Here is a 144179-nt window from a genome sequence, read left to right on the forward strand (position 1 = left end):
CGAACGAGGCGTTCACGTGTCTGGGTCTTGCCTAGCAGCAGAGACGTCGCGCTTTCTTCCTTGCTGGCAAGGCACTGTTTTGCTCAGCGTTGCCTGACAACGGTGATGAGCTTTTGCTGGCTCGGTATTTTAAAGCAAAGCTTTAGGTGCGTAGGAGTTCCGTGCATTTTTTCTGTGCGTGTGCGAAAACTCCTCACCGCAAAGTCAACTTTATTTGGAAGTCTCGGCAGAAAACGACTGGAACTCTCGTTTTATCCAAACTTTCTCGGAAAGAGTTATATTGCAGTTGGCCACTAAGAGAAATAACTCTGTTTGTGCTTCAGGTTTCATTCACTTTCACAATTAGTTCACAGTGAACTTGTAAACGCAACGAAATTTCTGTCCGCTGTCAATACACGGGCATAAGGAAACGGACAGCCCCATGTTTGTTTGTTAGGGTAAATCTCAGTTCATTGCAAGTCATTCGGAGGCTTTCTGGGCATTTTAATGGATGTTATTATTCGAACAGAATGTAGAAAAACCAAAAAATAAGAAAAAACAGAAAAAATAAAACATCTGCAAAAATTAACTGAAATCAAAGCTATGCACCTTATTCATGATTTCCGGAAAACGAAGACGTAACTAAAAAAACGCGGAAAAGTGCGTAGGAAGTACGATAAAAAAAACGAAAACGTAATAATCCTTGTATCGGCACAAGCCTTGTATCTGCACAAAATACGTAATTTGGTAGGCAATGACACCTAATCGCTATAATTGTATAAATTTACATCTTTGGCGAAAGGATACGAAGTTAAACTTATAACAACCAAATAACCCAACGTCTTTGGGTACTCATGGATAAATCTGGGGCGGTATTCTGAAATGTGTCCGTTTCGAAAATGTCTATTACCCGACCGCTTTTCAGCTGTGACACAGATGTACTTGCGAGGCCTCTGACCACTTGATGTGCTGCGTCATACTGGGTCGTCTGCTTTAAGTCGTTCAGGGCTCGCTTGAAATAGTTTAAACGGACATGAAATGACCAAAACTGGAATTCCGCCTCTGGCTGCTAATATCTCAAACTCTACGCAAGTGGCATAAGCATACTAGGCATTTGTAGACAATTCTGTGGATTTCTGTAGATTTTTTTCGAAGTGGGACAGAGACAGCTTTCTTGCTAATTTATGGAATCATTGAGAGAACCGGGAGTGAAGCAGACGTACATAGGGCTCCCGCGGGTCATATACAAGAAATAAACGGGTATGATAGCGCTTCATAACACTACTGGGAGGATTCCTATCAAGAAGATCGTCAGACCAGGGGATACCATCTCACCGAAGTTATCTACATCATGGCTATAAGAGGCATATAGGAAGCCTGATTGGGAAAACTTGAGGATATGAGCAATCGAGAATATTTCAGCCAGTCAAGATTTTGGGACTACGCCACTCGTGTTGAGCGATACGGGAAAATACCTTGAAAAATGCTTTAGAACTGTTCTGAGAAAGCCTTCTTGAGGTATAAAGGTAAATTTGAGTAGGACGAGCATTCACAAAGCACCACTTTCATTACAGGCAACGAAATGCCAAGAGGGGTAGGTGAATGTGTCTTTGGCAAGTTGTGAGCGCCGATCAAATCCACGAGAAGGAAGTGCGGTGTAAGATTACTATGGAGGGGGGGGAGTTAGTATTCGGCAAACACTCTGAAGTAATTAATAGTGAGCTACCCCTGTCACTAAGAAGTAGCATACAACAATGGGGGGGGGGGGGGGTGACTTCCAGTTGGAAATTTGGGGACACGCTAAAAACCATGAGAGAAAAGTTATGTCGGCACAACGAGCCATTGAAACAAGAATGACGGGCGTAACCCTTGCAGACGGGAAACGAGGTCCTTAGATAAGGGAGCAAGCTCACGTGGAAGATACCCTTGTTCAAATAAAAGAATTCTGCAGTTGCGCAACACATGTAATGATGATGATGATATCTGGATTTTAATGGCGCAAGGCCAGCTAAGGGCAAAGAGCGCCAAACAAAAGTGATTTCATGACAGCGATGTGAAAGTAAAAGTAGAGGGTTTCAATAAACATACACAAAACAAAACAAGCTAATGAAGATGACTGGTATAAAGGCCCAGAGATGAGATGTAAAAAATTGACATCGGTGAGAAACTTAAAAACAAGCTTGGTGGAAAACGTGGGCTCGTCTCCTAGAAAGTACAATGGGTGAAACGGAACGTGTTGTCTGTATAGTTGTGGGAAGTGTTTGCATCGTGTTGTGTCAAGTGCCTTGCATTGGATGAGTACGTGGATTACGGATAGGCCCTCTCCACACCTGCTGCACATGGGTCTTGGAGACCCAGTGAGCAAGTGCGAGTGTGTTGCGTGTGTGTGGCCTATCCGTAACCTTGCTAGGGTCACTTCGGTGTGTCTGTTGTGTGAGTCAGTTGTGTATCGTCCCAAGTGTGGCTTTATTACATGTAGCTTGTTGTCTGACTGTTCACTCCAGTGTGTTTGCCATGTTTTACGTAGGTGTTGTCTGATGACTGGCTTCATGTCAGTGTACGGTACTGTTGCTATGTCTAGAGTGTTTCTCAGTGCAGCAGCAGCGGCCATTTCATCAGCAAACTCATTGCCCGCGATGCCAGCGTGGCCTGGAACCCAGCAGATGGTAACATTCAGACCTGACGCATACGCTGACATCAAAGATTTAAAAACCAGATTGACAATGTAATTTTTGCAAGACCTTTGGGATGATAATGTGCGCACGACGCTTAGTGAATCCGTAAAAATAATGGAGTTTGCGATATTATGTTCATTGATGTGATTTAAAACAAGGAGTATACCATATGCCTCCGCTGTAAAAATGCTAGAATTCACATTCATGGTTTTACAAGCACTGAAATTGGGTCCGTGTGCAGCACAAGACACCGCAATGGATGTTTTTGAAGCATCAGTAAAACATTCTGTTGCCCCATATTTCGCCTGGAGATGCATGAAATGCTGCAAAACGGCAGTTGTGGGCACCGTGTTTTTTTTAAATTGCGTAAAGGACAAATCACACAATACAGGACGAAGATGCCATGGGGCTATAGAATCAATGAGAGATGTTGTAAAAGTGTCTAAAAACTAGACAGAAAAAGTTCAGAGGCTTTCTCCCTCGCCCTGAGCGAGAAAGGCGCAGAAATAGATGGACGATTTAAAAACAGTTGGGATGTAGATGTATCGTTCATTATAGACTTAATGGGATGGTGAGACATTGATGAAACTTTAAAAGCATATAGCAAATCGACATACTCGCGCTGGTACCCCAGGCACCATCTGTCACACTCGACGTACAGACTTTGCACGGGACTAGTCCGGAAAGCACCAGACGCAAGTCGAAGGCCCAAGTGCTGCACTGGGTCGAGCATTTTCAAAGCAGTTTCCCTTCCTGAACCATACAAAACACTCCCATAGTCTAACCTCGAGCCTACCAGGCTGGTAAACACTCGCAGCAGCAGTTCTTTGTCAGCACCGTACGAGTGATGCGACAAGACCTTTAGAATATTCAGTGTTTTAATACATTTTTGTTTTAGTTGTTTGATATGGGTGATAAAGGAAAGTTTTTCATCAAGGACTATACCTAGGAACTTGTGTTCTTTTTTGACCGGTATCGAGACACCATTCAGTTTGATGTCTGGATCTGGCCTGATCCCACGCCTTTTGGAGAACACAACACAAGTGCTCTTAACTGGGTTCAGCTTAAAACCGTTCTGATCAGCCCAGCCAGCTAGCTTATTAACACCAAGCTGGACTTGGCGTTCACAAATTGACATATTACACGATTTAAAAGATATTTGGACATCATCTACATACATGGTACAGGAAATGGTTCGTGGCAACGCCTTTCGAAGTGAGTTGATCTTGACTATGAACAACGTACAACTCAAAACGCCACCTTGAGGCACACCATTTTCCTGCACAAAAACATTTTAAAGGGCAGTACCAACTCTTACACGAAAGGTTCGTTCTGCCAGGTAGCTATAAAGAGTGTTAAACATATTGCCCGAAACACCGAATGATTTCAGGTCTTTAAGTATCCCGTTCGCCAAGCAGTGTCGTAGGCTTTCTCAAGATCAAAAAAGACCGTAGCACAAAACTGTTTGTGGACAAAGGCATCCTTTATATACGACTCAAGGGCGACGAGTTGGTCGTTTGTGGATCGCCCCACCCTGAAGCCGGCCTGGCAGCTCTCGAGAAGACCATTATATTCTAAGAAGTACACGAGTCTCCTGTTAATCATCTTCTCGAGAAGCTTGCACAGGCAGCTTGTGAGGGCGATGGGTCGGTAACTGGCGGGAGAAGACGGGTCCTTACCCTCCTTCAAGAACGCCACTACAATAGCCTCCCTCCAAGATTTCGGAATGTGCCCCGAAAGCCATATGTTGTTGTATAAGTGTAGGAGTGTTTCAAGAGTATCTGTGTGTAGGTGTTGTATCATTGTGTATGTAATCTGATCTGCGCCTGGAGCTGAAGGTTTACATGTGCTCAGGGTAGCCTTCAGCTCATAGAGAGTAAATTCAGAGTTGTAACCAGATTTTGACCTGTTATTATCATGTAAGGACTTCTTTTCACAAGTGGTTTTATGTCTCAGGAAAGTGTTTGTGTAGTGTGCAGAGCTGGAAACATGTTGAAAGTGTTGTGCAAGTGTGTTAGCCTGGTCTTCCAGTGTGTCCCCTGTTGTACTAACCAGGGGCAGGCTGTGTGTCTGTTGTCCTTTAAGTTTTCGTATTCGTGTCCAGACTTTGTGTGTGTCTGTGTACGAGTTAATAGATGTAAGTAAGATGCGCCAACTCTCTCGTTTTGCCTCACGGCGCACACGTTTTCCTAACGCCTTGGCCCGTTTGAACAAAATAAGGTTGCCCGACGTGGGGTACCGTCGAAGGATACCCCACGCCTTGTTCTGGGCCTCTCGCGCCCGCCTACAGTCCTCATTCCACCACGGCCTCCTCTGCTTGCGCGGAGCACCAGAGGCGTGGGGAATGGACTTCTCAGCGGCGTCGAGGATGTGCGCCGTGAGGAGTTGGGTAGCTTCTTCAACGTGTAGGTGTTCAATGGATGTGTGGTGTAGTTTAGATGTTTCTGTAAATGTACTCCAGTTCGCTCTATCTTCATTGAACCTGTTATGGGAAGATGGACTGCTCGGGCCTTTACCTAAGTATGTTAATGTGGTTGGGAAGTGGTCACTGCCATATGGGTTAGTGCCAACGTCCCATTCTAGAGATGGAAAGAGTACTGCAGAGCCAATCGCCAAATCGAGGTGTGAATAACTGTTGTGTCCTATATTATGGTATGTAGGCTTGTTTGTATTGAATAGACATGCTCCCGAAGATGTTAGATATTTTTCGATAAGGCGACCTCGGGCATCTGTGCGAGCAGAGCCCCAAAGAGAGTTATGTGCATTGAGGTCGCCTAAAAGAATGAAAGGTGTGGGTAGCTGATCCATAAGGCCCTCGAAATCCGAGCTCAAGAGCTGGAAATCAGGAGGGATGTAAACTGAGCATAGAGTTATTAGCCTATTGAAAATTATGGTACGAATGGCAACAGCCTCAATGACGGTCTGTAACAGGATAGAATGACACGCCAAGGACTTTCGGGCAATGATAGCCACACCCCCGGAAGATGTACCACCACCAACCCTGTCCTTCCTAAATACCTGGTAACTATTCAAAAAGTTTGTATGTCTGGAATTTAAGTGTGTTTCTTGTACACACATGACACTTGGCTGAATGGAATGCAGTAACTCATAAACCTCATCAAGATTTTTAAGAAGGCCTCTGCAGTTCCATTGCATGATATTTTCTCTTCCCATTATTGAGGAGGAGGAGGAGGAATAAACGTGTATCTGAAGCTGTCAGCCCTGGGGAAGAGTCCTCATTCCAGGACCCCTTGAGTCCGTCCGGCTTCTTGGGCTCGCTGCACCAGCCAAAGCTGGTCGTCAGGGTCCGAGCTGGACAGTGCTCTCTCCCAGTGCTCAGGGGAGGGGAAAGGCAGGGGGGGTAGGTGGGGGTTCTTATCACAGCCCCAAATGATATGGTAGAGGGTGCCCGGAGCCTCGCAGAAGCGGCATTGCGAGGAGTACAGGGTGGGGGCCAGAATGTGGGCTCTAGTTGGGTGGGGAAATGTGTTTGTCTGAATGCCTCGGAGGTGGCGCTCTTGTTCTTTGGTGAGGCTTTTGTGCACAGGAGGATATAGCATTCGTTCCAGACGGTAATGCTGAGTGACTTCGTGGAACGACAAGAGAGGGGAGACCTGCCACTGCTCGCCGAACTCCTGGCTTGCCCGGTGGGTCAACTCTCGGGCATGCTGATGGGCAGCTTCGTTGCCAGACACGGCGGAGTGGGCTGGAGCCCAAATAATCCGTACGGGATGTCGAGGAGGATGCTCCGACCTTCCCATTATTGAAGTTTAGATCTACTGGAGTATGTGTGTGTTTACGTGTCGGCTTTCGGGGTTGTAGTCTTGGAAGGGGCTTTTTCATTTTGTCTACTGACCTGGACGCCGGAGCCCGTTCCTTCCGCTGTGGTGCATGCCGGAACGGCTCGACGTCTAGGTCGTCATCTGAGGGCAAGGGGGTGCCCAGCGGACTGGGCCCCCTAGACTTGGACTGGGCACCCTTTGCGGTGCCCTTCGTTTTGGCCGCGACTGCCGAGGGCGTCAGGAGCGCCCCGGGTGGCACAGGCGGTGCGGCGGAGGTGGGAACTGCTGCGGTTTCCTCCAGCTCCATCTCCTCCGGGCCCTCGCAGGCGCTTCGGGCCGGTGGAGAGGAGGAAACAGAGGGTGCAGCAGCATCCCCACGAGACGTGGTTGCCACCACAGCCGCTGATGGCTCAGCGAGCGGTGCGGAAGCGGGTTGGGATGCCTGAGGCAACCCAGAGGGGAGCGGGGGCGGGACCAGGTCCGACTCGCGGTACTGGGTCCCCGTCGAAACAAGACGCCGCTCCGCCCCCCAGCGAGCTGCGTCGGCGTACCTCCCCAGGGGGAAAGAGGCGAACCTCTTTCGCGCCTCGGGGAAGGAGATGTTCTCGGTTACTTTTACGTGAATTATCTTCTTCTCCTGGTGAAACTTCTCACAGCTGCGGGACCATGCCGCGTGCGGCCCCTGACAGTTTCGCAGGTGAAGGTGGTGGAGTCACACTTTTCAGTGGGGTGGTCGTGTGCGGCGCATTTTGCGCAGGTCTGTTTGCCGCGGCAAGAAGTCGTAGCGTGCCCGAACCGCTGGCACTTGTAGCAGCGGCGCGGGTTAGGTATGTACGGACGTACACCACACCTAATGAAACCAGCATTGATGTGTTCAGGAAGTTTTGAACTGCTGAATGTTAAGACTACGTGCTTTGTTGGTATTTCTACATTGTCGCGACGGATGGTGATTCTCCTGACAGCTGTTACGCCCTGATCCTTCAGGCCTTCCAGAAGGTCGGCCTTTGTTTCACTTAGCAGATCTGGCTGAGATATCACCCCCTGCGAGCTGTTGAGGCTGCGGTGGGGTGTGACAGTGATGTCCAGATCTGCCACGCGGGTTTGGGTCAGGAGATTTGTGGCTTGCTGCTGCGTCTTGACTTCAACCAACACTTCGCCTGTTCGTAGTTTTTTCGCCTCGAAAGATTTGCCAATTATTCCTTCAAGGAACTTGGAGACGAGGAATACAGATTGGGAGGAGACGGGTTTGGATTTGTCTATTGATTCGAGGACCAAAAAACGGGGATAGTTGTCATGTTTTGGAACGTTGATAGTTGGTAGGGGTGGAAAGGAAACTTCGGTGCGGCCCCTTTTCGGGGGCCGATCACGTCTGGGGGGGGGGGGGGGTTTCGAAAATGCGATATGATACATTGAAAAGCAGGGAGACGGGGGTACTTTCTTTGACCTTACCCTGGTAGCCAAAGAGGTCCCGGAGCTCCCTGCCTGGTAAACAGACAGGGAGCCCATCCGCCGGAGCTTGACCTGGGCTCCGACGGTCACCGTTCGTGGTTTCTAACCCTCCACCTATAAACACATCGCCACGGTTGGATCGAGCTTATGTTTGGGGGCTCGGGGTCCGCGGTATCGCCAGTACCCTACTGAAAATTTCCGTACATACGGAATTATGGGAATACGGAGTTCATACGGAGTGTTTCGCCCCCAAGCGTAATGAATGTAGATAATAATCCTACAAACACGGGAATTATATGAGTTCGCACAATATAAACATTTGGCACTGTTTTCGTGTTTTTATCTTCAATAATAGGCAAAATCACTCTCCGTATAATTTCCGTATACTCCGTATATACGGAATTCATACGGACAATGATTTTGCGGTTCTATTGATCATAGAGAGCTTAAACCGGTGTCACATGTTTCAATAGGCATGTACTGTTTCATTTTCATGTGCTTGTGAGAAATCTTTCTCGATTTGTGGCGGCTTTGTGCCATGCTAGGAATGTACTCCGCATTCCCATAATTCCGTATATACGGAACTTTTCAGGAGGGTACCGTCACCAAGATTGCTCAAGGTGCCCCGTGCGGGGAACACATGTAATGCGAAGAACTGAAAACCGGTGGATAAGCAGAATAATGGAGCGGCTATCAAGAAACGGAACTAGACATAGGAGAATACCGATAACTCGATGGAGAGATAAGAAAATCTGTTTTCAAAACAAGGCATTCGGACACCACAGTATAGGAGCATTTGGAAGTCAATGAGAGAGGCCTCCAAATTACAACGGGCATAAAATAGACTAATGGTGATAATATTTTCTCTGCTTGAAGGGAAGAAGGCAAAACAGTTATGTCCCGGTGTGGCTATCCAAGATGGAAATCTTAACACAGTCGAAAATATTTTAGCCATCAGCGCTAGAGTGCATCAGTAACATGATATTTGGCTACTACCGTTCATTGCGTTCGTAACATCGGTACATGTCAAAAAAAAGAAAAAAATAGTCGACAAAGTATAGACGCTTCATTTTGTAATATGCAATAAGTGGGAGGGTCGGACAAAAGCCCGCAGCCAGGCTGCGCACTGGTAAGAGTAAACAGCATTACGAAGAAGTCGAGTTCACTTTTGGTTATAACGAGAGCGTAGTTAATTACTCATTCACAATTATTTTTCTTTACCAATTGGACTGTATTTATATACCGTGAACCATGCATGGCATTCGTGTATTTATGTTTTTGCTTACATCGCGTGGCTGCGCCGAGGCTGTTATCTGTGCCCCGAGTGAAGCGCATGTTCCGCTTCTTCTTTCTTATGCCGCACGGATTATCTCATTTGATAGGGAGAATGTTTCGTCCAAACGCCACTATCCGAGAATAGTCTTCTTCTATCTACAGTGTTCTCGATGTAATTCGACGGTTCGAGAAACACCCGCGCCGGAAGATGAATGCCCGCAGCGCAAACGCCGCGGCATTCGATTCGCCGACACCCGCCTATGCACGTCACTTTGTTGACTGATGCTTCGCCGCCTGTGTATTTATTTAGTTGTTAGGGGAGCCCACGTTTGCTCAATAGACTTGTTTTTCCTTCAAGACAACTGTGTCATCCGCGGCTTCGTGACAATATGAATGCAAGTGTGCCATATACGAAAGGTGTTAAAGCGCTATGATCAAAACCTGGTGGTTAAAAAGTAGCCATAGCAATTGCAATAAGAAGAATACATTATTTTTATCAACGCGGTGGAACCCCGATGGCCATGGGCTCTCAGAGCAACTCTACACCTACTCAGAACGCTGCAATGCTCCTTTTGGTACAAGTACGTCACCTGTGGTTCTCTTGTTGTCTCGAATGGTGGTGCCCGTCCGTTCCATTATTCATTCAACAGCTCTCCACCCCGAGTTATGACCAACCACACACGTAGCGGAAACCTCTGTTTGGGGACGACTTCATTCCAAGCGTGAGAAGGCTTCCTGCAAGGAGCAGACGCTAAAGCAGAGGCTTAACAGAAAAGCTCTCTATTCGCCTCTCACGCTAGTTGAGACCAGACCATTGTACTCGGACACCAGGAACGATTATCTAAAACTGGGTGGTCCTTCCACAAGTATCAGTGGCTGTGGGCTCACTGCTGGCGCTAGCTGCCTTCCGGAGCGTTCGTCGGTGCTCTCGTCCACAGGCGCCCCTGCACACAAGTCGCGTTCACGAAGGCTTAGGCCGGCGGTCATAGCCCAATGCCACAGTAGTATTGTCCGACCCGGAGGTTCCTGCAGAAGGGCCAAGAGTGGCACGAGCTTCACTTGGGACACAGATAACACAGCCTGGCGCAGCCGGTAAAAGCAAAAACATAAATAAACAAAGCCAGTTCGTGGTTTGCGGCACTACCCCCCTCTAAGAGTGCATCGACCCGATGCTAACATAAAGTGACCGTCCAAACAAATAAAAAATAAAGTCCGTCATCTTGCGTAGAAAGGTTTTAAGCGAACTACGTGGACGACTTCGGGCCGCGTGCGTCGTCGTGATGTTCCGGAATCACCATCGGGGATCTCCTCGTAGGTAAGCTGGCCAACACGTCGAAGAATCTGGTAGGGTCCGAAATACCGTCGCAGAAGCTTCTCACTGAGTCCACGTTGTCCATGGACGGTACTCGGCGTCTCGGCGTCGGAGGTTGTATACCGTCTGGTTTCTACCAGCTGTTGTTCCGTTGTGTGAACTCGAGCAAGCTGGCGGGCCTTCTCAGCACGCTGAAGGTATCCTTGGGCGTCGGCGTTGAGGTCGTCGTCTTCCACGTGGGGAAGCATGGCGTCAAGCATCGCAGTCAGCCGTCTTCCGTAGGCAAGCTCGAGCAGTGTCATCTCAGTAGTTTCCTGGATAGCCGTATTGTACGCAGACGTGACATACGGAAGGACTTCGTCCCAAGTCTTATGCTCAACGTCGACATACATGGACAGCATATCCGCGATCGTCTTGTTCAGTCGTTCCGTTAGTCCGTTCATTTGGGGGTGATACGCTGTCGTTCTTCGGTCAACCGTCTTGCTGTAGCGTAAGATTCCTTGCATTAGCTCCCCACTGAAGGCCGTTCCGCGGTCCGTGATAAGGACCTCAGGGGCTCCATGTCTAAACACAACTTGGCTTATGAAGAACTTCGCCCCCTCGGAAGAGTGGCGGCCTCTGCGTAGCGCGTCATGTAGACTGTCGCTACAACAATCCACTTGTTCTCGGATCGTGACGTAAGAAATAGGCCTAGAAGGTTCATTCCAATCTCTTAGAAGGGCCTCCATGGTAGGGCGATTGGCTGCAGCAGTCCGGCGGGTCCCGTCGGGGGCGTTTTTCGTCGCTGGCAGTCACGGCAGCTCCGGACGTAGTGGTTGACGTCAGAGGTAAGGCGGGGCCAGTAGTACCTCGCCTTGATTTTTCCCATAGTGCGAGCTGTGCCGAGATGTCCGGAAGACGGGTCGTCGTGCCACGCTTCCAAAATTTCGTCACGAAGGTCTGCGGGGATGACAAGTAGATAATTCGTTCTCGTTCCGGGGCTGAAATTCGTCTTCGCGAGGACGAAGTTTTTGAGGCTGAATGCTGGTAAGTTCCATTTGAACGCCCTAGGCACGGCGACGTTGCGTCCTTCAAGGTTGTCGATCATGACGCGTAAGTCGGGGTCGACACGCTGCTTGGTCACTCGCCGTCACTACTCCGAAAAACGCGCTGTCTTCATCGGAGTCTTGTGGTGGTGGGTCGACGGGGTCGCGCGACAGGGAGTCGGCGTCGGAGTGTTTCCTGCCGGATTTCTAGACGATTGTAACCTCAAACTCTTGCAGTCGCAACTTCGCCACCCAAGACGGCCAGAGGGGTCCTTCAAATTGGCGAGCGAACACAGCGAATGGTAGTCTGTCATAACCTTGAATGGTCTACCATACACGTATGGGCGAGATTTGGAAATGGCCCATATAATTTCGAGGCACTCTTTCTCAGAGGCTGAGTAGATTTGCTCCTCCTTCGACAGGCCACGGCCGGCAAAAGCGATTAGATTTTCTAAACGGCTTTGGTTTTGGACGAGGACGGCACCCACGCCTATATCGCTGATGGCTTCCCGCTCGTGTGAAGAGACGCGGTACGGTGACTGTCGGGTAGGTCGGGCTCCATCTTCGGTTATTATTCGGTGCTTCGCTAGAGTTGTCTGACGTAATTTTGAGTTCGACGAAAAACACTCGCTGTAGCGACGCAGCAAAGCCTACAATTTGTTCTGTTTTTCTTGCGGTAGCGAGGGATTCATGTCGAAGGGATGCGGAAGCTTGTAGGTATCTTCGGATGCGCGTTGAAAGTCGGCGGCCGCGATCACGTCACTTGCTTCTTGCGTTTCTTCGAGGAACGCAATTCCAGCGCACTTGTTCAAATGGCGGTACTCCTCTGTGAATTTAGTGACCAAAACGTGGGATTGGCGTTGTTTAAAGCGCGCAATGCGTATTGCGACGGAGACACCGCGGTCGAGAACCAACCTTTGCTAACTCTCTACGATAGCGTCGACGTCAGGAGCAGCATCCTTTCAGTAGACGGTGATCATCAAGCTTGCGCGGGGTGGCAGAGTGACATGATCATCGGCAATCCTTACAGCCGCCAGGTGTTCGGGGCTCGGTTCCGGCGTCAAGGAGTGTTCGGGGGAAAAGTTATCGACTGCGTCGGTAGATCGATTATGGCACTGTTGCCCGTCAAAAAGTCCATTCCAAGAACTACGTCGCGGGAGCAGTTAGGCAAAATAACGAACATGGAAGGGTACCTGGTGCCATCTATGGTGACGCCGCGATGTGCACGTTCCACTTGGCGTTACGAGATGACCTCCCGCTGTGCGTATATGTGTACCGTCCGATGTGGTCCTAACTTTTTTCATCTTAGACGCAAATGATCCGCTCATTACTGAGTAGTCGGCTCCGGTGTCTATGAGGGTGACTACATCAAAGCCGTCGATGGACAACTTGATGTCGGACGCCGCCTTCCTCGAGTTCCGGTTGCTGGGGGGTCGTATCTCGGCCTTTGCGTCTTGACGGTCGGGCACTATGCGTCGTCGTTATCGTTGTCTTCTCAGCGGCGCGCTTAGTAATGTCGAATTCGCGTCACGCAGTGTGGTTGTCGTCGTGTTCGGGAGTCTCGTCAGGGTTAGATCGGGTCGTCGGGCTGAGGGCATGTCGTAAATCATGGTCTTCGGGGAGTCGTTGCGTCGTTGGAGGGTTTTCATTTTTCCGCCGTTGTGCAACTTTACCACCAGAAGTTGCTGCTTTTAGTTTCCCCTACGTGGGCTGGGAGACCTCCCCCGCGCGAAGTCTGCGTTGGATTTACGGCTTGGCAACGGGTATGGGTAGGGTGATGGCGACCGGTTGAAGCGCGCTGGACCTCGGTTGGTGTTGGACAGGTAGTCTTCGAATTCAGTATGGCGCTGGCCGGGTCGGGGGCGTGGTGCGTCGACGGAGAACCCCCGCAAGCCGAGCCTCTTGTAGGGACAGTGACGGTAGATGTGGTCGGCCTCTCCGCAGTGGTATCACAGCGGACGATTGTCGGCCTTTGCCACACCTCGGTCTTCCTTGGGGCGGGCGGGGGGTTGCACCGCAGGCATGCGGGCCGGCGACAGGGGATGAAGGTACGGAACCTCGTGACGATAGGGTGCAGGTGAGTGAGGCCGATGGACAGCAGTCGCGTAGGACATAGCTTGCGGCTCGCGGGGTGCTTGTGGCGTCGTTGAAGTTCCAAGCGCTTGCTGCACTTTTCCCCTACTCACGTCGGTAAGAGAAGCGACTTGGGGCTGCGGCGGCGTGGGGAGAAGTTTCCGCAGCTCGTCCCTCACTATTGCGCGGATTGTGTCGCGTAGGCTATCTGCCGGAATCCTCATGCTGTCGACGTAGTTCGCATTGGCGACGCCAATAAAAATACGGTCATACTGCTTAGCACGCATTTGGAGAGCCTTATCAATTGTGCTGGCTTCATTCACGAATTAGGCGACGTTTTTGGGCGGATTGCGGACAAGTCCAGCAAACAGTTCCTCCTTCACACCACGCATGAAGAAGCGTAACTTCTTTTCTTCCGCCATGCAAGGGTCAGAACGCTTGAAAAGCCTGTTGATCTCTTCGACAAACACAACAACGGTTTCGTTAGGTTGTTGTGTCCGCGTTTGCAGGGAGACTTCGGCCTGCTCTCTTCGCACAACCGTCATAAACGTCGTCAAATATTGCGTTCTGAATTCGTTCCAAGTCTCTAGGGAGCTCTCATGGTTTTCGAACCAGATCCGTGCTGAATCTTCAAGGTAGAAGAACACTTGCCTGAGTGTTTCCGTGTCGTCCCATCGGTTAAAAAGCCTGGCCCGTTCGGCTTGCTCCAACCAGTCTTTCGTATCTTCCGAAGGTGACCCATGGAATGATGGGGGCTCCCTGGGTTGTTGAAGAACGAGGGCAGGATTGGAAGCGGTGGTCATGGCGCCTGCGTTGATCATGGTGGTTTTCACGACGTCTTCTTTCTTCACGTTATCCGGAAGCAGTCGAAACTCTGGCTGAAGACCCTGCTATCGGCGACTGACACGAATTGCGCTTGCTTGTCGGCTTGACGAGGGCTTAGGGTGCATGTACCCCGCACCTCCTCCAGATGTCACGTAGACAAAGACGACACAGCTGTATTAAATCAGAAACAAGTATATTAGAGTGAACTTGCGCTCCCCAACAACTCAAACAATACACAGGCGGTGAAGCAGCGGTCAACAAAGTGACATGCGTAGGCGAGTGTCGGGGAATCGAATGCGGCGGCGTCTGCTCAGCAGGCTTTTATCTTTCGGCGAGAGTGTTTCTCGAACCGTTGATTTACATCCAGAGCATGGCAGATCAAAGAAGTTTATTCTAGGCTAGTGACTATAGGGCGAAATGCTCTCCGGGACACAGATAACACAGCCCGGCGCAGCCGGTAAAAGCAAAAACATAAATAAATATAGCCAGTGCATGGTTCCCGGCAACATGTATACGTATGTATGTGTACATACATAACATACATACATACATACATACATACATACATACATACATACATACATACATACATACATACATACATACATACATACATACATATAAACAGAAGTGTTACCATAGAAAAGTAATAGCAGTTCTAATTGTTCTCAGACACACCCCAATTAACAGCCCACAACAATAGGAAGTGTTGTAAAGAGGGGAAAGGCATGCTATACTTTTCGCGTAACTTTTTCACATGTCAGGAGGCCGCGCTCAAAGAACACCATCCTCTTAAGATGTTCTAAAAATACCCCTGGTTTATTAGGCTGTGTGCCTTCGTTTTTTTTTCAGTTCTGAGCGAATCTTTAACGCGTGTTTAACATTGCGAGGGCCCCCCAAAAATGGGTTATTTAAAATTGCATAACTTAAATTTCTTTTTATTATCTTTATAGCTTCCAATTCTACGTTTAAGTAACAGCCATCAATGAACTTCTATATACCGGTCAGCTACTTACCTAAATGCTCCGGCTCGCGAGAATGCGCGCCTCGAACTAGGAAGACGCACGATCTCATCATGTCGGAAAAAAAAAAATATTTGTGATGAGTATATAATACTTTATTTGTGTTTGTCTGGAATATGATACCTTTTATATGTAGAAATGTTGCTTTTCGGTTGGTTTTTATTTTAATCTAAGCATATTGATTTCCTATTAGCTAACGGTGGCAGCGTGGGCTCAAATTTAAGGCATTTTTCGCGTGTAAAATTACACATGTGAAATTAGAAACGGTATTGGATTGTGAGAGGCGGGGCATTGACGAAATGAAAAACAATGGCGTGGCAGGAATCACCGAAATTCGCATGCACTTCTCTGTAGGAGCCGTTTCGATTGACCTGATCACTGTATGTTTCCAGATCATCTGCGATTGCCCGTAAAACTCAGATAGCGAAATAAAAGTGCGGCTCAAGCTGGAAGCAGAGCTTTTTTCCTCCTATCCCTCCATCGTTGAGGAAGCGTACAAAAAAAGCATCGTCCGTCTGCGACGCCCGCAGATGAGCCGACGAGCGGAAGAATCAGGGACGTTGCGTAACATAATGAGCAGTCCAAGACACGACCTATCGATTCGGCCCTTCGTGGAGATGTTTTACAATCGGCGGGGCCGCCCATTACCGAACACGTTACACAGGTGAGTTTTCATAAGCGAGATTGTTATGCAATGTCATGTGACTTTAAGAAACGTTTGTGCTGACTGCATCGTCCGGACGTCAGTTGAAGATTAAATTGCTAAATGTAACTGTGAATAGTATTTCTCAGTTTGTAAAAAATGCCAACGACGGCAAAGAAATGGGCATTATATCATAATCTTATGAGCCTGGAAATCGCCTGAATGTCTTAGACTGATTGCTCCTTTCTGAAGTAAGCCTCACAGAATAAATATTTGCTTCCTTCACAGCGATATTTAAAACTGAGTCCAAGAACTTGCTTGTTAGGAGGTTTTTAGAACATGGCACTTCTTTGGTACATGCATAGTAACAAAGGCACCGGTAGAACGTTTCTGATTTGATATTCAATCTGCAGCTTCTTATCCGTTTTTTAAATGCAGAGCATTTGTATAACTCACGATGTCACCCGTGCGTCGGCGTCCGCAGCAGCCAGCCTCCCCCTACACTATAAAAAGAAAAAGAAATAACAGTTACCGGCGCCTGGTTTCGATCCCACTACCCTGCGGGCGGAACGCAAGGTACATGGTGCTCTACCCACTGCGCCACAAAACGACACAGAATCAAAGGCTACGAACGCGCCTTATATCCCTGACTCATTCAAACTACGTCGTCAGCGGCGTGCGTTGGCGACTCAGCGGCGTGCTAGCGGCGTGATAGCTGCGAGGTGTACAGGTGATAGCACCAACCCCCCAAACACTAAACGTTACCGCAATACAACCACCCCGTATAAAGCGGGTTGGCGCGGGCTCCACTCCAGTCAACTCCTGCGCTCTCTTCTCTTGCGTTCGTCGGCGGTCGCGGGGGCATGCGACCACAAAGCGGTCGTGCTCGTCGTGCGCTAAATCGACACTCGCCATCTCAACGACCACTCCTCCCCAGAGGCCCCGCAGAGAGGGACCAGAGTAAATCCAGAGGCATTCCACACGTCGACAACCGACTGAACACCCCTCCATCCCCAGGCCCCCCCCCCTCGAGAGATAAAAAAAGAAGAGAAACAATAAAGATCCCACCGATTGGGGGGGGGGTGCAAGAGATGGCAATAAATAACAACAAGTTGACGTTACCTACTTACGTCTCTCTCCACTCTCTCTCTCTCTCTCTCTCTCTCTCTCTCTCTCTCTCAAACCCAACTACCACCACCAACAACTACCACCACCACCACCACCAACCCTACGCCACGTAAACGACCCCAATGCTCTGCATTTACTCGTTTCCCTCGCGCGGGAGCATGCGACGGAGGGTTTTTTTTTCATAAGTAGCAATGTTTCAGCTTTTTTACTGGCAAATATGTACAAATATTCAGCCTAATATCAGAAGCTGTGTTAACTACTTAATTAATTCTTGCGATATTTCGCTGCGTATGATATAACCGCCTGTAAATAAAATAGCGAAATTCATAACGTAAGTAGCTCGCGCGGCATTAATTGAACTAAAAATGCTCAGGGTCATCCCATCTAGCCATCACGCTTCAGGTGGAGAGATAACTGGCTGCCCTGTCGACAAAGGAGTTATTCTACTTTCATTACTCTCATTTTTAAGGCTGCATTATTTTTGCACAGTTTTCAAGTCTACGGCTTCGTCTATCTGAGCGAGCATAGTGGACTATTGGGCTTTATATAGTCAGTGCACCCATGACCTCATGATTTAGGATTCACGGCATTATGAGCTTGGGGTGGACAATCTGCTAAGAACAGAGCGTTCACACGCACAAATCAGTAACAGACGACAAAGTGGATGACCCGGCTTACTCACGACTCAAGCGGCAAACAAAATGCTCTCAGTACAGTTGTAGGAGGATAGCCGCGAAAATAGGTACCGGGCGAAAGCAGTGTTTGCAATGACGGCGTCTATATCGGAATGCGATGAATGCGTCTACGTCACGAGCGGCTACAAATAAATGATGGCCGCAAAGACGAGTTGGCAGGGAGTAGCCCTCCTACCGCTGTTGTCGGATCTAGTTCATGTATTCTCCTAAATCCACAGCGATTCCCCAAAGAATCGCAGTCGGGAAGAGAACGCCGAGCGTAATCCGTCCGCAAAGGCTGCGGACGAACCCACGAGTGGACGAATCAACGACGTTGCGTAATGTGATCCGCTTACCGCGGCCAGAATCCGTGATTCGGTCCTTCGGGCTAATGCCCCATTACCCCTTTTTGGCGCGTACCGCTTGTGGTCGTTCGGGACATTTCAGTGACAGTTTATTCGGAAGTCCCGAACACCGGTGCCCGAAACAAAATGTACATGCACGTGTCTGTGTGGGTAGGCGAAAATGGCTGCAGGTGGCAGCGTCTAGCAGACGACACAGCTACCGGTTTAAAGTAGTCTGTATGACGATAGAGTGTGAAAGCCGACGATGTGTAAACAGTTTTTGCAAGGCCTGTAAAGTACGATCGAATGAAAAAGGACAAGCAGGCGCCCACAAACATGCGAATTTGATGAATTATCGGGCAATGGCCACACAGACAATTTTAATGGCGTTGATGCGTCGCTGGACTGTTAATAGAGCGCTCCTGCGCACAGCAACGAAGCCTTCATGATTTATTCGTAAAACACGGCGCAGTAAACACTTTAGAGGAGAAATGTGACCGAATCTAGGAACAGGGTCATCTAGAAGGCGTATACAGGCTGAAAACACAAAATGGCACAAAATGCCAAAGAGCAATCATATCAAAATGATGGATCTTTCTCACTATTGGGATTGTTTGTTTAATGGTTCTACGAGGTAATTTTTTTTTACAAAAAGAAAAACACAATCAGCGCGTTGCGTAGTGAGACCACGGGTTCAGCCCCCTAACGACTCAGGTATATGTGCACGAGGGTTTCATTCGTGGAGCATTTTTGGATGCAACCGGCAGCCACTGACCTTCTAATGCGAGCATATATGCCCAGAGAGTCGATTATATTTCTTTGTTTTATTTAATCCCCGTACTCAGGTGGTTTATGACCTCTATTCATGGCTGTAGTGATGCTACCAACATGTCCGTTCGGGTTCAGCCAAGGATTACTGTTCTTAGCTATATGATTGCGTATTTATTCAGCGAGTTCGGCCGAAATGCCATCTTTTCCATTCTGCTTGTTTGGGACGGCGGCGCATAAACAAACACCTGATGAATGTTCCCTTTCCCCCCCGCACGGGGCACCTTGAGTATTCATGGTGACGGTGAGCAGCGACACCGCGGACCCCGAGCTCCCAACATAAGCCGTGTCCAACCGTGGCGAGGTGTTTAAAGGTGAAGGGTAGAAGCCGTAAACGGTGGCCGTCGGAGCCTTGGTCAAGCTCCGGCCGATGGGCTCCCTGCCTGTCTACCAGGCAGGGAGCTCCGGGACCTCTTTGACTACCAGGGTAAGGTCAAAGGAGAAAGTACCCCCGTCTCCCTGCTTTTATACTATGCTTTATGGTATTGTCTAAACCCCCCCCCCCCCAACCGTGATCGGCCCCCTAAAAGGGGCCGCACCGAAGTATCGTTTCCTCCATTGCCGTCGTTAACCTTTCCTGAACCGGATCATTTTTCTCGATTTCTTGTCATGGAATCCCTCAATCCAACCCACCCGCTTGCATCTCAGTCAGTCTTCTTGATCGCCAAGTATCTTGAAGCCATAATAGGTAAATCGTATAAGTGCAAAAAACAAAGGTCTGGTGAACTCCTGATTGAAATAAATGACAAGCAGCAGTCTGCAAAGCTTCTTGCTCAGACTAGACTGGCTGATCTCGACATCCGGGTCACACCCCATCGGAGCCTCAACAGCTCGCAGGGTGTGATATCCGAGACAGACCTCCTGAACGAAACGGATGCGGATCTCCTTGCCGGCTTGAAGGATCAGGGCGTCACTGCCGTGAGACGCATCACCATCCGTAGAGACGACAGGGAGATTCCCACCAAGCACATCATCCTGACATTTGACCGCGCAGTTCTCCCACAACATATATATGCAGGTTTTATCCGGTGCTCAATACGTCCGTACATCCCGAACCCGCGGCGCTGTTTTAAGTGCCAGCGTTTCGGGCATGGTACGAACTCTTGCCGTGGCCGAACGACGTGTGCAAAGTGCGCTGCGCACGATCATCCGAGCGAGAACTGCTCAGCCGAAACTCTCACTTGTGTAAACTGCGGGGGGGCACATGCGGCATACTCCCGCAAGTGCGAAAAATTTCAACTAGAAAAAAAGATCATAAACATTAAGGTAACCGAGAACATCACCTTTCCAGAGGCGCGGAAGAGGTTCGCCTCTTTCCCCCTGGGGAGGTACGCCGACGCAGCTCGCCGGGGGGCGGAGCGGCGTCTGGTTTCCACAGGGACCCAGTTCAGCGAGTCTGACCTGGTCCCTCGCCCGCCCCCCCCCCCCCCCCTGGGTTGCCTCTGGCAGCCCAACCCGCCACCACGCCGCTTGCTGAGGCAGCAGCGGTTGTGGTGGCAACCTCTTCCGTCGGGACCGGTGCCGCTCCCGCCTCTGTCTCCCCGCCCTCCAGTGCGTTGGAGGGTACAGAGGTGATGGACACCACGGGCCCCGCACCGGTTCCCACCGCCACCGCACCGCCCGTGCCACCTCTGGCGCCCCGGACGCCCTCGGCGGTGGCGGCTCAAACGAAGGGCTCCCGAGGGGGGGCCAAGTCCAGGGGGCCCGGTCCGTCGGGCACCCCTCGGACATCCGACGACGAGATGGATGTCGGGCCGTTCCTGCCTGCAACGCAGCGCAAGGAACGCGTGCCGACGCCAAAGCCTCCCGACAAGCCAAAAAAGGCGAGAGTCACAGCCCCGAAAGACGGCACATAAACAAACACACACACTCCAGTAGCTCTCACACTAAATAATGGGAAGAGAAAACATAATTCAATGGAACTGTAGAGGCCTTCTTAAAAATCTTGACGATGTATACGAAATACTGCATGTTAATCAGCCAAGTGTAATGTGTGTTCAGGAAACACATTTGAATTCCAAGCACACAAATTTCTTGAATAGTTACATGGTCTTCAGAAAGGACAGGGATGGCTGCACACACTCTTCTGGCGGTGTGGCCATAATTGCCCGGAAATCCTTAGCCTGCCACCCTGTCACTCTGAACACTGTCCTTGAGGCTGTAGCAATTCGAACAATATTATTGAATCGGTTGATAACGGTATGCTCCATCTACATTCCTCCTGATCATGCACTTTCGAGCTCTGATTTCGAGGCGCTGGCCGACCAGCTTCCCGAACCATACATACTAAGAGGCGACCTTAATGCGCACAACTCCCTTTGGGGCTCTTCCCGTACGGATGCCCGGGGTCGCCTGATAGAGAAGTTTCTTACATCCTCCGGAGCATGCCTTTTCAACAAAAAACAGCCTACATACCATAACTTAGGACACAATACATACTCGCATCTTGACTTGGCTATTAGTTCCGCAGTTCTCTTTCCATGTCTTGAGTGGGGTGTGGGCACGGACCCATATGGTAGTGACCATTTCCCCACTTCATTAACGTATATAGGTACAGGCCCGAGCAGTCCATCTTCCCATAACAGGTTTAATGAATCAAAAGCAAACTGGAGCACATTCACACAAACATCTCAACTACACCACACATCCATAAAACACCTACACGTTGAGGAGGCCGCCCAACTCGTCACGGCGCACATCCTCGACGCTGCCGAAAAGTCCATTCCCCAGGCCTCCAGTGGGTCCCGCACCCCAAGGAGGCCCTGGTGGAACGAGGACTGCAGGCGGGCGCGAGAGGCCCAGAACAAGGCGTGGGGTGTCCTTCGCCGGTACCCCACGTCACATAACCTCATTTCTTTTAAACGAGCAAAGGCTTTTGGGAAGCGAGTGCGTCGTGAGGCGAAAAGGGAGAGTTGGCGCACCTTCCTCACTTCCATCAACTCATACACTGACACACACAAAGTCTGGACACGAATACGAAAACTAAAAGGACAACAGACACACAGCCTGCCCCTGGTTAGTACAACAGGGGACACACTGGAAGACCAGGCTAACACACTTGCGCAACACTTGGAACACGTGTCCAGTTCAGCACACTACACCAACACTTTCATTAAACACAAAGCATCATGTGAGAAGAAGTCCTTGCGAGACACTAATAAGTCGAACTCATCCTATAACACCCCCTTTTCACTTCATGAGTTGAAGGTCGCACTCGGTACTTGTAAACCTTCAGCTCCAGGTGCAGACAGGATTTCATACACAATGATACAACACTTACATGCAGACACGCTTGAAACACTTCTTCACCTCTACAATAAAATATTTCTTTCGGGGCACTTCCCACGCTCTTGGAGGGAGGCCATAGTAGTGGCTTTCCTAAAGGAAGGGAAGGACCCTTCCTCTCCCGCCAGTTATAGCCCCATTGCCCTGACAAGCTGCCTGTGTAAGCTCTTCGAGAAGATGATAAACAGGAGACTCGTGTACTTCTTAGAGTACAATGGTCTTCTCGAGAGCTGCCAGGCAGGCTTTAGGGCGGGGCGATCTACGAACGATCAACTCGTTGCGTTAGAGTCGTATATTAAAGATGCCTACCTCCATAAGCAGTACTGTATGACAGTATTCTTTGATCTTGAAAAGGCGTACGACACTGCTTGGCGGTACGGCATCCTCAGCGATTTGAAGTCCTTTGGTATGTCGGGTAACATGTGGAACATGCTTGCCAGTTACCTCTCTGAAAGAACATTTCGCGTGCGAGTTGGAACTGCACTCTCTAGAGTTCATGTGCAGGAAAACGGTGTTCCGCAAGGCGGAGTTTTGAGTTGCACTTTGTTTATTGTAAAAATGAACTCTCTTCGGAAGGCTCTGCCACCAACCATTTCCTGCGCAATCTATGTAGACGACGTGCAATTATCCTTTAAGTCTTGTAACCTGTCTATCTGCGAGCGCCAAGTCCAGCTTGGTGTTAACAAGCTAGCTGGCTGGGCAGATAGCAATGGTTTTAAATTTAATCCTGGAAAGTGCACTTGTGTTTTGTTTTCCAAGAGGCGTGGCATCCGGACGGATCCAGACATTCAACTCAATGGTGTCTCGATTCCTGTAAGAAAGGAACACAAGTTCTTAGGTATTATCTTTGACGAAAAGCTGACATTCATCCCACACCTAAAACAACTAAAACATAAATGCTTAAAAACAATGAATATCTTGAAGGTTCTGTCGCACATCTCTTTTGGTGCTGACAAACAACTTCTCTTACGTGTTTTTACCAGCTTGATAGGTTCACGATTGGACTATGGTAGCGTTGTTTATGGGTCAGCAAGTAAAACATCCCTCAAAATGCTGGACCCAGTGCTTCATCTAGGGCTCCGCTTGTCATGTGGTGCCTTCCGAACTAGTCCGGTCGAAAGCCTGTATGTTGAGTGCAACAAATGGAACCTACAACGTCAGCGAGCATACACAGACCTCCTTTATGCTTTTAAAATTTCATCCATGCCTCACCATCCTTTTAAATCAGTTTTTCATGATACCTCCATGACTGAACTCCTTTTAAATCGACCATCGTTCTCTGCGCCCTTCTCTTACAGAGTTAGAGAGGAAGCGTCAGAGCTTGCTGTCTCCTTTTTAGATACCATCCAAAGTTCTGTAACAGATTTCATAGCACCATGGCACCTCCGCCCTGTCTCATGCGACACATCATTTACACATGTAGATAAAAACCGAGCTCCCACATGTGCAATTCTGCAGCACTTCTTGTATTTGCAGGAGAAGTATCATTATTCTGAATTTTATACGGACGCCTCTAAAACTTCCACCTCGGTGTCCTGCGCGGCGCATGGGCCCGGGCTTAGTGTCACTAGAACTCTTAACAGTAATACAAGTATCTTTACGGCAGAGGCTTATGGTGTACTTCTGGTTGTTAATCATATCCTTCAAAGCCACATCCCACAATCCATTATATATACAGATTCTCTCAGTGTTGTGCGGGCGTTGTCGTCAACAAAGTCTTCAAAAAATCACGTTATAAATTTAATAGTCAAGGGTGTTATGTCTGTGTATGTACGCAAATTTGAACTTGTTCTTTGCTGGGTCCCTGGCCACTGTGGTATAGCCGGGAACGAAGCAGCTGATCGAATGGCTGCTGCTGCTACACTCTCGAATGCAGTAGACATAACCACATTACCCTACACCGACGTGAAACCACACATCAGACAACGCCTTCGCACAACATGGCAAGCGCACTGGAATCAACAGACTGACAACAAACTACACATTATAAAGCCACTCTTGGGAGCATACACCACTGATACTCACAACAGACACAACGAAGTTACCCTGGCTCGATTACGGATAGGCCACACGCATGCAACACATTCCCACCTGCTCACGGGATCTCCAAGACCCCTGTGTGGCAGGTGCGGGGAGGGCCTATCCGTAGTCCACATACTAATAACATGCAAGGCACTTCACACAACACGACACAAACACTTCAGAGAACTCTGCAGACAACATATCCCACTACATCCATCGCTATTTCTAGGTGACGATGCCAGTGTTTCTATGGAACGTGTGTTTGATTATTTGTCAGATGTTAAGTTTTTAAACCTTATCTCATATCACGCATAATCAAATCTGGCCCTATACACCAGCCATCAGCATTACCTTTAATTGATTTTACTATGTCCGATGTACATGTTTTTATACCTACCTTTTTGTGGTAATCACTTCGCTTCATCATATAACTTCTTCTTTGGCGCTCTTTGTCCTCGTTGGCCTTGCGCCATGAAACACCAACCATCATCATGTTCCCTTTCCCTCCGAGTTAAATTGCGTTTTTCTGTTATTTTCCTTGTTTTCATTAGTGGGCCACTCATATTTTTCTGAAGGGAAGAATCTGGACCGCATTTACTCCGTTCCTCTTCTATCCTGTCGTACTCTTTTGTCTCGTATTCAACTTTGTTCGTTGCACACAAATGTAGATCTTTCTTTGGTCAGGTCAAAGCAGACGTATAAACTTTATCTTCAAAGCCCCTAAGCTGCGCTTGAGCTTTAAGGCACTCTGCAATAGAGGACAGAGGCTTGATTCAAGTCTTGAAGTATTTATTGTGTGTTATCGAATACCTCCTACTCCGAAGCGCACTTTTATTTCTCTCGCTTCAAAAATAGTACCTCTGTGTTCAGGAATAGATTTCGCAACTCCACGTGTCCCTTAATAACTTTATGAGCCCTGCGCACCCGTGGTGGCTTTTCATAAAGTCTGCTATCTCTCCTTCTGGTTCACGCATGGCTCGTGGCTCGACCAGGCGTCCCCAAAGTAAGGTTTAAGGATCTGCCACTGTCCTCGCATGACCATTGGCAGAAAAAAAAACTGGCCGTTGATTTGAGCAGTGCTTTATTTCCAGGCGCCCTGCATGAGACCACCCTCCGTCCTTAACCAACAATAAGGCCGGTTAGTGCACTAAGCTCTGTTACCTTGTACCTGGGGGAAAGTTTAATCAGCTTAGTTTTTTTTAGACCATGATTCGTTTCATTAAAATGTAGCGTTTTCTCCCCGCTCAACTGCGAATGATTCAACGGGCCTGCTTTTGGTTTTCGCAGAAGCTACCTTTGCTGAATAAATTCTTTCCTGTTATGTTACATTTTTTGGGAGATAGTCGACTTTATGGTCGACTATCTCGATTTTTATAATTATAGTCAATGATGCGTTACATAATTCTAAGCCAAAAAGCTAGAAACAAGAGAAGAACACAGGAATCAGAGTCAAGAAGTACCGCAAGTAACAATACAAGGCCGAAAAACAAAGAAAAACACAAAAAACTTTGAATAATTATGCAGCCATGTATCCGAAGAACCAGTGTATCTGGAACTAGAATGTCAAGACGGGTTTGCGCCGGAAATTCCCTGAAGACCAAGTTAAAGGCTTCGCACTAGCAGACAACACGCAAAAAAAAAATACATCTTTGGAGACACTATAGGTACATACAGCGGAATTTACATTCAATCTTCTACACAATGTTTATGCTCATGTGGGCCTGCATAAATGATGAGGTGCCGAAACGGTGCGGAGAAGGCGTCGGAAATTTAAGGAACACGTGCCAGACTGGCTTTGGAGTTGTGTGCTGTAAAGAACAACAGATAAGGTGTTTTAAAATGTCTCAAACCAGTGACAGCACAAGCGTTACCCACGTTAATGGCATTTTTCACAACCCCTGTATATCGGGGTTCAAGGTCACATCGCTTTGATGCCTTCCGTCAGGTGGCAGCTCACACTTTCATGAAAAAGATGGACAAGTGTTGAGCAGTCGAAGTTATATCTGCTGTGCTGGAGTCTGAAATTCACTCTTATAGCTTCCATGCGGTTTTTCTAGCTGTTACTGTTGCTGTTGTAGGTAATTAACTGAAAAAAGATGAAATGAACAGGTCCCCTTGCCGTAATGCTTCCATCCATTGAATCAGTCTAAACAAATGAAGCACGTGACAGAAAGACACGGCAGGAGGGCAGTGTCTTGGGTTTAGGTGACGGAGCCTCTGAGTATGGCATTTGGAGTGGCCGTTTTCTGGAGAGCACTAGTGTCAGTTGGCAATGGAGAGTTGTCATGGCCTAATTCTGTGTGTCTATTTTCGTAGGAGCGGCAATTCCATTGGTAGATTGTGATGGCGGAGGAACTAGCCCCCTTCGGATAAGAAGGCGGTTGTAGCGGCCAGCTCTGTACCGTCGGGGGGGGGGGGGGGGTTTGGGTTTCTTGTGTAGGGGGGGGGGAGGGTTGGCTGGGTGGCATGTTCCATTTTGATCAGGGGCTGGGGGATTGTGTCTGTTAGTCTAAATAGAGTATCGGCTGTGTCGGTGACGGTTTTGTAACGGGTAAGATGTGAAGTGGCGATGTATTGTTTAATCATCGGGATGTCTTGCGTTCGAATTTTCCCTTCGAAGACGGCTGCGACCAGATTGACCGTGAGGAGGAGGGGGGGGGGGGGTGAGGGCAGTGCGGGTTCAGAGTCTGGAAGCTTCTTGATAGTTCGCTTGGTGAGACGGTTTGAAATTTTAAGATCCTCAATTTAAGCGAGCATTGCGTCGTTGCGCTTGGGGCCGGAGATGTGGGTGTTATGGAGAGAGCGGTCGGCGCGACGGTGGTGGAGCAGGCGGTCGTAATAGGGGCTACTGATGGGGTGGTAGACCTCGCCTTAGCGGGGTGTGAGGCCAAATAAGGGTAGGAGTGAGCAGTGCGGGAGCGTGAGATGATGGCTGGGCAGCTAACCTCTTGTGGGTTTACGACTTGAGCGGTTGTAGTCCCCACGAAATGGAGCCGAGGCTTCTTCATGGGGGGCGTCGGAATAGACGATTTAGGGCAGTCCTTGTCTCGCCTGTATTGTGTAGGACATAACACATTTCGCACATTTGGGAACATGGATGCTCGGCGGCAGCTTTTCATAGTCTGCTGGCTGATTAGTTTCGGTTGTCAGGGTTTAGGGCACACACCTTGCCGGTGGCTGATGTCGCGTGAGATTTCGCAGGCTGCAGTTCGTTAAAACGGGCGGACCTGGTATAGTTTGCTGCCTACTTCAACGTAGAAGGGCCCGTGAGGTCCGTGACATGTGGGCAGTGCCGGGGTGACGCGACCGATGAGAGGCGCGTTGATAAGTTGGGGCTTGTTAGCTTGAAGAAGATAAACCGGGATGTCAGGAGTAATGTTAGTGTCGAGGTCAGGGAACACCCCTCGGAAATTGTTTGCGGGAGGTATTAGGTAAGCCATTAATTCGTGTTGCATTGCTCCGAGTTGTAATGTTGTGACATTGCTGAGCGCTATCGCATATTTTGCGTTAGAAGTGGTGGCCACAAGAAGGTTGTGAGAAGCCCGTAAGTGAACTTTACCTTGCCGTAGAAAGCTCGTTGGGGAATAACACCGGCAGTCGGGGCCACACCCACACTTTTTTTTTTGTGTGTGTGTGTGTTTGGGGGGGGGGGGGGGAGTTGCGGGCACAATGTCGGCCATGTTGAACATTAATGTGGGCTTATTTTCGCATATGAATCTGCGCATATTTGACATATGCAGTCGATCCCGGATATATCAAACCCAGATAGATCAAATTATTGAATATATATCTAACATTCCAAACACCCCCTTGAAAATCATATGAAAAGTATAACAGGTTTGTACACGTGTATCAAATTTTTGCCCACCGTCACATTCGATATATCGAAAACCGCGCCGCAAGTGCCCCGCAAGTGCGCTTACCGTGGAGTTGTGGGCGATGATGATTACTTCACGCATGTCGCGTCGCTTGGACGGCCGTCAGCACCTGCTCGACCTGCTCGATGCGCTAGCATGGGGATAGCCTTATGACAACGAGAACGTATGGTGGGATTGGATGCGAAAGGGGAAAGGGGAGGGGAAACAGACGGGAGGCGTTGTGACCCTGAGGCGGCTCTGCTGGCATGGAAACCAGTGCGGCGTTGTGCGTGCTTCTTTGGTTCGCGGCGTCGAGTCTTCGGAGCCATGTTTGCGAAAAAAAAAAAGAAAAACGGAAGAATTTCAAAGGACGAAGGCGGACGTGATTGGTCTGGTGTAGGCCAGTGAAAAGAAGTCGTCGGCTGCAGCTGCTTTCGAAATTCGAAATTACTCGGAGCAGGCTTGAGCCCGACACTGCACAGCAAGCTGTCGTAAGGCGAAGGCAGCCCAGCCCAGCCGTCCTGCAGCACATATGTCGTGTGCTTGTTTTTGAGGCTGGTGCCGCAGAGAGATGTTTGGAGACGTGTTTGGAGAGGAGAGGTGTTCGGTTACAAAAACCGGTGGCGTTGAGTGCCTCGAGAGGGAATAAGAGAGCTGTCAGCATTCCCATGCGAAATTCCGGATGCCGCAAGAGCACGTAAATTCGTCAGTATTGATGACGACGACCAGGCTGTGGTGGATCGCAACGATGGGGCGATCGCAGCGGGGATCACTATTAGCGAAAAACCGGAGCTTATTAGCGACCCTGACGACGTTCCCAACCGCCAAGCTTGCGTCAGCACACAACGTAATTCGTAGCCGCGGCAGCGCAGTAAACCGAGCCGGGCTTCCTCATTTGAATGGCGTTAGTAAGATTTAAGGCAGCTTGGTGAACTTAATGATGCAGAAGATGAAGCAAGCGAAGCTCATAAACCTTTTCGTGCTAAATATAGTCAGGTGGTGATCGCGCTGTGTTTGTATTTTCCGTGCTTTGAGGAACAAACAGGGAAGTTCCCACGGCTGTGCGGAGTTTTCGTACACGCTTCAGATGGGTATATTTTATATTTCGAATTATCGATATCTCGAACTTTTCGCGTTCCCCTTGGAGTTCAGTATATCCGGGATCGAGTGTAATAGAGAGTTCTACCAGAGTGGAGAACCGGTTCTGGTCGGCTACCGGGTACCCGGTAGCCGACCGGCTTCACGGCGCAAGCGCTGAGGGGAGAGACCGGCTGGGCGCATGCGCAGGAGCACCAACCGTGTACCGGGCGCCTTACCGAAACCGGTTGTCAGCTCTGATATAAGTCTCCAATAAAAGGATACTTTCAAATTACTTTTTTTTCTGCAAGAAAATACTTTGTCCGAAATTTAATTTACTTTGTCCGAAAGAGTAAAAGTTGGGGTTAGCACTTTTGCCACAGCATGTAGGGACGAGCCTGCGTTTTAAAAGCGGTAGTTACAGCGCTCTCCCCCGTGCCGCTACTAGCGTGACTAGAGGACCTTCCCACGACTGTCAACGAAATAGTTTTTCACGTTCAAAGCAATCGCTCTCGTGATCTTAAATCGGAGTTGCAATTTCTATCCATTGTACTCATGCTTCGTTGAGGGCAGGAACACAGAAGGTGTGCATGTGTTAAGTGCTTCGCGGGGTTCTGTACATCCCTTAACAGATCCTGACCCCTACTACTGGTGGGTCCTGACTGACAGGACAACATCAGAAGTGTCGCCCGACTCGCCCCAATACAAGTATGGTAGAAATGGTCGGACCTCAAGGGCTGTTGCTGGTAGTCGCTGGCTCCAGGGCGAGAGGGACGGCCGAGAGCTGATGGCTTCGACAGGGGCTTCGGTCGCTGGGCATTGGGCGTACGGGACACGTCTGTGCGAGGAGCGTAAGTAGTGGTTGGTTGCCCCATTGGAGAAAGGAGGGATTCCAACTGGAGGCCGGATGTTGGGTATTCCGAAGGGTGACACGCATGTTGCAGCGTCGTCTAGCTGAGCGTGGAGTTCACGAACATGAAGGGGCAGGCACACGTTACAATCCCTGGAGGGGCAGTCGGTCGGCAGGAGCCATCACAGTACATATTTTTCGGATCACCGAAAATGTACTGTAGACAAAATTCTAAACAAAATTCGTGGTGTCTTGCGAAGCAGCGGTGCTTCAGATTAGGAGATCTGGTCCTACAGGCATCGCGGGAGGATACGGTACGGCAGCGGCTCTGCGCGTAAGGTTTCGCGCGTAAGGTGCTGCGGGTAAGGTTCTGCGCAGTGGTCCAGAGCAGTAGAAATTGCCGATGCCGATTTCTCGTGGTCCGTATGGTCCTTGGGGACGAGGGAAGGGTCAGTGAATGCTGATCGATGTTAGGAACACGCAGGATAGAGGGGTGGGGTTGTCGGTCGAGTTGATCGGCAGATATTTAGACACAGTGGGAGCGCATGCAGAACAAACCACTCGTTTCAGCCTCCTAGCTGTGAATCTTAAAAAATAAAGGAAATAATTTGTCGCAATAAGATAAAATAAAGAGAAACTGGCAAACATAACAGAATCGGCCCGTTTCCCAGTTTCACTAGGCATGCTACAGGCTATGGTAATTGAGTGCAGAAATATATTCCTTGAAGATTTCAAATTCTCTAGCAAAAAAAGAATACACCGAAGCCCACTGTTATATTGCAGGTAAAGAAAAAAAAGTAAACGAATACAGCGATAATGAAGGTAGTGCAACAAATGGTATAGCTGCCTTGATATTAGAGCTCGCTTTTCTTGTGTAGCTTCAAACTGATTACAATGGCATTACTACAGTTTCACATACTTCGCGAACATATTTTTGTCCTCAACTCGGGTCATTGAATTTCTTTTCTAATTGCCCGAAAACAGCAAGAGCACAATACCACAGATGTTGCAGCTTTTGGATGCCGATTGCCTTAGTGTGGTGTTAAAGCGTTATGAAGCTTTGGATGGTTGAATAGCGTTCGCTATGTACGGCAGATGTGGTATTTTGTTAAATATATTATCAAAAATAATCTTGGATGAATAGTTATGGGCATCCAGAAATGATTGTGAGTTCGAAAGTACCCACATATTTGCAATATTTTTCATGTCGAGAATTTCCTAGAACTTAGGGGACTATTTTCCCATATTGTGCGTTTTTTTAAAATTAAGCGGCAAACGCATTGTTTTATTATGACGGACTAATAGGTGTGCATGAAATGACGCGCCACTGTGAAGTCTAACTATCCCGGCACCACACCGGAAAGGAACACTGAATGTAGGTCTTACAAAGCTTAAAATTAGAACTATTTCCGAATGCACTGTGCGCTGGTCGCGCTAAATGAATTCTTATGCTTTACAGACCAGAGAAATTGATCTACATTTTGGACAGTGGGCGACGTTTTACAAGGAGCTTTTGTTCCGAACCAGGGCAATTTGCTTTTTATCGCGAAGATGCGACTCGCAGTGTTTGGGATACGTTTGTTTTCAGGTTTGAATTGACCATAATAAAACCATTAGATCCATTTCAATGGTCTAGGACCCATAACTGCTTGTCGTATTCAATTTGTTGTGTGCGTTTTACGTTTTCGAGCAATAAAGCGTAAATGTTTTCGTTCATCCCGACGAAACGATTAGATTTCGAAGACTTAGGAAGCATAGTCACACGTTTTTGCTTTGTTATAAAGCCCATTGTGATGCAGAAGAAGCAAGCGAGCGTATCAAAGCAGTAATTGAATGTAGAGCTTAAGGTATAAAACCTTATTGCCCTTAAGTTGGTTTTTTAAACCAAATTTTCTTGAATGTCCTTTTCTCACTGGGGCAAGCCGGCAGCGCTACTGTGGGCGTGATCGCAATACCACCATACCGTTTCAAATTGTGCCTTCGTATTCATGACGTACTTATTTCTTTGTTACCTTTCTTGTTCTTCTGTATGGGATGTGTTTTAAAGTACGGCGGTTAATAAAGCAATGGGCGAGATCGCTCTAGCGAGCCACTTTGTACCGTCATCTACTGTGGCATCGTATGAAGGCATATACCCGCATTGGGGGTAGGCCAAGAATGATGAAACCTCCCACCGGAAGTTGTTAAGGAGTGTAATGAAATACTATGCTGGCCGGCTGCGGTGCATTAGTTACCGTCTATAACTACGGGACCCCGTTCAGTAACACGTGAAACATATCTGGTACAAATAAAATTGATTGAAATGTAGTGAATAATGGTTTGTCGGAAGTGTGTTGAGAGGCACCTATCCCTTCGCACGATTGGCCAAGAAGGAATAAGATGCATTGACCACAGTCGGTAGCTTCTTAACCGGATCCAGCTGTGTGTAACGACGGTGCCGATGTTGGCTGTGGCAGCGAAGTGAAAAGGCCGGAGGAAGACTGGTGGGCGGGGCGCAAGATGACGACGGCCATCAGCCACGCCTGAGGTCATCCCTACATGTAACAGGACTCACAACTGCACTCCCATTCTAACCACGTCCCCACAACCGTCTTTTAGCACGTCGTTAAGTGCAAGACAGAAGTGAAGCCAGCAACCAGCCCACATCATAGCGTATGGCCGACCTTGCTTTCCCTTATTGCCGATCGGTCAGTGGACCCGCAGTGATGCGCGACGTTTACAGCAAACGTCACACACCAGCTCGAGATTAACCTCCGGCCCAACAGCGGGAACTCCGAAGTGCCAAGACCGGCCAGCGTGCAGCGCCCCTCGCCATGACGTCATAATTGCATCATGATTGCAATACTGTACTTGCATCAATTTAATATATCATCATCCTCCTCCCAATGTGATATCACCGCTGCAGCCCAATCCCATGATTACCGCAGTTGTTCTCCCCTCCTACAAAAACCACATCATAATGGTATCATTACCACGATGTCTTAATGTCGCGATCACAAGCAGAGCTGCACTATATTTTCGTATTGTTGGTTCGAACAGTTGTCTGCGAATTTTCGTTTGCTTTTTCGTTTTTTAGAGCTTTAGAATTCCCGTCCCCAAGAAGACAGTGGTTTGTCAGCAAGCATTTTGCTCCGTTATTTCAACGATCATTTTTAAAGAATGCAACCAAAATCCCCAAAAGAGGTTTTTTTTTTTCAATGAGAGCTGGCGTAAGCCCCCTTTTCGTTGTTGGACAGCCCAAAGCAATAGGGTTTCTGGGAATAAGTTGGCGTAATTACTTTCCCACATTACATAGTCATTAGTGTCGCGAAGTAGGACATTTTCTTCACGCTCAGTTTCCGCGTGCTGTTGTGTTTTCAGACGAACTCATTCCCGCTTAGCGTCGGGTCTGTTACTACTATGTGAACATGGTTGTAACGACTGTGACTAATTATGGCAATTCATCATTGACTTTTCTCATGGCGTGCAAATGGCGTCTGTAGATATTTTCTCCCGAAGCGAGGTTAATTATGAAAGCAATCGGGATGAAATGCTTCCTTCCCAAAGAAATATCAGCGCTGCCTCCCCTGAGCACAGTCGACATTCCCGTAGCTCCAGATTTTTACAAAATGAGCAAGACTCCACCTACATCGATTGGCTGATTTTCTCATGAGGGCTATTTAGTCAAGCAGGTGTGGCTTTACAGATTTGTTTCGGTGTATTAACAACCATAATGAACGATATAAATTAACTAATCTCGTGTGTATTTGTCTAATTATTAGGCATATTGTGCCTGACGATGCACTCGTTTCTTTTTATATACCACATTGTAATTGCATGAATTGCATCAGCTCATGTTCCAGCTGTAACTGCACGTCTCAGTCGCCGTTTCGCGAGGTGCGTGATTGGCACTTTTGACAAAACCCGATTCTGACAAACAATTGTCTCTGTCAACTAAAGGAGGTCAAAACAGACGTCGCCGGTCGCTTTTCTGTATCTTTTTATTCCCAGGGAAAACGCATCCTTTCAACAGTGAAGCACATTATGGGCCTTCGTTCGATAACCTAGTTTAAAAGAAAGCCAGGAGTGGATTTATACTCACTCGTTGAATTGGGCATGAAAAAGCACTCGTTGCTTCCTTGAGCTGAAATGTGCTGGTGTATTTATGAGTGCACAAGGCTTGTAATATTTTGAAGGTGCTACAAGGTCCTGCGGAGACTGTGAATTGAAATTGGGCTTGTACGTTGCTTTTAATAAATGAAAGTAGTCACACAAAAAATGCCTGACACTGGTTTTTGGGCTTCAGGAAATACAATTACGTATACGGGGTGGCTAGCCAACTTGGGCCAAGATTAGAAAAAAATATATATTCGAGAACTTAGGTCTGCTTTGAAAGCGAAGGCCTACCGATTATTGATTGATTGTAGGGTTTAGCGCGCCGACGCAACGAGGCGATGAGGCGCGCAGTAGTGGTGGGCTGCGGATTAATTTGCACCACCTGGGGATCTCTACCATGCGCCGAAATCTCGTACACACGAGCGTTTTTGCTTTTCGCCTCCATCAGAAAAGCGGCCGCCGCAGCCGGGAATCGAACCCGCATCCTTGGGCTCAGCAGCACAACGCACTAGCCACTGAGCCACCGCGGCCGGGTGGCCCCGCGATTATCACTTTCTTACTGCTACATGGTGTTCGCGTCTCTTTTTTTCGCTTTTGTTTCTTCGTCTTTTCGCGCGAATTACTGGCCGAAGTTGACGCGGCTGCTTCCTCACAGTCATAGCCCTCCTTCGCGCGCACCTGTTCTTCCCGCACTGTTACGTGCGCCTTTCATGGGGCATGCTCCAGGCTCATTTTTGTTTCATGCGGCAGGCTTTCAACACCGCCTTCCTCTTCTGATCAGGTGTTGTTCCCATCGACCCTGAGTATGTGAACACGGTACTTTCCCAGCATTGTCTGTTCAGTTCTTTTAGTTTTACATTGTCTTGCGACGGCATAGTTTCCTCTTTGTTCCTTCTTTTTGCTCCCATAGTCTTGTGTGTTGTATATTTTGCGGCTTAAGTAAAGGCTCACCTGGAGGTGGCTGAAGTTTATGTCGCGGCAGTATGCGCGCGCGCCATTGTTACCGCCTCGCGCGTGCCAGAGTATCATGTATATATGTACGTCTGTGTAAATAAATGTTGTGTTTGGGGAAAACAAAGAGGCGGGGTAGCGCTGTCGTTGGGGCGCGTACCTATTGCTCTTGCGACCCGGTTTCGAATCACGCTCAAACCCAATGGCGTTTTAGATGCGATGCATCTCATGCTCGGGGCTGTGTCCCTCCCTCCCTCGTTGTCTTTGTCCGCCGTCCGCACTCCACTGCGCATGCGCGTCTCTTCAACCCCGTCAGCGTTTGGGCTGACGTGAGTGCAGTCCACTATAGAGAGAAATATTTAGGGGGCGCCCGGTTTCGATCCCATGACTCTGGCCGCAACGGGTGGTATGTGGCGCCCTTCCCACTGCGCTACAAGCCTGTTCATGAGCCATGCCAAGGACAAGTGGAAAGTGCCTACCCGGTGCCACAGAAATTCTTACTGTATACACTAGAGAGGAATGTGGCGCTAGCGTCTATGGCCGTCATGGGCCACCTTCATACCCTGCGCTCGCTTTAGTTTCGTCATTGACTTGGACTGAAACGTTTTAGTGGCCGTAAATTCAAACACAATGCCATAAAAACACAAAGGAGACTGTGTAATTTTATAATAATAAAAAATACGCTGTTCTAAAGCTAAAGAAATAATAAAAAAGAAAGCCTAGCATTTTCACTAAGAGTTTGCCGGAACTATTATGGCTATTGTTCTGCAGACCAACTAGAAGTGAACAATAATATAAAATTTCTGGGGAAACTCATTAAAGACCCATATATTGCCATCATTTCAAATAATAAATTGTTTGAAAAGCTCAGAAAGGTTTCATCCGCGTACCCAAGAAAACGAGCACCTCGCCTTCACGGTGTTCTCGTTCGTGTTTTCGGCCATCTGCTACAATTTTCGCAGCGGCAAAATACCTGCCCAGACAAGATGTCCGCGTTCCATTAAGATGTGTACTGCTAAAGCAAAAAATAATCGCGTAGCGCAGTCTCCTTAACAAAAATAACGTGTCTACATTGGGGATTTGTACTTGTGTAAATATGTGTTGATGGTCGCTCGCCGGCCGTAGTCCTCCAATTAACTTATAATGAAGCACAGCTGTCTTAGCATGAACAAATGGAGCGAATTGGGAGTTTCCAAGCAAAACGAGAGAAGCGAAGCAAGTGAAGCGAAGCGAGTTTCGTGAGGGGCTACCTAATAGACATAGACTGCATAATGAAGAAAGCAAACCCAAGAAGACGCTTAAGAATTCGATAGACATGCCTTGCCATCTCAGTCGAAAAACGCAACAAAAATCTCTGTCTCAGAATAGAAATATCTGTTGTACAACAGGAATATCTGTCGTAGAACAGGGATCTCTGTTGTGACTACAGGATGGTCTGTTGTGCGACAGGAATCTCTGTTGTAGAACTGCAGAATGTCTGTCGCACGACAGAGATTTATTTTGTACAAACTACAGAATGTCCCATTCCCTTACAGGATAATCCTGTCGTATATTCTGTTGTGTTTTTAAAGACGATTCTTTCTTGGGCTACTTAAACCCAGAAATTTTGGTCTGTCGGTATGTCTGTCTGTCTGTCTGTCTGTCTGTCTGTCTGTCCGTCTGTCTGCCTGTAACTCGATTCAGCCACCCGGCCAAAGGAAACTGCTTACTGCGCAATAGTCTTATATACTCACAGCCAAATGTAAACGTCTAAGCCTGGTTTATATGTTCATACTTGTCAACTTTGTTGAACAAGAAGAAGACATTACGCAAATATAAGACAGGAAATTAGTACACAAGCGATATTTGCAGTGTTCCTTTATTAAAAAAATTCATGGATGCTTGGTTTTTCGATAAAAAATGATATTTTACATCTACTGAAGAAAACCGCCGCCTCCTGGCGGCATATGAAAAATCACGCGGCAACAGCAACGAAAGGTTCCACTAGCTAGGTTCTTGGAACGCACGTGCTTGGAACGCGCGTGGAGCACGGCCACGCGGTTCTATAAACCTTGTAGTCGGCCGCCTCCATTCACGCGTGTCTCCGCCGTACTGCAGCGCTGAAATCGAGGAACCAGGCCTGTAGCAGTGGAACGCGGTATATTCAAATCGCCTTGCGCAAACCTTTAGTGTGTTTACCTCGGGATGAGCGCGACGGTACAGAAACAGCATGAAAGGTGAGCGGGAAAGCAAAGGAGGGGCATTTCCTTGGCAAATGTCTACAAAGACTATCGTCTTTTGACGACATTTGCAACGAAAGGAGCAGATACGCGGCCAATTTTTTGACTGGGCTGTGGTCTTCCCATAAGCCCATAACTCCCCACGCCGACATGGATTCCCAGGCGCAGTTTCGTGTCTAGTATACTTACTAAGAAAACTCTATGCCGCGTACATGACGGAACGTTCGCTGAAGCACGGCTCCCCTAAAGAGCGCCGCCAGACTTCCCTCTAGGATGTATTAGTGTGAAACTCTATGGTTGAAACGGGCATTGGCGTCTCGCATAGGCACTAGCGCCCCCTCTAGCATATATTAGTATGAAACGATTTGCCGTCGGCGCCGACGGCCTTAACGAAGCTTTTTTTGGTTGCACGGTGGTTTTCGCCGATCGGACGTACACAACGACGCTGTGCAACAGCGCCAATGCAGTGGGCTGCTTGCTGGTTTTCTCACGGTCTTTTTAAATGCAGAGCATTTCTTTAACTCGCACTGTCACCCGTCGTCCCTCGGCGTTGTCCGCACCCGTCCCCCTACACTATCAAAAAAATAATTGTTATCGGCGCCTGGTTTCGATCCCACGACCCTGCGGGCGGAACGCAAGGTACATGGTGCTCTTCCCACTGCGCCACAAAGCCGACACAGAATCAAAGGCTACGAACGCGCCTTATATCCTTGACTCATTCAAACTACGTCAAGAAGCTGCTGATACAACGCATTCACTACCTGTGGGCGGAACGCGAGGTACATGGTGCTCTTCCCACTGCGCCACAAAACCGACACAGAATCAAAGGCTACGAACTCGCCTTATATCCTTGACTCATTCAAACTACGTCAAGAAGCTGCTGATACAACGCATTCACTACCACCAACTCCCCAAACACTAAACGTTAACGCAATACACCTACCCCCTATGAGACGCATTTACTCGAGTCCCCCTCGCGGGGAGATGGGCCCAATTTTTTTATCACCATGCGCTCGCCACACAAACTCACGGCTTGCCAACCGTGTGTTTGGCGCACATTCTGTGGGCGCCGTTGAATTCTTGGTGTGTGCGACTCGCCTGCCCCCTGTTGAACGTTACCACCGCATCTGCGGACGTTTTCTACTGACGTCCAAGGGTAAAAGACGACAGCGATGATACTAAACTACTCCTTTCTTCACAACCCAGCACGGACCGCAGCATATTGATGCATCAGCTACCAACAACAAAAGGCCCTGTTAGGTAGCATTTCGGCTGGCGTCTTTGAATGGTGGCCAGACCAGTGGTGCGCTCCTTGCTAAAAGAGTGAACGCAAGGCAGTGAGTACCATTACTCAAACATGCGCCCCGTACTGTTTCGTTAGACCTTTTTAAATGCGACGCTCAGAGCATCTCTTGTCGGCGGCCCTGTCCTTCCTGCGTGCGTCCGTTGTTGTCCGCAGCCACTCTCCCGCTCTCCTCTCCGATAGCGAACACTCTCTCGCGATGGGCATTGGATTGGATTCGATTGGATTGGCTTGGCTTGACTTGGATTGGATTTGGATTGGATTGGATTAAAGTGGATTGTGTTGGATTGTGTTGATTCATAGCCGCGGCAGACGCACTGGCACCGGCGCGTGCCCAGGTGAGAGCGTGTGCGGCCCAGCGCGCTCTCACTCCGCCGGTGGGCGGCGCTGCGCGCTGCGCGCGGTGGTGCGCATGTGCAGTACTCTCTCTCTCCGCGGTCTCCTCTCCTTCGGGCGCGCTGCGCATATAACCGGTGTGCCGCTCTCCGGCGGCCTTTCGGTCGACGGTGGCTCTCCGCTTGCGCTTGAACCCCCCCCTCAGCGTCGCATCACACCAGGGTTCCCGCGAGGGGAGGTGGCGTAATTTTTTGTTCTTTGAGCTACTCTACCGCTTCTTACTTAACTTGAAACTAATGAAAAGTTGCAATTGCACGGGTTATTTTTTTACGAAATAACAAAACATAGGCGAGGCTCACGCATTGCTGTGTGTTATCGAAACAAACAACAAGCTCATTGTTCCTACTTGTACGCTCTGCTATGAGTGTTATAAATGCTTTGTAGCCGTTTTAAGTTTAGTTGTGCCTTGTGATCACGCCTACAGTATAGACATGTGCAAGTGTACAATGTGTTTTGCAACGTGCATGTATACGTGTATTATGTTTGCACTGTTGTCTATTGCATGAATTGGGCGTTGGCAAGGCCTTCAATGAAGTGTGCGTTGCTGTGTTGCGCTGTCTCCTATCGAGTACCTGAAGGCCGACAGTGTGATAGTATAATCATTGGGAGGTTTTTAGCAAATGTACTAACCAGGGTTGCTAAATCAGTGTCTGGTGAGGAAATGCTGTTTGTGTCCCAGGTAGCCTCACCTAGCATGGTTGAACCTATCTAGTACAGCCTCCGGTGGATCCGGCGGCGTGTTATATCTGACCCGGCACCATTTAGAACCTGGTACAACGCTCTAGAGGCGTAGCATGGAAGGTGCATAGAGCGCACAAGGAGAGCGGCAACGCTTCCCCCCGGCTTTTCTTCTGCCCCGAAGCGCCTCTCGAGAAGAATAGAAGAAGTCGCGCGTATGGGTGGCGTCATGTCTCGCTAACCGCAGTTCTGGTGCTCGGTAGATGATGTCTTGGTTATTTTAGCGCATTTTAAGCGCACACAACCACAGTAACCTACCTAATTTGTAGTTCCGTGATCCTCAAACCAATCAGCTCGCTAGGCCTTTCTCGCATAACAAGCCTTGCTCGGGTAGCGCCGCCAGGGGAGGAACGTTTCTTCATTAGCTCACGAAAGGGGAAATCTTCCTCCTCTCCAAGGGGGAGAAAAACGCCCCTCGCTCTTAAAGGGAGAATCTTTCTACCTCTTCAGGAGCAATATATCATACATTCCTCTTTCACCCTTAAGGGAGAGACAACCACGAGCTTTTATGTTAGAGTGTAGTATACGCAAAAGATTTATGACTTGATGTAAGCTGCTTGCATAAATGCTGACAGACTATGTCGAACTGTAGCCTAGACTATGCTGATGTATGTTTTATTTCTCTACGCACGGCGGATGTATGGACGGATACCAACTAGCCCAGCTGTCGATTGTGTTGTATACAACGCAATATGCTCTTTCAAGTTCTATCGATTATTTATTGAAGTTCCGTTCGCAATGCTCTATGCCTTGTTCAAGATGGGCCCTGAGTTTCCTCAAGTGAAGTAGTGCATATTTTTTGCTAGGGCCTACCCCATCATCAAACAAACAACTTGAATTGAATTGAACTGAATTGAAAAAAAACATAATGTGCAGTTGAACGCCGCGGTGCCCTCTCCAGCGGACAGAGGCTCGCTCGTGACTGCTGTGCGGTTGAGCGAAAGGCACAGAAAGCAACCGGAGTGCGAAGCTCTCGCAGGAACAGATGATGAACGCTCTGAGTAGGAAGGCGACAAAGATTGCGCTAGGCATTCCGATCAACGCCAGCACCAAGCGACGTCGGGAGGCAGGAACGCACAATACACAACAGGAGATAGTAGTTGTGGACAGGTACAACCAGCCCCTCACACTTCAAGCAACAGTCGCAGGTCAACAGATACTTCGTTGTCGAGGGTAGACACCCCATCAGTCTATTACACGCATGGAACGTCTGAAGCCAACGACGGCCAGTTGACTCAAAGTTGCACCCACACCAAGAAACGTGCATTGCCAATGCAACAAGGTAAGAAGGAGCATTCGAGCCTAATATCTGGATAAACGAGCAGCTGCGGACCAATTCAACAACCACGAATACACAGATGCAACAGCAACAGACACAGCAGCAAGTATAGCGTGTGCCGACGTCAAAGGAAAATTGGAATACCAGCTATGCATCCCTCCTATGGAAGCAATCACGGCTGACCGTACAGACATAGTCACTGTCACTGCACACATGTCCAGCCCGACGAAGCACACATACATATACACGGACTCAAAAAGCGCCTGCGACCAACTGTAAGCATGGAACTACCACGAACCAAAGCAGCGGCCATGAATAACAGCATCAAGAGGAATGTAGCAGTGTACTGGATACCTGGGCACAAAGAGATGGCAGGTAACGAAATAGCTGATCAGCTTGCCCGAGAAGCTGAAGCCCGGGCCCCTGCCAACTTCGAACCAAACGAAACGCTCACGGTCCCAACAAGATCGAAACTGAAGCTACTCCACGGACAGGAGAGAACTCGCACAGGCCTCTGACATACTCACAAGACGTCAAGACGTCAATAAGACAAGCTCAAAAAGACACCTTGGATACTCCAGCTTGACTATACACATGGTATGAGGACATCCGGACCCACTGCCCCCTACTTTCTCCCCGTGTAACGTCTTGCTAGAGCAAGATCACATTCTCTGGCACTGTACAACCATACACAACCCGGCGCGTGCTGAATTTAAACCGGTTTAAACAGAGCTGTGATCGAGGGGATTGGTAGCCGAACATCTGCAGCTGCCGGCACCACACCCTCCATTTCCCCACTTGGCTCGGCGCGTGCCCAAGCCTTGCCTTAACCGAGGCGGGCGCACTCGCACGCATAAAGGTTCTTTAAATACGTCACGATTGAAAGTGCGCTATCGATAGATAGCGTTTCTTTGCTTCCTTGTTTGTAGGTAAAGACTTGCCGCAATTGAACGGAGTTTTGACTTAGCTTTTTTGCCTCTGACGCAGCCTCTATGACGCTGCTAGCGCTGAAGTCTACGTCGCCGCTATTGGAGGGTGCCATCAAATGGTGCTGCCAATCAGCATTTCCGCCTCTGGGGGAAGCTGCAGGCGGTTTCGGCGGCTCGGGCGGCGCCTACGAGAGCGACACTCCTGCACGGCGTATCTTTGTATGGACGAATGTCGATCGTCGCCATCCGTCACACGAGCTTAGCTGAGTTTGTTGATATAGCGCGTCGTTTATGAATAACGCTGACCAGCACGGAGCGTCTTCTGCATGCTTTAACGCGACACAAGCGACCGCGGTAACCATCTGCCTTCACGGTGGACATAGACCGCGCATGAATCGGCACACGCCGCAGCAGCTTAAACTCGTCACGGCCTGCTAGATCGAGACTATTGCTGAAAATCAGTTTACAAAAGCGTGAAAGGGGAATATAGTGCAGTGAAACATAGTGCTGGGTTCAGCGTCGGCGTGGCTTCATAAAGCGGAGATCGAATAACTGCAGCGATGCTGTCTTTTTTTCCCGAACCGGCCTCAGATAGACCTGTTCGCTGCCACAGCGCCGCATGCAAGAAACGCAAGCGCGCCGCTATTCGTAGGTGGAAATATTCAACTTCTGTCGTGAGCGACCATGTTGCTTTTGGAGGTCTCCTATCTGACTTTCAGACGCTAGTTTCCCCTCCGCTAGAATGACGTGCCATCGCTAGCACGGGCGACGCGAAAAGAAGTCCTCGCAGCCAGTAGTAGGCGGAGCGTGCGCGCCGGCTGCGAAAAATAAAAAGCCGAACGAACCGGTGTGCGCAGCCAATGGCTGCGCGTATCTCGGAGCGCAAGCGCCCCGAAAAGTGTCTCTAGATTGTTTTGCTCGAGCTTCTCAGCTCGTAGCATCCACAGCGCTTTGAGGCGCGAGGAAAGGGTGAAAGCTGCAGGCCTTATAAATAGCTTTCGCCACCCTATTTAGGGCCCCTTTCAGGCCGCGGGACTATGGGCGCACGCGTCCCCACCCAGGCGCCTTTCATCGAGCTTTGTGGGATACGCGGCTTTGTTTTTCCCGCACCGAGCACAATTGCAACATTTAGGATGGGTGGATCGGTTGAACGACCTAGCGTCAGCTGACGCATCAAGCAATGTAGCGCTCACGCACCACTCAACATAGGATCAACCTTTGACCGCATCAGAAAAAATTCCAGCAGTCCACAAAAACTGAAAGAACGCAGAATGAACGTCAAAAAAGAAAGAGCAGCTCTTAGACGAGCAGTGAAGAACTCCACAGTAGTGAAATATTCACGTTCCTTCTTTCTTTAAAAATATTGCGATATAACCCCTTCATCTCTTCAGTGGTCAATGAGCACTGATCGACGTCGTTGTTAAGATCGCGAAAACGGTCACATAGTTTAAACGTTGACTGGCCTTGTACTTCTTTCTTCTAGAATGTTATGTTCGACCTCCGGCCGCGAAGCGCATACGGTCTTCAAGCCGGGACTTCTGTTCAAATTTATAACTGCTGCTTACGTTACGGTTATTATAGGGCAGGCTCCTCTATAGCCCTCCAATGTACAATGTTCACCAGAGTGCACCAAAGAAGCTGGATGACACGAGAAACAGTCTGGCAGGGCGCGTTGCTAAATTCCGACAATCTCGCCACAGAACACCAACGGTCAGTGAACTCCCGTACGTAGCGGTACATCTCACAGCAGGGGTGTGCGGTCGGGAGGGCGGCATTCTATTTCCGTGTGGGTAAAAACCAGGCACTTCATGCATAACCGATCACTTTGAACGCTCGGCCTATAGTCTGGAGCAACTGCTAAACCGAGCCAGCCGTTCGGCCTCATGGCCGCGAGGTAGTTCTGAAGCTAACGGTCTGGGTTCGACCCCAGCGGTTGAAATATTTCTTGCTATTTTTTAAAGCGAAGCTTTTTATTTCTACCCCCCAAGGGTTCTGTCGCGACCGTTGGTGTCAACAGAAAACTCCCGCGAACAAATAAAAGAAGTTGCTGGCACCGCCACGAATCCAACCTGGAACGAATACAGAATCGGAGCGAGAGCCCGTTGCCTTACCGATTGAGCTACGAGCCCACACGGAGGTGGGGTAGACAGACGGTGCACACGCCGAGCACATCTGCGGGTTTATACCCCGCATTTCCGCTGTATGCCACGCGATAGCGTCACGCGACCGCTCGCGCCGCTGTGCGCACCTTGCGCAGGCGCTAGGATTTATAAAAATTAAAGAAAGGTCATTCGAACGCACGGCATCGTATTCCTCCTCCGTTTCTGCCGCCGCCGACGGAGGCGACGAGATCGGCGGCAGAGACGGAGAAGTGCGATGCCATGCGTTGGTATGAGCTTCGTTTAATTTTATATAAAAAAAGTTTGCACTCATGTGCTTCACCAATACAATCACCATTCATGAATCGTGCATTGATTTAACCTCAGCAAAGAATATCTCTTAGAAGTAATAAAGGGTGTGGTTAAGTGCATTTGCATGTCCCTGGTTTCACTCTTTGTAGAGCCACGTGCATGAATTCAAGTGACGTCGCATGGGTAATCGTTGTCGTTTTTGTTTGCAGCTTCACTTTCCAACCAGCTTCACAGCGTGGATTTGCGCGCATTTTTTTGCCCCAAGGGTTCAGTCGGCACAGTTGGTGTCAGCAGAAAACTCCCGCGAACAAATAAAAGAAGCTAGTGGCACAGCCTGGAATCTAACCCGGAACGACTATAGAAAAGGAACGAGTGCCTGTGGTCTTACCGATTGAGCTACAAGCCCACGCGGAAAAGGGGGAGGCAGACGGTGACTTCACCGAGCACATCAGCGGGTTTACCCCCTGTGTTCTCGCTTAACGCCGCGTGATAGCTTCACGCGAACTCTCTAGCCGCTGTGCGCTCTTCCCACGGCATGCGTAGCGGCCGTGTGCGTGCCTTGCGCATGCCCTAGGAGTTATAAAAGATAAAGTAAGCTCACACGAGCGCCTGGCATGTCACTTCTCCGTTCCTGCCGCCGATCTCGTCGCCTCCGTCGGCGGCAGCAAACACGCAGGAGAAGTTAGATCGTCTAACACCGGGTTTGACCTTCCTTTAATTTTATAAAAAAGAGTTTCGACTCGTGTGCTTCACCAAAAAAAAAAGTATTTCGTGCCTAATAAGCTTTAGTGCCTGCCCTAAGCAGCGCTAGTATTAAACCAAGAATGTAAAACATGGTTATATTAGTCCTTTTTGGTAAGATGACATGTCATCACCCCGCTTCAAAGGGGAAACCAATAGCAATCATCATTATCAATCATCATCATCACCAATACAACTCACGCAACCACCGTTCATGAATCATGCATTGATTTAACCTTAGCAAAGAATATCTCTTTGAAGTAATAAAGGGAGTGGTTATGTGCATTTCACTTGTCACTCGTTTTACTATTTTTAGAGCCACGTGTGTGAATTCAAGTGACGTCGAATGGGTAATCATTTTGGGTGTCGTTTACCGGTTCGCTTTCCAATGACCCTCACAGAGTGGATTGGCGCGCATTCTTTTTTCTAGAATCCTTTTCTAGATAAAGTTTGCACGTTGTTTACGCAAATAAAATGGGTTTCGTATGCTGTAAGACTGTGTACATGCGGGCGCAGCCCTTTACCACGTTTAACTTGCGTCGTGCGTCACGCCTGAAGTGCCGCTCTTGTACCCACATGAGAACGGAATATCGCGTGCGCAGGACCCAAGTCTCGTGAGCCGTTGTTGCAAACAGGAAGCTTATCGTCACTGGCTGTGTCGTAATGATTATTAACAGTAGTATATGTTGGCAGTCCTGGTGATTATGTATACGATAACGTTTGAGATAAAGCTCCTGTGGTTACGGCGTCGACTCTACTAAAGGGGCCATGCAGACAAAGCACATCTGGGTCATTCGAACGATTGCCGAGTTAGAGTCGCACTGACACCACTTCTAAAATAAACTACGGTCAAATAAGATGGATAACTAGGAAAAAAAGGAATGGCCTTGCGACTCACTAGCTCAATTCCCGTACTAGAACCTATGACATAATATGAACAGCTGTGCGATTGGCAGAGGCCGGCAAAAGCAAACACAAGTTAGACAGGGTTTATAAGTTTGTAGAACGAGTTATGTTCGTTTATATGCAACGCATATTCTTTTCATAACAGTAAGAATGGTGGGGTAAACAATGTAAACATAGAAGTCCCAGTGCGCACTGTTGTTGGTACTGCCCGCACGGTGCCTTTTATAGCTGCAGAGTAGTGCGGTGCTTTGGATTGTCTCACACGACACAGGTCGATTGGCGTAAGCGACATTGTCTTACCTGACCCTGTTTGTCGAACATACTCCATGTTTCACGAAACGATTACTACCTAGCGAAACAAAGACAAGCCAGGTGTAAATACAGTCACGAAACAAAGCAAAGGCAGAAAAATGCCCGGCGCAGTATGGTGGCGCTATCTAGGAGGACTGACGGTAAACAAGGCTCCACAGTCTGTTGCAGAGTAAACAGCGCCCTAACGTTCGCTTGACGACATACCCTTGTTACGTCATCGCAGGTATCACGAAACGCAGATTCTGATTCGATGAGGCGCGCCGTAGTGGAGGGCTCCGGATTAATTTTGACCACCTGGGAATCTTTAACGTGCGGCGAAATCTCGTACACAAGGGCGTTTTTGCTTTTCGCCTCCATCAGACAAGCGGCCGCCGCGGCCGGGAAACGATCCTGCGCGACCTCGTGCGCAGCAGCGCAACGCCTTGGCCATATCACGAAACACATGACTTGGCGGAAGAATCAAACTTAAAACTTAAGCTGATTAATTTCTAAGGAATAAAGCATCGTTTGCGGTTGGACTAGCGCTGGGGGCACTGTAAAATACCAAATCTTTCGAACAAAACTTGTATTTTGTCGGCATAGTGGCCCCTTTAAGAATGGTGGTTGAAGAACCTTAGCTGCAGCAGTTTTGTGGAACGATGGTTTTCGAAGACACTCATGTATGGATAGAGGACCGAATTCCCAGTCGTTTATAAATTCACTGGAAGCTAACTATTTGAGTGTGAGCACAGCTGCATGCAGCCGGCCTGAGCCGTCAAACATGGTGTGTTGCTTTACAAGATAGTCGCGTTAAAACGCGAGTTACAACGCTCTCTCTGTGAACTTTGCTTAGCCGCAACGCACATAATATGGCCGGACGGCACGAATTATTATTAAAGCGCACAATTTCACCTTCGAGCTCGGAACCGCACGGAACCCATCTACTCTCTATGGTGTGACGGATGGGACACAGGAGCAGTGAGACAAAAGGACGACGCGCTATTAGCGACTGTGCCGATAGCGTACACCGTACATTCTTACCGCCTTTTCTGAAAATAGCACTTTGCCTGGAGCTAGGAAACCGAAACGTGCTGCAGGAGGACCAAAAGTGGCTGACGATTATGATACTCCCTAGCACCGAATTTGAGCGTAGCGTTTAGCTATTTCTACGGTGCAAAATATGCAGAGGCAAGGAATTTCAGACAGACATAAATTTAATGGTATAGACCACTTTCATTTTTCACGCATTACTTCCTCTTGAAGAAACACCCCTTTCCCAGTCCTGGATTGTCATGAAGCAGACCTTATGACCGGAGAAATGTACGGATATATGTTCGACTTGCTGCACCAATGCCTGGTTCTCCAAGACGAGGTCTATGCAAGTATTGCGAGGTAGTGACATCCGCGGGAGGCGTTTCGAGGGAGAAGAACGGAATATTATCGCGCATTAGTGGTAGAAAATTCCTGTTTGTCTTCATATCTACCATAAAGTTCCCCACTATTAGTATCGCTGTAGCTCTTTGGGCGGTTAATGCGAGGCGCAGGAAGTGCACTACGTCTTTGGAGTGAGTTTTAGGCGAGAAGTAGACCGCCACTACCAGCAAGCCGTTGTTGAAATTTGCGGCAAACAGCTCGCAAACTTCATCAGCCATACCACAGATTTCGATGTGCCCTGCTTCATACCCATACGAAAGTAGATACCCCCCCTTCACCGCCGCTCTGTGGCGGTCTCTGCGAGGCGCATAACTGCTGCTTCAGCGGCGCGCATCTCCGGGTTCTAGCATCGGCGGCGCGGAGCCCCTGCTCAGGCGGCTCGTTTAGCTGCAGCGGTAGACGCATCATTTCACTCCATCTAAGGGAGTGATCGCGACCTCGTTGAACGCAAAACGGCACGCGCTATACTCTGGCAAAAGCATTGAAGAACTCTGTTCTGGCGTTATCTCGCAGCTCGTTGCCATCGCCGAGAATGTCTCGCGCGACCGCGGCCTACCGTCCTCCCCCTCACACTTTCGCCATACTTTCCTCTGCAGCTTTCCTGCTCGCTCTCTCTGGTCTGTCTTCGGTGTCCTCTTCGTTTGCTCGGTTACTACGAGGCCGACCGCGACGCGAAACACAAACGAGCTAGTGCTCAAGAGCTGCGCTCTAAAATAACGAGTTGGGTGTTCTACGGAAAGGATTTGTCTTTGAAACAAGCACTAGAAGCGTTGCAAAAGAATTAAAACCGCTTGTTTTTACGTCAAAGAAAATATGATGGTTGTCAAGTTCCGCACTGCTCCGGTGACCCTCCTATCTCTATACTCGTTTGTTTGCGCAGTATTTGCATTCTCAAATATCCTTCAGAAACTATCCAGTAAACATGTCTTATTACGTGCCCTCTGTCCCTTTCAAAGAACGTGCGAGTGGGAGGAGCCCCACTGTGCGTTGCGGTGGTTAAGCCCGTTATTTTATTAGGCCCTTTATTTTGGCGTCGCCAGAAGGCCATCACGATGGAGGTAGCTAAGAAGGTTCCGGGTTAATCAACGTAATACTAATCCATGGGAACATTTCTTGAAGGAGTTACAAATACACATTTCAAGTACTTAACCGTAGAAATCTAGAAAGCTTTTAGATGTGTTTTGGTGATAAATTGTGTCGATGTTTTTGGAAAACTAGCATATAAAAGTCAGCCTCCATCACATAAGGTCTGCAGAGCGCTTCCTTGAGAGATTATCACAGAAGGTATTTATGGACCGAAATGGTTGAAAGACAAAGGCTGTGTTTCAATCAATCCGCGGGAAAAAAGGTAAGAGCACTCGCTTCTTAACTTAAGCAATTTATTGTTTTGTGGAGCTTACACTCATTTACACTAAGCATTTGTTATAAGCTTTTTCCCCAAGTTATACGCCTAACTGGCTATCCGAATTAGATGACGGCGGATCGCGTCGAAACGGCTGATGTCACTTTTGCCTTTCACATCGTTTTCCTTCTGCGCATGCCTGGCGAAATATTGAAACATTGAAATATTGAAGATATTCACACGCCCACATCCATTTTCTTACTTTCCTTACGCTCGTACCCGTTTCCCCCAGGGCTCTGTTCCTTTCCCTACCATTTTTTTTCGTCTGGCTTTGCCCCCCCTCCCCCCCCCCCCCCCCATCCCCCGGGACAGCAGTTCCATCACAGTGTATGAGACGTGCCATGACTAGAGGGTGTATTTTTAATACTTTGTCGGACTTCAAACAGGGTCTAGAGGGTGTATTTTTAATCATTTTTCTGACTTGAAACGGGGTCTTTAAACGATATTATCAACACTTCCCGGCTTTTTATTTTTCTGTGCACGTTTACGTCTGTGCTTTCAACGTGACTACCAGGGGCGTTTGTGTGCGTATACTCTGCCGCGAAAGCCGAAGGCAGCCATGAATTTTTACTCTGTGGGCTTCGTTTAAAGTGCATTGCTAACGTCGGCCGCTAATAACCATGCTTGTTGACACGTCAGTTTTGGTATTCGACGGAACACTTAAGCACGTTACTGTGAATATGAACTAATATAATAAAATTCAGGAGTCAGCTCCTCTTTTGAAGGTGATGGTAAGAATACCGATTGTGATGATGGGGGCATTCATAACACACACACATACACGCACACACACACACGCACGCACGCACACAGACACACACACACGCACACACACACGCACACACACACACACACGCACACGCACACGCACACGCACACGCACACGCACACGCACACGCGCGCGCGCTCGCACGCACGCACCCGCTTCATAATACGCTCCACACTCTAATGCCATACCCCTCTCGGAGGGAGATATTCCGCTCCTCATTAGACTGAGCAGCGCATCACTTGAGAGCTCCTTGAGCAGAGGGGGATGTCACCAGCCCTCAGGAGAGACGATGGCGTGTCACTTCCCTTTGCTATCCGATTGTCCGTCTTTTGTCTTTTGGGAGCAGCGGGGTTGCGCTTCCGCCTCCTTTTCCGCCTGTAGAGAGTAGTGGGGAAAAATCATGGCTTTGTAGCAACGGGGTTTGACCTCGTTGTTCAGCGACTAGGCGTGCATGAGAAGCGCCTCTTCCCCGGCTATACTGAGGCAGACGGATTGTTGACCGTGAAGCCGACACGGCGTGCCGTATTCGACGACATGTTACCAGACTTCGCTTTTGGAATGCTTTTTGCTCCTTTGTTGTTCTGCTTTTATACATTCTTCTTTTTTTAATTTTTGTTTACCTCTTTAACATGCATCGCGCAACATTGTATCTTGTACCCCCCTGCTGCTTGAGCCTCACAAAGGGCCTGCAGTATATTATAAATAAAAATAAATAAAAGGCGCTTCCCTTTTCAAAACCTTGTGTACGAGTGGAATAAGCGAGATTGGTTCAGCACCCTAAATATCGAACATCACGCCGTACGTTCTGGACTTTGGCGGGACCCCACCGCAGGGGGTAAGGTTGTGGTGGGCGGACTTTGTGACGTACAGTCTTTGTCATAATTTTCTGTGCCACGCCAAAGGTGTATGGGTCCCAAAGAGTTCAAACCAAAAGCATAAGGTCTAACCATGACCAAATTATTTATTGGCAGTAAGTAAGAAAGGTGGCCTCTCCAATGTTTTGGCATAAAACGTTGCAGCCTCGCTCGAGAGGTAAGTGTGTACTTCGAAATTTTCGCAGCCTATGCACTTTTGGCTTGTCCTAGAAAATTCTGACAAAGACTGTACGTATAGGCACGCTGTCACCGATGATTATTCTGATTATGATCGATGGGGTGCGCTATGCGCAAGCATCCCAGTTGAGGTTGGCGAACAGATTTGTGCTGACGAACTGCAATCACTTCCGCATCTGGCGCACCCTTTGTTCGACTCTTTCCCTTCACCTTCCTCGTCCCTGTGTCCCCTTCAGTTGACTTTCGATGGGGCTTGATCTAGTCAACAAGAAAGCTGACACCGCTAAGATTTTTCTTTTTCTTATTGCAAAATGACAGTACTACAGGTAGCGCAGTAAAAGTGGAACAATGCTCTAGGCAGTTGGAGCTAGCCGTTAGTGAATTGTTATAGACCAAAGAATAGTACAGCGAAAGGAAATTTATATGTTCCGGCATCCACTGAGGACATTGAAAGAAAGCTGAAATCTGCTTGACGTAGCCAGGTTCCCGTATACAGAAAGCTCACGGAGACGAATGTGGGCCTCCGACACATCACTAAGTGTACAAATGGGGGCAGACAGGAGGAAGTCGGGTGAATATGGCTCTAAAAATGTAAAAGTATGCCTCGTCTTTTAAGCCCATTATGGAGGCGAAGGACGGTCGAAATAAAAGAAGGAACGGTCGGCCTTAATCAGAGAGCTCCGAAAGGAAATGTATGCATGAAAATTCCCCATGCACACGCAGCTGTTTCTCTTGTTTTCGAGCTAAGTCAACGCTTAAATGGACTGAAACGTCATAGGAACCGCGCGATTCTCGCATGGTTCCACCAACGGCCTCTGCGAACGTCGCCACCAGTGCGGGAAATTGTTCGGATCAGTAAGGGCAGCAGACGATGTCGATGGCTTGCAAGTGCGGTTTTTCGATGCCTTTAGGAAGGAAGTCCCGTCACCTTCCAGAAGATAATCGTGCACGTGGTGTCAGTGTTCACGGACCAGGCGGAATTTACACCTACGTCGAGCCTACCGACTGAACTTCCATTGACGCGAAACTTAACGGAACAAGAGACACTTCTTGCTATCTTTTGTTTGTGAAATAGGGTGCAGGCACCCGCAGCGCCAAACATACTGGTTCCTCTGAGTGTAATAAAACGGGTGCAAATCTTGACATAATCAAAGTCGCAAATGTTTCTTTTTAATTTGGGGTCTACTTGGAGAAGCAGCGCCTGGGCATTGGGGTGCGCTGTAGTGGGCTGCTCCAGACAGAAATAGACAATCAAAAAATCAACAAACATGCTCGTTGTTTTACAGAGCACATTGATGAAGGCGTACTAATAGTCGAGCTTGTCGAGCAGTGGGCGGCCAGCTGGCCGGCATCGACCTCTCAGTTCAGCGTAGCCTGGTGGATAGGGCCTGGGCAGCCAGTACAGACCAGGGCTTCTCAGACTAGAGGAGGACATCCACCGGCGGGCGTAAAACCATCAACACCACAAGCTCGTCGCAGAAAAGTTTATTCACTCACTCAGTCACTCGCTCGAAAATATTGGCGTCACATAGCGGAATTAAGAGCAATGATGAATATGCTCGTGTGATCAGATAGAGAAAATAAAATTTACCAGACATTTCTGTTGCCTATAATGACCGCACTAACCGTTTTAGGCAGGCATTAAACGTGGGTGGTGAAAAGTACTGTCACTTGAGACTTTTCCAGGAGCACACGCCAAGTTGCGACCATCGTTAGCTGCACTCCAGCGGGGGGTGTACATGTCGCAATTATTTCGGCTTTTCTATGTCGGTGATTGTGGAGCCAGTAGGCGTCTTCTCTTTACGAGTTCTGCGTAGTCGAAGAGAAGTCCAAGAGCAGTAGAGGAGACAGTGCCACCGTAAAGAGCCAACGTGGGGATCCGTGCAGTGCAGTGTGTGGGAGTTCCAAGACAAATAGCCTGAAATGTCCACTTGTAATTCCGCGGAGCCTTCTGAGTATATGCCTGATTTAAACAGCCATTTGGGCGGATTTGGTTACTTGCCAAATAGAGACTTAGAGAGAACATTACAACCCTCATTTTCTGATAAAAAATAATCTGAGAACCCCCTCCACCATCACTGAATCGCGAGAAAAAAAAAAGTTTTTGTAATGTCTGATAAGCAACATAACTTTGCTCCTTTGCGCCAATTCTTTTTGGGTGTTCTTTAGGTGTTCTTTTTCTGTTTTGAGAAGCAAGTTCATATTTGTGGAAGTTTATAACTTTTTCATAAAATTATTTTGGGCGGTTATAGTTTCCTCTCCAGCACCAAAAAGCAGTAATTCCTTGCTAAGACACCGGGATACGTGTTTTGTAATAAGACGACAATTGTTGCTGGCGTCCCCTTTGACCACTGCAAGCTATGATATAGAATCTACTTCATACCTCGAAATAATTCCACAAACATACAGTCTCGGTTTTCCCGTCTGAACTCTTAATTCCAATGTCTAGAACACCCATTCAACAGCATCGATGGGAACTGGTTATATTGCTCAGATGGCCAGTATAGAAAACTTCCCATCTGATTATTTACGCTTTACCGAGTAATAGGAAAATTTTGCCACCGGCGAGGATTAGAAGCAAGAGATGAACCTTGAAACCCCATTTTTCAATTCTAGTCCAAGAACAGCGGGCGTCCGCAACCACATAGGAATATCGTGGTTAGATTAAAATCGGGCGATTTTATTTAAATTTGAATTTTGTTTTTTTTTTGTTCCCATAAATGCGACTTTAGGCCGCAGGCCTCACTTTAACCCTGTAAAACATTCCTGCACGCAAGGCTCGCCGAGTCACCTTTATCATCTACTGTAGGATGTTCTGTTGAAAAATTGAAATAAGTCAGAACGCAGCAGGAACCACCTTCCGGAAGAAATTGTATCGATTACTAAAAACCAGCTTTTTCACTACGACTTACCTAACATTGTATAATCAGGTGAATATAATTTTGTATAACAAACTGACTGCTGTACTATGTAATGAGAATACATGCGACGTTAATGCCGAGTCTTATTTCACACCAGCTGCCTAAAGTCTCGGATTAAGTCTCTGCCTAAAGCGCCCCTTTCCTGTCTGTTTTACTTCGTCCAGTTGTGCCTGGCGCTTAACCTGTTCCCATGATGAAGTACCAACTAGCTCGCATCGACACATTAATTCAGTTCTCGGATTCCCGTTCCGTTCTGCATGAGTGCGTGGAAACGATGAGCAAAAAAGGCTTAGGATATTCCTGGAGTATTTCGGAAGCGTGAAGTGACAATGACTTCAAAAACTGACGGTATTCTTTCTCTAAGTTTATTGCCCCAGAAACACTGCTTCTGCTTGTTGGGCGTCCAGGAGGGTAAACCCAGGTCTACCTGATTTTCTTTCAGCTCAATTACCGGCTTCTAGTGTGCAGCTATCAAGCGTCCCCTGCTGTGGTTTCGTGGCGTCCCTAGCCCTCGCCCGTCAATGTAACCGAGAGAATGAGGAGGACACCTGACAGAGAGCGAGGAGGAAAACGGCGGAGGAGAGTATGGCGAAAGTGTCGGGAGGAAAGTGGTATGTCGCGGATGCTATGCGAGACGTGCTCCGCGGGGGCGACCCGGTACGACATAAGGCTTGCGTAGCGTGCGCCGTCGTGCGTTCGCCGATGACGTCTGTGACGAAGGAAGTGCTTCGTCAGCCGCTGCAGCTAAACGAGCCAGAGGGGCAGAGGTGCGCGCCGCCGAAACAGCAGCTCTGTGCCGTCGCCGAGGAGACTCTATAGTTCGCGCTAATCTAGAATATCGAATTAGGGAGTATCGTAACCGTCAGTCAACTCCTTTTATTCTTTAAGCCATCGGACGCTTTGTGTGACGTCTGTGTGTCACGGACGTCTGATTTTCGACGTAAGGGGTTAACTAAGGCGTTCGTATTATTAACAGCGCACAGACCGGAAAGAGAACGCGACACAACGCCGCAGTTGTGGTTTATTTACCAGGAAATGAACATATTTGAGGCTAACATCCCATAAATGTGTTCTGAGTTCCATAGTAATATGCAATGGCACTGCCATACCATTAGGCGAAGGCAACCCCATAAAATGTTCACTTCAATCGACAATTGTCGGTTACGTGGGAGACATATCTTATTGCGTGATTCAAAGATGGGGCATGTCGGCAATGTATTTGCGCTGCCGATCCGCGGACAAAGTTTGCCAGGACAGAGAATGACAGGGCGCGTTGTTATCAAACCGAGCCTCAGGCCCGCGGCGGTAATAGCTTCGGTGGCGCTCCGTTCGCGCCACTGCCTCTGCCGGATGACGTCATCGTTCGCAATCCAACGCATCCGGTCACCGCTTGTACGCGTTGTAAAACGAAGTGTGCAGGGTGAAGTAGCTCGCTGCAAAACAGGATGGAATGGTATTGACGGCGACGACATTCCGTTACTGGCAAACGAAAAATGGGCTGCAGACAGCTAATGGAGCTGCCTAAGCGAGCAGACGAGACTACGGAAACTGTTAGAACGCAAAGCACGGTTGGCACGATGTGCGAGGTGCGTGCGACAATTTCCCTGTTGCGGGCTTCTAACGCAGAGCAAGGAGTCCGCATCCGGCCGAGAATCATGCTCCAGAGTTGCAGGGATTAGGTGTGTATGCACTCTTAAACCTCCTTCAATGAACCTTCAGTATTTTTTGTACTTTCTTTCGAACCAACGTAACAAAAGAATGGATAACGTCTAGTCCAAAGACGTATTTCGCCCATAACTTCTTCTGTGTTCGTTTTTAAGGGAGTTAGAACAGGCTACCTAGTTACGTCAAGTTGTGAACCAAAGCGCGATTTTTTTTACTGATTGCATGCATGCTGGGCCACTCGGGATGCGTTATGCTGCTTTGAATGTATCTTTGCAAATCTTAGGTATGACTTTTCAAGATGACTGCAGCAATTCAGAAGCACTGCAAAAATTTGACCTCACAACCACCAAGATCACCCGCATGCTCCGCAGAATTACCAGCATAACAACAGGTGTGAAAGCGCAAGACACAGTACGGCTGGTGCAGGCTCTGGCACTTTCGCGCATTGTGTATGTCCCTCCATACGCAGTCCTGAAGCCGGTAGAAAGCAAGAAGCTAGACACGCTAAAGCGGAAATCGTTCAATCGAGCCTTCTGTCTACCGAAGAGCACGTCCACAGAAAAACTACTCGCGCTAGGATTACAAAATACCGTGGATGAGCTCATCGAGGCTCATCCTACAGCCCAACAGCAACGCCTCGCTACCACATCGACCGGTCGGAAATTTCACATTACACTTGGGTATTCGATCCCGCAATAGTCATGCCCCATGACGGAAGACATGCAAAGCAGCATCTGATACAAAATACGAGTGGCACTCTTGCCCCGTAACATGCACCCGCATTATCACGGGGCAGAATAGAAGCCCGAGCCCAAGAGCTACAACGAATGTACTGCATGGCTCGAATGATCAAACGGTGTACACGGACGCTGCAGACTACGCTCGCGCGCACGCCATGACGGCCATTGTTCCCAATCTTGAAAACGGCTTAGCGAACCTCACACTCCGACAAACGACTCCATTGGAAGCGGAAGAAACGACCTGTTGGAAATAGTAGCGAGGAGGAAGTGGTTCCAGCAACATACCTCTCGAATCATCATCATTGTACATAGTGGTCCATGGTGTCCCCTTAAAGCGGCGGCTCCCGTTCTTGTCCCGGCTCGGTCCTTTCCGCGATAATATTGTGCCGAAACCCGGGAAAAGCGGCTTTCCCAGACGTGAGACACCCTAACGAGCGCCGGCCTCATCGACTTTCGAGAAGTTTCCGCCGGTGCATTTGTGTCCATGGAGCCGCGCCAAGGGAACTCAACGGTTGAGGGTCCGAGCGAGCTACCAACCAACGACAAAGTGAGCCGTGGGGCGAGGACCGTTGAACCTGACGCAGAGTGAGCTTGAAGCACAAGGAAACGAACCGAGGGGAACGAGCTTCAAGCACATGAACAAAATGCAATCACGATCAAGACATCACATTCCTGCCATGTAACGACGGGTGCTTGATCGTAGCCACCACAAGGAACGCCTAGCGGCTTTTCCTGGACTTGCTAACAAGCTTTAGGACTTACCAACGCCGCGGAAAACGATGGAGAATCTTCTTTATCAACTACTCCAGGTACGTGAACAAGTATCGGCGATTCTAAATTGAGTTGAGCTGCATCTTTCATATCAGCCGCCCTCGCTAGTGCAGCTCTCTAGCTGGAACCCGTCTTTGATAAAGAGCAGGTTCTCAAGGAAATGGACGGCAAAATTGAAGGCCTCGTTGCCATTGACAACATTGCCCAGGAAATCGAAAGGGCCGAAACACGGGCAAACACCATCGTAACGACAAATTGAAAGTTAGGAGGAGTTATTAAGGATTTGGGAGTGTCTCTAAAAAGCAAGATTCGTGAACGAATGAGACGCAACCTGAACCATGGAGGCCTACCTTCGTTTCGAGATTACGGCTCAAACAGTGAGAGCACGTCCGTCGGCGGGTCGGCGGCATTACTGACGGGCGTAACGGACGAAGCATGCAACGATAATCCCAGCATAAGCTTGATAAGCGAACCGGAACAGGACCCTAAGCGACAATCGGACACCGGTAATTTTACAAATAGCGCTTTATTGCCTTCAGCACTGCCAGAAACTTGGAACTGCCACAACCCCAAAAGTGACTTACCCGAATCCGACACAGGAAACGACCGCGCCACCCAAAATAAGCTACCCCGTGCGATAGCTCCTGTCGTCGCGGACTTCTAGAAAGGCTGCAACGAATGCTAACGTTACTGATTGTAGGGGGTGTGCGAAAACTACTACCCAAGATGAATACAGGACGCAACGAAAGCGCAAACAGGGAGTAAAAGGGAGAAGCACCAAACACCAAGAAGAAAGGCAGAAGAGGGGCATCTTCTGGATTTTCTTGCAAAAAAGAACCGCTCTCACAACGGCAGTGAAGAAGGTGCCCAGACAAAAAGCGGGGAAACATTCCAAGGAACGATATGCTGGCCAGATCCTACATTGCCTCAAAGCGTCTCAACGACTTCAGGCGACTCTTCGCGCGATGAGCTTCCTAGGCACTACTGCGCTGACAGAGCGAGCTATGTGCCCTACCTCACGTGCCTCGCCTCTACACTCCGTCGTTTGGGCAGACGATACAAGCACCGGTGGCGGAGGAAGTACGCTCGGCGCTGCCCCGGACTGACACAGGACTGCCCCGACGCGGTTTTGTGTTAACCCCGAACATTGGAACGATAACGCTGTGCTTGATATTACAGTTTACCTCATTTTTTTGAGGTCGGGAGGATGTTGTAAATAGTAGCGAGGAGGAATAAGTGGCCCGAGAAACATACCTCTCCAATCATCATCATTGTACAGAGTGTTCCATCCTGTCCCGTTAAAGCTGCGGCTCCCGTTCGTGTCCCGGCTCGGTCCTTTCCGCGACATGTAACGCGTTCGTGTCCCGGGTTTCGGCACCATGTAGCGGAAAGGACCGAGCCGGGACACGAACGGGAGCAGCCGCTTTAATGGGACAGGATGGAACACTATGTACAATGATGATGATTGGAGAGGTATGTTTCTGGGGCCACTTATTCCTCCTCGCTACTATTTCCAACACGGCCATAGTACTGGTCATAGCGCACACTGACGCATCTACCAACGGAAGACCTTCCACTACCACATCAACGGAAGACTTTCCGCTACCGCACTGAAGGTCCTCCGACAACGGCCACCAAAAGGAACAGTGGCCGTCGTTTGGACACCCGCTCACTCCAGTCTCCGTGGGGACCTCATCACCTACACGAGTTCTGGAGAGCTGGCAGGCCAGGCCCCACGCGACGATCAGCGGATGGTGGATCAACCGGTACTTACATACCAGGCAATAATCCAACACTATGGACTCTCCCGCAAGAGGTACTCATTAGGACACCCTTCCCTCACGAAAGAGCAAGATACGGTGCTCAGAGAGATACAAACACCTTTCGCATCTCACCCATTTACAGGCCATTTTTCCTACTTTTTACACCTCCACCTGCCCCAAATGTGGCGAGCCTGCCACAGTTTTTCACATCACATTACCCAAAATCGGTACACTTCGGGTAACAAAGTAAGGAAGTAGGCGGGATGCGTCTTGACATTGCTTTTGGCACCACCCGTGAAGGGCTGTGAGCATATTCTCACGCCGCCTTTTGGCATCCGTTCGGTGCCGTGAATGTCGCTGAAAAAAAGGTTACTGCTGATTAAACAATTGCGGCCGAAGCCGTAATAACTTGTGTTATGCAAATACTACGGGAAGAGATTCAAAATATCGCAGTCTGCCATGTGTATGAAACACTGAAAGGAAACGTTTTAGTTTTACAGCCCTTCGCGTCTGCGCTGCGTATAAACGGCAATCGTACTCACAATTTTACTCCTTCCGCTGACAAAAAATGTTCGTGGCTTTCTTACTCGACTCTTCGTACTGCAGAAATTCATTTCTTGCGACGCTCATTATGCCAAGGCTGCCCGGGAAACCTGTACAAAGCGATGCCAGGCTGCTCTTCGCGATTGTGGCAGTCCTTCAGGCAGCATAAGCGGCGCTGCCACGAATTCTTTCCTGTAGCATTCTGATCCTTTCGGAGACTGCAACTTGTCATTATAACTGTTTCTTAAAAACTTCCGCCACACAGCGTCACGTGCGCTGTGTTTTCACGTGCGCTGAACGGCCGGTGGCGACATCCACCGACCCAAAGTTGCTAAGCGGCGGCGAGAGGCGGCGCTGCAGTCGCGGGCAAACTTCAGTGTCCGGTGCTGCAGCGAATTAGCGAGTAATAATGCATCGGCCCGTTTCGCAGCCCTTTTCCCTCCTGGACGCCAACACTGTAGGAAAACAGCAACTGGGGAAGCAGCTGGAGAATGCGGGTCATTCAGAACTTCAATTACGATGACAAGACACAACAACAGAAAGTTAACTCTGCGCATTTTTGCCGTTACTGCAGAGCGTAATTAGAAATTACAATGTCATTTCAGCGTTAATACATACAAAATAATGCAGGTATCACGTGGTATATTTAGTTCTCTAAGTTTAGTTTCGTTCTTCTGACTCGCACCCATTCAACCGCTCCCAGCAAATAGGCTCTTGATTTTGCTTGCGGAAATTAAGGGGGACTCACGTGTTAACATTCCTATCGGACTTACAACTTCATGACCCACGGACTTAAAAACCATCGTGCACCACAATACGAGTAGTTTTGCAAATACATACCGATGTTCACAACGGCCATGTTTGATTGTTTTAGATATATGTCACTTCTCTAAATAAATAAATAAATAAAACTCTCGCATAATAGACCGCTAGCGCCTTCTAGTGAAGACTGGATCGACCAAAATGCCTTTCTTGTTAATTTTTTATCTCTGTAAAGCAGTGATATACAGCAAACTCCCGTTAAGACGAACTCGAAGGGACAGTAAAAATGTATTCGTATTATCCGAAATTCGTCTTAAGCGGATGTGTATTGCATTGTGGACGTTACAAGAGAAACATGTTGTGGTTTTTAACCAAAATGTTGGTTTTAACGAAGTTCGTCTTAACGAGGGTCTACTGTATTTCTAGAAGAAGCGAACTATCATTTCTATGAATTTGTAAAACTTCTTCTATCGGTACATGGTGCTTTTGACTTAGTAAGTCTCATGAATTTCGGCCATGAATTAGTGAGTGCCATATGAATTGGATCAGGTGAGTCCCCTTTAACAGCATGCACGAGACGAAAAATGCAAACGAACTTCCAAGCATATATAACTGCATGCGTAGCATGCTGCGTGCAGTCTAAAATGCCGCACAGCCGGTTAGCACTATGTATATGCCGCATCACGGCATAAATACGTGGACTAAGTACCTATTTTACAGCAGATTGTACCCATTTATATGTTCCTATAAAGCACTTAAAATTGTGCACGTACTACAACACAGCGAGCTGATGGCTGAGCTTTGAGCAAAAAACTGTTTCTGGGACGCTTTGTGAACCAAATGCAGCGCATGCAATAGTCTCAACAACTATATATATTTCTTTATTAGGTGTCCACAAAAGCACCATGAATTCTTCAGCACTAATAGTTACGGCTCTGCCCCAAACGCAGAGGCGGAATCTGAGGACATCTGGTCCTTCTCGAATTCAAGTCATGGGTGATTTCAGACGTACTTGACGTCTGAAATTAGCAAAAGACGGTATTCACAAAAGCCGTCTGAGCGCCGCAGACAACCTGAAAGGGGTTCGTGGAATTTCGTATTTTCGCTAAGATACCATTTTCTCGCGCCTTTTCATGCTTTGTACGGTGTTGTTATAGCAGTGGAGATTTTGTTTTCTGTCAAATAACGTCACTAAAAATACTTCTTAGCAGTATTTTATAAGTAAACTGCTGTAAGACAGCTCCATATATATCACCGAAGTTTATTAAATTTTATATGTGGTGCGTGCATGTGTGCGAATGTGAGTGTGCGTGTGTGTGTGTGTATGTGTGGGTGTGCGGGTGTGCGTTCGTGTCTGTATCTATGTCTGTGTGCGTGCGCGCGCAGGTGCGTGTGCGTGCGCTTGTGCGCCAAAGCGCGTCAAATATATATGAGGTTTATTGTTCCAGTTAATGCACGATTCAGTGTATACTTTACTGCAGCGCACAACTTATGTGGAACAAGACACGAGCAAAAAGTATACAAGCGCACTCTCCAAAATGTTTACTGGAACATAAGTGGGACAGTTACTGGAACCGCCGAGCATCCCCCCATTTCTTCGGTTCCAGATAATAACCAGAAACCTAAAGAAAGCAAACGGAGAGTTCCAGATAAGATCTACTTATATCTCTCGTTCCAGTTATTCTTCGTTTGGATCCAGATAAAAATAAGTGGATCACCCTGTTTAAGTGGAACTTACATGGAACCAGATTAAGAGTGCAATATTAGCCCCAAACCTTTGCAGCCCGTCGAAGGAGACGTAAGGATTTACTGGTTGCCTGGTCGTGCCGGCCTGCATGGCAATGGTCAACCGGCTCACCTGTGAAACCACTTCTTGGTCTCCCTGAAACCGCAGCCAACCCCGGAAACATACGCCCCCGCACCCATTACTCTCCTAGACCTTCGCGATTACTCTAGCCCATACGCACGCCCCCATCCGCAACTTCGAAACAAGAGCAGATACTTTATTATGCAAGCGCAAATGGGTACTCTCTTCTTAACCCCAGCCAGAGTGGCCCTCTACAACGGCATGCCCCCCCCCCCTCCCCTCCCCCCTGCCCAGCGTGCTCCGAGGCCCTCAACCAGGACCAGATATTCACTGTTTGCAACCCATTCCCCGGAGGAACAGCAGCGCTGCAGTCGCCAGCCCTAGACGTCCAACGCCGCCTGGAATATTTAGACAAGAGATTTGTTAGAGGTGCACTGAACTGAGGGTATGTCTAAACCCAGCTGTCAGTTCCTTAATTAGAGCTTTTATAATTCATTCCAAAGATTACGCTGTCAAAACGCTCAGGGAGTCTGTATATGGCTGAAACAAAGTTGACCTCGTGAGGAAGTAAAACCGACTATTAGAAAAGGTTTATTAGTTGTGTATTTTTATGTGTGTGTCTTTTTAAAAACATAGGTGGAATCGAGGGTGCTAGTACTGGCGCACACAGGAAGAGGACAAACAAACCAGGGACCACGCCCCCCCCCCTTCCAAATTTTCAAACCAGGAGGGAAGGAAACGGAGGAGGGCACTGACTGTGCCTCTCATGTATAGTTACCGGTAACACTTTTTATGCCGAAAGCAAACCGCGAACCTCATGCGGCTTCGATGTATGCTGTCACCGGACTACTAGCCCTATTGGGCATTTACTGAAATAAAAAAGAAACAAAACAATAAAATAGTTATATAAGATGACTATGTAATATAATACAAAATGTATATATATATATATATATATATATATATATATATATATATATATATATATATATATATATATATATATATATATATATATATATATATATATATATTGTGAGCATTCGCGGCGTTACATTAATGGGATACGCAATGCAAGCGATACCGCCACTATCATGGCCAGTGTGAGCACTGAGGGATACGCTTCCCAATCTCTTGAACTGACGCCCCATCGCCATTACCATCTGTAAATAATCATGAGCATCATCGTCGGTCTCGCGCTTCCCGGTACGTTCGCTCCGAGGAGGACAATAAACGTCGTCTCCGAGACCTCGTCCCTCACTCTCTCAAGTGGTGGAGTGTGCGCTTGATCCCGACGTCTACCTCTCTTGGTCGCACCGCTGGAGCTACGATCGGGTCGGCGTTTGGCGCTAGCAACCAGCACCATGCAGCACGAGAGCAGCCGTAGTGCTAGCAGCGCAGCAGCTCCTGTCCAGCCCGCCGTTACTATCACCGCTCACCAGCGCGATCCTCCGTTTTTCTATGGCCTCCGTGGTGAAGACGTGGACGAATGGCTCGATCAGTTCAACAGGGTAAGCTCCTTCAACCGCTGGGACGACACGTTCAAGCTACAGAACGTTGGTTTCTCCTTGAACAAGGTGGCTGAGACCTGGTACCACAATAATGCGGGAGGATTCTCTGATTGGAGTGACTTCACTCAGCAACTGCGTCAGATTTTCGGCACGTCCTCTGCTAGCGCGGCTGGAGCCAAAAAGAAACTGGACGCCCGCATACAGCACCCGGAGGAAACCTACGCTTCGTACATAGAAGACGTCGTCGGACTGTGTCGTCGAGTTGACAAAGACATGCCAGAGGCGGATAAGGTGCGACACATCATGAAAGGAATATCCTCTTTCGCTTTCAATGCCCTGGCGATACAAAATCCCACCACCATTGCAGAAGTGCGGGCGATGTGCCAGCGCCTTGACAATCTGCAAGCTATTCGCCTCCAGCAGGATTCCTGGGCTACCATCCTCTCTGGGAATGTGGAGCTCCGTGCTTTAATACGCGCTATCATACGCGAGGAGCTGCAGCAGCGTATGCTCCCTGCCCCCAGAATGCTCCTGTCTGCGCACATGGACGGCGGGACGTGATCAAGGAAGAGCTGGCGTGTATGACCAACATTCCCCAACCATGTCAGACTGCGCCACTACACATTCCCACGTATTCAGAAGCTGTGTCCCGACCACCCATTCCCATGGAGCACATCGTGCACCCGACTGCGTCCGCCCACTTGACCGCCCTCTCTGCGCCATCGATGCCGGCACCTTACTCGTCAACGTGGCGACCGATGCGTGCTCCAGGCGACCGGCCTGTGTGCTTCTACTGCGGCATCAGAGGACACATTTCCCGTTTCTGCCGCAGACGCCAGCTAGATTAGCGACGAGGCTATGCCCCCTTCGAACGAGACAACCGCTTCAGCTACGCCCCCTGTCAGCGTGGGTGCTCGCCCCTTCCAGCCCGCTCGTCTCCCTCTCCTGACGCCATGGACTATCCCCGCGATTCTCGCCCCGTTCGACGTCGTTCCCCTTCGCCATTCCGTCGGGCCTTGTCACCACTTCGACCTGTTACCAATGCCCCCAACCGACAACAGGAAAACTAGGTGCTGCAGTTTTTGGAGGGAAAACTGCATCACTTGGACCGACCACAATTCCTCCTGAACTACCGGCTAATATGCTGTCTGTTGTTGTCGAAGGTATTCAAGTGGAAGCATTAGTTGACACTGGGGCTACAATTTCCGTGATTTGTGCTAATCTGTGTTCGCGCCTCAGAAAAGTCAAGACTCCTTATTCCGGTCCTTGTTTACGTGGTGCCAATGACAATGACATCCAGCCCAGTGCTTATTGTACCGTGCGTGTCTCGATAGGAGGAATTCGCCATTCTATTCAGTGTGCAGTTATTTCCCCGTGTGCCCATGACCTCATTCTCGGATGGGACTTTCTTGCCTCTGCCTCTGCCGTTATCTCCTGTCGTCGCCCGGCCATCCGTATTGCTGACACACAATATCTCAGTTGTCCAGACGTGCCATACCCCACCCTGAAGTTGCGTGCCATACCCCACCCTGAAGTTGAATTCCGATCACGTTTTGGAAGCAGGTTGTGAAGGCATTCTATCCGTTTCTTCGGACGCATTTGCCGACGGTGATGTTTTGGCGGTACCGTCCACTCGATTTCTGCCACAAGGAATTGCCATCGCACCATGCCCCCTTCGGTTTGTGAGTGGGTCTACAGTCCTGGCTGCTTTCAACACCACAAATGAACCCATTCTGTTGTCTGAAGGAACTACCATAGCTTCGGCGGCTGATAGCAGTCCTGCTTCAGTGGTTTCCAGTGGCACGTCCCCTTCAATTAACAGACTGATGGCTGTGCCAGCGGATATGTCAGCTCTTACTGCCACGCTCAGTCCCGACCTTACACCTACTCAGGCCAAGCTACTAATCGATGTTTTGGCCAAGCACCGCGATTCATTTGACGTTCATTCACCTGGTCTCACACAGACTACTGCAACAGAGCACCGAATTGAAACGGACGGGTCAGCCGTGATTCGACGCAGACCATACCGCGCCTCCTCGTCTGAGCGCAAGATAATTCAAGATAATGTTGTCGATATGCTCAAACGGAAGGTTATTCGGCCATCCACGAGCTTATGGTCTTCTCCCGTTGTTCTGGTTGAGAAAAAGGATGGATCTGTACGGTTCTGCGTACATTACCGGGCGCTCAATAAAATCACTCGAAAGGACGTCTATCCTATGCCCCGCATAGACGATGCCTTAGACTGCTTGCAAGGGGCCGAATACTTCTCAAGCCTCGACCTTCGCTCCGGGTACTGGCAGATACCCATGCACGAAGCCGACAAGGAGAAGACGGCATTTGCCACCCCAGACGGCTTGTATGAATTTAACGTCATGCCGTTTGGCCTGTGCAACGCTCCGGCTACCTTCGAACGACTCATGGATACGGTCCTTCGTGGCCTCAAATGGCAGACGTGTCTGTGTTATTTGGACGATGTTGTGATATTTTCGACCACATTTTCGCAGCATCTGCAGCGCCTTGACGAAGTCCTGACCTGCCTGTCTAACGCCGGACTGTCACTCAATACGAAGAAGTGCCGTTTTGCAAGCAAGAGCATTAAAGTTTTGGGGCATGTCGTTTCCAAAGTGGGAATACGTCCGAACCCAGACAAGACAGCCGCGGTTGTAAACTTTCCTCAGCCCCTCCAACTGAAAGATCTGCGGAGCTTCCTTGGCCTGGCGTCATACTTTCGCCGTTTTATTCGCAACTTTGCGACCCTCGCTTCCCCTTTGAACCAGCTGTTACGTGCCAACGTGCCCTTCATCTGGTCAGACGATTGCCAGAAAGCATTTCAAGCCCTTAAGGACGCCCTTACAGATGATCCCGTCCTGTGTCATTTTGACGATACAGCGCCTACCATCCTGCATACTGATGCCAGCGGGTGCGGCATTGGCTCCGTTCTTCTTCAGCGTGACACTCGATCCAGAGAAAGGGTGGTAGCATATGCTAGTCGCTCACTGACACCCGCTGAGCAAAACTACACTATCACTGAACAAGAATGCCTAGCTGTTGTATGGTCCGTTCAGAAGTTTCGCCCATACTTATACGGCCGTCATTTCACCATCGTCACAGATCATGATGCCCTCTGTTGGCTCTCAACTATGAAAAATTTATCTGGGCGCCTAGGCCGTTGGGTCTTACGTTTACAGCAGTTCGACTTTACGGTCGTGTTCAAGTCCGGTAAAAAGCATTTAGATGCTGACGCCCTGTCGCGATGCCCACTATCTACTTCGTCGTCTGCTACCATCACCGAACCACGCCAACCACGTTTACCTCTGGCGCCTATCAACCATACTTCGGTGGATGCGTTAACTGACCTGCCATCGATTCAGCGGGCAGATACGTATTGTCGGACTCTCATCGACCGCCTGAATGGATCTGCCCGACCACCGAATAGCCGGCTGCGACGCCAACTTAACAACTTCCGGCTGATTGGAGTACTTTGCCACATGAATCGCCATGCTACAGGCTACAAATGGGTGCCAGTAATTCCTCGTGAGCTTCGTCTTGGCGTGCTTAAAGCACTTCATGATGATGCGACGGCTGGACATCTTGGCTTTGAAAAGACATACGACCGCGTCCGGAGTCGGTTTTTTTGGCCAGGCTTATCCACAAGTGTTGCAAAGTATGTCGCATCGTGCGCCCCGTGCCAACACCGCAAGCGATCTACGTCCCCTCCCGCTGGATTGTTGCACCCGGTTCCCTGCCCATCTGTTTCTTTTGAAACCGTGGGCATAGACCTGTATGGGCCCTTACCTCCTACATCTAATGGCTGCCGCTGGATCGTAACTGCGGTGGACCACTTGACTCGATACGCGGAGACTGCTCCCCTCCCGTCTGCCTGTGCTCACGAAGTTGCCGACTTCACCTTACGCAATATCATCTTGCGACATGGAGCCCCTCGGGTCCTGCTGAGTGACCGTGCCAAGACATTTCTTTCTCAGGTCCTTGCCGAAGTCCTTCGTGCTGCCAACACCATTCACAAAACTTGCTCGAGTTATCATCCCCAAACAAATGGCCTTACCGAAAGTTTTCACCGCACTTTATCCGATATGCTGTCTATGTACATAAGCCCCGACCACCGAAACTGGGATATCATCCTACCCTTTGTTACGTTTGCTTACAATTCAGCGGTTCAACGCACGACGGGTTACTCCTCCTTCTTCCTTGTTTATGGCCGCCAACCCTCTTTTGCGCTGGACACCGCCTTTTTCTCTGCTCCGGTCTCTGCCACTTCACCATTTCATGAACAGTTCGCCACGTGGATCGCTCACTGCCGACGGATGGCACAACTTCACACGGATTCGAGTCAGCAAGAACGGAAGGCAAGATACGACGCATCAAATCGTTCTGTTGAGTTCTGCAAAGGGGATGAGGTGCTACTTTGGACTCCGATTCGCACATCACGCCTCTGTGAAAAGTTTCTTCACAGGTACCTCGGTCCCTACGTCGTCGTCGAACAAGTTTCTCCAGTCAATTATCGCGTTTCTCCAGTGGATATTCCAACGGACCGTCGCTGCCGTGGAACAGAAATCGTGCATGTCTCCCGCTTGAAGCGTTTTAACCGTCGCCAACCATAACCGCCGGCGGCCAGGCGGCCGCCTTCAGCCGAGGGGGGAAAATGTGTGAGCATTCGCGGCGTTACATTAATGGGATACGCAGTGCAAGCGATACCGCCACTATCATGGCCAGTGTGAGCACTGAGGAATACGGTTCCCAATCTCTTGAACTGACGCCCCATCGCCATTACCATCTGTAAATAATCATCAGCATCATCGTCGGTCTCGCGCTTTCCGGTACGTTCGCTCCGAGGAGGACAATAAACGTCGTCTCCGAGACCTCGTCCCTCACTCTCTCAATATTGTAGAGCCACCATCATCATTTTTGTAAACGCCACCATCCATCATCATCAACAGATTGGTCAGCTGGCTCGGGGGGACACGCGACGCTCGGCACCCGGCACCCCTCGGGAACGGTACTCTCGTTCTGCTCGCTTGATTCCGACCATGGCGCAGCCAGCGCAACCGAAATAAAAGTGGGCTCGGGAACTCCGCCTCATCGACCGCCTACAATTTGGTGACCCGGACAAGCGGCTTCGCCATGGCTTCGAAACGCTGCTTCCCCAGCCACAACGCGGACGACGGCACGCGAAGAACGTTCCCCGCTCTCCCAGACCTTCCCTTGCTGATCCAGTTTGATTCCATCTCAAACCACGCGGCATGGTTCGTCATCCTGGAGAGCCATTTTTACGTACATGACATCTCCTCCCCGGAAATCAGGTACCTCGTGACATTACAGAAGCTACCTGCTGACCTCGTGGAGCAGATCCAGCTGCCGGCCCCAGGCCCCAGTGCGTATGACGAATTAAAAGACACTGTCCTCAACCACTACGGCATTTAAACCCGGAAGACGACAATCCTAACAGAACCTGCAGCCGTTACCACTACCCGTACTCCTCCGAGACCGCCCTCGGCCCATGCACCCGAACCCTCACTAGGTGACGGGTCTGCTATCATGGGCGCGTATCTCGACCTCCCAGACCTCAGTGGCCTTCCGGACTTCTACACCCCTCGCTGCGACATATGGTTTGTTCAGCTAGAGAGCCACTTTGTCATCAACAACGTAAGGAGCCAGCCGCTGCGCTATCACCTCGCAGCGACACGGCTACCTGACGGGCTCCTCGCGCAGCTCCGGCTCCCGCCACCTGGCCCACAGACCTACGACGACTTGAAGAAGGCTGTTCTGAAGCACTATGGCGTCTCAGACAGCATATCTCAGTACTACAGCGATGGCTGTGATGACACGACCACCTGCGTCACGCCGATGCTGACGCCATCCTCTACACCACCACACCTTCCAACGCCAACTGTGCATACAACTTCGCCGCAGTGTTCAGTCTCGCCTTGCCAGAAAACGCCAGCGCCGGCTACTCCTGGCAGCACTACAGAGTCGGCCTTTAGCTTAGTGGAATCTGCGCAACACCACGCCGCAGCGCCACAGGTTGTTGCGTCGGCTTCAGCGACCCCAGCAAGTGTCGACTGCTTTGCCGCCAGTGGCTGTGAAACTGCTCTGCATGGCACGATTGAAAGCGATCTTTATGAGCGCTGTACTCCCGGTGTACGACAGCCGTCTTCCTCGCTTCAGGTGGAAGAAGCTCCAGCAGCCAATGACAGATCGAGGACTCCGGGAGTCGAAGCTACCTTCGAAGCACATCAGCGGGACGCCCCTCCCAACAACCGTCGCCGAAAGAGGTATCCCATGACCCCATGCAATCAAGAGACGCGTCAAAAGCTGGTCCCCAGACGTCGGCCGATTCCATGCTCCAGGACAGTGTTAGGTAGACGCAGTAACCGGAGCGCAGCCGTCTGTCTACAAATGAAACAGACGAAACCAGCTTGCAGGATGGGGATCCGACATCATTGGAGTTCAAGCGCAGCTCATCAATGCAAGGCTCCGCTCTGCCACCTCCCACCGCGGTTGCGAAAGCAGCCCAGACAGCGACGAAGCCACAGAGCCCACACCGGGGCTCAGTCAACCCCTCACTCCGGTCGTCATTCTGCTGCACTATGCTCAGCCACTTCGCACCCCGCCACGCGTCCACGGCCGCACTCCCAGCCTCGACCACCAGAGGTTGCCCCTTACCCGGACGCTACCTCGGCGACGACCAGGACCATGCCATTTACTCAAACCCGGCCCCTAAACCACTGACTGCCCACGGACTCTCTATAGCTACGGACAAACATTACATGTGCCTGTGAACTGCGATAAGTGCTTCTCCTACTACCACCCCCCCGCTTTAACTTACAGTGCTGCACAAAACAACACCAAGATCAGTTTTCTCTATCGCGCTGCGCTGCGCGCTAGGGGGGGAGCCCTGTAGCGCCACCATCATCATCTTCGTAAGCGCCACCATCATCATCAACAGACTGGTCAGCTGGCTCCGGGGGACACGCGACCCTCGGCACCCGGCACCCCTCGGGAACGGCACTCTCGTTCTGCTCGCTTGATTCCGACCATGGCGCAGCCAGCGCAATCGCAATAAACGTGGGCTCGCCGCTCCACCTCATCGGCCGCCTACAATATATATATATATATATATATATATATATATATATATATATATATATATATATATATATATATAAATATATATATATATATATAAATATATATATATATATATATATATATATATATATATATATATATACATTCTATATATAATATAATATAAATATAAAAAGTTATAAAAAGAAAAAAACAATTAAAAAGAAAAGTACGGTATCAATGCAAAGCTGTATTTTAATGCAAAAGATCTTGTTGCTTCGGATTTTATGTTTCTTGTTTTGTTTTTGTTGCATCGTTCTTTTCCTCCTTTCATGCCCTCCCATGTTTCCTTCTCTTTTTCTCATCAATTTCGCGTTGTTTCACCTCGATGAATCTAAACGAACTGAGCCAGTCAACCATTTTGCACTCAGAACAGACCTGATGGTCCCGCCTCACTTTTGTTTGTGCGTATAGCTGGACCGAAAAAGCATGCTAATGTTTACTTACCTTGCAGAATGATGATAGCGCTGCCTTACTTCGTATTATGGGAAGGCTTACCGTAAATTCGGCTGTTATAAGCAGGATTTCAAGCTTGAACAACGATGGCCAAACAAATACGTTAGGTTAAGCCCGATATAGGACTTCGCGAAAGCGGCGTTATGATATTGTCGACGAAGCTCCTTCCACGCTATACTGAACTTTTTATCAATTCTTGGGTAAGTTACGGACGTGAAGTATGAAATAGCTCCTGTACAACATTCCTCTACCCAGCCGCCAACTGACGTGCGCGTTGTGCGGCTCAAGGCATACCGTAGTTACAGATGGCCTTGCTCAACGACACGCAGCACGGGGACGGCACGTCAACTCGGGGGTCACGTTAAGGACTGCTGCGCGAAAGATGACGACGATGAAGAATTCGGATGCTTGCTAGCGCTTGGTTCGAGATGATGCTGTTTTTCGCTCTACCCCTGTGTCAATTGCAAATAATGGAAATATATTTTCGCTAAGTCGTCGGTACTTCATATCAATATTGCCCTTGGACGTCGTCGCACTGGATGGAGATCAAAGAACTTCTGAGTTTGCGAATTGAATTTAGTATTACCATACGTTGATCGTGTTGAGTCTTTTAGTTTTCAAGCCTCCGGGGTAAACCCGCTGAGGTTTCAGGTTTGAATTCACCACGTCAAGCCCTTTGAATTATATGTGGGACGGTTGCGCACGAAAGTAAATGAAATGTGTATTGCTCCGTAAACTTCCTTCAAGCTCCCTCCCCGAGGCGATAAGTGAAAGAAAAACTTGTGTTTACCCTTGCAGGGCATTTGTAAAGCTTGATGAATGTAAAAATAAAGGGACTTCTGAAAATTTAGCCTGTTTTCTTTGCACATTTATAACTGAGCGTCTCCACAAAAACACACGTAGATACAGACAAGTAGCTTTGATTGATTGTAGGGTTTAACGCGCCGACGCAACGCAGAAGATGAGGCGCGCCATAGTGGAGGGCTCCAGATTAATTTTGAGCACCTGGGGATCTTTAACGTGGGCCGAAACCTCGAGACAAGTAGCTAGCTTCAAAGGGAATGGTTTGCTCGGCTCAGAATTTGTTTCGAGCGACCGAAGCGGTGTTCTCCATTGCTATTACACCAGTTTTAAATATTTATTATAATAACTACGCGCCTGAAAGTTTCCTGAAGTCCTAAATAGAACGGCCGCCGCCATGATTAACATAAAAACGGTGTTGGGTTTTCGCCCCCCCCCCCCTTTTTTTTTCAGTGCTGGCGAGTCGCACCTCCATTAGGGGAAAGATTATTCTCGGGAAAGCCTATGTTCCAACATTGCAATCGGCCTAGTAATCTCGAATACAAGAGGAGGCATAGATAGTTGAATAAGCAATGCTCTAGGCGGGGCTCTTCGCCTCCAGCACGAATACAACTGCAAATACCTTCCGCTAATTTTATATTTTCTCAGCGATCATATTCTACATCTTGTGCAAATGGGCGCCACTTTACACGAAGCCCTCTGTACTACGCAATCTCAAGCAACGAAACATTGCGTGATTCAGGTTATGGCAAATATTCAATAAGAACGAGGTCTTTTTCTGCCATATTTTGTGGGAGACGCGGGCTTTTTTTTTACCACCGCAAAACAAGGGCACTACGAACACTCTTTCTCGAAACCGTGCAGGTAACGCTGCGCTAAAAATAGAAATCATCCCCTCTCCAAAAAAACAGAGAGTCAGCTACCTGGGTATCTCATTTCAGATGAGAGGGCTGGAACCCCGCACAGCTTCGGAGCAAGACAAAAGGAGAAAGGCGCGACCTCAGATGTCTGTTTTTCAGGCAATTTATTGCGAGGAGAAGACTGAAGGAACGACAGGTAGCAGCATCAGCGCTGCCTACCCACCGACAAAGGCTGACTCCGCCAGGTGGGCTCCCGAGGGAGCCCCGCCAGGCCGTAAGAGGGTACAAAAAAAAAAAGAAAAGAAAAAGGTAGCTCGAGGGAATAGGGAGAAAGATTGCGGCTCATTTTTTATGCGCAACGCGGCAAACTTTAATCACAGTTTGCCTCGACCGGGTCAAATTTCTGCGATACCCGCCGGATCCCCGAGAAGGCCGGTCTCTTTCCTGCTCGGCTGAGCACGCCTGTCTGAATTGCCGTGTAGCGACAGAAAAAGAGCGCTCCGGCGAACGTTATTAATAATTTACCCTCCGTTCCTCGGGCTCCCGCGTCGCGGCTGGGGGAAGCCTGCTGATGAACGGCCCTGTTTGTTTCCGAGCCATTCCCGCTCACTGCAGGCGGTCGCCTGCCGCCAGCTTGTTCTAGGACACATCACCACTACTGCTGCCACTACTAGTGTTACTACTACTACCATCTAAAGAGTTTCCGAGATTCCGCTCCCCCACAATGCACAGAGGTGGCCAATAACTGCGATCAGAGCGCTAATGTAGGCCAAGGATGCGCCAGCATAAGATTTGACTCGAAAAATTTGGCCTGCAGCGCTGTGACCCCGCGTATTGAAAGCACGACATTTCGCATTGCGCCGTGCAACAGCGCAGACGACATTTTCGCGCTAAATCTTATTTAGGGCCCGTTTACTGGCCAATTTCGTCCTCGCAGACGCCGCGATAGGTCTTTCAGGTGCATGATGGCAAAGCAGATTCACGGACAATGCAAAACTAATTAATGAAATTAAGTTGCTCAAAATGTAAAGCGTTTTTTTTTCCATTAAATTGCGTGCATGTGGAAAAATTTACACCATCTTCCCGCGAGGGGAACCATGTGTAGATGCGACGCATCGTGGGGTTTCCATTGCGTTTCCGTTATGTTGTTTCCATTTAGCGTGTCAATTTGTTGTTGTTTCCATTATATTACGTACGGTTGCGCCGACCATCGCGATAGCAGGCCTGTTAGTCTCCATTGAAATCATCGGTGGTCATCGGATGTCATCGGAGCGGCGCAGTTACCGCGTTTATATGTACCGCGCGTTAACGGTGAGGGGAATGAGTGAGAGCAGCGCATGCACATGTGTTAGATGTTTAACCGAGCCCTAACGCGAGCTGACGCACAGCTGGCACGGCGTCGGGAGCGAGCGCTAACACGCCGATGGCGTTGCGATGAGAGCGACGTTAGCGCGCAGCTGGCGCGGCGACGAGAATGGGGGAGGGATGCAGACTACGGACGACGGAAGACGCCGGAGGGACTAGGCGAGTTAAAGAGATGCGTCGCATCTAATATCTGACAGGGGGAGGGCAGTGGGCGTTACGTTGGCTTCTAAGGTGAAACGGATCGGTTAGGGTGGTGTACCGTATACTTATAGAGGCCAGCGAAAGCTTCTTTTTATTTGCGCGAAATGTGTTCGTGGAATTATCAGTATAACCCACGAGCACACACCCACATAAAAGCACCCAAATACACGCAAACCTAGGTGTATGTGCGCGCCTACGTGTGAGCGTGCGTGTGTCCGTGTGCACATGCAATAGCCTCTAACCGACAAAGCGTCCGACGCCGTACATGTGACGGGTCAATACTCAATAGACCTAAACTGTGAAATGTGAATCTCCACAGAATATTGTCACGTACCCACAAGCATCTGAATGAACTTTTAATTTGTGACATCCCAGCCGAGGCGACGACGACGACGAACGAGCGCTACCGGGAACGCATCATCATCAGTGTCTGGCTCTGGCAGCTCGAGTGCTTCGCGGTCAAGAGCGTTCTTCTCCGCTGCTCCTTCTACTATAGCGTTTTAGTAAAGCTTACCAACACCCCCAACGCGTATTTGCTGTACGCGGCACTAAACTGTCACGTACCCACAAGCATCTGAATGAACTTTTAATTTGTGACATCCCAGCCGAGGCGACGACGACGACGAACGAGCGCTACCGGGAACGCATCATCATCAGTGTCTGGCTCTGGCAGCTCGAGTGCTTCGCGGTCAAGAGCGTTCTTCTCCGCTGCTCCTTCTACTATAGCGTTTTAGCAAAGCTTACCAACACCCCCAACGCGTATTTGCTGTACGCGGCACTGGTGGAGGTGCTGGGATCATACGTGACGTCGCTTAGTTGCTGCAGTACTCTGTAGGGCCCGAAGTAGCGCTTCATGAGCTTCTCGCATAGCCCTCTTCGTCTGATAGGGCTCCATACCCACACGTTGTCACCAGGCTGGAAAGCGGCGTGCCTGTGGCGAGCATTGTAAGTAGTAGCATCATGCAGCTGTTGTTGCCTGATTCGATGTCTTGCGAGCTGACGCGCCTCTTCCGCGCGCTGGGCGAACTCCTGCGCAGTCGTGTCGTCACCCCCACCGTCGTGAGGGAGCATGGCATCTAACATTGTGGTTGCCTCCCGACCGTACACAAGAGCGAATGGCGTCATGCGCGTGGTTTCTTGCCTGGCGGTATTGTAGGCAAAAGTTACGTATGGTAGAACTTGGTCCCAACTCTTGTGTTGCTCGTCGACGTACATGCTCAGCATGTCTGCAAGTGTTTGTTTAACCGTCCTGTCAGTCCGTTTGTCTGCGGATGGTAAGCTGTCGATTTTCGGTGGGATGTACCTGTGAGGTTCATGACGGCGCGCACCAAATCTGCGTTGAATGCGGTACCCCTGTCTGTAATCACAATTGCCGGAGCTCCATGGCGCAAAACAATGTTTTCGATGAAAAAGTGGGCCACGTCGAGAGCTGTGCAACGCTGGAGGGCTTTCGTTTCGGCGTATCGTGTAAGGTAGTCGGTGGCGACAAGTATCCACTTGTTGCCGGCATGAGACGTAGGAAAGGGGCCTAAGAAGTCCATGCCGATTTGTTGAAACGGGGTTTCCGGTATTTGGACAGGTTGAAGTAAGCCGGCTGGGCGTCCCGGCGGTGTTTTACGACGCTGACAGTCACGGCAGGTACGGATGTATTGCTTCACTGTCGAAGGAAGCTTGGGCCAGTACTAGCTCTGTTTAATTCGGGACATCGTACGTGCATAACCTAAGTGACCAGCGGTTGGGTCGTCGTGGCAGGCCTGTAGTATTTCTGGTCTAAGGCTCGCGGGAATAACGAGAAGAAAGTCTTTTCCATTCGGGGCGAAGTTTCGCTTGTAGAGGATGTTGTTTCTTAAAGAAAAAGATTGGAGTCCACGTATGAACAGCCTTGGCTTGTGCGGAGTTCGTCCTTCCAGAAAATCTAGAAGTGGCTGCAACTCAACGTCTTCCCTTTGCTGATCGGACAAAGTTGTGGCGTCGATGGCACCAAGAAACGCCACGTCGTCATCATCTTCCGGTACAGGGCATTCGACTGGAGCTCGAGATAGGCAGTCGGCGTCAGAATGTTGTTTCCCTGACTTAAAGACAACCGTCATATCAAATTCCTGAAGTCGAAGGCTCCAGCGGGCGAGGCGACCCGTAGGGTTTTTCAAACTGGCCAACCAACAAAGGGAGTGGTGGTCGCTAACAACTCGAAATGGGCGACCGTAGAGGTACGGCCGGAATTTCAAGACCGCCCACACAACAGCCAGGCATTCCTTCTCTGTAGCTGAATAGTTAGACTCCGCGCGGGACAGTGTTCGGCTTGCGTAAGCGACAACTCTCTCCGCGCCGTCTTGCCACTGAAGCAGCACTGCCCCAAGGCCAACGTTGCTAGCATCTGTATGGATTGTGGTGGCCGCATCTTCATCGAAATGGGCGAGCACAGGCGGCACTTGTAAGCGACGCCGCAGGTTCTCGAATGCAGCCTGCTGCTCAGTGGTCCAAACGAAGGCGACGTCATTGCGGGTGAGGCTTGTTAGCGGAGCCGCGATGTGGGAAAAGTTTGGGATGAAGCGCCGGTAATAGGAGCATAGGCCTAAGAATCGCCGTACGGCCTTTTTGTCGGCAGGCGTCGGGAAGGTGGACACAGCGGATACTTTGTCAGGATCGGGCTTGATGCCGGCGTGGCTGACAACGTGGCCCAAGAAGCGTAGTTCTTGGTACCCGAAATGACACTTTTCCGCTTTAAGTGTGAGACCAGCTGCTCTCACGGCGCGAAGTACACAGGATAGTCTTTTCAAGTGCTCTGCAAAGGTTGACGAGAAGACGATAACGTCGTCAAGGTATACTAGACACGTCTGCCACTTGAGACCGGAAAGCACAGTGTCTATCATTCGTTGGAATGTTGCTGGTGCCGAACACAAGCCGAAAGGGAGCACTTTAAATTCATAAAGTCCGTCCGGCGTTATGAAGGCTGTTTTCTCGTGGTCGCGCTCATCCACCTCGATCTGCCAGTACCCGCTCTTTAGATCCATCGACGAAAAGTAACGGGCATGACGAAGCCTGTCGAGGGAGTCATCGATCCGGGGCAATGGGTACACGTCCTTCTTTGTCACTTGATTGAGCTTTCTGTAATCAACGCAAAATCGCAATGTGCCGTCCTTCTTTTTGACCAGAACGACGGGTGATGCCCACAGACTTCGAGAAGGCTGGATGACATCGTCGCGCAACATCTGCTCCACTTGGCTGCGAATTGCGTCCCGTTCCTTCACAGAGACACGATAGGGGTTTTGACGAAGTGGTCTCACATTATCATCAACAATGATGCGATGTTTTGTAAGCGGAGTTTGACGCACGCCAGATGTCGAAGAGAAACAGTTTTTGAAGGTCGTCAGCAGCGCGAGGAGGGCTTGTTGTTCACTGAGAGGCAAGCCGGAGTTGACATCGATGATGGCATCGGAGCTGGTTTCACCAGGTGCGGCGCCTTGTAACGCAAAGCAGTCTTCGCCATCAGCTATGACTTCGAAATAGGCAACTGTCGTGCCTTTGGCGACATGTTGGCGTTCATTGCTGAAGTTAGTAAGCAGCAATGCTGCACGGCCATCGGTTACATGCAACACGCCTCGAGCAACTGCGATGCCATGACGGAACAAAAGTTCATCGATTCGCTCTGCTATGCCGTCAACATTGCTAAACATGTCCCAGTGAACTCAAACTAGCATGCAGTACCGCGGTGGTATGTTCACGTCCTCTTCGATAACCCGCAACGGCCCCCGCACGGGGCACCTTGAGCAATCTTGGTGACGGTACTGGCGATACCGCGGACCCCGAGCCCCCAAACATAAGCTGGATCCAACCGTGGTGATGTGTTTTTTAAGGTGAAGGGTAGAAACCTCTAACGGTGGCCGTCGGAGCCCAGGTCAAGCTCCGGCGGATGGGCTCCCTGTCTGTTTACCAGGCAGGGAGCTCCGGGACCTCCTCAGCTATCAGGGTAAGGTTGTGGAAGAAAGTACCCCCGTCTCCCTGCTTCTATACTATGATATATGGCATTTTCTAACCCCCCCCCCAGACGTGATCGGCCCCCGAAAAGGGGCCGCACCGAAGTTTCATTCCCACCTCTGTCAACAACTGTCCTTTCAACAAACATGAATAACTATTCTCGTTTTCTTGTGATCGAGTCAGCTGACCCAACGAGACCCGTCGCTTCACTGTCGGTATTCCTTGTCTCGAAATTTCTGCAAAGCACATTAGGTGAAAAGTATGAAGCCAAAAAGCTCAGGACAGGAGAAATCCTTGTCGAACTCAACAATGAAAAACAATCCCGCACACTTCTTGCCCAAACTCGCATCCATGATCTGGACATCAAGATCACGCCCCACCGGAGCCTGAACAGCTCCCAGGGTGTGATTTCAGAGTCGGATCTCCTTTCAGAAACAGATTCCGACCTTCTTGAAGGTTTAAAGGACCAGGGCGTCACAGCTGTGCGGCGCATCACGATGCGCAGGGACGATAAGATAATCCCAACCAAACACATTATCCTGACCTTCGACCGTTCGACACTTCCGCAATATATAAATGCAGGCTACATCCGATGCTCTATTCGACCGTACATACCGAACCCGCGCCGCTGCTTTAAGTGCCAGCGGTTCGGGCACAGCACAACCTCTTGCCGCGGCAAAACTACCTGTGCGAAATGTGCAGCGCAGGACCACCCCACTGACAATTGCAATTCTGACAACCTCACATGTGCAAACTGCAGGGGCCCTCATGCGGCCTACTCCAGGAAGTGTGAGAAATTCCAAGTGGAAAAGAAAATAATCCATCTAAAAGTGACAGAAAACATCACCTTCCCAGAGGCGCGGAAGAGGTTCGCCTCTTTCCCCCTGGGGAGGTACGCCGACGCGGCTCGCCGGGGGGCGGAGCGGCGTCTGGTTTCGGCGGGGACCCAGTACCGCGAGTCGGACTTGGTCCCGCCCCCGCCCCCCCCTGGGTTGCCTCTGGCCGCCCAACCCGCCACCACGCCGCTTGCTGAGGCAGCAGCGGTTGTGGTGGCAACCTCTTCCGTCGGGACCGGTGCCGCTCCCGTCCGTGCCTCCCCATCGTCCATTCCGTTGGAGTGTGCCATGGACACCACGAGCCCCGCACCGGCTCCCACCGCCACCGCACTGCCCGTGCCACTTCTGGTGCCTCCGACACCACCGGCGGTGGCGGCTCAAACGAAGGGCCCCCGCAGGGGGGCCAAGTCCGGGGGGCCCGGTTCGACGGGCACACCCAGGACATCGGACGACGAGATGGACGTCGTGCCGTTCTTGCCTGCAACGCAGCGCAAGGAGCGGCCTCCGACGTCCAAGCCTTCAGATAGGCCGCCCAAAAAGCCCAATCCAAGAGTCACAGCCCCGAAAGACGACACATAAACATACACACTCCAGTAGCTCTCACACTAAATAATGGGAAGAGAAAATATTGTTCAATGGAACTGCAGAGGCCTTCTGAATAATCTTGACGACGTGTATGAGATTCTGCATACCAATCAGCCAAGTGTAATGTGTGTTCAGGAAACACATTTGAATTCTAAACACACAAATTTCTTGAATAGTTACCGGGTATACAGGAAAGACAGGGATGGCTGCACACACTCTTCTGGCGGTGTGGCCATAATCGTCCGGAAATCCTTAGCATGCCACCCTGTCACCTTGAACACTATCCTTGAGGCTGTAGCAATACGCTTAATAATATTTAATAGATTGATAACGGTATGCTCCATATACATTCCTCCTGATGTTTCACTTACGAGCTCCGACTTCGAGGCGCTGGTTGACCAGCTGCCCGAACCATACATCCTTACAGGCGACCTTAATGCTCACAACTCTCTTTGGGGCTCTTCCAGAACGGATGCCCGAGGTCGCCTGATAGAAAAATCCCTTACATCTTCTGGAGCATGCCTTTTCAACAATAAACAGCCTACATACCATAACATAGGTCACAACACATACTCATGTCTTGACTTGGCTATTGGCTCCGCAGTTCTCTTTCCTCTTGTCGAGTGGGGAGTGGGAACTGACCCATATGGCAGTGACCACTTCCCCACCTCACTCACATACATAGGTAAAGGCCCAAGCAGTCCATCTTCCCATAATAGGTTCAATGAAGCACGAGCTAACTGGAATACATTTACACAGACATCCAAACTACACCACTCATCCATAGGACACCTACACGTTGAAGAAGCTACCCAACTCCTCACGGCGCACATCCTCGACGCCGCCGAAAGGTCCATTCCCCACGCCTCTGGAGCCCCGCGCAACCAGCGGAGGCCGTGGTGGAATGAGGACTGTAGGCGGGCGCGAGAGGCCCAGAACAAGGCGTGGGGTATCCTTCGTCGGTACCCCACGTCGGGTAACCTCATTTTGTTCAAACGGGCCAAGGCGTTCGGAAAACGTGTGCGCCGTGAGGCAAAACGAGAGAGTTGGCGCACCTTCCTTACATCCATTAACTCATACACAGATGTACATAAGGTATGGACAAGAATACGCAAACTTAAAGGACAACATACACATAGCCTGCCCCTGGTCAGTACAACAGGGGACACACTCGAAGACCAGGCTAACACTCTTGCACAACACTTCCAACACGTTTCCAGCTCTGCACACTACACAAACACTTTCCTGAAACATAAAAATACATGTGAAAAGAAGTCCCTACATTGCAATAACAGGTCAAAATCTAGTTACAATTCTGAATTTACACTCTATGAGTTGAGGGCTGCACTGAGCACGTGTAAACCTTCAGCTCCCGGCGCAGATAAGATTACATACACCATGATACAACACCTACACCCGGACACTCTTGAAACACTCCTACACCTATACAACAACATATGGCTTTCGGGGCACATCCCAAAATCTTGGAGGGAGGCTATTGTAGTGGCGTTCCTGAAGGAGGGTAAGGACCCTTCTTCTCCCGCCAGTTATCGACCCATCGCCCTCACAAGCTGCCTGGGCAAGCTTCTCGAGAAGATGATCAACAGGAGACTTGTGTACTTCTTAGAGTTCAATGGTCTTCTCGAGAGCTGCCAGGCCGGCTTCAGGGTGGGGCGATCCACAAACGACCAACTCGTCGCCCTTGAGTCGTATATCAAGGATGCGTTTGTCCATAAGCAGTTTTGTGCTACGGTGTTTTTTGATCTCGAGAAAGCCTACGATACCGCTTGGCGATACGGGATACTTTGCGACCTAAAAGCCTTCGGTATCTCGGGAAATATGTTTAATACACTTCATAGCTACCTGGCGGAGCGAACATTTCGTGTGAGAGTTGGCACTGCCCTTTCAAATGTTTTTCTGCAGGAAAACGGCGTGCCTCAAGGCGGCGTTTTGAGCTGCACATTGTTCATTGTCAAGATGAACTCACTTCGAAAGGCGTTGCCACGAACCATTTCCTGTACAATATATGTAGATGATGTGCAAATATCTTTTAAATCATGCAATATGTCAATCTGCGAACGCCAAGTCCAGCTTGGTGTCAACAAACTAGCAGGCTGGGCAGATCAGAACGGTTTTAAGCTGAACCCAGTCAAGAGCTCTTGTGTTGTGTTTTCCAAAAGGCGTGGGATCAGGCCAGATCCAGACATCAAACTGAATGGTGTCTCGATTCCGGTCAAAAAAGAACACAAGTTCCTTGGTATAATTCTTGATGAAAAACTTTCCTTTATCCCTCATATGAAACAACTAAAACAAAAATGTCTTAAAACAATGAATATCCTGAAGGTTCTCTCCCACCATTCGTATGGTTCTGACAAAGAACTCCTACTGCGGCTCTATACTGCTTTGGTTGGGTCTCGTTTGGACTATGGCAGTGTGGTATATGGGTCGGCGAGTAAAACAGCATTGCGAATGCTTGACCCAGTACTACACTTGGGGCTACGGCTTGCGTCGGGTGCTTTTCGCACTAGCCCTGTCGAGAGTCTATATGTTGAATGTAATAAGTGGAGCCTTGAGAACCAGCGAACGTACATGGACTTACTTTATGCTTTTAAAATTTCATCTCAGAATAACCACCCTTTTTATCCTGTCCTTAACGATACATCCACATCTGTGCTGTTTGTAAATCGCCCGTCCGTTACTCCGCCTTTTTCACTTCGAGCGAGAGAGCGATCCTCGGATCTGAGTGCTTCGTTTTTAGACGTGTACAGGTCATCCTCTTTAAACATTTTACCGCCTTGGCAAGTTCGCCCTGTGTCCTGTGACCTTTCTTTTATAAAGCTTGACAAAAATCGGGTACCGCGAGCTGCAATACTTCAGCACTTTCTTTCTTTGCAGTTCAAATACCCACGTGCTGAATTCTACAGTGACGCTTCTAAAACCTCCACTATGGTGTCGTGCGCTGCTCATGGTCCAAATTTCAATGCAGCCAGAACCATGAGCGTGCACACAACAATTTTTTCAGCAGAAGCGTACGGAATTTTACTGATTGTACGACATATCCTTGAAAATCAAATTCCCAATTCTATCATCTACACAGATTCTTTGAGTGTTGTTCGCGCATTATCATCGCATAAACCCCCCAAAAACCACATAATTAATCTAGTATTCAACACTATAATGTCGGTGTATGCGGAGAAGCACCGGCTGCTCCTCTGCTGGGTCCCAGGACACGCTGGGATCGCTGGGAACGAGTTGGCGGACGAGAGGGCCGGTGCTGCTGCACTCAGGAACACTGTCGACATAACAAGCGTACCATATACAGACCTCAAGCCTCACATAAAACAACACCTGCACAGAACATGGCAAACACACTGGGACGAACAGACAGACAACAAACTACACGTAATAAAGCCACACTTGGGACGGTACACAACTGACTCACACAACAGACACACAGAAGTCGCCTTGGCAAGGCTGCGGATAGGGCACACCCATGCGACGCACTCGCATCTGCTGACGGGATCTTCTAGACCCCAGTGTAGCAGGTGCGGAGAGGCCCTATCCGTAGTGCACATACTAATCACATGCAAGGCACTTCACACAACACGACACAAAGACTTCAGAGAACTCTACAGACAACATATTCCCCTACATCCATTGTTTTTCCTAGGTGATGATGCCATTGTTTCCGTGAAACGTGTGTTTGAGTACTTGTCAGACGTGAAGTTTTTAAACCTCATCTCCTATCACGCATAATCATATCTGGCCCTATACACCAGCCATCACCATTGCCGTTAATTGATTTTATTGTTATTTTGGCTTTAGTAGCCACTATTTTATTTTAGATACTTTTGTTTGGCGCTCTTTGCCCCAGCTGGCCTTGCGCCAAAAAACTCTAACGATCATCATCAACCCGCAACGGCGCTCGGCATGCTGCGAGTTCTGGTGGGCGGTGGCTCGACGAGAATGTAATTAGGCGTTCACCAACGTCGATCACAGCGTTGTATTCTCTTAAAAAGTCCATCCCCAAAATAAGGTCCTTGCAGCACTCCTCGATAACCACGAAACTGCCGACAAAATCAGCGTTACCAATAGCGATTCTGGCGGTGCACTTCCCTATTGGAGTCATTAAATGGCCTCGAGCAGATCGAATCTGAAGTCCACACCACGGCATCTTCACTTTTTTTAACCTATCGGCGAGGGTCTGACTAATTATAGAGTAGTCTGCACCGGTGTCAATAAGAGAAACCACTTCATGTCCATCTATACAAATTACGAGGTCGGCGCCTCCAGCTTCGGCGAAAGACATTCTTGTGGTATCCTTTTCCGTCGGAGACGTCGAGGGGTTTTGAAGGTCTTGCGTAGTTAGGCTACGAGCAACCCTGCCTCCAGAGGTTGCTGCTTTTAGTTTCCCCGCCTAGGGCTTGGGGATCTGCCTCGCAGTATCCCGCCGAAGTTCTGACGGTTGGGGGAGACGTCGTTCGCTGGGGACGGTGAACGTGGTCGACGGTTCGGCGAAAGGTCTCGTCTCGCAGCAAGGTATTCCTCGATAGCAGGGGGTCTTTGTCCAAAGCAAGGGCGTGGAGCCGTGGGAGCGAATCCGGAAAGCCCAATTTCGCGGTACGGACAACGGCGGTAGATATGGCCTGCTTCGCCACAGTGAAAACACAGCGGCCGGTTGTCATTTGTGCGCCAGACGTCGGACTTCCGTACCTGTCGTCCAGCTGAAGTTTCCATTCGAGGCCAGGGATGCGGGTTGGTGTGCACTCCCTGACGCCAGGAATCGGTTTGGGGAGCCCGTTGAGGTGCTGGAGTAGGCGGTACAGGTGGGTGACGACGGACAACCGACACATAGCTTGGTTGGAGCTGCTGCGGCTGGCTCTCCGGAATGGCCAAGGCTTGCCGGATCTCCTGACGCACGATGTCGGCGACAGAAGCATGCGAAGGTTGTGAAGAGCCTATCCCGTGCAGCTGCAGTTCCTCTCTAACCATCGATCGCACGATCTCACGCAGGGACCTGTCACTGGATGCAGTCGCTGCAGCAGTAGCGCTTGGAGAACCGCCGGTAACCCGGTCATATTGCCGGCATCTGTCCCGCAGGGCATGCTCGATGGCTGTGGCCTCCTAATGAAATCCTTCACTGTGCGGAGTGGATTTCGTACGAGTCCGGCGAACAGTTGTTCCTTCACGCCATGCATTAGATGCCGTAGTTTCTTCGGCTCTGACATTTCAGGGTCGGCTCTACGGAAGAGGCGTGCCATGTCCTCTGCAAACATCGCCACCGTCTCGTTCGGTTTTTGGATGCGAGACTCCAAAAGGCGCTGAGCGTGGTCACGGCGGTCGCTGCTGGCGAATGACTCCAGCAGCTCCTGGCGAAATTCCTCCCAAGATGATAACCTCGCTTCGCGGTTCTCGAACCACGTCGTTGCACCATGTTCTAGCGAGTAATACACCTCACGCAGCTTTTGACGAGCGTCCCACTGGTTGAACGATGCGACCCGCTCAAACTGCTCCAGCCAATCCTCGACGTCCTCAAACACCTCACCGTGAAAAATGGCCGGCGTACGTGGCTGTTGGAGAGTTACCTGGCAGGGAAGTGGTTGCGTCATTACTTGGGGTGCTGGGGCTTGACGTCTAGGTGCAGTGAAGTCAAGGTAACCGCACTCTAGAGACAGTCCGCGTTGGCGACGACTAGCCCGATGGACAGGTGTGTGGACAGGGTGAGGCCGTTCCGGGCTGGCCGAAGGGGTCCTCTGCATGGGGTAGTCGTACCCCGCACCTCCACCAGTGCCGCGTACAGCAAATACGCGTTGGGGGTGTTGGTAAGCTTTACTAAAACGCTATAGTAGAAGGAGCAGCGGAGAAGAACGCTCTTGACCGCGAAGCACTCGAGCTGCCAGAGCCAGACACTGATGATGATGCGTTCCCGGTAGCGCTCGTTCGTCGTCGTCGTCGCCTCGGCTGGGATGTCACAAATTAAAAGTTCATTCAGATGCTTGTGGGTACGTGACAGTATTCAGACAAGGCTGCTTCAAAGTAAAGCCATTAAACCGACATTTTATGCCCAACACTCACCGGGATTCATTAACAAGTTTAATGGCTCCTATTATTGCCATTACAGGAATGGTTGCTGGTATTTGCGTCTTCAAGTTCTCCTTTTCCTGTTCGCGATGAATTTGTTTGCCATCGTATGCCCTTCTAGTCCGTTAAACCGGAACTGCCCTTGAACAGCTGTCCTTGTTATCTAACGTCCGCAGAGAAAGTGAGAGCACGACGCTCACCGTAGGAAATAAATATGGATAACGGGCAGTCCCACCGGTTTCCATACTGTGCTGCTGAGGGGGGCAGGTCATGCTAGACGCCGAGCTGTCGAGGCTCAGGTGATACTTTTACTTCCTGACTGGTGGCATTGGTGATTACAGAACTTCAAGTGTGCGAGGGATGTCGTGGATGTCAAACTTTTCTTCATAGGAAAATAAAGCATGAAGGAGGCGGAGGGAGAGGAATATACTTGTATTTTATGGAGGACAGAGGCCTTGTCAGCACGACAGGGGAAGAGATTACATATGTAGCAGGGAAAACGTAGGTTCGAAGGACGATGATGCAAACACGGAGTGGGAAGGGAAGGTGACACTGTAGTCGAGTCTAGCGTGCACAAAAACGTGGAAAACAATGGACTCGCGTCATGCCTTGTTCTGAAGACGAGTTTGACTGGGAATGGTGGAACAAAGAGACGGAGCGTGAGGTGAAGAAATGAAAGCACGCGGCCGACCCGACCGCTTCCGATATGCTGCGCACGCACCCTCGCAAGCCGGTGGATACTGGCGAGCACGTGCTGAGCGCGTGACGAGCCCACGCCACAGGAAGCCCGCCGCGAATGCTCACGTCGAAGTGGAGATGCTGTGCCATTCACAGGACTCCCAGCCGGAGCCCTCAGCGAGTGCCAAAGACCCTGAAAAAGAAGCACGTCCTAAAGAAACGGTTCGGGCGTACACCCCTCTCTTTTTCTTTTTTGGTTTTAACCTAACGGTTCTAGCCTTTGCTGTACAAGATACGAGCTAATACATCATTGTGGAATATATATTTAAAAAAAAGATCTGTATTCAACAGCTCGTACTTTGTGTTAGCGTTGCCGATTGGATGGCATTGTAGTCATTTCGCTTGCATGGCGTGAAGTTGATGTTGCTGGCACCGTGACCTCTTCGCACGCTGCCAGCGAAGCCTGCATTGTTTTTTTTGTAATTCTCGTCTGTTCCCACTTCAGCTTCTAGATGAAGACGGCCCTACTACCGGTTGTCTTCCCGTCATTGTTTGCCATGTGCGCGGCATTATCGCTTGCAATCTTGCTGCAGGCGCCTGCACTGATGGCTCACGTGGGATCGAACTTGGGTCCCTCGCGTTACGAAGCCGGTGTCATCCCATCGTGACACCCAGACACACGTTTCTCAATTGCAAAGTGTTGGGGATGGCCTTTGCGCTGCACCGTTGTCACAGAGGCTGCCGTTGCTATGCCGCAAATAGTAAACGATAATATAAAATACGGAAAAAATCAGGAATTGACGCAGTATTTACTCCAGATTTATTTATTTATTTATTTATTTATTTATTTATTTATTTATTTATTTATTTATTTATTTATTTATTTATTTATTTATTTATTTATACAGGTACCTACATCGCCCTCACGGGCATTATTGTAGGGGAGAGAACAAGCAAAGGAATAGCAAGAAATAGTATATAATGGCAGCTAAATGAAAGGTTAACCAAGTGAAACCTAGACTTAACAAGGCTAAGCCAAGCAACTTTGCATATCCAGGGTTAGTGGAGCTAAGCCGCAGCCATTTTTTTTATTAGGAACTGCTTCTCTGTATTGCCAGCAGCTTATATTCTAGTATGGAAAAGACGTAACAATGATGCTTGTCATGGCGCACCGTCATGGTAATACAAGCCCGGAGTAACATTTTGTGACAAAATGCTTGAGCGCTGGCAGCTTGGTCGTGGAGGGGATGCGTAGCCCATGTTGTAGGCTAACACGAATGCGAATGCGCATTTCGAATTGGCCAACCAATACACAAATTCCTGTCGATTCACATTCAAGGCGCTAAAGGATTCAATTTTTTTATTGGGATGTGCTCATTACTAGAACAAAACCTCGACTGTGCAGGGCAAAAAAAAATTTAGTGCCTTTCCACTCTATGAAGGTGGGTGAGCAGTGGTGCCGTCTAGCATTTTCCACCTCACGGTATGCGCGGTCCCGAATGGCATATCGTGCTCACGGTTGGCTTTGTCGGTGGTCTCCTTCCGCCGCGTTCCCGCCAATTCTTTTCTTCTATTTGAGTAGGCTTCACCGTGCAGCACACAATGTGGGAAAGGTGGTTTGGAAAAATCAAAACGTCGACTTCACTTCTAAACACAAATGCTTAGCCGCGAAGACATTTTTTAGTGGTAATACATGCCACTTTATATCAAAATATTAAACGCCGGAGGTGAACAGACGGCAGAAAGGAGATGGTGTGCGTACAGTACGAGTGGAGAACACGTGCAGTCAGGCCACGGCACGTTCAGAGAACAACGGCCCGGGAGCCGAAAGTACTTCTGGCTTTGCTGATCCTAACGAGCAAAAAAATAACAGCAACAAAAAATTAGTTTTTTATTACCAAGAATTACTGTGACAGAGAAAAACGAGGCTTCTACGTCTACACAAATAAATTGAGAAACAGCAAGATACTCTTAATCTATCAATGACAAAAAAGACACTCAGTGAATTTCTTCAAAATACGCATCCATGGAGATACAGCAACAGTGAAAACACACACCTCGCAGCACAAGACTTGCTGCCAAATTGATAATAATGAGAGAAGAAAATTCTAGCTAACTTCCATGTAAATACAACTGACATGAGACATGCACGAAAGCACAGCAAACCTCGCCGTACATACAACTTGCTGCCAGGTTGATAACAGTGAGACCGAAAAACACTGGCCGACTTCCTTGTGATTACAAGTAAACTGATGTAAAGCAAGACTAGGAAAATATTGCACACCGTCGCACACCTCTAGGAACATATTACACCTCATGGCAGCACTGTTAAATTTCTCCAAAAAGCGCTCGCTTGGCTTAAAATTGTTACAGCAGCCGATATACTCTTTCAAGCCACACCGAACGTGCAGAATCATTTCCAGATTCCGCACAGTGAGTTTGTTTCTGTGGTCCGTCTTTGTTACAGTCACGAGACTGAACACTCTCTCTACAGCGGCGTTCGACGCAGGTAAACAAAGAAGTGTAAGGACCATCGCTGACAAGTTAGTAAAAAAGCAGCCGCGTCGGCGGATTGCCTCGAAAGCGCGTCATCCCTATTTCATATTTGCCGCGCTTTCGAGGCGCGTTTTCAAAGAAAGTGCTACGAGTTGTGCCGCGCCTCCGCCAGATGGCACCACGGGTCCCGCGACCGAGAGAAGACGCAGTGAAACATCCCCCTCGCGAGGGGCACGATCAAATTCAGCGCATTTCCGGGGGCGCACGACGTTAAGTAGTTTGCGTTACGTTAATGTTGTTGCACTTGTGGCAACTGCTGACGAGAGAGCGCAGCAGTAATTTGAATGAGTCAACGATATAAGGCGCGTTAATAGCGTCCCATTCTCTGTCGGCTCTGTGGCGCAGTGGGTAGAGCACCATGTACATTGCGTTCCACCCGCAGGGTCGAGGGATCGAAACCTGGCGCCGGATAGTTTTTTTTTTATATAGTAGGGAGGGGTGCGGTGCGGACTACGGACGTCAACGCGGGTGACATCGTGAGTTACTGAAATGCTCTGCATTTAAAAGAGCTTCATCCACACTGTTAGTAGCTTTCGCGACAGCCCACCAGAATTCGCCAACATTGTCGCTCAATGCAAGGGAAGAGTGCATTGCCTGCAACGCCGCTTACACTCAAGGATTAATGTGCCCCATGGTGCTGTGCGTATAGAAATGACGTTGGGAAATGTGGTATAAGGTGCGTCGCGAACATAGCAGGGCCTTAAAACACGCTTTTTAGAACGGGATATCATCTGTACCGATGTAGCCCAAAAATAGCCACTAAGCCACGTCGTCTAAAACAACGCCAGAAACACAAATAAGTCGCCCAATTTGGCTATAAATAGCCCAATCTGGCAACACTGGACCGTTTCACTCGCACACCCTTAAATAGACTTCCCCCGATCGCCCGACTATCCTGCACATTTGCAGCTCCACCGGTTCTCTTTTTCCCTAGGCCCCCCCGCCAACACGCCGTACCTGCGAGAGCGGGCCTGCTGTCCGGATTGTGACGTCGCCTTCCCAGAATCGCGGAGACGCCCGAGCTGAACCATACCGGTTCACGGACGTCGCCTCCCGAGAAATCCAAAAAGCCGCGAGTGAGCCGAACTGCCACGACCCAACCACGTGCCCCCTTCGGGGCAGAGACAACGACAGGCAGGGAAAAAAACGAACACGGGAAAAGCAGGCGGGGTGATTCAGGTGCCGAAGGGCGACCAAAAATGGCCGTCCATTGCGGAGGAAGCCGTCATGTCGGCCGCCCGAATGAAAAAATTGAGGGCCTGACCGGTCGTTTGTGGCGTGCAGTACGAGAGGAGAACACCAGCAGTCGGCCACGGTACGTTCAGAGAACAGCGGCCCGGGAGCTGTGAGCACTTCGGGCTTTGCTCGTCCTACGCGCGAAAAAAACGACAACCAAAAAAAAAAAAACGGGAGAGTTATTGTGTAGCAGCTCCGCTGTAAAAATATAATAGCTGCGAGAAACGTTAACATCAACACTTAAAATGTACGAAACTGGTGAAGTTAAAAAACGGAAATAATTTATCCCTTTCTTGTTCTGTGAATTCAGGAGACGTAAACAGCAGTGTTCTTGATACAATCCCCCATTATATTATTACTTAGAGCCCGCAAGCCCATTGCACACCGTATACATGCACACCCTCAGCACGGACCACGGAGCAAGAATAAGATAGGTGGCGAAACTAGGCTTCTTAGCGCGGCCAGATAATGTCACAAGCGCTCGTCATACGTTAAGCTAGCGGCATCTGCCGCGGATGAAGAAACTGCGCGGCCGCCGCAATCGGCCGGCATTTCACTGCTCAGCCACGGAATAAGTGCGGCCGCTATCATTTCGTCCATCAGGTGCCGCTACCCTCTCCTTCGCCGTCGCAGCTACGAAGCTTTGCAGTCCGCCTTCGTTTTCATTGTGACATTATATATCTGGTCGCTCGCCCGCGCTTGTCGAAATGGGCCGTTTCCCCTCCTATATATTCTTGCTCCGTGGCACGGGCGAACGCCTCACACGGGAGCTCTCGTCCAAAACACATAAATAGGCACCGCACCCTGAGGACCCACAGCAGGCAGTTTTGAAGACAGAATGGCATAAGCGCAAGGGACCAGACTTTTATGTACCCTGTTAGTCACCGTTCGTGACAGCCGCAATCCACATCGAAGGTGCCCAATGCTAAGCATGAAATACGGCCACCGCCACCGTAGGAACGTTTTTCGCTATGTGAAGGTGCGCTCTCATCGACTCGCTTTTAGGAGCACTGTTGGGACTGGGCATCCAGTCACCAATGTTGTGACTCGCATCCCAGCTTGTGACCAATGTTGGGAATAAGCCATCCAAACGCTGCCACCACTGTTGCGACTGGCCTTCCCAGCGCAGTCACCGGTGTAGCGTCGCTGCCTTGCTCCGTCCGCTATCGAAGCGGCGCGGAGCAGAGCGATGAAGTTCTCGAGCCGACGAAAAGTTGAAGCAGCATTTATATACAGTATGTACAAGGGTAACAACAGCGTTACATGGCTCGCACAAAGCCGACAGCGCCTCTCCACTGGGTGCCGTCGAAGAAAGCCGACGATAAGTGCCTCCGGGCTTGTTTTATGCCCCCGGAAGTCCGTTGTGGCCCCTAGAAAGTTCGAATCGCTCCAATCAGGACCCTTGCTGGCCGAAGTTTGAAATACGATGAATGGAGGCGAAGGGGTTGGGTCAGCCGAGCCGCCTCGATGGGGAAAGGGAGGGCGACGCCCACGCCGTCTCCGCGACGCCGCCTACAGGCGGGTGGAGGCATGTCGGTTGCCGGTCGTTCACCCGATGCACGATTCGGCCGAGCCGTCGTGACGCAAAAGGAGAGGCGACTCTGCGGCGCTCCAAGTCTGGGCCCGTCGGCCACGGACGGTTTGGTCCTGTTTGGACGAGGCGTGAATCGGTCCCGCTGTTGGCGCGTCGCCCGTGCAACGAATTTGGGGCCGGGCGCTCTGGCACAACAGCACCCGCAACTGCCAGCGGACAACGTCGGCGGCGGACGCACAATAAGCCATACGTCCCCCTCCTTGAACACACCGGAACTGGCCAGAAATGGCATGGACTTCATTTTCCAAAACGCAGGTAGCGGCAGCCTTTCTCTAAACTTTACGGCGCACATGGGGCATGCTGACGGCGGCAACGACAAAGAAGACCCATTTGTACTTAGAGCGCGAAGAATTTGTGAGCGCCGTGCAAAGAACAAATAAGAGCAATGCAGTTTAAGTAGTATAATGTGATTGAATTTAAGCTAACTAAATGTAATGATCAGCTTAAAACACCTCGGAAGCTTGCCGCCGATACGTTGCCGTGGACTAACGGGCGCCTGGGTAGAGTTGATACCATCAGTCGTTCGTTCGCGAGTGCCGAATGATGTGTACCGGGTCCCCGTATTTGTTATTATATTATCGCCATCAGAAGAACCAGCGTTGCGCGTTGGTTTTTGATTGTTGTGCAAAAGTGTCGAAGTTCATTATCGAGAACAAAGAGAGAAATTTCGACCTAATGTTACTAAGTTGGAACACTTATCTAGGCAAATACGAAATATGATCAGACATTCCTCGACGGTTGCTTAATGCACGCGAAACGCAAGTTAGCTCCTCCTGACACTAGGGGTTCCCCACTGGGGAGGCGTGATTAACCGGTAGCGCCCGCGTTCGTTTAGTTAGGGACGCTCATTGGGTTGGGTTTAGGGGCCGCTCTTTCGCCTCTACTATTCAATCTCTCCATGCTCCCTCTCGCGAATGCTCTAGAAAATATACCGTCCCTCCACTCGACAATATACGCGGACGACATTACACTTTGGGTCACGCAAGGCAGCGACGCCCACATAGAGGCCACACTCTCAGCAGGTGCTGCCCCAGTCTCCCGTCTTGCTGCACAGGCAGGCTTGACTTGCTCGGCGTCTAAATCAGCACTCCTACTCCTTCCTCCACCTAGAATTAGACCCACTCCCCTGACCACCATTCAGGTAATGCTGGACGGACAACCAATCCCCCGAGTCTCCCAGCTTCGCCTTCTAGGCATGCATCTCCAAGCCAACAGGAGCAGCACAGACACCATACACCTCTTGCGCACTCACACCATCCAGACTATTGGTCTCATTAAACGTATCACGTCTAGGAAACATGGGCTAACGGAAATAGAACGGCTGCGAATTGTGCAGTGCTTCCTGGTGAGCCGTTTTTGCTATCACCTCCCGTACGCACAGCTCACCCCCTCTCAACGTACCTCCCTCGATGCCTTACTTCGGAGAGCCTATCGCTCCGTGCTGCTACTGCCCCCCCCCCCCCCCACGCACCCACCCAACGACTCCTCGCGCTTGGTATACATAATACCATAGACGAACTAATCGAAGCCCATCACCTGGCCCAGCTTACGCGCCTTTCCCAGAATCCGGCTGGTCGGCAGATCCTCGATCGAATTCATGCCAACCCCCCGCTTATACTAGCTCACATCCCCCGGCGTCTCCGCGGGCGTCTCCACATTAAGCCGATCCCGCGAAATATGCATCCAGCTTACCACCGCGGACGCCGTCTAGCCCGAGCCCAAGCACACCTCTCCCGCTACCCTCCCTCTGAGCATACTCTCTACGTTGACGCAGCGGCCTACCCGACCCATCCTGCCTTCGCACTCGCTGTAGTAGGCGCTTCTCCAACAATCCCTCAGGCTTCAGCTACAGTCGCCACCACCTCCTCGGTAACTGCGGAAGAGGCAGCCATTGCCCTTGCCCTAACTCAATTACCTACCCCCCAGATCATTTTATCTGACTCCCAAACTGCCATACGAAATTACACAAAGGGCGTCATTTGCACAGCTGCTCTCAAAATTCTTCAGAATCCCCCTGCCCACCCCGTGATGCTGCTGTGGACTCCGGCCCACACCGGCGTAGGTTGTAATGAGACGGCACACCAACACGCCCGAGCTTTGATATCCCGGGCTCCCGTTTCTTTTACGCCTACACACGGCATCCCCGAAATGTCCCACGCGTACCTGCTTACGTACAGGGACATAACTCAACATTACCGCCTCCTCCGCAGGAACCTACCTCCCCCGCACCCTTCACTTACTCCGCCGGCAGCGCACATGTGGCGGCTCTTACAAACCCACACCGATTCACCTCCCCTCACTGCCCCTCATGTGGCGCGCTGGACACTCTCTTCCACTCGCTCTGTGAGTGTCCGCGCGACCCCTTCCCCCCTTTCCCCTCCTCTTCTCACTGGGAGCAGGCTCTGGGGAGCTCTGACCTCGCAACGCAAGAAGCCGTCACGGACAGAGCCCTGGACGTCGCGGGGGCCCTTTGGGCCTCCGCCACCTCCCTACCCTGAACCCAGTGTAAAATAAAGTGGCTCTACTACTACTACTACGACAGTAAGCGAAAAAAAAGTGGAAGTGCAACGCCGGCACGTGCGGGAGGAAAAGAAAGCACAAAAAGAACACGATTCCCGCTGGCGCAGTTTCAGGCAGGGAGAGCGCGAGCACTGCGAAGGCGGGAAATTCGAATTCTATTGGGTGCTAGCAGTGAGGGGATAACGGCGCTACAGCCCATTATGGCTAATCACTGCTCTGCACTTCCGACAGCTTTCACATTGAGTGGAACGGCTTTAATTTTTTTGCTCTATTACCACGCTTCTCGTTAAGGCGTGTTGTCTAGGCCGACTCGACGATGACACGACGGTGACGTCGACTCGGCCGAGTTGGCAGACCGCCTTGTAACGCGACGCCGAAGGCGACACGAACGCGTCAGCCGATCGAAAGGTCGCGTGATGTGACTGGCTCTCTGATCGAAGACACCGAGAACGCCGATCGGCCGAATGGTCATCGGGAATAAATCGAGAAGCGAAAACTGCGGCCCCGCAACATTCCTACCGTAATTAATGCGGCTCTGTTCTGTTAGTTCCTAGAGTGTAATGAACATAGTAAGGTCCATGAAGTGCATACAGCTCGACACATGAGATCCGTATTTCGGCTTACGACGCTTCGGCCGTTCGCTTAGGCTGCAATTCGTTTCCAGGAGTTGCAAACTGCATGTTCGTGCGCGACCAGCAACGCTTTGTAGAAAATATAAGCTCAGTTAAGAGCCGTAGAGGAGTTACAGAAGGTTTATTAGGTAATAAGGAATAATTATCGACCAAAGTTTTTTGCGTAAAGCTTAAAGAAAAGCACGGCGAGGACTATTCACGCAGGGCGAAATCGCAGCCGCAACCGAAATACTGCTGTTGCTTAAGGTCAACTACGGCGGGGGCCTCATGGAAACTTACTGCGCAAATGTTATTCAAGAAATGTTCAGTTAAACAGCCAGCAATCCTTGAAATCAGGTACAAAACACTGATGTGCCACAAAGGGTGAGTCTCAATGTAGTACACAGGTTATTCCCGCGCAATCTCCAGTGATTTCGTGGGGCAGTAATTTCAATGTCCTCCGTGCACCATTCGGTTCCCGATTTTTCAGATGTTAGTCGGGTATCTTATGACATTTTGTAGGGCTGGGTTTGTACAACTTGTGGCAGTTTAGCATGACTGACCGGCATAAGGAACCCCCCAGGCCAACTAAGTCCATTTTTCGTGAGCTGGCTGCGTTGGTGAGGAGTGCTTATGAGGCGCAGAATGAACTGAGTCCATTTTTAGTGAGCTGGCTGCGTTGGTGAGGAGTGTTTATGAGGCGCAGGATGAACTAAGTACATTTTTCATGAGCTGGCTGCGATGGTGAGGAGTGTTTATGAGGCGTAGAATGATCTACCAGGCTGGTGGAATCTTTTGGATGCGTGTCTGACTGCCTGACTTTTGAAGAACGCAAAACGAAGTTGGACTTTGTGCCTCTTCTTCGATGCCGGTTAGCTTTTTTATTGTCTTTCAGTCGTTGTGTGATCCTGAGTGTGTCTAAATTTTTGATGCATTAAAGAAAAAAGAAATTTCGTGGTGCAGTGGACTCGCGCCGCTTAATTGAAGTCGCGGGTTGAAATCCCGGCAGGGTGTTGCTTTTCGTTTTCCTGCCTTCTAAGTGGCATTGTTTGCGAATGATATTCGCGAATCCAAAACAAAACTTTTTGGTTGAACTGTGGAACTACCATATCAAACGTCAGTGCATCGTTAAGAGGGGCTATGCAGAAAAAACACAAGATTGGTTCATTCGAAAGATTGCGCCGTTATAGTCATACTGACACCACTTTTAACGCAGACTTCGCCCAAATAAGCTACATAATTAGGAAAAAAGGGAATGGCGATACGAATCTTGTCCCGCATTACGAATCATTTCCCGCAACAGAACCTATGATGGCATAAGCCCTGCTGTGCGATTGGCTGAGGCCAGCAAAAAAAGCAAACGCAAATTAGGCAGGGCTTATAGGCTTGCCGAACGAGCTCTTTGGGCTTAAATGCAGGGCACATTTTTTGTAGCAGTAAGAATGGTGGGGTGAACAAATTAAAGTTACGAACGAACACGTAAAACCCGAAGCAGTTAGTGCGGCACTTTGCCGGCTCATACCGCAACACAGCTGTCGGACGCGCTGGACTTGTCTGAAACGACACTGACCAACAGAAACAAGCAGCACAGTCGCTTACGTAACCATTTTTGTCGATGCATAGCGTAAGTTTTAGAAAACGATTAGCATGAACTGTAACGAAAATATGGCACGTGTGGAAGTCCGGCCAGAAGCAAAGTGCGAACACTACCACTTCAGCAGTATGGTAGCGCCATCTACAAAAGCGAGTGATAAATAAGATAACCAAACACTGGCAGTTCAGCAGTATTACCGCGCCATCTGTGAAAGTGGTGGATAAACAAGATAATCAAACGGACGCCTGTGAGATGGTAGCAGCTCTGGTTAGATTGATTGATCGATTGATTGTAGGGTTTAACGCGCCGACGCAACGCAGACGATGAGGCGCGCCGTAGTGGAGGGATCCGGATTCATTTTGACCACCTGGGGATCTTTAACGTGCACCGAAATCTCGTACACACGGGCGTTTTTGCCTTTCGCCTCCATCAGAAAAGCGGCCGCCGCGGCCGGGAATCGAACCCGCGACCTCGTGCTCAGCAGCGCAACGCCCTAGCCACGGAGCCACCGCGGCGGGTCAGCTCTGGTTAGCAGGCTAATTTAGTTTTAAGGCCCTGCGCTCTTAATACGTGATTGTCGACGTCACGAAAACACACAATTTAGCGGGAGAATCGACATTTTTACTGAGAATATGTATTTCTCAGTTATTAATCATTGTTTTCTGCCGAACGAGCGCGCAGGCCCTATAAAACACTAAATCTTTCGTACAAAGAAACATGTGTCCGCATGGCCCTTTAAGTAACAGGCACGATCTGTTCAATTTTAAACTCGCGCTTTGTATATGTAAAAAGGCAATTCTACTTTAAAAGGACGAAATTCTGATGTGTGTATTTTGCAAAATTGGTATGTCTTTACATAGAGTAAACACAGTTTCCTACAAACCACTTAAAAAAGACACAACCCCGCACGGGGCACCTTGAGTATTCATGGTGACGGTACTGGCGATACCGCGGACCCCGAGCCCCCAAACATAAGCTGGATCCAACCGTGGCGATGTGTTTATAGGTGGAGGGTTAGAAACCACGAACGGTGGCCGTCGGAGCCCAGGTCAAGCTCCGGCGGATGGGCTCCCTGTCTGTTTACCAGGCAGGGAGCTCCGGGACCTCTCAGGCTATCAGGGTAAGGTTTGAGAAGAAAGAACCCCCGTCCCCTGCTTCTATACTATGATGTATGGCATTCTCTAAACCCCCCCCCCAAACGTGATCGGTCCCTGAAAAGGGGCCGCACCGAAGTATCTTTTCCATCCCTTCCAACAATCCACAGTCCGAAACCTGACAACTATCCTCGATTCTTGGTTATCGAGGCAGTTGACAAAACAAACTCTGTTTCTTCAATGTCCGTATTCCTGATCACTAAGTTCCTGGAAGGCATCCTCGGAAAATCGTTCGATGCTAAGAAACTCCGTACCGGAGAAGTCCTTGTCAATGTCAAGACGCAGCAACAAGCCACTAACCTCCTGTCGCAAACCTGCATGGCAGATCTGGCCATCCGAGTCACTCCCCATCGTAGCCTCAACAGCTCTCAGGGTGTGATCTCGGAGACCGATTTGTTGAATGAGACCGAAGCTGATCTGTTGGAAGGACTGAAAGATCAGGGTGTAACTGCAGTGAGGCGTATTACCATCAGACGAGACAATAAGGAAATCCCCACAAAGCATATAATCCTGACATTCAACAAATGAAAACTTCCTGAGCACATCAATGCTGGCTTCATTAGGTGTGGTGTACGTCCGTACATACCTAACCCGCGCCGCTGCTACAAGTGCCAGCGATTCGGGCACGCTACAACTTCTTGTCGCGGCAAAACGACCTGCGCGAAATGCGCCGCACATGACCACCCTACTGAAAACTGTGACTCTACTACCTTCACCTGTGCAAACTGTCAGGGGCCGCACGCAGCATGGTCCCGCAGCTGTGAAAAGTTTCAATTAGAAAAGAAAATCATTAACATCAAGGTCACTGAAAACATCACCTTCCCAGAGGCGCGGAAGAGGTTCGCCTCTTTCCCTCTGGGGAGGTACGCCGACGCAGCTCGCCGGGGGGCGGAGCGGCGCCTGGTTTCTGCGGGGACCCAGTACCGCGAGTCGGACTTGGTCCCACCCCCGCCCCCCCCTGGGTTGCCTCAGGCAGCCCAACCCGCCTCCGCACCGCTCGCTGAGTCAGCAGCGGCTGTGGTGGCATCCACGTCCAGTGGGGATGCTGCTGCACCCACCGTTTCCCCCTCTCCACCGGCCCGAAGCACGCGCGTGGGCCCAAACGAGATGGAGGCGGAGGCAATCGCAGCGACCCCCTCCCACGCCTCACTGCCTGTGCCATCTGGGGTGCTCCCCACGCCTTCGGCACTGGCAGCGCAGGCAAAGAACACCCGAAAGGGTACCATGTCAAGGGGGCCCAGTCCGCTGGGCACCCCCTTGCCTTCAGATGACGACATGGACGTCGAGCCCTTCCGGCTTCCATCGCAGCGGAAGGAACGGGCTGCGACGTCCAGGTCAGTAGACAAGGTCAGAAAACCCCTTCCAAGAGTGCAAGCCCCGAAAGACCCTACATAAATAGTCACACTCCAGTAGCTCTGAACACATAATAATGGGAAGAGAAAATATTGTTCAATGGAACTGCAGAGGCCTTCTGAATAATCTTGACGACATTTATGAGATTCTGCATGCCAATCAGCCAAGTATAATGTGTGTCCAGGAAACACATCTGAATTCCAAACACACAAATTTCTTGAATAGTTACCTGGTATACAGGAAAGACAGGGATGGCTGCACACACTCTTCTGGGGGTGTGGCCATAATCACCCGGAAATCTTTAGCATGCCACCCTGTCACTTTAAACACTATCCTTGAGGCTGTAGCAATACGCTTAATAATATTTAATAGGTTGATAACGGTATGCTCCATATACATTCCTCCTGATGTTACACTTTTGAGCTCTGACTTCGAAGCGCTGGTTGACCAGCTGCCTGAACCATACATTCTAACAGGCGACCTTAATGCTCACAATTCTCTTTGGGGCTCTTCTCGAACGGATGCCCGAGGTCGCCTGATAGAGAGGTTTCTTACATCCTCTGGAGCATGCCTTTTCAACAATAAGCAGCCTACATATCATAACATAGCACACAACACATACTCATGTCTTGACTTGGCTATTGGCTCCGCAGTTCTCTTTCCTCTTCTCGAGTGGGGTGTGGGACCTGACCCATTTGGCAGTGACCATTTCCCCACTTCATTAACGTATATAGGTAAAGGCCCGAGCAGTCCATCTTCCCATAATAGGTTCAATGAAGCACGAGCTAACTGGAACACATTTACAGAGACATCCAAACTACACCACACATCCATAGGACACCTACACGTTGAAGAAGCCACTCAACTCCTCACGGCGCACATCCTCGACGCCGCCGAAAAGTCCATTCCCCACGCCTCTGGTGCCCCGCGCAACCAGCGGAGGCCGTGGTGGAATGAGGACTGCAGGCGGGCGCGAGAGGCCCAGAACAAGGCGTGGGGTGTCCTTCGTCGGTACCCCACGTCGGGTAACCTCATTTTGTTCAAACGGGCCAAGGCGTTAGGAAAACGTGTGCGCCGTGAGGCGAAACGAGAGAGTTGGCACACCTTCTTGACATCCATTAATTCATACACGGACACACACAAAGTCTGGACACGTATACGCAAGCTCAAAGGACAAAAGACACACAGCCTGCCCCTGGTTAGCACAACAGGGGACACACTTGAAGACCAGGCTAACACGCTTGCACAACACTTCGAACACGTGTCCAGTTCAGCACACTACACGAACACTTTCATGAAACACAAAACATCTGCAGAAAAAAAGCCCTTACACGACAAAGACAGATCAAAAACTTCTTACAACTCTGAATTCACTCTCTATGAGTTGAGGGCTGCCCTGAGCTCGTGCAAACCTTCAGCTCCAGGCGCAGATAAGATTACATACAACATGATGCAGCACCTACACCCAGACACTCTTGAAACACTCTTACACCTATACAATAAAATATGGCTTTCGGGGCACATTCCACGCTCTTGGAGGGAGGCCATAGTAGTGGCTTTCCTAAAGGAAGGGAAGGACCCTTCCTCTCCCGCCAGTTATCGTCCCATTGCCCTGACAAGCTGCCTGTGTAAGCTCTTCGAGAAGATGATAAACAGGAGACTTGTGTACTTCTTAGAGTACAATGGCCTTCTCGAGAGCTGCCAGGCGGGCTTTAGGGCAGGGCGATCTACCAACGATCAACTCGTTGCATTAGAGTCTTATATCAAAGATGCTTTCCTCCACAAGCAGTACTGTATGACAGTCTTCTTTGATCTTGAAAAGGCGTACGATACTGCGTGGCGGTACGGCATCCTTAGCGACTTGAAGTCCTTTGGCATGTCGGGTAACATGATAAACACGCTTTCCAGTTACATGTCCGAAAGGACGTTTCGCGTGCGACTTGGAACTGCACTCTCTAGGGTGCATGTGCAGGAAAATGGAGTGCCACAAGGTGGAGTTTTAAGTTGCACCCTTTTTATTGTGAAAATGAATTCCCTGAGGAAGGCATTGCCACCGTCGATTTCCTGCTCAATTTATGTAGACGACGTACAATTATCCTTTAAGTCTTGTAACCTGTCTGTCTGCGAGCGCCAAGTCCAGCTTGGTGTTAACAAGCTAGCTGGTTGGGCAGACAGGAACGGTTTTAAATTTAATCCCGGGAAGTGCACTTGTGTCTTGTTTTCCAAGAGGCGTGGCATCCGGCCGGATCCAGACATTCAACTCCACGGTGTCTCGATTCCTGTCAAAAAGGAACACAAGTTTTTAGGTATAATCTTTGACGAAAAGCTCACATTCATCCCACACATAAAACAACTAAAACATAAATGCTTAAAAACAATGAATATCCTGAAGGTTCTCTCGCACATCTCTTTTGGTGCTGACAAACAGCTTCTGTTGCGTGTTTTTGCCAGCCTGATAGGCTCACGATTGGACTATGGCAGCGTTGTCTATGGGTCAGCCACTAAAACATCCCTCAGAATGCTGGACCCTGTGCTTCATCTAGGGCTCCGCTTGTCCTGTGGTGCCTTTCGGACTAGTCCAGTCGAAAGCCTGTATGTAGAGTGCAATAAATGGAACCTGCAACGTCAGCGAGCATACACAGACCTTCTTTATGCTTTTAAAATTTCATCCATGCCTCACCATCCTTTTAAATCAGTTTTTCATGATACCTCCATGACTGAACTCCTTTTAAATCGACCATCTTTCTCTGCGCCCTTCTCTTACAGAGTTAGAGAGGAAGCGTCAGAGCTTGCTGTCTCCTTTTTAGATACCATCCAAAGTTCTGTAACAAATCTCATAGCACCATGGCATCTCCGCCCTGTCTCATGCGACACATCATTCACACATGTAGATAAAAACCGAGCTCCCACATGTGCAATTCTGCAGCATTTCTTGTATTTGCAGCAGAAGTATGAGTGCTCTGAATTTTATACGGATGCCTCTAAGACTTCCACCTCTGTGTCCTGCGCGGCGCATGGGCCCGGCCTTAGTGTCACCAAAACTCTGAATAGTCATACTAGTATATTTACGGCAGAGGCTTACGGTGTACTTCTTGTTGTCAATCATATCCTTCAATGTCACATACCAAGATCCATTATATATACAGACTCACTCAGTGTCGTGCGGGCGTTGTCGGCAACAAAGTCTTCAAGAAATCACGTTGTAAACCTAATAGTCAAGGGTATTATGTCTGTGTATGTCCACAAATTTGAACTAGTTCTTTGCTGGGTCCCTGGCCACTGTGGTATAGCCGGGAACGAAGCAGCGGACCGAATGGCTGCTGCTGCTACACTCAGGAATACAGTAGACATAACCACATTACCCTACACCGACGTGAAACCACACATCAGACAACAACTTCGCAAAACATGGCAAACACACTGGAGTGAACAGACAGACAACAAGTTACACGTAATAAAACCACACTTGGGACAATACACCACCGACACACGCAATAGATACACTGAAGTCGCCTTGGCCAGATTACGGATAGGGCATACTCATGCAACACACTCGCACCTTCTCACTGGGTCTCGAAGACCTCTGTGCAGTAGGTGCGGAGAGGCCCTATCCGTGATGCACATCCTCATACAATGTAAGGCACTCGACACTACACGCCGCAAACACTTCCCTCAACTACACACACGACATATTCCACCACACCCGTCACACTTCTTAGGAGACGAAGCCCTGTTTCCAGTCAAACGCGTTTTCGAGTTTCTCACCGACGTAAAATTTTTACATCTCATTTCTTATCATGCATGTTGACAACCTGGCCCTTTACACCAGTCATCTTCATTACGTTGTGTTTTACTTTGTTTATTTTTACTAAAGTGTTCTTTTACTTCCATGTCACTTTCATGTAATCACTTTTGTTTGGCGCTCTTTTCCCTTAGTCGGCCTTGCGCCATTAAACTCTAAACATCATCATCAAATCATCATTAAAAAAGACACAAGGTACGCTCGGGGGGAGGTGGAATACAGGGCCGTAGCCGACAACCAAACCCTCCCCATATCGCAGCTGACTGTACTGAGCACGTAAAAAATGCACGAACAGCCTTTAATAGAGAGAAAACGCGTTCTAGGCCATCAGGAGAAATATCTAGGGTGGAATATGTTTTGTGCAATCATATACACAGTCAAACAAAGACGCAGGAGCGCACAGCCCCAAAACTCACACTACTCTTCCGATTCCACTCGTAATATCTGTTACGGTGTACTTGTCTTGTAGACAATAAACACAGGGTCAGGTAGAAGTTTCCCGGAAAGTAATGAGGGAGGGAGGGGGAATGGAAAGCACGACGGACTCTAAAAATTAAAGTGCCGGTGCCCTACCGTGCAACCCTTCGGCTGCTTTTTGTTATGGCTATAAACGTTTAGAAGCGATCAGAATAACGGAATGGAATAGTAAAATTGCCTGTGTACGCGCGCATGGCGTCACCACAACACGACCAAGTTCGAAATTGGCGCGAACAAGCGGCAAATCAAGCAGTACAGTCAAAACTCGATCTAACAAAACTCTACCTTACGAATTTCCCGATCTAACGAGCAAATTCGGATTTTTCCGCCGGTGCCTATACGGCTCAATGCTTTTATGAAATCGAATTAGCGATAAAGATTCAGCACCATCATCGATTTATCGAAGTATTTGGAGAAACAGACGCATCTAAAAAAGGAGCATTACAATGTGCTTCGTCAGAACGCCACGAAGACTATTGCAAAACGTCAGAACAAAAACCCCCACAAAAAAGCGAGGCATTCAGTTTCGTTTTTACGGAGCTCTACGCAATAACCTCAGCAGTCCCATGGCCGCAGACCGCTGCGTCCCGGATAGCACGCTTTACACAGTCTTGAAGGAAAAGGACGCCATCACCCATGCCCCTTCGTCTGGAATTGTGCCGAAGAAAAATAACCTCAAGGCCACCCTGAGCGAGAAGTTGGAGGAGGCCCTGTTTATGTGGTTCAAGGATATGAAACCAAGAGCGTTCCGCTCAGTGGGAAAGTGGCACAACAAGAAGCAATGTGTTTCACGCGTCTGCTGGGGTGCGAGGACTTCGGGGCAATCCCCCGCTGGCTTATTGTTTTCACCACGAACTTTTAGCGCATGGTTAAATTATCGGCCTCCGAGCGCCGAGGCCACCGAAAGTACGACGTCATGGTAAATGCTGAAATGCGCCTCCCTTTAGACATTGAATTCATAGAATCAACTGCTCGTAAATTAACAGTCCCGATTTTACGAAGTTCTCGATTTAACGAACTAATTCGCGGTTTCCGGTGATTTTGTTAGATCGGGTTTTAACTGTATATAACACGGCGTCGGTTCGGAACGCATGTACGTGCTCAGTCTAACAAATTTTAGGCGATTCTTTAGTCCTTCGCTCACATATTTCAGACTTCCACATGTACCAAGACATGTCGGCGCCGCGAATGCGTGGTGACAGGGTCGTTCTCTTTCTCGTGATCTTTCGGCGTGGTGTGGAAGCGTAAAATTCCCGCCCCATTCCTTTCGTCAGCTTTTCCAGCCGTGAGCGTAGTGCAGGATTAATAAGCCAAATGTTAAAAACGGCACAAATGGGACGCAGAAAGTCAGACAGCCCCGTCTCAGAGCAATGCTGCGGCGCACAATATCGCGGTAGTCGACGACGCCCGCAACCGGATGTTCTTGCAGACATCGTGGAGAAGTGAGGCTTCATTGGCCGTCGCGCGCGCGGTACGAGGAGGTGCGCGGTGCGAGGAGAGAGTCGCGGCGCGGGCATAAGTAGGATGTTTTGATTTGTAATAACTCAACTAATACTCATCGCTTTAACAAAATTCTTGACTGAGGTGGTTACTAGGACATTGCTTTACCTGAAAATGTTAACTCCCTTGTATCGGCCAAATGTCTTTCACGACCCCTTTAATGTTTTTTTTCGCACAGCATGCTTACTGGAGATCAAATTTTGCAGTAAGAGCAAATTGTACGGATTATTTATTTCAAAACCGCTACGGTAGATTCTATTTGCCTGGTTATGACGTAGCTACACTCGTAGATGGCGTGGCTACACTCTCGGATCTCTGGTAAGTAGGAACGGCTCATCGGAGGGAGCGAAAAAGAGCCAATGTCGCAGCAGAGCGCGCGCGTAAGCGAGCTACTGCGCGAAGCGCAGCTCATGCAATACGGCTGGTAGGGGTGGCGGTGGTGCAGGCTTTGAGGCGTGAACGTGGCGATGGAAAACACCGGCTGATAGTTACTTCGAAGTTGCTGAGCCACGTGCCATACGTGAAACACCAGCCGCAAGTTACAGTTGCACTAGTTAACCATCTGCACGCAGTACATGGGCGCATTTTTGAAAATATAACTACAGTACTTAGCGCGTAAAATATCCTCCTTGGATTGTAGTCCATAGCTGTACGCGAACAACGGTCGCTCTAGGCCGCATAACCTTGCAGCGATCGTCTGTAAATTTTGTAGGACGACTTTTCCGATTACAGTGGAACCTCGTTTCTGCGTTTTTCACATGACCGGGAAAACAAAACGTAACAACCTGGACCAGGAAAACGCCGCAGTGAGAAAACCTTCGAAAATGGATGAAAATAGTTTAGCTTTGATTTGCAACCATGTATTTCTGCAACTTTGGCTTTCAAACCTTAAAAAACTCAAGAATGTTAGATTGCTGCGTTTTGCGATTGCTGGAAAACACCACGCGTGAGAATGCAAGGTCCCTAGGGATGTCCACTCTCTTCCGCGCTGGCTGCTTGTCTACTGCGTTTAGTACGTCAAGCTTTACCTGAAGGGAATGCACCTCCCTTTTTAGCGACGCCATCAATGCACGACAAAGTTCACGGTTGCAAATTCAATGGTGTTCTCAAAGCTTGAAGCGCACGCTGACGACAAGAGGGCGTGCTATTCTTGCGGTGTTGCTTTTATGGCAAACAAGCAATTCCGGCATTCCAAAGTGAAACTTCCATTGTCAGCGTAGTGATGATGGTGATAGCATAAAGTAACATAGTGCCATCTAGTGGGGACGAATCACACCCGTGCGCGCTTTCATGCAGTGAGTTCCGTAGCCAAGCCTGGCTAAGCCTCGTCAAACGTCAAAATGGCGGTCCGCGCATGTTGCCCGGGCACGTGGAGGAAAGGAAGCTTTTCTTTCCTACATGCCCGGGCGGGTTCGGAGTGTCAGATTGCGACGAATGATCCGGGAGCGTACTCTGAGCCCCGACGTAACAGTGAGGATTTTAATGCATGGGACTCCATGTGAGCTGCGCCGGGACTAGAGAAAAACAACCTAGCAGCAGGGAAAACGCAGCACTGAGGAACGTAAGAGCGGGTTCTGCTGTACTTTACAGCCAGTGTACCGGAAGATTCAGAACACAATAACTTGTTGAAATTCGGTAATCTTGTCGGCTTCACAACTTCAGGTGTGTAATGTGGTCTCAGTGAACCTTCAGGAGGGCTTCTTTGTTCTACATGTTGGCTGACAAGGCACCCGCTCACATTTTACGGCCACAGGTGTCAGCAGGTTATCGCATGGCGTCTTTTTGTTGTCGCTTACTGAGATGCTTTAGGCGGTACGTGGCACTGTGCGAAGGCTGTTGTTTCAATTCTTGGACGAGGTAAAAACCGTTTTGAGTAAAGGAAGCTGAGGTAAACTTGTTTCAGGTAGACCGCAGTGGAGTGCAAATTCACCCAGTATTGAAGAATCGTAAAAGCGGGAACAAAACGTAATGGAGGATTAGAAAACGCGTAAGAATAAGATGAACGCTGTTTGTGTCCTATGTGTTTTCTAATCTTCCGTCTTCTTTTGTTCGAGCTGTTACGATTTTCCAAGACCATGAACTAACTGGTAGCAGAGCCTTGCTATGCTCATCGAGTATGACCTCATACGAGTGATATCTTAAAATGGTGAAACCGAAATTAAAACTACAAAGCCACCCAAGCTGAACCCATGATTGCGCAAGCTTTAGTGTCCAATTGCCGAATGCGTCCTCTCAATATGATCGTCATCCTTTCCCCTTTGCATTTGCTCCTTTTCTCCCTCTGTTTGACCCGGCTCGTACCTGCATCCGTACGGCAAAGCTTAGCGAGCGCATTCGATTGCCCCGAGACTGACGTGTACTTTATTTTCTTGTTACTCAATTACTTTACTTTTTCTTTACAAGAGCTTCGCCGGGCAGCTTGCGGACAATATAAATATTGTTTCCTCTATTTTTATTGTTTGAGCCGTCGGCCACCTTGTGTGCCATCTCTGCGCCATGATCCCTGATTTCCACCTAAGAAGCTAAGTCATGCTTTCGCCTTTAAACAAACTTGTATAGCGTTTTTAGGACCTTGAAGTACATATGTGCTTACCGATAATTTAAAGGCCTTTGTAATTGAAGTATACTGAGTAAACACTTATTTATTCGTTACCTGCAACCTAGTGAGAGAGTCCTGGGCGGCCGGGGTTGCCCAGATGTAACTTCTTCAGATTTAATTTAATTGGGGTGCAGGAGGCTTCCATCATTCCACTCCTCCACCACCGCTTCCGCGTCGGACACATTCCGGATCTCACTTCACTGAAACGTTTCGATATACGTCGAGATACTAGAACAATGCAATCTCGCAGCGAAGGAAACAACGCCTTCATATTTCTTGAACGAGATCCGAGAACGCATAAAACTTACCCTTGATAACGGTGCCCATATTCTGCTATTCACAACTCCACAAATGCGTTTTATCCTGTAATTTATGTTCCGAACGTTTCGAGTTGAAATAACGAGTGACGGGCCACATGCGGTTCCAGGTTATATAACTCATATTCGAGATGTATCGTTAATCATGTCCAGACGTACCACTAATCATAAGCCTCAAGGGGGGTAAACTACAACTACGTAGTCGGAAAATTTTCTTTACACACTTAATACCTAAAATTAGCGCTTTTTGGCTCGTTGTAGCTTCCCACTACAAAGAAAGGTGATGTCGACATCGAGGTGAACAAAAAATGTTTTGTTCTTTTGTTTTCTATGGTCCAGTTCAAGTTGGACTTGTTCTGGAAATAAGCTCATTCTGGTCAGCGCAAACAAAAATGTCCCTGCTGCAATAAATAAGCCCGGCCTATACGGCGGCCCCATGAGAATGAATGTTGACGGCAAGGATCAACAACGAGAGACCATGTACGCTCCGGAGAGCTGCGCTAGCCCCAAGTTATTGGACGGCGGTGTCAAAGAGTGAAAAGCTGGCATGAGCCTCACTGGGAGCTTATACTGGCCAGATGCACAGATTATCGCGGCTCTCTAAACGGTACCTTGTCCAGCTCCGCGGATCAACACTCCCCAGGCCAGTACTTGAAGGTAACATATCGGGGAACACCACTCCTGCCTGGGGCTGTGCATGCGTCCGGGACTCATAGTCCTACCCAAAAAAAGAGACACAGACAGACGAAATCCCTTAGTACGTTGGTCAACGAATGCGAAGTATGCAATGGCTGAATCACGTTATGTATAGGTGATCGTCCGTACGAATACAGTTACCGGGAACAAAATCACGTTCGGCCACCACAAGGGGGTACAAACTACAGAAACAACTGTTCACGTACCGCTATGCGATCAGAATAATTCTCGAAGAACAATATTTCATGCCGCAAGTTCCCTAGCTGTAGCATTAAAACAAGGTAAAATAGAGCCAAATGGGCGCCACGCGGCCGACGAAGATAAGAACCAGCAAACACATGATGCCGCCATGGAGTGCCTTCTCCCCACACGTTCCTGGTTCCCACGCAGCCATTTCCCAGCCATTTCACTGGTTCCCTCGCAGCCACGCAGCCATGTTGCTGAGAATTGCAGGGTACCGCTGCTCCGCGAAGATAATCGCGATCCTCTTCATACATGACGTGAAACGTATTTTTTTTATTTTGACAAGTTTAAATCGTATTCGAGAGGAGGAAAAAGAACCAACCATTTCCTTTCACTTGACTCCACAGTACATCTTTGCGTAAACGTGCATTGGTATGCCAGCATGTACTACGCGCGGCTGTTACCGTTAACGACAAGCGAAACCAATCTAGTGCCGCGAGCAAAAAGGACGTCAGATGGAAAGGGCGGTCCACAACTTGCTCAGCTTTGAAATGTAGTGAAATGCGCAACTAAATAGATATACGGCATTGGTTTACTGGGTAGGCCTCTCATCTAATAACAGTCCTTACTCGCAAATGTGTAGAAGACCAGAACATGCGCAAAGCTTTCGAACATGGCAGCCAAATGGCGCCTCATGTATCGGAAGCCGAGCGCTCCGTTTGTACATTTTTGTATCCTCCCTGTACCTGGTTCCTGACATCCCAACTCGTAGAGGTGGTACTAATTTCCCGTTGTTCGTACAAACCTGCAGTTATCTTCCGGCACTTAAAGGGGCACCGAGATGAGGATTCGGGGGGGGGGGGGGTCAATGATACAGCATTGCAATTGGTATTTATTGAACTAATCTGTGACGTAATAGTCAGACTTTGATTGAAGCAATTTTTTACAAGTGGAAAAGCACCAGAAAGCTACAAAAACGTGTTCCGTGTGTGTCTGCAGATACTGTGGCGGATTTTTCTGTTATACCAGAGTGTACACCTGGCTCTGGGCTAACCTGTTCATGGCGGATGAATGCAGTAACCACCCTCGCCGCGCGAGCTCCCAGCCCTCCGTTTCTGGTACAAGAGTTTAATTGGTTTCATTTCTGTTTTCTTGGCTGCTGTACCCGAAACGACTCTTTCACTCTCTTCTGTGATTCACTGCTTCCAGCGTGGCCTCGGCGCTGTTTCTGTTACGAGGTAAAGAGCACGCGGAGCCCGTGGTTTTGGCAATGACAACTCCTGCCAAGGAGTTTCATTTTATTACTTTCCATCAAATCATGACCGTCGGGAAATGCATTGGGTGCGCTCGAGCTTCTGAGTGAACCGTGTTGCCTAGTGTCCTCTGTACACTTTACCATTTGCCGTGTTACCGAAGACGAGAGCTTCCGTTTGCGCAGAAAACGAAACGACATGTTTTAGCACTCTGTTCGTGGTTTCCGTAATCCGGCTTACGGCTGCCGTAATGCAAGTAGCGACATCTGGCGAATCGCTCTCAAAGCAAATAGACCATTTTTGTTTCACGTGCGTACAGAGTGCACGTACGCAAACGTGAAAAGTATACGTAGCCAACGCACATGTAGTTTGAAACCTTTTAGTTACAGGTACGCGACGCACTCCGCGCGTAGGGCGTTTGGATTCAGGCGCTCTCAGTCCATAGCCGCACGTTATTCCTAGCACCATCTACTAAAAGGCACCGATACTGCTGTAGCCAGTCGTGATCTCGCGAGCCCGTTGCTATGACGACGACAAATGCTCCTTTGTCAGGCTTAACAGCTGAAAAATGGCTCTTCTATCTGAAAAACAAAAGCTATTTGTCCATTTACACTTTAGTCGCAGGTAATAATGGGCAAACTTGAGGCGAAATAAACAGCTTAGAACACGATATCGCACTTAGGGATTAGCGACGAAGCTGTTTTCGCTGCGAAGCGGGAGGGCAGGTCGCCGCCATGTTGGTCAGCTCTACGTACGGAAGCAACGTGAACACCGCAACGTAAAAATTCGAATCTCACATACGTCCGTGTGACTCGCGTAAGCCCTTAGCGTTCTGTGCATGCGCACTGGTCACCCGTGAAAGTTCTACGTACGTGGAAATCTACACACGGCAAACTAAAACTGTCTAGTAACACAAACGTTTATTGCCCAGAGCTGTTCGCTTACGCTCGAAATAGCTTGAGTCGTGGACGTTTTAGATTAGACTCTCACAATAGAATCATTTTCTTTAAAATAGCCGTAGGCAACTCCTGTAGAGCTTTTAAAAAGAAAACATGATGTCGATGCGGCCATCTAGTGGGAACAATTAGCACCGAATAAGGCGTTAATCAAAACTCTCGCGTCCGCTAAATGTTTCAGTATAAAATGAGCAAAATATGTCGTAATTAGTATGCAGCAACCTATATTACCTTGCTCAGCATAATTTTAAAGGTGTAAGAGAGCTTTGAGAGTTCATAAACGTATCTGAACCATTTGAAGGCGGGCGAGGCTCACCACGAGTAGGGGCGACGATTTTGCTCGCCCATCGGAAAAAAATTGTCATTCGTCGCACTCCTGAGCATCAATTAGCAAAAAATAACATACTAAACCACATTAACTAAGATCACTTTTATCGCCTATACCAAGCATGAAGCGTAGAGTGCAGTGCATTTGCTGTGATCAATACGCGAGGGTAGAACTTCGCCGGCGCAGGGAGCTATGCGGCGACGGTAAAACCTGCGCCGGTAGGTTACCGTTCATGGTACCCTCGCTCATGCATACTCGACTTCCGCAATGAGATATACGTAATACCACGAAGCTCAAAGTCCGTAAGGACCCCGACCGGCTTTATAGATAGCAACCTGTCCATCCCAGCGGGCGACAATGGGAGCCAGCATGCAAAACATCGCCGTTGTTGCGACCGGGCGGGGGCACCCGATCCGTTCTCCGTGGCCTCCAACATACGATGGGTAGCGTGTATGAAGCGAGCGGCCAGCCGCTGTTGCAGCCGTGAAGAAGTCCAGAGCAGTAGGATAACGTAACTGTTTACTTCATAGCGAGAGGTGAGCCGAAGCCAAAAAAAAACATACAATGCCCTGACGGGCGAGGTTACAATACAGGACTCGAGCAGAGCGACCGCATGGATTCGCTGCTCCGACAGGAATGAAATTCAACGTTTGTGCTGCTCCTATTTATACCCAAAAAACGCCCCCAAGAGTAACACGCCACGAACATCACAGACACACACACACTCTTTCCATAGTTCGTGAGTCATTCATGGGTTCGCCCCACGTGGCGTCCGAGAGGGGGGGAGAGAGTGTCCTTGAAAGGTGCCGGGGTCGCGCTAGCGAATGCCGATCGCGCCGATAGCGAAACGTCTGAGTCGGGGATGTCAAGGCGGGACTCACCGACGCGCAGGTGCCTGAAGGGTGTGGCGAACGTCGTGAAGCATGCCTGGGTGCGCCGCTAGCAGCCGCCGGAGGCGCTTTGCAAAGCGAGGTGACTGACCCGGCATGGCGAGACACGAAAGTACGATTCACCGACACGCGGGCGCACGTGGTCGATTCCCACGTGGTGGCTGATGCGGGAAAATACGGCGGAGTTTGGCCGATTCGTAACACCGTTTAGGGACGGCGCGCTCCGTCAGGTGGGGCTAAGTTTAATCCCCAAACTCACCAGCTTCACTTTGCTCGCCGTGGGGCCGGCGACTGCTCGCAAAAAAGTACCGGTCGTACCGATAAATGCCAACTGTACCGATCACTACCTATATTACGTCCAGCAATGAGAATTCACCGGTAATTCTAGACCGTTTCTGAGCTATGCAAACGCCAACGTATACACCAGAAAACCATACTGCTACCATATCCGCCTGCTCGACTAGCATTCTTAATTTTCGAGCGTCTTATTTGAATTTTTGTTAATTCGCATTTTTGCCATGCGGCATATGAAGAAAAGATAACACATTAGGTAGAAGAAAGAGAAGGGATACAAAAGCGCAGGTAGTCAGGAAATTGATGACCCTGTGCAAGTCTAAAGGTAGGCATGGAGTCCGGTCTTGTGTAAAAAGTTCAGCAGCGACCTGCAGTAGCGGTCTTCGTGCACCCACCGGTTGAAGTCCCCCGGTTTATCCCACCGAAGACCAACCACTCTTAGCAAATTGTCCCGAGCTGTTCTGGTTCCTGTACACGTCCACCAGAGATTGACATCCACTTCAGCCGCCGGAGCCGGACACTTGGGACATGTTTCTGGGTCTTCTGGTGCGGGTACCCAAGTCCAGGGGACTGAAGGTGTCAGGGCCACCCCAGCTCGAAGCCTCCTGAGAGAAACTTCCTCCACCAGGGTAGATTAGGGGGGAGGGAGCAGACACACGGGGGAATTACGGCACGTGTGTTCCTTCTCAGGAGAGATTTCATGGCTAAAAGGCGGGAGCGTGAATCACAAGGAAGAGGGCTGGGGGTGGATTCAGGTTGAGGTGGGGAAGGAGAGTGTGAAAGATTGTCCGCTAATTGGTTGAAAACATTGTGACCGTGCCCCTGTAGCCAATGTACGCGTACCATAAGCTGTGCTGTCATGTGGTGTCTGTGAAGGTGCTGGCAGATCGGATGAGTCTTTTTCACTTGCTTTAGGTGCTTCACAGCACTGAGCGAGACTGTGTATATATGCGCATTTTTGATGTCAGGGAGTGCACTTGCAGCTTTGATTGCGTAATATACAGCCTGGAGCTCCAGTAGCAGCGGGTCTGGCGTGTCGGTGGAATAACAGCGCGAGCCTTTCAGTTCTGAGTGTGTGGAACCGACGAAAGCGGTCCGTCCTCCATGCGGAAGAAGGGCTGCGTCTGTGCACAATACACAGTAACCTTCAGGAACTGTGGTATCTGAGGTTGCCGCTGGCTGTTCCCGGCGACAAAGCTTCGTTGTCTTATTTGTTGTTATTGCTGTATAACGCCATGGTGGAAGGTCGTCTATGGTTGAAGTCACAGGAGGCTCCCTACAGAAATAGGAATAGAGCGCTCCGACCACAGGTATATAAAAACGCTCTAGCTTTCTTGCTTCTTCACGCTGATTTACAAGCTCCGTGATAGTATTTAGCTGGGCGTGTTCCTGTAAGATAGGAATCGGAGTGAGACGAGGAAGTGCCGTGATGGTGCGCATAGCCTCTCTGTTGATAGCCTCAAGCCTAACCCATTGTTGTGCTATCACTCTGTGAAACTGTGCCTGGTAGAGTAAGCGCGGCTGTAGAACAGCGCGTACAAGTCGCCGAGCCACCTCCGTGCGGGCTCAACCACTGCGAGTTGCAACCCCGCGGATCAAGTGCAAGGTCGTCGAGGAGTCTTACCGTGCCTTTCGGAGCCAATGGATACCCGAACCCGACTGGTGGATCTGCAGTCCGAGCACCCGCAGCTCTTCCTCGGCTGGTATTGCGGCGGCTGATTGCGCAAAGGAATGGAAAACATCCAGGGCTTGCTGCAGATGACGACACTGCAAGCCGAGGTCTCGGTTTGTAGACCACAGCCTGACATCGTCCGCGTAGATGAGAAATTTCACACAAGGTATGTCTTGTTTCTTCCATGCCAATGGTGCAAACGCGATGTTGAACAGTAGAGGCGCTAGCACGGAACCTTGAGGTACCCAACGGTTCGATTCGAACAGGCCAACAGGCTTTCCGTCCACTCGTACTGAAAACATCCTTGAGCACATGAAGGAGTGTACCACGTTGGTGACATGAAGTGGAACCCCCCAAAACTCCATGTTTCTAAGTATTGTTTTGTGTTCCAGGTTATGATAAGCCTTGGCAATGTCGGTAGGCACCAGTTCGCACAAGGTGGCTGTGGGGTGAGACATGCAAAATATCGTCAGCCAGAATAAACAGGCCATCCTCGGTAGGCAGGTGCTGTCTGAATCCGATCTGAGCAGGATGGTATTTTCTACTGTGCTCCAGCCACCAGGATAATCGAGTGGCCACTATTCGTTCAAAAAAAATTCTCTCCATCTACCCGCGAGGGGAACCCTGGGGTGATGCAAGGCATCTCACGGGGTTCAATTCGCGTTTCCGTTATGTCGGTTACCCAAATGTGGTTGAAGTGTAGCGAACCTTAAATGATGCTCAATCACACGTAGATTCGCTGGCTTCGCTGGTGCTAGCATTTCTCTTATCACATTGGCTAAAGCTGGTTACGCTTGCGTCAGCGAACGCGGTAGCAGGCATGTTAGTGTCCATTTCAACTCATCGGAGCAGCAGGTGGAGGAGCAGTCGGAGCAGCAGCAGCGAGAGCGACTGAAAAGCGCCGAAAGCGCTCCGCAGATGCCGCGGTTATATAGCCGCTCCGCGAGAGAGAGTGATGAGAGAGAGACGCGCATGCGCGCTAACGCACTAGTGGCATGGCGAGGAGAACGAGATGGAGTGTAGCATACGCGCGCTAACGGCGCGCTGACGCACAGCTGGCATGGCGAGGAGAACGCGATAACGCAGCTGGCAGGCGAGGGGGAAGGAGGAGGGTTGCGGACGCATGCACGCCGGATGGAAGGACAGGCCGAGTGTAAGAGATGTCTTGCATCTAATATCCTGCATATTGTAGGTGTCAAGGAAATCGGTCGAAGTGCACTAATACCCGTGGGAGGTTTTCCCGGCTTGGGGATTGGCACTACCACTGAGTGTTTCCACTGGGGTGGAATGACACATTTAGCCCATACATCATTCAACGAGTAGAGTAGTGCTTCCAAGGCCTCCCCCTCCAAGTTCTTGAATAGCTCATACGGGATTTCATCATAACCTGGAGAAGAGTGCGCCTTGGATTCTTCAATGGCCGCGATGAGCTCGGCCATCGTAAATGGGTCGGTTATTCCTGAGACTGAAGCAAAATGGAGAGACGAGCTAGTTGGTTCGCAATTTCCATGAGTGAAACTTAAGCGCAAAATTTTTTACAGGGACGAGAAAGGGAACGACACAGGCGCTTACTATCAACTGAAAGTTTTAATGAGAAAGTGGCACGGGCGTAGAGTTGCGTCGGGTGGCGATTAGCATGGAGCTCTGCTCGGCGCGCGCTCTGGCCAGAGTTCAAGGAGGTGCATATCTGGCGTCGGCTGATCCTCATTCACTGTTGTATGTATTGTGCAGTCTTTGAGGACGGACTGCAGCGTAGAAATGAGGTTCTCCGCAGTTAGCGAGAAAGCTCGCTCATCAGAGCGGACTTTGTCCCAGTGAACAAACATGCGGATACTTTGTCGACTCTCGCTTTACGCCGCCGGAGCTTTCTTTTTACGTGAAGCTCATCTACGCACGTGCAAAAGTTCATAGGGAAGGTATGAATTTGTAGAAACACCCCTACAGGGCAACTGTATGCGTGGAAGCGCCGTCATTCTTGCGCGTAAACATAATGCTTTTGCAGCGAAGGCAGCCCTAATCGACGGTAGCCTCTTCAGCGGCTGCGGCGTTTTCACCATAACAGGAGCGCCGCGCTTGTAGGAGCTCTGTTGGGGTGGCTTACAATCGCAAAAAAGTTGGGTATGACAGCCGTCCCCGATCAGTGCTTGCGCTGGGAGGCACAGTTTTCTCCGGGATATCTTTTTGTTCCACTGCCCCCATACCGAAGTGATAGGAACCTGGTGAAAACAAATTGGCTTTCCTGCGCGCCTGCCAGGCTTGCTCAGCTGTAGGCAACAAATACCCTAGCCTACGATATGTTCACTGAAAGTATGATGCAAAAATGTTGCAGGATCTTTCAACAATTCCTTTGGGAAAGCGTTTCTCTTGAATGGGTTTGTCGCCGAGCCTCCATCCGAAGTCGACTATAACCTACAACCTCGGATTCAGACTCGCTGCAGCTAATTTTGCAAGAATCATTCATGCTGCGGGTACACCGCCTCCACAGAAGCTGAAGGCCAACCAAGACTGCACGGGAAATTTCGACACACGCTCGTTTTTTTTTTTTTTGTATACGCATGCTTTGCGTCGTAACCCAATGGGAACTGATCGCGGCGAGTGTTGCTTCCTGTTTTTTTTTGTTTTCTTTTGATGCACTCTATGTGAACATTGCGCGTAAAGTGCTTCGTCCTGTTAACTTTCTTCTGATCCATGCTATAGAATAACACGCGCTGAATATTTTGAGGGTTATATTCTATGGGATGTACCAACGCAATAAAACGCGTAGAACGCCATAGAACACGTTAGCAAATGGTTAGCAGCTGTGGACACTTTGTTTTGCGGACAATATCATGATGGGTGCGCGTTCGGTGGACGCCGGCATGGTACGTGCTTTCGGCAGCCGGGCCAAGTAACAATTTCCCGTTAGAAACGCCTATTTGAGCACACGTTATGGTTCACATGAGGTGTGTACTTCCCCCAGTGTCAACTGGCTAAGGATGAGCCCAACGTACTGAGAAAAAGACAAAATAACAGCGACAGCAGGCTGAGCAAACTAGGATACAGCGGAGAAACGGGGAATAAAATCACCGCCAGCCGGCACAGTGGTGTCGGAAAGAACTAAAAAAAGCCTCACAAGCAATAACAAATTCGGCTCGCGGAATTGGAGAGCATGGGCAGGTCGCTATCTATAAAGCCGGTCGTGCACGGAGTGGAAACTATAGGTTCAAAAAAGTGCCGTCTTCCCATGTGTGACCCATTTGCTGAAATAACTATGGTAACGACGACGCCTCAAACAAATGTGGCCAGGAGCGTCGCTGTCAAAAATCGCGCACACACAGGTGAATTCAGGTGGGTGGCCTTGTCATTTGTGCTTCACCTCGGAATACTACGTCATCGCAAGTCTCCGAGGCAACAAATAGTGTTATGTTGTCGAAGTAATATCTTTTGCCAGCCTGAGCCAATATGCCTGCTATTTCTTGGACATGCCTCTAAAAGAACTAGAGTAAATTTCTGACATATAGAAAACCCCTTTGAAATTTATCTCAGGGTCCCTTTAAGATCAACCCGCCGCGGTGGCTCAGTGGCTAAGGCGTTGCGCTGCTGAGCTCGAGGTCGCGGGTTCGATTCCCGGCCGTGGTGGCCGCTTTTCTGATGGAGGCGAAAAGCAAAAACGCCCGTGTGTACGAGATTTCTTCGCACGTTAAAGATCCCCAGGCGGTCAAAATTAATCCGGAGCCCTCCACTACGGCGCGCCTCATCGCCTGCGTTGCTTCGGCGCGTTGAAACCTACAATAAATCAATAAATCAATAAATCAATCAATAAATCGCAATCAATAAATCATCAATCAATAAATCAATCCCTTTAAGATCAGTATTTCACATTGACATTTCTAGGGTGTGCGATTTCATGTACCACGTTTTTCTGTTTTCACACCCGGTGCATGTCAACATCGGTTCAGTTGTTGTGTAGGAAGTCCGCCTTCCTTATAAAATAAGTTCGACTATGTTCTTAATGAACACCTGTGCAAGTCTGTGTCATACAATTGTGGATGAAACGCGGATGTCCTATATAGCCTGTGCTTTTTTACCCTTTGCGCGAAGCCACTATGTTTACCGCTTCGTCGGTGTTGCAGAGGTGCAGCATATGTCGATGATGTCGCTTTACTGCTGACAAGCCTAGTATTGACAAGGTTATTTTGTTGACTGAAGAATCCGGGTTGCTTCAGGTGCAAAAGTTGTCTTCACAAACAGCTGTAGCCTCTGGTTTCGCTTGTGGGGGTTCCCCCATTCTGGAAGGTTGGCTGCTGTATGTAAACTTTTTTCTCAATGTTTTATTATTTCAAACATTACTACGACCGATTTTTTTCGTAAATTGAACTGACCGCCTCCGCATATGGCTGATTGAAAATGCCGTTACTTTAAGCGAAAACTTAATCCTCTACAGATGATTAGAATGACGCGATCATGGTTCAAGGGGCGATCCCCGAAGGGGCTTGTAATGACGTGTACCAACGAAGTGCCAATAAAGAAGAGGAATAGGACGTTGATTTTAAATTGGCCGCCAAGAATCGGGCCGACTACGGAACGCCGCGAGCACCAAAGGTGGGGTAGCGGCGAATAGGAGAATGAAAAACTGGCCGCGTATCTGCTGCTTTCGTTGCAAATGTCGACGCAAGACGATAGACGACTGGCGCCCCTGGCAAGTAAATGCATTCCTTCTCTTTGCCGCTCACCTCTCATGCAGTTCCTCTCCCGTCTCGTTTCTCCCAAGATAACACGCTAAAGGTTTGCTCAAGTCATTTTTAGATGCAGAGCATCTGATTCACTCGCCTTGTCCCTCCGGCGTCGTCGTCATTGTCGTCGGCGTTGTCCACCCCTCCCCCATTCTCCTCGCCGCGCCAGCTGCGCTCTCCGCCGCTCACCCCCTCTCCTCTCCGATAGCGAACACTCTCTGGCGAGGGGCATTGGATTGGATTGGATTGGATTGGATTGGCTTGGCTTGGCTTGGCTTGGATTGGATTGGATTTGGATTGGATTGGAATAAAGTGGATTGTGTTGGATTGTGTTGCGTCATAGCCGCGGCACGTTGCGTCATAGCCGCGGCAGACGCGCTGGGGCCGGCGCATGTGCAGTACTCTCTCTTCCGCGGTTTCCTCTCCTTCGGGCGCGCTGCGCATATAACCGGTGTGCCGTTCTCCGGCGAAGCAACATCCACGCTTGGCTCAAACACCTAGAGGCCACGCCGCTTTACAAGTACGCCAACGTCGTCATCGACTGGGACCGGCTTACGCAGTCCCCTCAACGTTATGCGCGCTATAAAACGCGGTCCCTTCGCCGCTCCGCCTATGCGTCGCATCTACACAGGGGTTCCCGCGAGGGGAGGTGGGCGTTTTTTTTACCGCGTTCCACTGATCCAAGTCGGGTGCATCGATGCCAGCGCTGCCGTAAGGCGGAGACGCGCGTGAATCGAGGCAGCCGACTACATCGTTTATAGAACCACGTTGCCCTACTCCACGAGCGTTCCAAGTGGAACTCGGAACGTCTAGTGGAACCTTTCGTTGCGGTTGCCGTTTGATTTTTTCGAATTTTGCCAGCTAACACAGGTAACAGCAGGCGACGGTTTTCTGCAGTTGATGTAGTATTTTATTTGCTATCGCAAAAAGCAAGCACTCGTAATTTTTTAATAACGGAACACTGCAAATACTGCTCATGTATTGATTTTCTGCCTTATATTTGCGTAACGGATTGTTCTTGTTCAACAATGTTGACAAGTAGATCATTAAAACCGGACTTAAACGTTCAGATTTGGCTGTGAGTATATAAGACTATTGCGCAGCATGTGCTCAGTTTGGCCTGGTGGCCGAATCGAGTGACAGACAGGCAGACCAAAATTTTCCCATTTAAGTAGCCCAAGAAAGACTATCGTCTTTAAAAGTGCAGCGGAAGGAAGGAATCCTATGAGAGCATGCCGCGCCTGCCGGGAGAAAGAACTTAACCCCGAGGCAAGCAGACTGAGGGGGAGTGCAAGATCCGAGCAGAAGCGAGAGAGCCGGATGGTGTGAGGGGGGGGGGGGGGGTGCTGTCAGGCCTCGACAACTCCACGCAAGTCTCGGCTGGAGCGGGCCAACATCGCATCGATCCCAGCCTCCGAAAAAAAAAAGTTCCTGCGTTTTTGCAGCCGCTCCTTTCCATACGGGCGATTTCGCGTGCAAGCCGGGAGAACTTCCCAAGCGTTGTAGTCCCACACAAGGGCCGAGTGCGAGGCCAGGAGTCACTTGTACCTATTTTACCGGTAGGTGCCCGGCGCCACCAAGGCACACGAATGCACATGGTGTCTTCCACAGCCACGGTGGACGCTCAACTTGCAACCGTCTGTGGCAGGACATGCCGCCAGACTCTTTCATCCCCGGGAATGGCGCAACGCGGCATGATTGCCGGGGGCCCCGCCAGATGGACAATGGTCCGGGCCCCTCGATAGAGTAAAGTCAGCTTTCCAGGCGTGAAATTCGCTTTCAAGGGTCCGCACTTGACCAGGGACGCCTGTACTCATTAAAGAAACCGGTGGGTGCCCGGCGGCACCAGGATTGGAACCCAGTTCCTCCCGCATACGAGGCGAGTGCTGTACGTCTGAGCCACCGCTCCGGTTAAAAGTTACGCCCCCTTCCACTGGGGCATTACCCGACAAAGTCGGGTAACTTCCCAAGCACAAGATTCCATGTGTAGGGTGTGCTTGTACCAATTTTTTACTGGTTGGTTCCCAGCGGTACCGGAGTACCTCCCACATTCTCGTACCCCATGGTAAAAACCGACGTGGTGTTACGGTTTCCAGTACACTGGATCCCCCGTACGGGGGGCCCAGCGGGTGACCGGCGAATCCAGAGGAACCTACCACGTCTGCCGCAGTGGTAGTGCGTGTCCAAGCCCTTCATCCACCGCCGAGACAGGGGGCGCCTGTACCCTTTGAACTGGTGGGTGCCCAGCGGTCACAGACCCGCCCGAAGGGGTTCGAGGGACCTACCACGGCCTCCCATGGTTGCTTGTGGTCAAGCTGCAAGCGTTTGTTCCACCGTCGAGACAAGCTACGGTACGGGGACGCTTGTACCCTTTAAAGAAACGGGTGGGTATCCGGCGGCCCAGGATTCGAACCTGGTACCTCCCGCTTACGAGACGAGTGTTTTACCACTCGACTCGACGGTGACGGTCGAGTGGTAAAACACTCGTATCGTAAGCGGGAGGTACCAGGTTCGAATCCTGATCAAGCTGGCAAAAATTGTGACTGCCAAGAGACATCACATGCTCGAAAGAAATATTTCCCACACATCGCACGAGAACTACAATGTCCCATTCCTCATGGAAATTAATGTCAGCTGTGACGATGATGACTGTGTTCCGCAATGGGGGTGCGTGGTGCACTAGCATGGCTGAGGTCGTTCAAGGCGCCACCTTTGTTATGGACATAAGTGTTTCCGTGTTGTGACAGGTGGCGACCAATTCGCAAAAGTGTGACGCGAAAAAGATGTTCTTGAAGACGAGATCACCTTGCACGAAAAAGAGATTGAAACTGATGTCTGCGTAGGAGGTTTCTCGCAGGAGCGTCCGAGAGGAGGCCCCAGATTGCATCATCTCCTGGCTTGTTCCAATATATTGACAATTTATTAATTAACTGCGTACACTCCGGCTATTTTATTGAGAAACCGCTGAAAGGAGCCCGTTGTTCGGCACGGGTGAGCCATAACTGTAGAGCAACTGGTTGTGACACTAACTGCGTGGGACTGAGCTATTCTAGCAATTTCTTGGCAAATACTGCGATATTTGCTATTGCAAAAATGTTCCCTCAGTCCAATTCTATGTGTTTTTCTGCAATAAAGGCATGTTGGTATATCTTAGGTTGGTGGAGGTGCGGGGCGAAGCCTCCTATAAGACTTTTTACCGAAGCTGTGCATGGCACATGAAGTTCCGGGCTTGCACCTATCTCAGAACGGAATGTCGCCATCAAATAAGTGAAATTCGGCATGGTAGGGGAAAATGTTATGTCTGTAGCCCGTATCCGATCTGCTCAGTTGCTTCTGCAGAGAGGCAAAAGTGTGTCGATATGTTCAACCATGTTACCACATGGCGGAATGTGTTGTTTCCGTCTGACCTAAATAGGTTGTTCAAAGTATGCGCTCTATTTGGGGATCAGACCACACTGGGGTAAGAGATTGATTGCCCTATAAAAGGTGGCATTTCGCAAAGCAGCTCATGTTCGCTGAGATTCGTAAAACCTCTGCATCTGCTCTATGTCACACCTTGTCTAACTGGGAGCCATACTCTAGCCGCCTCACTCACTCTGGCCTGGTAACAATCTGCACGTAACTGGTCATCACACGTTGAAGGGGCCATGAAGACAAAATACAAGCTTTTTTATTCCTAACATTTGCTTGAAACGAAACAAACCCTTGTCCACAAGCAAACGATGCTTTATTCACTGCGAAATTAATGAATTTCAGCTAAAATTTCGATTCTCGCATCAAAACGTGTGTTTGAACGACGTTCGGAATGACATCATAAGAACAGGTCTTTCGGCTAAACTTGGTGTGGAGCGGAGACTTGGTTACTATTAGACAACATAGATGGCGCCACCACACCGCGGCAAGCCGTTTTCTGCCTTTGATTTGTTTGTGACCGTATTGAAACCTGGCTTGTTTTTGTTCATGGAGAAAATATTCGTTTCGTGAAACATGGTGCTCGCTCGGCAAATATGGTCCCGTAAGTCACCGTTCTTTGCGTCAACCGGCCAGTGTCGTCTGAGAAAACCTCAAAGCCCGGCAGTAATGTGCATCTAAACGAAGCATAGTGCGCGCAGCACCAACAGCAGTACGAATCGGTACTTCTATGTTTACGTGTGCTTCCATAACTTCCACTGTTTGTCCCACCATTCTTACTGATATAAAAAGAATGTGCTCTAAATTTAAGCACAAACAGCTCGTTCTGCAAACTTATAAGTTCTGCCTAATGTGCGTTTGCTTTTCCCACCCTCCGGAAAAATCGCAGAGCTGGCTGGTATGACATCCTAGGTTCTGTTGCGGAAAATGAGCTAGTGGGTCGCATGGCCATTCCCTTTTTTCCTAATTATGCAGCTCATTTGAGTGAAGTTTACGCTAGACGTGGTATCAGCATGATTCTAAAGATGCAATCTTTTGAATGAACCAAGCTGGCGTTTTTGCTTCGAGGCCCCTGTAAAGTAATGATTCCTCAGAAGCAGGTCACAGCCAATACATCCGCTTATCACTAAAGAAGTGCCGAAAATACAGGAGGGAAGTCGTTTCGTGCCAGCTTCGATGGACCATTCATGGGTCAATTCACACATACCTGTGTAGGCAGAATTCGCCAATAAAGATGAAACAAACCAACACAGGGGAATTGGGAAATGGCCAAAAAATGACGCCCAGCGTCACTGGCCCATCGTTGGATTAGCGAGCGATATCAGTCAAATGAAACTGGATCTGGAAATTGGATCGGGACGATCTGAAAAAAATCAAATGAAGGACTCGTCTTCGTTAACGGAAATAAGTCACTATAATGGATGGTTCAGTATACTCGACTGATTACTTTAAAGAGTATGTATCAGCCAACAAATGGACTCATAAGGCGTTGTCATTGTTTAATTTGAATTCTTGTAGTCTAAGAAACAAGACGGAACAACTTGAACTATTTTCAGTGAAATTTCACTAGAATTCCGTGTTTTGTGCTTCACTGAGACGTGGTTCTCTTGTACGAGCGATGTCTGCCGTTTTGAGGGTTACGAGCACTTCGGTTTATTTAGAACAGAAAGAAAAGGTGGCGGTGTTTATCTTTATGTAAAGGCTGGTGTAAAGTGCTCGCTTGTGCCAGAATTTCCGTCAGTTACGAGAGATTATGAAATATTAACAGCTAACTGCGCTGGCACTTTAATAACAATTCTGTACAGGCCTCCCGATGGAAGAATGAAAAACTTCTTCGACTTCTTGGAAAAACTTCTTATTCATGTGTCCCTTTCAAATCTAAAATCAGTTATTGTAGGAGATATAAATGTTGATTTAATGTCGACCGGGTGTGCACAGAGCGAATTTCTGACCACTATGCTATCATATGGTTATGACAACCTTAAAACTGTGCAACACGAATTACCCCTCTTACTGAAACTTCTATTGATGTGTGCTTCGCTAATGCTGCACAAAACAAAAGGGCCTCTGGTGCATTGAGTATAAATATTAGTGATCATTTACCTTTATTCTATGTTTTGAATTACTATATCTCCGTAGAAATACCCAACTCTTTGCAGAAATTGAGAAAAATTAATGATGAAACTGTAGCTACATTTCAGTCTATGTTATCTCTATTAGACTGGTCTGGTGTATTAGATGAAAACGACGCAAACTCGGCGTTTTCAACTTTTTATCGTAAAGTTATTGATGCCTACCACAAGGCTTTTCCGGCATATATTTTGAAGCGGCATAAAAAGGCTAGAAAACCGTGGATATCGGTTTCTATTTATAGTAGTATTAGAAGAAAAAATACATTATTTGCAGAATTTCTCCAGACAAAAAATGTTGAAATATTTAAGAATTTTAAAAGCTTCGCAATGAAGTAAATACAGAAATTAGGAAAGCCAAAGACTCCTACTACAGACATAAATTTGAAAATATTGATCAACAACATAAATTTTGGAATGCGTTTAATGAGCTGAACAACGCACAAGGTAATAGAATACCTACTCAAATAAATGTCACTGGTGTAACAATTTCTGGTACAAAATTGTCTGACAAGTTTAATCAACACTTCTTGTCGTGTGGTCTCGCCCAACGATCGGCAAGAAAACGTGATCCCGTAACCTACATTAACTCCCATGTTCAAGGAAGTATCTTTTTAAGGCCGTCGGACGAGTTAGAAGTACAAAATATTACCGGTTCCTTGAATAATAATAGCGCAGCAGGCCCTGACGAAATAAATCCTGGACCAATAAAAGCCGCAGCTTCTCTTATTGCAGCACCATTTAGTCATGTATGCAATTGTATACTTCGCGACGGAGTGTTTCCAGATGAACTCAAGGTTGCCCATGTGACGGTTCTTCACAAAGGTGGTCCAAAAGATGATTTAAATAACTATCGTCCAATTTCGATTCTTAATGCTTTTTCCAAAATTACAGAACGAGTAATTTTTACCCGAATAAATGAATACTTAGAAATTTTGCAAGTGATAGATCCTCAACAATTTGGTTTCCGAAAGAAAAAGTCGACTGAGTTAGCGTTATTAGGAGTTAAGGAATAGCTGATAGAAAACATTGAGAAGAAACTGTATACGGTGGGACTTTTCCTTGGTATACGGAAGGTGTTCGACTCCGTCAAACACGACATCTTATTGGACAAGATAGGTCCATACGGCATTAGAGGAGTTGCACAAAAACTAATCAAAAGCTATTTGACAGATCGTAAGCAGTTTGTATTGCTAGGTGCCACGTCGTCCGATTTTTGTTCGATACAAGTGGGAGTACCCCAAGGATCGGTACTCCTCGGTCCTCTCCAAGGAGGTTGTCCTCTCCTTTTCTTGCTTTACATTAATGATATTCCCAATATTCCTCACACGCAAGAAATAGTTTTGTACGCAGATGACACAAACGTTTGCTTTTCTGGAAGTGACCTAATGAAACTACAAATAGATGCTAATTGTTGGCTAGGGGAACTCTTTCATTGGCTTTACGCTAATGAATTGCAGTTAAATATATACAAAATAAAGTACGCTATGTTCAGAGCCCGAAATACACTCCTGTCAGAAAATTTTCAACTTTGCTTCCGCAATAACGTAATTCAATCCACTAACACTATTAAATTTTTAGGAGTGTTTTTTAACGAATATTTATCCTGGAATGACCATATCGATCATATAAAAATAAAATTGTCACGCATAATAGGCGCATTGTGGAAGGTAAGGAGCCAAATTCCTGCAAGGTTTAGAACCAGTATATATTCTGCCATGATACAGTCACATTTGCAGTATTGTCTACTAATTTGGGGCACTACAACAGATTCAAATTTGCGTGCACTGTTTCAACTTCAAAAAAGATCTATTAGAGCATTAGAAAACTTAAGATATACGGATAGTGTTGGAGTTGTTTGCGCCAAATATGGTATGATCGATGTGTTCCAGCTTCACAAGCGCAAGCTTGCGATGTACATGTATTCACACAAAAAGGAAAGTCGGGAGGAGTTTGAACATGCATATCTAACCAGAAATCAGTTTTTCGAATTTAGAACAAGTAAGTACAAAACGCCGAAGATCCGAACCAATTACGGCTTTCAATGTTTACACCACAGAATTCCTTGCCTCTTGAATAAAAACAAGGACTTAAATCAGTGCCCATCACTTAGTTGCTTCAAGAAATCATTGATTTCGTTTGTATTTCCTGTGTGATGCTGTCTGCTTACGTTCTTGTTTTGCAATGTAACCGCGGTTTTGTATATCATATACGTTTTTTTTATACATAATCCCTAATACATATTCATACTCTGTGTACTTTTTCTGTGTTTCTATTGTAGTTGAGCTTGTTTCTGTTTCCCTGTTATGCAGAATGCATGGAGTCAGGAACCCAGACAGGTGCAGTTTGGCACCCTTTGTTCCTGTTCCTTTAGTTTGCTGTATGTAAGAAAGTGAGAAGGCTAATAAAAAAAATTGGTAGCGCTAGCTCAGCAAGACTTCGCAATACGTACTTTGTTTATAACCTCATAACAACAGAAATAATCTACCGTTAGCGGAAGCTGCACTGCCCACGGACGCACGCAAGCTCGCACGCACGCATGCATGCAAGGACAGTTTCGCCAGTATCGGGTGCCGCAGTAGGGTACGTTGAAATTGCGTGTTCTGTCTTGGGTATATGGCAACTAGAATACATGAATCATGTACCGTAGTGTACTTTGCTGTTCACGTCGACCGGAACCATGCACTTGCTCCACAATGCTATAGGGACCGGGCGGCCGTTGTATGCCACCACCGTCGCTTCAACGAACAGCGCCGCCCGTGGCGAACCGTTCGTCAGTGGAATGCCGGTGGCGGGCGCGCACGCAGCGTGCTTGTGCGTGGTTTCTGTCGTTCTGCTGCGAGGCCTGCTTGCAAACCCTAGATAACCAGAATGACTTTTAACGCGAAGCTTTTTACCTCTACCCTGCCAAGGGTTCTGTCGCGGCTGTTGGTGTCAACAGAAAACTCCTGCGAACAATTAAAAGAAGTAACTGGCAGCCCCAGGAATGAAACCTGGAGCGAATAAAGAAACGGAACGAGAGCCCGTTGTGTTACCGATTGATCTACGAGCCCACACAGAGATGAGGGAGACAGACGGTGCACACGCCGAGAGCATCTGCGCGTTTACCTCCGGCGTTATTACTGTCTGCCACGTGATAGCGTCACGCGACCTCTCGCGCCGCTGTGCGCTCCGCCCAGGGCACGTGTAGCGGCCGTGTGTGCGCCTTGCGCATGCGCTAGGAGTTATAAAAATTAAAGGACGCTCCGTCGGTGGTGGCAGAGACGGAGAAGTGAGATTGCCTAACACCGGGTTGCCTAACACCGGATAAGTGAGATTGCCTAACACCCATCCCTTAATTTTATAAAAAAAGAGTTTACACCGATTTGCTTCACCAATACAATTCGACCAACCAGCGTCCATGCATCATGCATTGATTTAAACTTAGGAAAGAATGTCTGTTTGAAGTAATAAAGGGTGTGGTTAAGTGAATTTCACTTGTGTCTGGTTTCACTCTTTGTAGATCGAGCCACGTGTGTGAATTCAAGTGACGTCGCATTGGTAATCGTTGTGGGTGTCGTATACAGCTTCGCATTTCAACCACCTTCAGAGGGTGGATTTTTTTCAGGATGCTAAATCTTAAGAGGGGAGGCGACGTTTACGAGGCCTGCCATGTGCACGGGCGCTCTTCAACGAACGGGCGTGCCATGCGTATAATTTACGCCCATGCTCAGTAATTGCAAACCGCCGAGGACGCTCAATGCGCCAAGCTGGAAGTCGAGCTGCAAGTGCAAGTCGGTTCCTTCGTGTAAATTTTTCATGCAGTATTGTTGGCTCCACTCAGTTTGGCCCACACAGGAATATATTGCTGCTAAATGCTCCTGCAAAGACAATGTTGCGGGGTACCTTCTAAGATTTACCCGAAGAAAGGATTAGGAACGAAGCTACGTAACGTCATTAGTTGCGGTAGGGACATAAGTTGTTTCACAGAAATACGTATACAACCGCCATCGGCAATGGCGTACAGAATAAATACCACATGACACTAGAAAGTTGTTGCTTGAAGTTGAAAAAAATCGGTTTGTAGTAGAAACCAGTGTTATGACGCTACACAGTGGGAGAATACAGACACGGACGGCACTGGCCCAGCTTTCTGGCCCGGCTTTCTGGCCCAGCAAACTGGCTGGCCCAGGTTTCTACCTTAGTCAATTCCTTTATGACTGTATAAGACTTGGGCGCTGGATAGTTGGTTGATGGTTTTTCAAAAAAAAAAAAAAACAACATTGCTATGTTGTTTAACGATGAGAGACAGGATGGTGCCAAAAACCTGTCCTCATTTTCACATCCGGATGCCGCGCACGCGTCTTACCGCAAGCTGCCACCTAAACGGGAATAAACAGAAACTGCGTCGCTTGCGCTTGCAGTGATACCGCTGTCACAAGTTGTCGAAAGAATGCGCTGCACTGAAACCGTTATCAGAGGTTATCACAAGAATGCCTACGTGTTAAAAAACACAGGTTTTGTTTAAAACTCTGCACATTTTAACGCCCTGGCCGTCTATCAGTGCCAGCCTTTATTTCAAACAGGTGGTAAAATGGGGAGGAGGGAGGGGGGGGGCTGAGGGTATGTAGCAAGGCTGTTGAGCTGTCGAATTATTTTAACTTTCGATAAAATGACCACTACACACGCGGGAGTTTGTTGCGCTTCAGCTCCCAGGCTTCCATGCTGTCACTCATGGAAACAGAAAGCACGAAGCTTACTGTTACAGAAACCAATTGTAAACCGCCGCGACGTTTCCACCGCCACACGGTAATCGAACTCGTACATAACCGCCTTTCTCTAGAGCACACTTCAAAGCCCACTTATCCAGGTATGTCATCGTTAAGGCTCGTGTGGAAACCGTATTCATTGAAACTAGTGGAAATAATTTAAAGGGGTAGAAATGAATACGAATAGTACTACTAATTTTATTCGCACTCAAATCGGGCGGAACCAGGCGTACAGCGCCGCAAAAAGCACCAGTAACAATGGGACCCATGCAAACCTTAGAAGCGTCCGCCGAGTTTACGAAGCCGTTAGGGCATCTAAGAACCCATGACATCTGCCTAGACATTGTGCACCGCAAATCCGCTCACAACACCACCTCCTAAACATTTAAAGCACCGTAGCAAACACGACAAAAACAACGGAAGGCGGCGTACTCCTATGCGCAGGACCATTCCAGTAACGAGGGAGCGCCGAGTGGTGGCGCCACCCGTTCAGCTGCCCGGTCCCTATACTGTGTCGCACGCGGCAACCACCGTATCTGCCGGGGTAACATGAACCACCTCCGATTGCACTAGCTATGGCAAATAGACGTGGCAGGGTGCCTGTACCGGTCGCCGCTGTGCACGTGGTACCTGTTGATGCGTGCAGGCGTTGAAGCAGTTACGACAGAGTTCGAATATGGCTGAATCCTGCCCTCGAAAAGTCAGGCGAAAAGGCAGGTAGAGGTCGCGCCACTGCTACAGTTGATATTTTCTAATCTTCCTGGAACCCCAACCGGTCACAAGCATAGCACTGGTAACAGAACTCGCTGGTGAAGACGGCTTTCAACTGCGCTATAGGGACCGGGCAGCTGGACACGGGTGGCGCCACCACTCGGCGCTCCCCTCGTCAGTGGAATGAGCCGGTGCATTGGACTACACAGCCTCCCGTTGTTTTTGTCGTGTTTGCTTCGGTGCTTTGTATGTTTTGATGGCGTTGTGAGCAGACATGTGAGATTAAACGAAGTCTAAACAGATGTGTTGGGTTCTTAGATGCAGTATGACTACGTAAACTTGTCGGACGCGTCTAAAGTTGGGTATCGGCTGCAATGGCATAAGCGCTCTTTGCAGTGATCTGCGCTTGGCTCCACCCGTTCTGAGTACGAATAAAACTACTATTATTAGTATTATTTTCTTCTTAAATGCACTCACGGCTACGCAAACTTATTGGATGCTTGTAAGGTTGGGGAAGGGCTACATTGACACGAGCGCTTTTGCAGCGTTCTGCGCCTGGCTCCGCGCGATCTGCGTAGGAATCAAACTATTAGCAATATTAGAATTCCTTTTTACCACTTTAAATTATCTTCACTGGTTTCAATGACTACGGTTTCCACGCCAGCCTTAGCGCTGGGATACCTCGATACGTGTGCTTTAAATAGAAAGGCACCTGCATACGAGATGGATTACCGTGTAGCCGTAGAAATATTGCGATAGTTTACACTTTCTGTAACCGTGAGCTTTGTACCTTCGGTTTTGGTGAGTGACACTGCGACAGCATGGGAGCCTGAAAGCCGAAGTGGAAAACCCACGTTTCTGGTGGTCATTTTATCAAGAGCCAAAGTTATTCACCAACTCAACAGCCCAAGCTAAAAACCATCGCTCCTCCCCTTCCCGTTTTACCCCCTGCGTAGAATAAAGGCTGGCACCAATAGTTAAAAAATGTGGCAGTGTTAACGTCAGCCGGTGTTTTTTAATGCTTAAGTATTCTTTACAGAGTACCTAAAAAATCGTGTAATGTCTGGTGAAGACACCAAAAACGCGCGAGTAGTTGCCTCAAATATGGGTGCATGAGCCCGAGTCCTCCACCACAGACACATTTCCGACACACTGGAAAAAGTTTAGATTTGGAGAGGAGGCATGGAAGTTCAAAATTAAACAGCAAAATCATCTAATGATTATGATGGTTGAACACAAAGCGTTCTTCGTGCGAAATCGAATGGGAAATGGTCAAAGCCAAAGACGCTGCGACCAAAAGACCAAACTGCGTGCTGGTCAAATTCGACGCTTAACTAGTCAAAGTTTAAATCCAGAAGGCAACCAAGGAAACCCATACGAAAGAGCTTTGCGATAAACCATCATCGTCGTTAGACGGAGGTGTGCATGATTTTTCAAGCGTAGGTGGCAGCTTGTAATGCGACCGCAGCATTCAGTTGTGAAGCTGAGTACAGGTTTCGGGCACCCTCCTGTCTTGCGTCCTTTAGTCATGCAGGAATTGGTTTTTGAAAAACCATTTACCAACTAGCCAGAAACCATTGCAATTCTGTAAAGCAATGCTTCTCCCCGACAAACAATAACATTTTAATATCATGCGTACTATCATGCGGTACTTATTCTATCAATGATTCCCGATGACTGTAGTAAGAGCATTTTTGTGAAATTAAACGCGTTTCAGCCGTAGGTAATGAAGATACGGAAGCGTCATCCGTCACAATTTCTGTTTTGAGGTAAATCTTCGAAGACACCCTCCAACTTTGTCTTTCGCTTGTGCACGACGTCGGCGCCGTTTTGTCATCAACTGCCAAAGGCCTTCGCCGCAGCACTCCTAGATCGGTTGCACACACCGGCTTTGTGGGAGCATTTCATGGGAATATACTCCTCGATTCGCAAAACTGCATGCAGGCATGAAAAAATTGCATGAAGCAACGAACTTTCACTTCCAGCTTGACTTCAAGCTTGGCGCATTGAGCGTCGTCTGCTATTTGTAAATACTGAGTATGGGCGTAAATAACACACATGGCATACCTTGTAAACGTCACATCCACACTCAAGATTTACCGATCTGAAAAATGCACGTGGGGTTACGTTCGCTTTGCAAGCCGCAACGCAGAAAAACGACAGAAAGCCATGCACAACTACGCTGCGCTGACCGCCACCGGCATTCCACTGACGAGCGGTTCGCCGCGGGCGGCGCTGTTCGCTGAAACGACGGTGGTGCCATACAACGGCCGCCCGGTCCCTATAGCCCTACCACCATGTCCTGTAGTACTAGGGATTACACGAAATCCGCGGTGGCTGAGGTTCCACACTCGGGCTGCTTGGTGAACCCTGGACGCTCTACGAGTATGTAGATGAGCTGCACTCGCACATCCCCTTCAGGTGGCTCCAGAGACTGCCCTGAGTCTCGAGCCCGCTGAATTCGTAGACGATTCTGTAAGGCCAGACATACACGGCGTTTGCGCCGTGTGTGTCTGGCCTTGCTTCGTCCGTGTCCCCCTTTTTAGCGCAATTAATTTATTTAGCAATGGAGTACCAACGTGCCCAGGACGCTACCCTTATTAAGTTCATTCTGTTTCTGTTTGCCTAATTTTTTGCGATTGAGTTTGCTACGGAGGCATGCTGCCTGAGTCTATTCACGCCATTTCGAGATCCTTCGTGGCTCACTCGGGGCGCCATAGAAGAGTAACGGTCAAATTTCTGCAAGAAACTAGATACTTGTAATAGAACTCCTCATGGCTTTAGTTCGATGAAATCATACCTAGAAGGGTAAGCTCTCAATGAACGCGACCATTTCAGCTTGTCTCGACAAAGGTACTGCCGAAGCACGCCTGCGTGAACGCCGCGTGCGAAGCTAAATTTACCTCCAATGGCGTCATGTGCCGCTCATGGCTTCTAGCCTCTACACAGTGATGCTAAGGTAAGGCGGGGGGATGCAGTAAAACCTGGATGTAACGAACCTCTATGTAACGAATTCCTTGATTTAACGAAGTTTTTCAATTCCCCATTGCCAGCCCCATTGGAACCCATGTGTTTGCGACCTCTAAGTAACGAAGGCGTTGCGACGGTGAACCTTGATGTAACGAATTCCCTAAGCTGGTGAGGCATTGTTTTTTTTGCACTTTTTCAGAAAAATCGGCTGGTGAAATGCACCAATTTAGCGATATTCTCCCGTACCGCAAACTACGGTGCATTTCCAGTGTCAAAGCGGTGTCGGTTAGGTGCTATAGGTCGGCCTGTCGGCATGTAGTAGCGAGTCTCCACTGCTATCTTGGTGTCGGTTCGTCGGTGATGAGTTCTGCTGCCAGAAAACAAAAGTTTTGTCTTTTCAAGACAAGCTCGCATTTTTAAATACAGTCTCCCCGGGCGAGAAAGAAGAAAATCGCCGCCCGGTGTAGTATCCCAGTTCGCACCCTCTTAACAATTATAGGTGCGGATAAGAGCATCAAGTTCCCGACAAGGTACCTTTACATCATACGTTTGGCCCTTAAAACGGGTTAAGGCACAGAAAATTGCCAAAAGGCATAAGTGATACTTATGCTACGTTTGGGAATACGGGGGTAAGCGACCTTGCTCCTTTGGAACGCCGTGTAGTGACTACGTTTGTGGGAAAGCAGCAGGCGCAAATCACGCGGTTTTCAGTGTTAAATAAATCCTTAGGAGTCAGTTCACCATCATTGATGTCTAGCATTTTGGTTTCGTTTCCGCTTCATTCCAGTGAGCCTTAACTCGAAACGTGCATGTACCGAATACCTGGATGTAACGAAAAATGGCAAATTTTTGTCAGCTTTGTTATATCCAGGTTTAACTGTAGTAAGTTTGCAAATAATTAGGCGATATTACGGTTGCATGTTTAATGCGGTTTTAGGAAGCCCCGACTGAAACTAAACGAAAGATGTGGCGCGCCAAAACATGAGGTCGTGCTTCCGGAGGTTCGCCAGTCAACTGTCTGCCGGAACATTTGGCGAAATATTTTGTTTTTAGGAAATATTGCGGGGCGCTTGTAAGCTCATTACGCTGACCGTGGTCGTTCCTCCGACCATTATACCAGTGCATATATTATTTGCACGGTATCTGCAATTGTATCTGCATGGTAGCACCTCATGCCGGAAATTAAATTCGCGCCGAACACTTTCACAGCCGACATGCAAGGAAAGCTGAGCTATATTCAGTTCATTTCCGACATATCCACTGCGGCATGACAATCTTCATTGGCAGTTGGCAGTTCCCTTTCTACAGAGGTCTATGCTGAAGTAGGAGAAAAAATTCGGCTGTACAGTTTTGGTATCCTACTTAGAGGGGCCATTAAGACAAAATACGAGTTTGATTCATTAGAAAGACTACTTTATCGCGGTAACATGATATAAACGTTATTGCAAACTTCGAAAAAAAAATCCCGCCATCTCCACGAAGTGAATGATGATGTCAGGGGCGAAGCTAAAATGCTTATCGGTGAAACCGTGAAACATTGTTATAGGTCTTCTTGACGGTGCACACCATCTGAATGAGTGAAGGACATAAGGCGCGTTCGTAGCCATGCTCGCATCTCGGTCTGTAGTGCAGTGGGAATTGCGCCACGTACCTCCCGTCGCGGCCAGACAGTCGTGTGATCGAAACCGGGCGTCGCCGCGTCAAGACCACCACTCCTCGCTCGCAAAGCTTGAGACTTCCCACCGCTCCGTTGACAAGCCCGTCGACGACGTCGATGCTTGTGGTGATTATGTAGGGCTTGTTTGGGACGATGAGAATCTCCATGGTAAGTTGACGAATTCGGTGTGTGACATTTTAGCCACCTTGGCCGTCGCCTTCTGCAGACCGTCTTGTGTCGCGTACCCCCGGTACGTGTCTTGAGCTCGCAGGCGACGAACGACAACCTCTTCTTCTTCCTCTCCTCCTTGTTGGGTAGCAACGAACGCGTTGAACGTTTTGACCTCTTCGGCCAATATTTTTGGTTGGCCAATTCCTAGGGGGATCCTGCCGCAATCATCATCGTGGTGCCGTGTACAGCAGCAACGAGGGACGGGACAGGGCCCGAGCAAGAGGAGCTTCGCCCCTAAAATAACGGAGATATTAAAGAAAACATGTGAAGCCTCGTCGAATCTCTAGCCACTTTCCGGCAACTTTTCTATGACGTCGCGGAATCTTGTTTGTGCGATTGGCAGCCGCCGATTTAAACAATCGCTAAGACACATGTCTGAACGATCGTAGTGGGGCCTGTAGTTCAGTTTGATCGCATCACCTGAATACTAACGTGCAGTTAACACACTGAAATTATGTTTTTACTGTTGGCCCATATGATGTCATTCATGCCCATAACACGCCACTGTAGGGCGAAATTTGAAAGTGTGTTAGTACTACTTGCGTTTCTTTGGTTAAAAAAAAAACGTTTTTCGCAGCTGGAATGGAGCTGACATATACTGAAGCCTAGTACTTGGAAATTAAACGAAGTTGTATTCTCTCTTCATGGCCCCTTTGAATTATCCCCATGACTTAGTTTTTTACAGCAAAAATGAACTAGAAAAATTCTGGACTATGAGGTGCGCCCTCAGCAGTTGTGCGAAGGCATATACGAGATCATGAATTTTAAAGGTTTGCGTACATTGTGATGCCACTTGCAACGGTATAGATATTTAGTGTTTACGTGCCACGGTACAAATGCGGCTTCTTGAAGGAAACTTTGCATACAGTTGGCACAGCCTAATTCGTAATAACCATAACTAAGTATATGTCACTTCGAAAATTACTGGGGTTAACAAGAAAGTGTTTTCATGCACGTGTATACCCTGTAAAAAGGAAAGTTACGCGGCTTTCTCTCATGATGCGAGAATACGTCGGTTTGGCTTGTGAAAGCATGTATGTGTGTGTATGTTGGTTTCTCTGCCAATGGAAATTTGTGAATCAGCCACGAGCTTCTACCGGCCACTCTCATCATAAAGGGCTAGTCCACTTCACAGGACATGTGTTAAACCTGCATTTGGCCTTAAACTTGTGTGGTGTTAACGTAGGGACTGAGTGAGCACCAAAGAAAGCAAACTAATTATTCGGGAAGCTGCGAGTACCACCTGTAGATGTTAGACCTCGCAGGGTAGGGTAAGGACTAGCTCCGGTCAATCGCATGCCGAATAAGGACGTGAGGCCGCCGCATACAACCGTTGGCGGCCAGGCACGACAGGTTTCTGGAAACCTGCAGCCAGTTTGCCGACATGCAGTAAACATGCAAGTTCTGGCCTGGCTTCTCTGGAAACGCCGCTTTTTTTTCGCCAACTTAGGCAAGTAATGAAAGCGTAATGCTTGCGCATTAAGCCTCTCGTGGGTTTGCCTTACCGCAGCGCAAGCAAATGACCATTAATCGCTATTAATAAGACAAAATAGACAGGTTAAGGAGCCCTGCTTACTATAGTTACTCGGAAAATATTATTGGCGCTATCACATTACGCAAAGCAAACTCGCCTTTTTGATTGCGTGGATGTGAAATCGCAGTTTTCAGTGTTGGTTATCAGAATCCTCAATTGGCCAATTTTGCTACGTTGAACGCACCGGTGGAAATTCACATGCACTGTGGACGATGATGATGATGTTTTGATGTTAATGGCGCAAGGCCAACTAGGGCAATGAGCGCCAAGAAAGTGTTTTGATGAATAGGTGACTGTTAAAATTGGTGAGAGTGAACACGAATAAAATCAATTAAAGACGATGAGGACGGCTGGTGTATAGGGCCAGGATGAAGACCAAGAGGGGTCAAAAGATAAATAAGGTGGTTCGTGTATAGGACCAGGGGTAAAACTATGGGTGGTATGAGATGAGGTGTAAGAAGTGAACCTCTGACCGAAACTTAAAGGCGCGCTGAACAGAAAACATGACATCGTCTTCTAAAATGTAGGACAGGTATAACGGAATATGTTGTCTGTAGAATTCTCTGAGGTGCTTGCGTCGTGTGATGTCGAGTGCCTTGTATTGAATGAGGATGTGTATCCGGGATAGTCATTCGCCACACTTGCTACACATGGGTCTTGCGAGATCCAGTGAGCAGGTGCGAGTGTGTTACATGTGTGTGGCCTAACCGTGACCAAGCTAAGGTAACTTAATGTCTCTGTTGTGTAAGTCAGTAGTGAATTCTCCCAAGTTTGGTTCTATTACGTGTAGTAATTTTGTCTGTCTGTTTTCTCCAGTCTGTTGGCCATGTTTTACGGAGTTGTTCTCTGATGTGTGGCTTGAGGTCTATGTAAGGTAGTGTTATGTTTACTGTGTTTCGGAATGCAGGCAGAACTTGCGGCCATTTCATCCGCCAACTCATTTCCGGCGATGCCAAAGTGGCGTGGCACCCAGCATCCTTTCACCTCAAGGTTTCAAGAATGAGCTAGCATAATTAATTTGAAAATAAGATTAACGGCGTGGTTTTTTGGTGACTTTCCGGATGACAATGTGCGGAATGCATTGTGAAAAAAGGGCGCCATGTGAGTTCTGATAGGGCATATGGGCCGCTCCTGCCCGGAGCCTTATCTCTGAAACGGCTGTCAGCTGAAGCAGTTCAAGAGTGATGTTGAAAGTCCTTTGAAATCACCATCGTCTACGTGAATTACTTTTAATATCTAAAATGCAAGATATTGTGCGATTTCGGTTACACGCGAGTGCCTCCGAAAAGACTTCCTCCTAACCGCTTGTTCTCACTGCATTTAAATGGCAACGATTGCGTTGAAGGGGCCAAATCTTTAGAAGTGTAAGGCCGAATGTGCCCTTCGGGGTGTGCGCTGAAATATTAGGCAAAACGCCATGCTTGAATTGCGTAATGTCAAAGCGGAGATCCCATTTTTCGAGTCAGGTGGTAAGCTGTGCTTCGTACCGAGCCTTTTTAGTGAGTTAAGTCGGCCTTAGCGGTTATGCAACTATGCTAATTGAAAGCACTGTAATGCGTATTCGGAATTTCGTAGTCTAGGCGCGCATGTCAGCGTACTTAAAATGTTAAATTAGCGTTTCATTTATCGACTTTTGGCAACCGGTAGCAGGTGAAGAAAGGCGGGGTGTCAGAAATGCGGAAAATTATAACTTTGTGCGTAAGAAAATTACATTTCCTGCAGAAAATGTAGCTTTTAACAGCGCCTACTGGAACGTCACTAACTTGCATGTGCACATGCGCAGAACAGCTCGTGCCCAATCAAGAAATGCCTGGCTGGGCCTTGCTTATAAGCAATAGGAAGCCATTTTCCCCCGTTGAAAGAGTATCGAAGGGTCTACTTGAGATCCCAGTGCTGGTAGGGTGACGGGATTAGTGCTTGGCACTTTGTGTATTTCGGTTGCTTGAGCACCTGTACGAGCAAAGGAAACGCAAAGGACGCCGAGTTTCCTCGTCTATGGGTCCCTGTGGATTAGCGGTGTCCAAAGATAATCTCTGAGCCGACACGGTGGCGACATTAGCGTAAGTAGTAAGTAAGTAAATAAGTTTCTTTGGGCACTGTAAATTACAGACATTCCTAATTCTGCGCCACTTAATTAAGCACTAGCATACTTAATTGCAGCACAGGCAGCGGGCATAGTTAACAGCAGTGCAGCAAAACACGATCATTCACGTACATAATGAAGTTCGAATCTTTTGAACAAAAAAATATTTAAAAGCCCCAAAAAGTTCAACATATGCTTCAATAACGCATATAAAAAAGAACGCAACACAAATAGGCATTGTGTGAAAATTACCTACAGCGGTGAACACCAATACTCAAAATATATCACAGCTGTACATAATGCCGGTCAATAAACTTGTTGACAAATACACCACTTGTCATTGATATCTTGTTATACTTCTCCTATTAATAAAACAAAACTAAACTCAAAAATCACACGCAACATTTCCGTACATAGTGCACATTCTTCAATCGAGACTCTCTAAAGTAAAAAAACACATACATGCAGCAAGTACTATTCATATCGTTTCCGGGCACACATTTTTCAACGTACGCTTTGCTCGCTTCAGTGATGGAATATGCAATGCGTTGATTGGCAGCTTATTAAAAAGGGAAGGAACATAATACACTCGGCATCGTTTCCCGTGATTGGTGAAAATCCGTGAAAATATTCACTTTTTCTGAAACCGAACGTACTCTTTGGTTTGACCGCTCTAAACCCATTATCGTAATAATGGTTTACATAAATTACGTATTCGGTAACTGTTGGACTGTAAGAAGATCTACCACTTTCAATAGGCTTTTCTTGTCCACATCATTTGAATTGTTACCGTAAGATATACTCTTTGCAGACTTGAAGATCATTTTAATTATTTGTTTTTTGATGTATCTGAACAAAACCCATAAAGAGAAATTCCGTATCTTAAAATCGACCCCCAAGTGCTTGATAAACAATCTTTCTTAACTTAACCCTCGTACTGCTTTTAATTTGACGCAGCTGATCGGCAACATAACGTAACTTTTTACATATGCTTTCGACATGAACGCGCCACGGCATCTCATATAATTCTAATCCCAAATATGTCGCAGTAACACTTAGTTCCAGTGGAGCACACGAACAGCCTTTGCAATTTGTAGAATGCAGCAGCACAGGTTTCAACTCATCAAGTTTTTTATGAGTATTGCGAAACAATCCAGTTTTGTTTTGGACGCATTAACGTATATGTAGCTGTGTTCATACCATGACATAATTTTATATATGTCAGATTAAAGATACTTTGTTGCGCGGTCCGAAATCTGATGTGTTACAAGGACAGTGTCATCAGCGAATTGAAACATTTTGGACTGAAAGTTCAACATTCTGAGGTCGTTCTCATACAAATTAAATAACAACGGTCCCAATGAAGAGCCTTGGGCTATTCTGCATTTTGTCAATCTTAATTCGCTGTAATTACCGTCAATTTTCCGGTCGAAGAAATAAGTTTTAAGCAACGCAGTGAATGGTCCTCGAAATCCCAAGCCTTCAAGTTTACAAATTAGAATGTCGCGGTCAATCGTGTCAAACGCTCGAGTAACATCCAAAAATAAAATTAAGGCAATCTCATTCTCATCAATTTTAGATTGTACAGGGTCACAGAAATCTTCTAGTAATGTCAGGGTAATTTGCCATTTTTTGAAACCATATTGGATGGACGTCCATAAAAATTATTTTCACAAAAGCTGATCATTATTTTGCCAGATACTTTTCCATTATATGGGTTATAACAGACAAAATAGAAATCGGTCTATAATTAGCAATACTGTCTTTATTTTCTTTCTTGTATAGTGGCCTTACAATTGATATTTTCATCTCATTGTGTATTATGCTCGTGTTGAGTTTCCCGTTAATTATAGCCTTGATCACACTTCCCAATTCCTTAAAATTTCTGAAAATATCTCTCGGCCTTATTTTATCCACACCAGCAGGTTTAAATATTGGTATTTGGTTACAAATATTCTAAAGATGTTCGTCAGGCATTTCCGGCCAACAAGCCGATTGGGAGCATGTTGACATACTAATTATTTCATCCGAAGATGGCACTTTCTTCGCTCCCCTAACGCCTTCAATAGCCCGTATAAAGTGGTCATTGAATGTATCATTCAAGGAGAGGACGTCCCTCTTCTTAAAGTTACTAATAATGGTGTCGTCAATAGAACTCTTCTTTTGTTTGCCGATAAGCTTATTTAACATTCCCCAGGTATTTTTCGGGCTTTTTGTTATTAATGGAAATTTTCCCAAATAGTACCGGTGTTTCACGAGCCGCAACTTTGCTGCCACTTTATTACGAATCCTTCTGTGTTCTCCTTTCAAATTTTGATTTTCCGGTTCCTTGCAGCGTCTTCATATTTTTTTCTTTTTCGTCACAAAGCTTAATTTCTCCATCTATCCACTCCTTTTTGGGGCTTTTCGTTTCAAGACTTTTTGTTTAGAAGCCTGGGAGTAAATATTGTTGAGTTCTGTCACAAGCTTGTGATACATTATTACGTGGTTATACTGCAATAAGGAATTCCAGTCATATTCCTTAATTAACTCATGATCGATAAAAGTTCTTATTTGAGTCCCTATTTGTTCCTCCATTTGTTTCGTAGCTCTTTTCTCAAAGAAAGCTAATAGTGGGTAGCAAGTGGGTGCAATCCACAAAGAAAGTAGTGGGCCGGTGCATTTTTTTGGATTGCACCAGACGAGTTTTGTATGGATGTTGGTATTGCAATATGATCACTGCATGTTTGTGTAAAGGCTTCTCCACGCCATTCTTCTCTCGTGTAGTTTTCGATTACGTTACTTAATCCATATCCTGCTAACAAGGTTGAGTACGTATGAACGTATGGTCTCTTCGCGACTGCTATAGCTATGTTGAAATCTCCAACAAATATGGGATTCCTATTGTGAACTTTTTTCATTACTTCTTTTAGTTCTAGGAGAAATGTGTCGACACTACTCTTAGGGGGCCAATATATGGCAAAGAGTACGTAACCAGCTGACTTTGTATTTACTGACATTATTAAAGATTCCGCAGAACTAAAGGTGTAACTTAGCGGCTCGCATATGTAGTTACATTTAATAAACAACAAAATTCTACCACGTTTCCATTCCTTCCTGCAGAAGTTGTACTGTATGAACCTATGCATAATGTACTGACCACCCTCCGATTCTTCGAGGTTTGTCTGGTATTTATTTATTTATTTATTTCAGGTACCCTCATGGCCCAGAGGGCATTACAGAGGGAGTGGTACATCTGGATGCTCAAAATGGTTCTAATTGTACAAACATTGTATACATATGAAAATATACACCAACACTAAACGAATAAGTATGCAGCGGTGCGCAGATATATACAAAGGTTTAACACAAATCTACACAGGTATTGCCTCCAGCATAGAAAACTAACAAAACTAACATTGGAAATTGCATGCAAATGGGAATAACACGTTGAAAGTTAAATAAACCCTGTGGCAAAAAAAAAGGTCACAAACTAGACAGAAGTGAAGTAATCAGACACTTTTTCGTAAATTGATCAATGTTGTCAGTAAGCCTTAGGCCTGGCGGCAGGCGATTCCACTCCTATGTAGTTCAAGGAATAAACGAATTTGAATATGATACAGTGAGGCATTTCGGGATACAGGCTTTCAAGAATGATCTGTGCGCAATGAAACATGAGTGGGGGTGAGATAAGAGCATTTGTAAGGGTGGCGTTCAATTTATAGATATTAAAGAAAAGGCACATTCGCGATATCTTCGTACGCAGTGTGAGTGGTTCGCGGGATACAGTTGTTATCATTTGCGTTACGCTTGATAACGGCCGGAATCGTGAAGGATGAAACGCCATGCTCGGTTCTGGATTGTTTCAAGTGAATTTAGTAGTGATTTATTGCATGGATCCCATACTTCAGAGGCGTATTCGAGTTTTGAGCGCACAAGTGACTTATACAATAACAGTTTTAGTATTAGTTTAATGCTAATACATCAGGAGTAACGGTCTGTCCACAAAGACATGTTCTTAGCAGGTCCCAGTGCTTGCTCACACTTCTCGTGTTTATAATATCACAATCCTGATCGGCCAGTAAATCTTGAATATAAGTGTCCCATTCCTCAAAAACATGAAAGTCTTATTCTGAGTTCCTCTTCCACTCCATTTGCTCCCTCCACTCGGCTGAGGGGAGGATTCCGCATTGCTTATGCACGGGGAAATTGATTTCAAGGATCTCTTCGACCGGAGGCTCGAGTGAAGGAAGGATTCAGAATACCAGGGTTAGACAGGCTATAGCTTGTCGAGCTCCACCTCGCTGTCCACTCGATTTACTGTTTCACCTGGGGCCTTCCGAGTTAGTACTTCGCCATTCCTTGTCCACACATACTGATACCCTTTTGTTTTGGCTATCGGCTTTGTGATCCAAAAAAGTTTCTTCATTCGCTCTGTTGGATTTTCCTTGATGAAAATGGACTGTTAACGGAGAAACACACGCTTCTCAAGCCACTGGTCTCTTACAGATCTGCGCGCAAACTTTAAAATGATTGGTGGGACTTTTCCTTCTTTCTCACGTAACCTATGTATAGCCTCGATTTCCTGTTTGTCTGGAACGGGGAGTTCCAATTTTTGGGCCAGGTTTTGTATTACTTCCACCAAGTATTCCTTCTTTGTCTGTGGTTAATACGTGATGATTGATTGAAGGGTTTAACGCGCCGACGCAACACAGGCGATGAGGCGCGCCGTAGTGGAGGGCTCCGGATTAATTTTGACCACCTGGGGATCTTTAACGTGCGCCGAAATCTCGTACACACGGGCGTTTTTGCTTTTCGCCTCCATCAGAAAAGCGGCCGCCGCGGCCGGGAATCGAACCCGCGACCTCGTGCTCAGCAGCGCAACACCTTAGCCACTGAGCCACCGCGGCGGGTATGGTTAATACGTGAATTTCCAGGTTACACCTACGAGAATACTACTCTGTGTTATTGGCAGCCATCTGCAGGTTCTTGATTTCTTTTACTCGATCAGTCATTTGTGCGTCAAGTGAGTCGACTTTCTTTTTCAGCTGTTCGACAGTGTTATCTTGACCATCCAGTTTTGTCAAGATCTCGTCGTACTTGTCCGAAAAGTGTGACATGGCCTTTTCAATTTCCGGAGTTGACTGCAGAGAAATGTCAAGTTTATCTTCAATAGCTTCATTTTGTAGAGCCTGCATGTGGACAATCGAATCCACGGAGTCAATTTTGTTCTTTAAGGCAGTTAGATCTTCCCCCAGCTTCTTTATCTCCCTTGAAGTTTTGGCGCAGCATGCATTTGCCTCCGTTGTGCTTGCTGCGCGCTTATCATCGCTGGTAGGCGTGGCAGGTAGTGGCGGCCTTTCCTTATGCACTCGGCACGTAGCACATTGCCAACTATCAATTTCTTCCGAAGACATAGCTTTCAGGGTGTTTTTTGTTAGTCCTGAGCACTTCCCATAATGATACCAGCATTCACACGCTACACATTTCATACCCGCATGTTCAGCAGATACAGTTTTCATGCACACTAAACAATCCAGACACGGTATTGGAAGTCCAGCGGAATACAGAGTCAGTACGCGCGCCCAGATTTTCAGTGTCTTACCTAGCAAAAGAAAGAGATGCGTCTGTAACACGTGCCGTTCCCCGCTGGAATGCAGATCATCGCTGTCGCCGCGTCGCTTATGCAGACGTTGAAGGCATGATGTCTAGAGTCCTCGCTGCTCATTGGTAGCCGCAGTCAGGCGATGGAAGTGACATTATCGCGTTTCTTCACTATAACGCTGCTCCACAGTCTTCTTTCTCGGCTATGGAAAGGATCCTAGCAAAAGAAACCTGTGTTTGTAACACATTGCCGTGCCCCGCCGGACTACGAGTACGAAGCTCAAAGCCCGCTTGATAACGAGAATCGGGCTACCTTA

Source organism: Haemaphysalis longicornis, unplaced genomic scaffold (genome assembly GCF_048455015.1).
Source record: "Haemaphysalis longicornis isolate Haplotype H1 unplaced genomic scaffold, Haemaphysalis longicornis Haplotype H1 scaffold_1, whole genome shotgun sequence".
Lineage (NCBI taxonomy): Eukaryota > Metazoa > Arthropoda > Arachnida > Ixodida > Ixodidae > Haemaphysalis > Haemaphysalis longicornis.